At 48.8% G+C, this 114609-nt stretch overlaps 5 protein-coding genes across 5 annotated transcripts; 4 read left to right on the top strand and 1 right to left on the bottom strand.

Annotated features, from left to right (window-relative positions):
- Positions 1–3792: 3792 nt before the first annotated feature.
- Positions 3793–29728, top strand: FAM83C (family with sequence similarity 83 member C). Its single transcript, XM_051803369.1, has 4 exons — positions 3793–4660; positions 11619–11786; positions 16313–16437; positions 28272–29728. Exons 1-4 carry the CDS (start codon positions 4106–4108, stop codon positions 29197–29199), a joined length of 1776 nt encoding a protein of 591 aa, XP_051659329.1. The 5' UTR covers positions 3793–4105; the 3' UTR covers positions 29200–29728.
- Positions 29729–30571: 843 nt separating this feature from the next.
- Positions 30572–36285, top strand: EIF6 (eukaryotic translation initiation factor 6). Its single transcript, XM_051803380.1, has 6 exons — positions 30572–30917; positions 30997–31082; positions 31571–31746; positions 32949–33125; positions 33680–33861; positions 34984–36285. The coding sequence occupies exons 1-6, from the start codon at positions 30811–30813 to the stop codon at positions 34991–34993; spliced, it is 738 nt and encodes a 245-aa protein (XP_051659340.1). The 5' UTR covers positions 30572–30810; the 3' UTR covers positions 34994–36285.
- Positions 36286–38082: 1797 nt separating this feature from the next.
- Positions 38083–84041, bottom strand: MMP24 (matrix metallopeptidase 24). The gene is made up of 9 exons (XM_051803368.1): positions 83828–84041; positions 81317–81465; positions 75149–75265; positions 72846–73150; positions 57610–57771; positions 45456–45670; positions 43760–43898; positions 42569–42835; positions 38083–40635 (listed from the first exon to the last, which is right to left on the bottom strand). Exons 1-9 carry the CDS (start codon positions 83915–83917, stop codon positions 40298–40300), a joined length of 1782 nt encoding a protein of 593 aa, XP_051659328.1. The 5' UTR covers positions 83918–84041; the 3' UTR covers positions 38083–40297.
- A 2121-nt stretch (positions 84042–86162) lies between these two features.
- Positions 86163–101281, top strand: LOC127478124 (uncharacterized). The gene is made up of 5 exons (XM_051803370.1): positions 86163–86644; positions 86911–87072; positions 87433–87522; positions 87848–89189; positions 101222–101281. The coding sequence occupies exons 1-4, from the start codon at positions 86549–86551 to the stop codon at positions 89177–89179; spliced, it is 1680 nt and encodes a 559-aa protein (XP_051659330.1). The 5' UTR covers positions 86163–86548; the 3' UTR covers positions 89180–89189; positions 101222–101281.
- Positions 98461–101303, top strand: LOC127478126 (uncharacterized). Its single transcript, XM_051803373.1, has 3 exons — positions 98461–98804; positions 99595–99756; positions 100132–101303. Exons 1-3 carry the CDS (start codon positions 98706–98708, stop codon positions 101209–101211), a joined length of 1341 nt encoding a protein of 446 aa, XP_051659333.1. The 5' UTR covers positions 98461–98705; the 3' UTR covers positions 101212–101303.
- Positions 101304–114609: the final 13306 nt, after the last annotated feature.

A 114609-nucleotide genomic window follows, 5' to 3' on the forward strand; every position in this document is an offset into this window, starting at 1 on the left:
CCAAGGGACTGTCCCTGGGGGTGCTGTTGGCTGCCCGGCCTCCTGCACTGTGATGGGGCAGTTGCACATTAACAGTCTGGTGATCCTTCCCAGACTCCTCTGGTGAGGTTTATTTTTTACCACTGCCCCTTCTTCAGGCGTCCAGGGCTGTCCTGTGCATCCTACGTGTGTTCTTCCTGAAGTTGCTGAACATGTTGAGGGAGTACTTGTTTTGCTTACAGTCATTCAACCTGCTGAGCAGCTTGTTCTGCTCATTTGTGGGACAGAAGAGATGGTTGGGCCTCATCCTTCCACTGGGAATGCAGAGCAGGAGCTCACAGGAGTGTGATTCCACCTTCTGCTGTTACATTTCAGTGGCTACTCCAGATGTGATGTGCTGAGAGGAGCCAGGGAGTTTAGGTCTAGTGGCAAAGGATCTGCTGGAGGGACCTGTGGCAGGTTACTGGGAACACTTCCCTGCACACAAATGCAGGAACTATCAACATCTACTGTCCTGCTCTTGCTGTCTCGTGCTGGTGTGTTCATGTAGGAGGGCCCTGCACATGCTGCCAAGCCTGGATCCTGTTGGGAAGCTGCTGCAGCTCTCCCAGGGGGTGAGAGCTCCTTCATGCTTATTTTGGGAGCGAGGAGCCCTGCACATCCATTAATGACTCTCTCACTGACTGAAAGAGTGAGCCAGGCTCCTGCATTCCTCATCCCACCTGCCAGCTCCTGGGCTGTTCCACATCCTGTCAAAAACCAGGCATCTCATGCAGATTTACTCACTGTCCCACATCCTTCCCTGTGTACCCTCCTCCTGCTGGTAGCCAGGCCCACTGATGTCACAAAGCCCACTTCCATTCCTGTGTATTCCCTTTGGAAGGAGGGAAGGAAGGGGTGTCTGAAAGTGCTTTTTCCCGTGTTCAGCGCAGGGCAGCAGCTGAGGGAGTGGCACAGGGGGGTCCCTCTCCTGACAGCTGTGCCCTGAGCAGCTCAGGGCAGCAGATCCATGGCCACACACTGGTTTCCCTGCATGGCACAGGGGGTAGTTGGGACCTCAGAGCTGCAACAGGAGAGAACCTGGGCACATGGTGGGAACACTGCTGGGCACGGGGGTTCTCTGCCTCCCCTGCCATCACTTGTGGATGGATAATTTGACCTGGGGCTGGCAACTGGTGCCCAGTGCCCTGTGTGAGGCTGCCTGTCCCCTAATTTGAGAGAGCCCTAAACAAATGGAAAAGATGAAACAAGGAATTTGTTTGCCGCCTCTGTGTTTGGAAGATTCTGTAATGCCATGGTTGGGAACCTCGAACAAAATATGGGGAGATTTGACTCTGCACTGCTCTGTGGGTTCAGTGCTGGCAGAGCTCAGTTCAGGAACTACAACTGGGACTTTTCATCCAGCTGTGCTGGCTGTGTGCATCTGGCCAGTGAATTCCACACAGTGGAACGCTGCTATGCAGTGCCTTCCAGAAATGTCTGTAGAGAAGTGTCTTGGAGCACTGTGATGTTTTGTGGTGGAAGATGTGGGGGTTCAGTCTGAAATAAAGGTGGGGGGGGGAAGCAAATCTGGCTTCCCATGTTCCCTGGTGAGTGCTCTCCCAGAACTATCAGGAAACAGGTTGGCAGGCTGCCTTCCGTGTGTGCGTGAAGAGGAAGCAGCAGGTACATTCTGTGGAAACCCCAGGCAAGGCACTTGTGTTTGCTGAGCTCCAAGAACATCTGCAGTGGGATGCAAGGATGAAGCATTGCCTAATGCTTGGATCCTGGCTGGGCTCAGGTATCAGCCAGAGCAGAGCTGCCCAGGGACATTGGCTTGGAAGTGGCACTTGGGGGGGTGTGTTCAGCCAGAGGGAATTTTCCTCTTGTCTTTCTGTGTTGATTGCAGAAGGTGTGCAGACAACACTCCCAGATAAGATCCCTGCTTTTAGCTGGCAAAAATGGGCTGATGCGATTCCCACATCCTGAGTTGGCCAACGAGCCTGTGGAGTGCCAATTATAGACATTTATCTCTTTGCCAGACAGCAGGGACAGGACACCTCTCATCTAATTTTAGATGTCTGCATGGTAAACCTCTGTCCCTGACTGGCAGCCTGAGCTCCTGCTGCTTGGTGGGGAGAGATAAAGCACTTCCCAGGCACATTTCATGGGACCTGTCTCAGGTGTCTGCTGCAGGGTAACTGACTCCTAGAAGTCTCTGCCTCTCCCCACCAACCCTGAAGGAGCCCAGCCTGACAAGCTGGGCTGGAGATGTTTACATTGTGTGTGCTTTCATGTGCTGAGGTCCATGAGAAATTACTGGAGGAAGAGTAGATCATTACCAAACACCAGCTGGAGGCAGTGTAAATCCCTTTAGAGAGTCAGCAGCAGTTGTTTATGTGGCAAAAGATATGCATTTGATGACTTTTTTAACATTCATGCTCTCTTCAGCTCTTTAGGAAGGCAAAAAGCAGGGTGGTGTTACCCTTCTTTTATGTTATCACTGGCAAAGCAGCTCCAGAAAAACACCCATTATGTTACTGCCCCTTCCCTGTGTTATTTCCCTGAACTTCCTTACCTTGGGTTGGCTGGTCACCTCACATTTTAAATTAGTTATTCTTTAAGCTGCTCTAACACTTATTTTCACCTATAACACTTGTGTGCCAGCAGCTTTGTTACAATTTTGTCCCATCTCTGCTGCTATTTTTGCCCTTGTTTGCTGCACCACAGCAAAGCCATGACATCCAACTTCTGTTTTCTGATTCCATCCACTTTTGCTTCTGTTCTTGCCATTTGCATAGTCCTGCTGAGGCTACATCCTGACTTCAGGCATCTAAAGACTAGACAGCTAATCTGAACTAATCATCCCACTCAGCTCTAGTCCCTGGAGAGTGATAGTCCCTGGGGGACATGATTCATCCCAGCTGACTTAGAGCCTGCTGTGTGAATGTGCTGGTTCACACTCAGGCGTGGTCATCCCTCTCCATTGACAATCGCCCCGTGATCATTCCAGAGCACACATTTAGCTTTTACATGACCTGGTTTAGCCTGAATGAATTTAATCTCCGGGGATTTTATAGATAAAAGGCCAACTGATTAGATCAACTCTCCAGCCAGTTCTTCATTCCCTGGTTGACCGTGAGGAGCTCAGTAGCTCCAGAGTGAGCTGAGTGGGGAGGGAGGTCCCGTGTGCTCCCCTGTTCGTCACACACTGTGTTGTGTTCTCATGGTGTGTTCCTGCACCTGCTTTAATTCACACAGCCATGTCTGCCTGTATTGTTCCTCCAAAAATAGCTCCATGGTGCTTTTGGGAAGCTGGAGTTAAGTAATCCCAGAATAGGCAGCACGTGGGCAGTATCGTCCTCTGCACAGGTCCAGGTTCCTAGGGTTGAATGTCCTTTCCTTGAAGGATTTCCAGGGAGATGCTAAAAGAGCATGTGAGCTATTGCTCTTCTCACCTGTGGTATCTGATGACCAAGATTCCTGCTGTGCTTTGTACAAACACTGTGACACTGTGGTACCAAAAAATACGATGTTCTGGCTTCTCTGCCCCACGCTGGTGTAGCAGAGCCAGGCTCCCAAGAAATGCTAAGGAGGAGCGTTAGCTGTGGCTCAGGGATGAGTAAGTTCCTTTGCCAAGTCTGATTACCCACTTGGGATATTTGTATTTCATTATAACTGACACTGAGCAGCATGTTTGATTTGGAACAAATTTCAAGCAGGAACAAGTTCCAGCATCTGCATTTCCACTGTGAGCACAGTGAGGGACAAAACAGGTTAGAGCCTGCTTGGCCAAGGGTGGGGACCTCTCTGGGGAAGGGAAGGGGAGGGCAGTACATTAATCAGTTACAAGGAAAAGGAAGGAGCAGCTGGAAGAGCTGATCTTCCTCCTCGAGCAAAAGGGACACTCTGGGCACCAAGTGTCAGGTGTGTGTCTGAGGGAACTGGGTGAGGGAGCCGGGGAAAGGCGGCTCCTCCCCCGCAGTGGGAGGCTGTACCTGGTGATTAACTCCCGAGCAGAGGAGTGGAGCTCATGCTGAGTCCTGAAGGAACCTGTTGGGAGGAGCTCAGGAGTGCAGGAGGGGCAGAAAAGACCTGAAGACGGGCACAGCTGGAGAGACACTTCTTAGCATCAGCAGCACCAGTCATGTTCAACTACCTGGCCGTAGAGGTGAGGCCCCAGCTCCACCGCAGCTATGGGGGCCAGCAAGGGGTGTCTGGGCCACTGAAGAGCCGCCTGGAGCAGCTGAAGAAGCCGTGGTGGAGGGAGCCCAGCCCGCTGGTGCTCCAGCACAGCGAGACAGCCAGGCTGGCCATCGACGCCTTCCTGGAGCAGGGGGAGCGCGGGTACCTGAGCGCCATCGCCGAGGAGCGGGAGCTGCCCTTCCTCTCCGCCCTGGACATGGAGTACATCAGCCAGCAGAGGAACCAAAGCCTTCCAGATCCCAGTGCAATGAAAGACAAGGATGCTGACCCCGGCGATGCGGACACTGGAGACGGGTTCTCCCTCAACTCCGAACTGACGTCGGGCACCTACTTCCCGCTCATGTCTGACGTGCACCCCCCAGAGCTGGAGCTGGGGTGGCCGGGGACACCACTGCTCACGGTGTCTGGCCAGACTCAAGCCACTGTGGTTTTCCAAAGAAACAAAACTAACAGCATTAAGGATTTGGTCCGGTCTCTGATCAGCCGAGCACGGACGGTACGTACAGAGCTGTGTCCCTTGAGTGGGGTCCTGTCCACAGCACCCGAGTGTGGGGGCTGCTCCCACACCTCTGCACAACATGCTCCGTGCTGTCGCTGCTCCCTGCGTGTCTGGCGTGGTGTGATTGCTTTGTCTGCAGCAGATCTGTAACTGTTCCTGCTCCTTTCCTTTCCTGTAATTTCTTTCTGCCTGGGATTTCATGTCATCCAGGCAGTGCCCTTGGAGGCATTCTGTGTCCATGGCTGTGGGGATGCAGAGCCTGGAGCGAGTGCAGGGCCTGCAGAGTTCACATTTGGCTGTCCCAGCCAGTCCAGGGAGTTTGCATGGCCAGGGCTCTTCTCCAGCCCTGGACATCATGTTAAGCGGGACAAGAGGACTCATCACTGGTGAGTTTCTGTGGGAGAATCACAGAATGGTTTGGGTTGGAAGGAACCTTTCAGACCATCCCATTCTACCCCCTGCCATGGGCAGGGACACCTTCCACTAGCCCAGGTTGCTCCAAGCCCCATCCAACCTGGCCTTGGACACTTCCAGGGATGGGGCAGCCACAGCTTCTCTGGGCAACCTGTGCCAGGGCCTCACCACATGTGACCTGAGTAAATTTGTGGGACTGAAAATCCCTGCCTGTGGTTTGAAGTAGGTTAGAATCCTGTCTTCTAGGCTTGATGTCTGTGCCTTTCTGAGGATGAGTAAGATCAGCCCATTTTGCCCCATTTCACAGTTTCTGTTGTGTTATTACAACCCTCAGATGTCATAAAAACTAGATGAGTACAGTACCTGCCTACCAAGAACAATCCTGGCATGAATTTACTCACTATGCTACCTCTTGCTTCTTTTTGCTGTGCCACTCTACTATGAAAGCAGCAACTCAGAAAACTGTACCACAGAGACATTTGCAGCTTTTATTGTCTGTGTCCTCTTTATGGCTCTTTCCAGCTGTTCCACAGTAGTTTTCTTCTGTAGTATTTGTGTTGAGATATTGAGGAAATATTTAGAGCAAAGTTCACTTTAACCAGTCATCTTCTAGGCTATTTCTCTTATCACTCCAGTAGTTTCCTATTTAACTTCTCAGTCACTCCTTATATTCATAGTGCAAAATCAGGAGATAAGGAATTGTCCTGCCTGGACCTTGGCTGTGCTGAGAACGTGAGCTGTTTGCAGCTCAGGTGTGATCTGTCACCATCAGCAGAGCTGAGCGAAGGAATTCATGTGTTCCCAGCAGCTCAGATTGCTGCAGCATCAGAACATCCTCAAAGAACCACATATTGAGGACGTCTGGGCATGAGATGAGGTGAATGAGGATCTTTTTCTCTTTTGCCCAAAAGACTGTTGTGCCATGTGAGCTGCTGCTCAGTTGTGAGCAGCCCTTGCTTAATGCCTGAACTTCTGTTGCACCTTACAGGAAAATACAGGAAGTTTTGGTCCAGGAAGTAAGTGACAAAAAGCTTTGTTTGTCCTTGCAGGCAGCTGATTTATGGTAGCTTAAATGATCTGAAAAGTTCTGTGACACTGACCCCAGCCTTGTCAGCAGTGGGGATTAAGGCACAGTCATGGCAGAGTGCACAGAGTAAATGACTACCAAGAAACGTCCTCCTGTCACTCAGCACGTGTCCCACATCTCCTATGGTATTATGATCCTTTGAGCCACAGGAAAAACATCTTGCTGCTTTCTCAGTTCACAGGAACTCGCCTGTTGCTGCGGGCAGGTTGCCCAGGCAGCGGGTGCTTTATTGTACTCTCAGTACATTTTGAGCTTTTTGCTTTCTTTGCTTCGCTTGACAAAGCCCCAACAATCTTCAGCCCTTCGTGTCCAAGCTGGGGATTTCACACGATGTTTTTGACTGTTGTGTGAAACAGGAGAATGAGTTTTTAACCATCTTATTGGTTTATTACTGGTGTTCTACTGGCTTCTGGGTTAGCAGCTCTGGCCAGTGCTTCCTATGATTAACTCTGTGATTGATGGCGGTTCCAGCTCATTCACAACCCCAGTTACACATATTTACTTACTTACTGAGTCATTTGCTCATCAAACCATGCAAAAGGATGTTACTTATGTGTGTTTTCATGACAAAAGAGCAACCAAAGGTAAAAACATCCTTTGTTTGAAATGCCAGCAGGAACCATGTGGAGAATCACCTGCTGTTCACTTTTCAGCTGCTGTTTCTCCATTTCCAGTATTTTTTCCACTAGACTTCTAGCTCTTGTCATAGATCCCTTTTTCAGAGTGTTTCTCCTCCCCTGAGGATACAGTGCTGCTGGGAAGTGGGGAAGCTGTGGAGATCCCCAATGGCTTTTCCGGGTCCTGCACACAGAAGGGTGTGTGTCTGGAAATGCTGTTTGGTGCTTCCCCAGTACAGTCACACAGAACAACATCAGCTGACATCTTTTGCAACAGCACATTTGTACAGACAAATCAGCAAAAAGAGCTGGTTTCCTTGGTACCTTTTGCTGGTGCAGTTGGTCTTTCGACTTGGCTGTATTTAACCAGCTCTCTTTGAAGACAGCTGTTCAGATTTGAGCTTTTCTCTTTGCAGACTTAAGAAGATGCAGTGCAGCCACACCTTTGCTTCATTTGATAATCCTATTTCAATTTTACTCTTGTTGGATGAGCTCCAGTCTGGTGTGAACTGTCCATGCTACTTCTTTCATCCCTCTTGGACAACTCTGACTCTGGCTGTGCACCCAGGTCTCTGTGGGATGGCAGAAGGGTCCCTGATGGTGCCCAGGGAAGCATCGTGTCGCTTCGAGTGGCACCACTGCAGTAATGACCCAAACCACAGGGCTATTGGCAAATACCTGTAAAACCAGCTGTGCTGGTTAGAAACCAGACAGATGGCAAACCCCAGTGGGGTGCTGGTAAGTGCTGTAATTCCCAAAGTGATGACTCCAGTAATTGCTGAATTGTGAGTTTCCAGAAGTGGGCTTGGAAATGTCATGGTTTAGCCCTACAATGGCAAGGTGTGAATTTTCTAGAGCCTGTGGGGCAGCTGTGTCTCTGCAATGTCCTGCCATGGGCTTGGAGGCCGTGATCAGCATGGTGAGGAGTAGGGATGCTCTGAGCCAGCCCAGCCTTGCAGCTCCCACCACTGAAACTGAGGGGCTGGAGGCACTGACATGCCCCAGCAAATTGTTTAAATTTTGAAGGCCCGATCGACTTGAATGCTCAAAACATGAGTTGTGTTGTCAGGAGCCTGAATTGCAGATGATACTTGGATATCCAACTCCCACTGCTTTAGAGAGCTGTTGGGAATTATCTTTGAGGATTTAGACCTCACTTTTGTGACCACATGTTCTTAGGAGGCTTCAAGGGAAAAACTTCCAGGGTCTTCTTCCCCCAAAAACCTCTTGGCTTTGGGGTTGAGCTGATGTTACTGTAAGAGCTGCCTGCTGCCAAGAGGACAATGCTGATCTGAGTGCCCTTATGGATACCCACAGTTAGAATGAGCAGCCCCACACGGGCACCTGCATCTCCCCCCTGAGGGAGGGCACAACCCCCCTCTGTCCCCCCTGCCCAGGGCAGTGACACAGGCTCTGCCCCTCCTGCCTGGCACTGGCCGTGGGGCACACCAGGAGCACCTCTGCCCGAGTCCCTGCTGGGGGGGGTGTGAGCAGAGCTACAGCCTGTGCCACCTCCTGATGCCAAGGGCAGAGCCGCTTTGGGAGGCATGAGTGTGACTGCCAGGGCTCCACCCAGCTTGCACAAGCAGGCCCGGGGCTCTCGCTGACGCCGCAGCCCAGCCGAGGCTGCAGGAGGTGCAGGGCTGCACCCTGCCCATGCACTGGGGCCACGGCTGACCCTGTGCCATGTGCTGCTGCCTGCTCAGCCCCATCCCTCTCACTGCAGCCTGGCAGTGCCAGTTTGGGGCAAGCACCAGCCCTGCACTGTGCCAGCCAGCCCTGCCAAAGCCTGCGAGCACTGGTAGGGAAAAGCAAGATGGTTGTGGACCTTCTGTGCACCCCCAGTGCAGGCAGTGCCTCTGGGCACGGGGGATCTGGGGGCAAAGGAGCACTGGTCTCCCTTGACTCAATCATATTGACTTCCCAGGCAGAGTTTAGATTGTCTCCAGGGCCAAGCCTGCCTCAAACCTAAGCCTGAGATGAGCTGGAGTATCGTGAGGCAAAGCACGGCCGAGAGGGACTTGCCTGAGGCCTTACACAAGGTTTGGGCTATAGTTTTTTCTTGGTGCTTCATCATCAAAGGATGTGTGACCCATCAAAGTCATTTGGCTAAATTGGTCTTGGCCTTTGGGTGCAGGACAGTGTGGAGACGTGGTGAGGTCCTGTTTGGTGTGGGTCTCAGCAGTACCTAGTGCTGGGAGCCCAGCAGCAACATTAATTTAGGAAGTTGAAGATGCTGCTCATTGCTTGCAGAGCTCTTGCAGGGCTGACTCTCCTGTCCATGCCAGGTGGGCATGTTTGAGGAGAGGAGAAGAGTTTGCCAGAGCCTTGTAAGGTTTCTGAGAACACAACACTGACAAGGGCAACAAAAGAGGTGCCCTTCAGAGTCAGGCTGTGTCTCGCAGGGCCAGGGTGAGAGGGTGAAGATGAGTTTTGGGCTTGGACACCAGGAATGATTTTTAGCTCTTGAAAGCTGCTTTGTGTCCCCCGTGGGTGCCTGGGATTGCACCACCTCCAGGAAGGTTCTTCCCCAATCCCTGCTGTGGTGGGCTGGGCCTGGGGTCTTCTGCGAGATGCCGAGGAGCAATCATAGTCATCACAGAGTGGGTTTTGGGGACAAAACAGACAGAGCCATGAAATCTTGTCCATGTGCAAAAGGGCTAAATCCCCAAGGGAGCAGGAAGCAACCTTCTGGCATTGCTGCCCTCTCTGCCGTGGCTCTGGTGCAGAGGCTGTGTGCAGGCTGAGAGGAGCCAGCTTTCCATGCAGAAGTCTGGGATAGAGAACACAGGGAATTCCATGGATCCCCACCCTGCCCCTGGCAGCTGCCTGCACTCGTCACCGAGGCCATGAGTGTGAGCCTGGAAAGAGTTTATTAATGAAAACAGAGCAGAAGAGCTACTGGGCAGTGGGCACTCCAGGGCCAGCGTGGGAGTCTGGAGCACAAATCCAAGGACAGCGATACTTGGAGCTCATCTGCTCTTCCCTGAAGCAATTCCAGATCAGATCCCTGCCATGAAAGCAATATCCCCTGTTCCTAGTTAAATCTTGAACCACTGCACATGTGAAAACTGACCTCACTGCCACCCTCTGCATTTAGCTCTTGGTTTGAGGAGGAGCAGCAGAGCAGCAGTGGCAGAGGATGAGCTGCACAGGGTGATTTGGGCTATGGGGAGGTGCATTTGTGGCCATGCTCTAACCCAGGCAGGGGAGGGTTGGCAAACAGGCTCCCTCCTCCTCATGGGGAGCATGGTGAGCAGCAGGACAGACTCACATGCATCTCGTGTGCCAGTTGTGGTGCAGGGTATGAACATTGAGTAGCAGGGCAGGCTGGTGGAGCTTCACTCCCAGATCACTGCTTGTTTGGCCATCTTTATTTGGGCATCCTCTGCTGGGTGCAGACACTCCCATCAGGGTTATGCACCCACCTTACAAGTACCAGTGACCTTATTCACTATTATGATATGATAGAGGCTGGAACTAAAATATTTGGGCAGTAGTTCTATTGCTTTTTCAGCTTTGAAACAAAGCTGCCCTGCTGGTAAATCCTTCACTGTCTTCCTCCATCCCATCTTCCATGAGTTCTCAGTGTTAACTGCTGATGGGTCAAGGTCTGAGTCACTGGGTTGCTCTGCACCCTGAGGTGCAGTGACAAATCATCCTGCTCAGCAAGAGCTCCCCTGCCTGTTCCTTCCTTCTCCGAAGTGCCCTCCTGATTCCCATCACTGGCAGTGACAGCCAACAGCTGGATCCCAACAGTCACTTCCTCATCCAAATAATGGCCCCCCATGTTGTCTGCTGGCAGCTTCACTCTGTGAGGAACAGAGGAACAGCCTCTTCAGGCTATTCCTGTATGGTTGATTTCCCAACCATTGGGAACCAACCATTGTTCTTGTTGCAGGTCATACTGTACTTTGAATTTTCTAGTTCTGGGTCAACTCACTTGTAGTAGCTTCTTGTCATGACCTACCTTCTATTTTCTGTATTTTCCTTCCAGTTTTTGAAGAATTCATGTGGCCATGGTGGTCCCTTTCCATCTCCACAATGGGATGGATCCCTCTTCTACCTCATTCTCTAAAGAACTGGCAGTTCTCTTTAAAATTATTTTCCTTTTTAAAACACCTCCTTGGAGACTTCACCTTGCAAGTCTTTGGTTTATTTTTATTTTTATTTTTTGATAATCTTAGTGTTATTCCTTCTTCCTTCTGGCAGGTTTCATTCCCATCACTTGCATCCCTGGGCTGTGTGTGCAGGAGTTCTACCAGCCAGGAACGGGAAGGAATCCTTTCCACACACGTTTCTCTCTGATTTTGTCTTGGCACCCCTGGGATGTAACATGTACATACTCAGGATACCTTCTCCCTTACCTGGCAGTGTGTCCTGCCTGAAAAAAACGGTCCTTTTTCATATTAATCTGCCGTTAACGTGGAGTCACTCTTGCTGATTGAATGATGATTTGGCTCAGTCTCTGCTCTTGTTTATGTGCTTCTTTCCTGGCAATTTGCTTAAGACAACAGATACTTGTTGCACCACTGACATTGAGAGTTTATGTGTTACCCTTTCAGCCATTCCTTGCTGTGAATGACAGATGAGGTGGGAGGTACCTGGGTGGGCACTGTCTTCATAGTTATTAAAATTTGATTTTAGCTGCCATGGTGGGTGAGGGCTGTTAAAGACAAGTGTCCAGAAGCATCTCTGCCCAGGTGGCCACAGATGCTCAGTAACTCAGGAGGTTTGAGTGCTTAGCTCGTAGTTTAAGCACAGTTCACTTGGGCATGAGATTTCAACAGTCTCTTGTGTTTTTTTCCCCCCTCCATGCCTCTTTTCTCCTGGCCAGGTGATAGCAATTGTGATGGATCTGTTTACAGACATGGAAATTCTGTGTGACCTTCTGGAGGCCTCGAGCAGACGGCACGTCCCCGTTTACCTGATCCTGGATGAAGAGTACTTGAAGCATTTTGTGGAGATGTGCAATAAAATGGCTCTTACTCAGGACAGCTTCCCAGTAAGTTTTCAGTCACACTCTGGATATGATAAACAGGTCTTGGAACTGATGAAAAACCATGTACCCTCTGTTCTGGTCCCTCTGCTTGGTCCCTGGGACTTCTCCCTTCTCTCACTGTCCCAGGCTAAGGGACCACAGCTGTTTGGTCCTGGAGATCAAGATCTGTCTGGATGCACAGAGGAAGATGTGCAGGAGCCTCCGAGTCCCATATCTTGATGTTCTGTGTTCCTCATTTCAGTCTGACACGCAGGGAGTGTGAACCTGAGGCCAGTGAGATGCAGTGAGTTACTGAACACTTTGCTGGGCTGGTGCAGAGGCAGAGGGAGACCAGGAAACTTAGTTCATGTACACCTGTATCACCTGGACAAGGGGGAAGGTGATACAAGCCCTGCTGTAGGACATAGAATTGCAAGACTTAAATTTCTCATAGTTCAGATCCCTGAGCTCAGCTTAGATTCCAGGCAGAGCTGCTGCAGGGCAGTGGCTGGGAGGGGAAGGGGACCAATGAGTCCCCTCAGATGTCCTGCTGCAAACCCCATCACTTCCTTCTGCTGCACCCACAGGTTAAAAATCTCATGTTAACAACTGCTTTTAGGCTTTGGGATTCAGTTGTGGGTCTATGAGGGATTTGTGAAAAGCCCAATTCCTGCTCAGTGGAGGCCCATCACCAAAGGCTTGGGTGATAAAACAGTACAAATTAATGTGTCAATGCCACAAGCTCTCTTGGGAACTTGCAGCCTCAGAGATGCACCCCAGTATCCTGCTGCTCCCCATTTCTGGCTACCACCTAGTAATGGAAATTCAGTTGGAATTCCATATTCAATTTCCAAATGAAATGGAAAATCAACGGAAAACAATTTTTTGTTGTCATTTGTTAGTCCTGCAAGGCCAGCAGTGCTGGCTGTTCTCCCTCCCTGGGTGCACAGGATTCCCTGGAGCACTGATTCTCCTCCAGCCATCACTTTCATAGGTTTTCCCTGAGAACAGGCCAGGGAAAATGCAAAAATAGTGTTTTACAGCATTCAAAATAGATGCAGTAACAAATGTCTTAATTTTCCCTCGTTTTTAACCTGCCTACACAAGGGTTAATTTTAAAGGTCAATTTAGAGAGGCTTCTTTAGGGAAACACTTTGTGCTCTGGTCTAGTCGACAAGGCTGGATTGGTCAAAGGTTGGACTCGATGACATTGAATGTCTCTTCCAGCCCTAATGACTCTGTGAATCTGTGATCCTGTGATCCTTCCCCTGTGCTGGAGAAGCTCTGTCCTTTCTTACTTCTCACAAGCCAGACTCATTTCATGCCTCTTGAGATGGCAGCTGTTAGGGAAAACTGCTTCACGCTGGAGCAGGTTTGCTGTCAAAAATAGCCTTCTCACTGAAGTCACCTGGTGGATCCAGATGAATTCCATCTCTCCAAGATTTATTTTATTGCTTCTTATCCAAGATGTGGCCGTTGTTTTTAATTAAAATTAGAATGAGTTTATATCCACGGAGATGCCTACGTTTCTTTGTTAGGCCTGATGTCATGTCTTATGCTTCAGTGGGTAATTAACTCACCTCCTCATTCTGTGACTCATCAGCAGCTCTCCATCTGAAGTGCTTTTTACACTGATGCACCTCAAGCAGCCCATTACCAACCATGCAGGCTGGATACTCACATTTGAGTGGAATGAGGGTACATATTTTATTCCTGCCTCTGAGTTGTGACAGGATGTGGTGGTAAATCTCCATTTGGAATAATTGGTGACAATTTGGGGTTTGATGGGGAATTTGGGGTAATTGCCCCTCCAGCATCTTACTTCTGAGGACAATATGTGAGCCTGCTGGTGGCAGATCCTGGTGCTGAGGAGTGTTGGCAGCGGTGACAGCAGAAGACTCAGTCTGGAGTTTTCAAATGTCCATTTGCTGATCCCAGAACTGCTGTCTGAATGGAGCAAGAGTGGTACCTGGCAGTCTGGCTTTCCTGCAAGACTGCAGGATTCTCATCTTGTTGGGATGATTCAGGGCCTGGACTGCCAAGAGGAAGGAGAGGATGGAAAAAATTAACAAGATATCAGCAACTCACCCAGCCTTGGAAAGGACAAAGGGAGTGAAGAAATACTGTGGTGACAAATTTATGGGATATCCCTTATCTGAATTTCCCCAGAGACAGGAAGAGGAAGCTCCTCCCAGTGAGAACTAGTGTTACTAAAACCTTGGCATTGGGAAAAAAAAAATCCCTTTGTTGACTGGCCACCTCCCCAGGCATCCAGAGTATCTTGGTCTGTATCAACAACTTGTGGTGTCATTTCAGAGGATTACAGGCTAATGCAAGCTGGCAGGAACCCTGGGGTGTCATCATGTCCAACCTGCCGCTCAGAGCAGCATCACCTGTGAGGTCAGGGCCTTGCCTGGTCCAGTCTTGCAAATCTCCAAGCGTGGGGACTGCATGGCCTCTGTGGGTAACTAGTTCCAATGCCCAGCTGTCCTTACAGGGAGAAGGTTTCTCTCTTCTCATAGGGGACAGAGGAGGACACCCTCTGGGACACAAGAAGGCAACAAGTGAGAGCCCCTGTGCAAAGATTGTGAAGCTTCAGCTCTGTCCCTGCTAAAAGTTTCCATGAACTCAAGAGAAGGCTGGACCACTACTTGGTGGGGTTTCCACTGAGACAAACCACAAGAGGATCAGGAAATCCCCTGAGCAGAAAAGAGGGTCAGCAGCAATATTAGGGGCAGCATCATAAATGATTACCCTCTTCCTGCTCTTCCCAGCTGCCATTGCCCACCACCAGAGAGAGCCTGTAGGGTTGGATGGACCCTGGTGGGAGCAGATTTGCTGCTGTTGTGTGGCCCTGGAGAAAATGGTGCTCCTGGGTGGGCTGGGAGACTCTCCCTGCAACGTTAGAACCCAGCCTTTCCCACTCTGCTGCCATGGGCTCCCCGCAGGTGTTTCCAGGAAGGAATCCCCCTTCCTGCCTGCAGGGGCTCTGATGGAACAGGGAAGCCATCAGGAGTGGAGTCACCTGCCGCAGGTGGCTGGGATCCATCAGGAGTGGAGTCACCTGCCTCCTGCTCCTCACCCCCGAGGCACGACTTCCGCGCCGTGAGGGCCTGGACCGGGTGAGCCGGTCCTGGCTCTGTACAGGAGCCTTGGGAAGCCCACACAGGCTCAGCCTGCCAGGAGGAGGGGGGGGTGAAGGGGGCACAGGGATGCTCAGGGGCAGCTCCGGAGGGGTGGCCGGGCCGTGGGGCTGTGCCCTGTGGAGAACGTCTGCAGGCAAATCCCAGCTGGTGGTGCTCGTGTTTTCCTGCGGCGCTGTCAGAGGGAGGGCTGTGCCTGCTCAGGGATCTGCTGGGTGGCAGAGGGGAGGCTGCCACCTCCCCCCCGAGCACCCACCTGGGCAGTGCCCACCTCTGCCAGGGGCAGGTTGGCCCTGGCATCCCGTGTGGCCCAAACCAGCTGCTGTGGGGCTTCATCCTGAGTGGGGCTGGGATGAGCTGCCCACGGAGGGATCTGCCAGGCACAGCTGGTGACAACTCGTGACAGCTCCTGCTGTGCCAGAGGTGCTGCAGCTGGCAGGGGAGCTGGGCTGGGGGCAGGAAGAGATGGCCCAAAGGGCAGGAAGGGATGACTGGAGGGCAGGAAGAGATGGCCCCAAGGGCAGGAAGGGATGACCTGGAGGGCAGGAAGAGATGGCCCCAAGGGCAGGAAGGGATGACTGGAGGGCAGAAGAGATGGCCCCAAGGGCGGGAAGGGATGACCTGGCAGCCCCGCGTAGGTGCAGCCTTAGGGATGTTTATTTTCATGCAAGATGTTTTGTTTGGCACTATATCACACAGACCAGGCCAGTAACTGTTTCCAGCCACTGTTCTGCTCTTCTGCCTTCCCTAGTTGAAGTGCAAATGATTTCTGTTATTTCTATTTGGTTTTACAGGCCAAAGTTGTATCAGACAATTTGTTGCAGTTTTAAAGCAGAGGAGGATCAGGTCTGTTTCACTTGAGTACAGCAGCTGAAAATGTTAATATAATTTTTAAATATATTGATAAAAGGTAATTCTTACAATGCAGACATTTCTCTCTGTAAATCTTTTTTTACTGAGTGACGTTTTGGTTTTAAGAAGCCTGTCACTGCATAAAATCAGAACATTTGATTGATTAGAAACTGGCTTGTTGTTATGGGTACCAAAATTTAGTTCCAATGCAGAGCCATCAGCTCTGGCAAGTTGAATATTATTAATAATCTGGAAGAAATCGGATAGTTTTACATACTTCAGAATGGGTCTGTAGGCTCACAGGATTCTCCAAGTCTTTTTCAATCTAGAATTTGCACCTGAGTGCAACTTATTAATACCTGCTGGTATTTTTATCTTAGAAAAGCAGACAGTGTGACAAAATATTCAGTATGCAGAAGCCAAGAAATACTTGATGCCTTGCTGGGCTCTACCTCTGAGAGCAGAGCACAGGCTTGTGAGAGTCCAGCAGTGATGCCTGAGGAACACCTGCCTTTAGCTCAGTCCCTTTACCAGCTCTGCTTGCTTTGCTTTCAGAACATGCGCATAAGATGCCTGAGTGGAGACACCTACTACAGCAAAGCAGGCAAGAAATTTGCAGGCCAGGTTCTGGAGAAGTTTGTCCTGGTTGATTGTGACCAAGTTCTTGCTGGTACATACAGGTAAGAAAATATAGCAACAGCTGTGGCAAAGACTGGTGACACTGAGGAAATATTTGATACCGAAATACTGAATATTGCAGCGCTGTGGGTTGGTCCAACAGCTGCTCTGCATTCACCCCAGTCAGTGCTTCCACAGCTTTCCAAGCCTTCATCTCACCCACCCTCCCTGCTCTTTTCTTATCTGAAGTGAAGACCTGGGAGTTTTCAGTCTCTCTTTATACAGTGGCTGCTGCATCCCTCAGCCTTTTTAATTCTGTTTCTCTGCACCCCCTCTGACCTCACCACATCCCTCCTGAGATGCAGAGACCAGAACTGCCTGTGGCCCCCCCTGACATGCTGCACCAAGGTGTTGGAGAGGGGCAAAAGATGCCCAGACTCTGGTTTGTTATGGTGGCCTTTGCTGGCAGGGTCCAACACTCCTGCATGTTTTAGCTGCTCTTGCACACTGAGCTGATGATGTCAGAGAACTGATGAGGACTCTGAGCTCCTTCCTGAGCTGTTCCAGGTTCAGCATCATACAGGCCTGGTACAGATCATTTTTCTCTATGGATACACCACATTTTCCTACACTGAAGTTCATCAGCCACACTTTTGGCTTTTGTCCACTTGCTCAGTTCTGTGAGGTCCTTCTGGATTTCCTCACATTCAGTGAGGTGTCCAACCACCTGAAGGATCCTCTGCAAACCTGGGAATTTCACTGCACCCCTCGATGCCTGAGGGCACACACAGGATGCAAACCAGTCCCAGCACCAGTCCCAGGTCTTGCTGCTGACTCTTATCCAGGCTGGAAAGCAACAGCACACCCTGCCCTTTTCATCCTGTGCTTTCACCAGCTCTTGGTTCAGACAAGACCTTTCCTCCTTGCCCAGGGCAACTTCATTTCCTAATAGACTTTGGTGTAGAACCTTGCCAAAGGCTGCTTGAAAACCCAAAACATGTAGTTGACTATTCCCTTTATCCATGAGCTCACTGGCTCCATCCCCAAACTCCAGCAGGTGGGTGAGGCAGGGCTTGCCTTTGCAGTATCCCTGTTGTCCTTTTCCAAGAGGCTGTGCTTCTCCATGCCATCAGCACCATCAGCAATCTCATTCTTCACAGCACACTCTGTCATGCCCCGGGGTGGAGGGCAGCTCCAAGGGTCTCAAGATTATATCCAGACCCTTCTCTGCAGGTGGGATCTTTCTAGAAACCTCCCAGCCCTCAGCTAAGAGCCTTTCCAGTGGTGCTGGTACATGGCAGTGAAACACATCTCGGTGTCACCGGCACCAGCAGTGGATGCAGGAAGTCCATTGAGGTTCTCAGCTATGGCCTGGACATCAAGGAATGCCCCTTTTGACCCCCAGGTCTCACATGGGACCCCGAATTCCTTGTCTGCCAGTACAGCATTTGTGAACAACCTACCAGCCATCGTCATCCTGGGGAATTTTGGTCTGTTCCTTTTCAGCTCCCTTTGACTGATTGCTGCATTTTTACATTTTTGAAATGGAATCCCCACGTGCTGCAGTTATTTAGGTTGCTCTCTGCCACTAGAGAGTTAAAACTGTGTTGTGATCATTTTTACAAACGGGCTCTTCCACTTCTACCCCTGGAACTGCGTCCTGTGCATCATTCCAGACCACATCCTGAATTGCATCTTTTCTTGTGGGTCAAACAATTTAGAGTAGTTAATTTTGGCATGTAACCGTTTATTGCTTCCAAGAAGTTTTTCTCCATGGTTCATCCCAGTGAAGCATTAACCTGTATGTGTATGAGTGGATGAATCTCCACTATTACTGTCTGTCCTAATTTTGCAGCCTCTGTGATCTCAGTTAACACTCTTCACCATCACAGTTCTGATCAGAGGGTCAGGACTACTGTTCTTGTACTATATTTTTATTACTAGACTCTGAGTTTTCCACCTACAGATCTTTCCCACGGTATTTTCACACTGTTTCACATCATATTATCCATCACTAACAGTGCAGCTCCCCAGGACAGATTGCTCTGATATTTCTGTGAATTGGATGCCCTGGCAGTACTTTATTCCCTTTCTACCAGGTCTGCTTGAACACTGTTGTCCCTCTCCCTTTCTCTCTCTTTCCATCTCCCTGTGAGCACATGCTGGACCCTCGGGCCACCAGTGTCCTCCTCACTGCTGTAGCTCCAAGCTGCACCTTCTCCTCTGGTGCTGATGCATCACCTCCAAGAGTGGAGCTCTCACCTCATCAAACTCTGGCAAAATGATTGAAAAATGGAAGTAAGTGCCTGGTTGAAGCTGGTTTCGTTGATTCTGTACATAAACAACATGGAGAACAGTGTCTGGTGGCATTTTGACTATCCTAAGATGTCCAAGAGCAATGGAGTTGAATCAATGTCTGGAAAGACAGGATCCTAGAATCATGGAATTATTTTGGTTGGAAAAGCCCTCTAAGATCCTCGAGCCCAACTGTTCCCCCAGCACTGCCAAGCCCAGCACTAAACCATGTCCCCAGGTGCCACATCCACACAGCTTTTAAATCCCTCTATCCATCTGCACTGGCTGCAGGGGCAGGGATGAGGTAACTGAGCCCACTCCTTTGGAGTAGCTGTATCAGCTGGGTTGAACTGCTCAGCTGGAGGAGCATCTCATTTCCCTGGGGCCCAGAGTCAGGGTAGTGCTTAAAACACCAGTTCGGTTCCCTGGGTCTGTCCCTTCCTGTGCTGTTCTGGGGCAGGGATGGGGGCTGCCATGAGCTCTCTTTCTGCAGATCTCTGCAGAAAGTTCTGGAATTCTGGAAGACAGTATTTCAGTTGAATACGGTCTTATATCTGATTCTTTGCTGTCCCAGTAAGCACAAGATGTTTTGGACTAAAATAAACAGTCTCTTCTTGAGGAATTTGTTCAACAGCGGTCAGAAACTTCCACAGGAGAAAATCAGGAACTCTGTTCCTGGGAATACTGCAGCCTGTATAGGAGATATTTAGATTACTGCTCCTGCAGATGGGAAAACTAATTTCAAAGGATGAGAATAGTTATTGAGTAAAGCCAAAGATCCAGGATGGACCCAGGGGTGTGTCTCAGGATGGCACAGGAGGGAGGGTAAGAGTGTTCTTACCCAAGAGCAGGTTTTACAGTTCCACAGTGCTGTGTGCAAGGATCAGAGGTTTCAGAAGCTCCAGGGTTTTATGCTGTATGTGCTTCTGTGTGTTCAGTTTGCCATTGGAGACTCTCCTGCCATGTCTGGCCTCCACAATCCCCTCTGGCCACAGGTTATGCAGTTTAATTTATGTTTTGTGAAGAAGGGATCTGTGGTGTTTAAATTAGACCTGCTGCTAGATAATTCTCTTCGATTCCTACAACCTGTGCACAGGAAATCACTGTTTTCTGTTTACTTTCTTGACTGCATCCATGATTTTTTCCTCCTCCATTATAATGCCTCAAGTGAACCATCCCTCCTCCAGCTGCTGTCCTTGATATCCTTGGTTGTTCAGTCATTTTATGTGTCCAGAATTTGAATTTTTTGGCATTTAATTGTCCATCATTTTGTCACATGTTCCCCCATTACTATAAGATCCTCTTGCAGCTTCTGATTATCCAGTTTTCTTTTGACCATCTACAATAATTTTGTCATGAGCTCTGACAGGGACAGTTTTTTTCAGGACTTTTCTGATTATGTTGGACAGCAGCAGTCCCAGCTCAAAACTTGAGGGTTTCCAGTGGGTAAATTAAAACTATTGATAGCATTTACATCTTTAATCAACTTCTCGAGAAGACTGTCCTGTGTACTCCCTGGTCACTTAATTTTTCCAAAACCAAAAACGACCTTTGCTGAATGACCTCGTCAAAATCTCTTTGAAAGTTCAAGTTTGACACATCAAGCAGAGCACACACATCCCCGTGCTTGCTGCCTCCTTTAAAGATCTGCAAGAGGCTTTTGAGGCATGGCTCCCTTCCACAAAAACATGTTGAGTCTTCAGTGGTATGATTATAGTTATTTATGCATCTAATCATTTTACTCTCTATTTGCTTCTACCAGTTTGTTCAGTATGGAAATAGGACTGGCTGGTTTGTAGTTTTCCAGGAGCTCTTTAAAAGGTTCACATTTATTGCTTTCCATTCCTCTGCTGCTAAGTTCAATTTTAAATGATAGGTTATTCCCTGGTTAATCATTGGAAAATAGCTGACTTTCAGTTTTTGAAGGCTGTTTGCTGTAGTATTTTTGGTTAATGCACCTTTTAAGTATGGTGAGTTTTTGGATGGTTTAAAATGTCTTTATTTTGATAGGTACATTTTCCCTGAGACTCTAATATAGCATCTTTAAACAATCTTCATGCTGCCTCGAGCATTTAACCTTTTTGATTACTCTTTAAAATTTCTTTTAAATAGCATTCCTCACTTTCTCTTTGAAGTTAAGTATTACTGTTGTGGATTATTTTGGTCCTGCAAGAGTATTTGATATGGGTAGGTCATGGTTATTTTTTGCTGAGTGGCCTTACCAAAGAAACCCTCTGAACTGGTTATGCTATTTCTTCTTTTGTTGCTTTTCTGGTTAGTTTCTCAAAAAAGTGGTCATTTACAGTGTCTAAAATGCAGTTTTGGTAACTCTCCTTGTAGTGGCCCCCATTCAACCTGGCAGAATCTCCCTTTATTCCTCTGCTTTCTGCCTTCTCAGTCTCCCAGCACCTCCTCAACGTGGCATATTTACCATCAGCACTCTGCTTGGAAAGTTCCCAGTATAGCCCTGATATTATGTTTTTCCTATTTGGGAGTGGAATTTTAATCCAACAGGAATATATTTCATTTGTTGATATATCATTTACCTTATGTGACTTTTTTTTTTTAATGTATTGGGCCACTGCCCAGCAACATAACCTCGACTTGTCCCTTCTGTATAATTTCTACCTTTGCAGTTCTACTGTTCCTTGATTTTCTTTGGCCCAGTAAGTTCCTGAGATGCCTCCTGTGTCAGAGTCATCATTTCAGCTCAGGTATTTCACATCATCTCTCTGTTCCTTTATCTCATAACATTCATGTGTGTGTCAATGTTTGGATCTGCTCTGGTTTTTCACCACCAGGCACTTTTCTAAACACAGATTTAATTGTTCAGATGTTCTTATAGGTACTAATGTCTTACCCAAGTGTCACTGATTTCCACCCTGTCCTTGTGTCAAATACAGTTTTTTTGCTTTTATTCCTGAGGTGAAGTGGGTGATCCCAAACTGTGTGGCCTTCTACACATCCCAGCTTTGCTTCAGGTTCTAATTTCAAACCCTGATTTCTGCCCTATATTGTGCAGCAGCCAGGTTGCAGTTAGGTTAAGATAGAATCCAGCTTTCTTCATAGAGTCACTATAATTCCTACAGTTTTCCATTTCCTTATGATTCTATCACCCTTTCCCTAACATGATTTCCATACCCATATCCTGAAATGCTCTTTTACTTCTCTGTCCCATTCTAAGCGTGGAAGAGGGAGCATTTTATAAGGCTGCCAATAAAATACTGATTTTTTTTGATCTTCCTACTTAGCTGTTTTTAGTTTACCCCTGAGACTCATCATATCTTTTTATTTTGATGGGACCTGTACAGACATTGAGCAGTGGCCTCTCTGCAGAGCTCCATAACTTAGATCCAAATGTCTCTAATATCCTTCATCCCAGAGAGCCGCTCACTCCTCGTTCCTTGCTGAGCACTCACTCCCAGGGGACACGTCCATTCACAAGGACACCCACATGTGGTGCCTTCCATGTAGCTTGGATTGTACAGCCTGGGCACAGACACCACCTGACCCTCAGCTGTCTCTTCCACAGACTCAACATCTCCTGTTTCTCAGAGGATTCCAGTCCAGTGAGTGTCCTGTAGGCCACGGTGTGGCTCAAGCACTCCCAGGATATTTGGGTTTGCTCTCACTCTGTGACACTACAGATGTGTGTTTTCCTTAAGACACACTCCAACCCCCAGAGCTGCTGCCTACTCGTTCTCCAACCTGATTGTGACTGCCTAGAATGTATTTTCCTTTAATATTTTCCCACTGGACTGCATCCATTTCTTCAGAACCCTTTTCAGACTCCTCTCTGTGCAGTCCCTCTCCACTGGACATGATTTGTGAATTTACTGAGTGTACACTCTCCCATTATTTAGGCTGCTCATGAAGCATCAGAGCCAAATTGGAAGATCCCTCTAGACCTCCCATGTGTCCTTCTACACTGACAGTGAATCCACATGTCCAGGCTCTCTGCATCCTCTCTTGCAAAGGGATATTTTCCTACTCTATCCTTGACTATTTATGTATTCAGTAGTTGTCTGTTAATTCATCAACTGTAAGAAGAGACCCTTTTCTCCTCAAATACATGCTCAAATCACACCTGAAATCCAGTTTTAGTCTCTAATTACATCTGTAGCCATCAGAGTCTCTCTTCTACAAGCCCTGTATGCAGTATTTACACATGCAGCAAGAGTGGGAGATGTATTGTCATTCCCATTTGGAACCCCAGATGTCGATCCTGTTGTTCTCTATGCTGACATTTTCCTTGATAGTTCTGTAAAAGGTCTTCTTATTTTCCAAAATACCCTTGGCAAGCTGAATGAAGGGCAGATGCTGATCTCTTCACTCCAGTGACCAGCATTAGGACCTGAGGGCACGGCTGGAGCTGTGCCAGGGCAGGGTCAGGCTGGATCTCAGGGAAAGGTTCTTCCCCCAGAGGGTGGTTGGCACTGACCAGGCTCCCCAGGGCAGTGGGCACAGCCCCAAGGCTGCCAGAGCTGCAGGAGTGTTTGGACAACGCTCTGAGGGACAGGGTGGGATTGTTGGGGTGTCTGTACAGGGTCAGGAGTTGGACTGGATGATCCTTGTGGGTCCCTTCCAGATGAGGATAGTCTGTGGTTCTCATTCTTTAATACATTCTGATATATTGCTGCCTGTTGGTAGGGATGAAGCATATTTTTGCAGGGTTTTCTAAATATGGGAATCAAGCTCATGGCTCTTATTAAACAGCTGTAGGCAAATTAGTTTAGCCCTCTCAACTCTTACATGTTTATTGATTAAATGTTTCCCTGTGTTTTCCATCTTTAACATTATATTTCCTCTAAATGAAGGAAAAAACTTAGACTGAGGTATTTGGGCAAAGCAATAATCTAAAATCCTAATTGTTATTCTATATCTAGCTATTTAGGGTTATTCTGGGCACCAGAAGCAATAGTGTGTTCCTTTGAGCACTGATTGAGTGACAGAGTGAAGGATATGGAGACATTTACTGTGCGGCAGGTGAGAGGAGTCCAAGGGCAAACAGGGGCTAGAGCTAAACAGGATCTTGAACAGGAAAAGTAGAGCAAACATTTGCCAGAGTAAGACTAGAAAAAAGAGCTGGTATTGTCAGCCTGAAAGGGCTGTTTGAGTTGCCTTGGAGGAGATTTAATTTCTCAGCTCACGATGACAGATGGTCACGGTTTCGGCGTGTCCTGCCATGGGCACAGAGAGGAAGGAGCTCAGTGTTTGCCACAGTGAAAGACTCAAAGTTTGAGGTCGAAGCTGACACAGCAGCTGAGATTGAAAAATGAGAGGCAAAAGTTTACAGGATTACAAAAGCTCTGCAGGTGACTTCAGACGAAACAAAATTACAGTACAGAAGTGTTTGGCAATAGACAGGCACAGCTACATGGCTTTGAAGCTGGAGGAGGCTTGGAATTTCTTTCAAAGCAAGGTGCTCATACTCCCTGGTATTCAAGGCCCAGGGAGGAGGAAAGACCTTTGAAGAGCGAGTTCCAGATTTAACTTGAGCAGTCCCCTCAAGAAAGAAATGATAATTAAGGAGGAAGTGAGAGTGTGTAAGGAATGGGAAGTACAGCAGGGGAACCCAATGCAGTGAACACTGCCAGGAGATAAGGTACACACAGGCTTGCTGGGCACACCAAAGCAGGGAGGAGCAAGTCCTCAGGTGTATAAATAAAAAGTGAATCCAGCAGAAAGGGACAAGGCTTGCTGCTGGAAGGGGGAATAACAACTAAGAGATAGCTGAAATGGGTGTCCATGTTAGCTGAATACATTGCAGTGGTTTGGATCAAAACAAAGATGAAAAGCAAGGAGTGGAAATGATTTCAAGTGTGTTGGAAGCAGCTGAAAGGCCTTGCTGCAATAAAGGCAGGTTGTTGTGACCTTATCAAAGAAAATGTCACTTGAAATGAAAGGCCTAGTAATGAGTGTTATGCGGTACCTACTTTTAGCCGTGAGCAAAACCAAAACACAGAAGTTTGCATTGGCATCTGGAAAGAAAAGAGTGGCTTTGACAGCCCAAGTGACAGAAGAGCAATAAAAATGGGTTTGAGAAGCTGCTGAAAGAAGCGAAAAACCTTCTGCTGAAAACTGGTATCTTGTATGTTGGGAAGAGCTGAGGCAGAGAGGCTGAGTGTGGAGATGTGGAGTCACCTGCACAGAGCTGGGGAAAGGCCCCCGTGACCCCAGAGCAGAGCAGGGAGGGCACACAGGGAGCTGCTCCGGGGGTTGAAAATGCTGCTGAGATGGAGGATCCCGCGGCTGCTCCTGCCACTCCTGCCCAGCCCCTGCCAGAGCCCCGGGCAGGGGGTGCTGCGAGGACAGGCAGGTGCCCCCCGTCCCGGAGGTGATGCTGCACCTCCATCTCCCGGCCAAGGGCTGAGCTACACCTGGACTGTCTGGAAGCAGGGTAGGGAAGGGATCCTGTCCTACAGCCACGCTCTCCCAGACTCCTTCATGATCCAGGGTGATCCAGAACTGGATATGGGCTCTGTGTGCAGCAGTTTGTTATGGGAAAAAATAACGTCAGGAAAATCCCAACACTGTTAGAAGGTCACATGAACTTTCAGCATCCACGGTGACACGCAGGGAGGAGCTCCACAGCCCACCTGTGTGTTGTGTTGTGCAAGGAATTACAGAGTCGTAGAATCCCAGAATGGTTTGGGTTGGAAGGGACCTTACAACTCCCCTGCCATGGGCAGGGGCATCCTCCACTAGACCAGGTTGCTCAGGGCCCCATCCAGTCTGGCCTTGGAAGAACCTCTTCTTGTCTGCATTGAATTTGTAACCCATTCACTTCATCCAATGCCTCATTCTTATACCAGAAGAAACCAAGGATGCTCATTCCTTGGCTATTTCCTCCATGCCATCCACGGAAAAAAAGACCTTTATCAGTTTGTAGCGATAGGAATAGCTATGATGGGCGAGGCACACATCTGACCATGGAAACCTGGAAACCATGGCAACAGGCAGGGCTGTGCCACCAGGGGACTTGGATGATTCCTTCCAGGTCCTATCCTGACACAGAGTGGGATCAGCATGAGAAACTGGGACAAGGAATGCTCGGACTGGGCAAGGAGCCATAAGAGGCATCAGTGGCAGGGACAGTAATAAGGCCAGGGGAATGCTCTCCCCTCACAACAGGAAGGACAGCTCCCATGGATAAGGGGAGATGGATGGGTGTGCTGGGACTGGGGGGCAGTGCTTGGGTCAGAGGGGCTGGGAGAGGACAGGAGGTAGGAACCACTTTGTCCAGGGAGGCAAGGAGAACCTAAGCAAGAGCTGTTGTTTGCCTCTGCTAAGGTGAGGCCAGAGGCCATGGTGGGCAGGGAGCTCATGGGATGTACCTGCTAGAACATGAGTCTGAGACCTCCTGGCCAGAACGAGGGGGGCAAACAGGACCACTTGCCCAGCTGTTTCCAGTGGTGCCGGACTGGGCACACAGGGGTGGCAGGCAGGATCCTCCCTCTGGATAACCAGGGGCCTCTCCCAGTTCAGGAGCCAGTGCTCACAGGGTGAGGGGTGCAAGGCAGACTCTGTTGTGCAGCAGGGGAAGAGCTGTGAGCAACATGGCCACCAGCACCCCTGGGAGCCGGGCAGTGCCCTGGGACAGACGCCTTTGACAGTGTCAGTCCATGAAATCTCCCCTGTCTGGACTCATAGATTTCTTCAAAGAACTCTCAAGGCTTCATGAGAGATAACATTCCTCTGCCAAAGCTGCCTTTCCTACCATCTCGTATTTCCTATCTGGCCATTAATTGTATTCTTTAGAAGAGTCTCTACTAATCTGTGTACCTACACAACTTCTATCTATCTAATTTGTGCTGTGCAGTTTGAGACCTAATGGTCTGGAACATTAGAAACATTTTATCACAGTAACAGCCTCCCACTCTCCTGATAACCAGGGCCCTTTCAAGTGGGAGATGGCACATCCTGGTTGGTACCTGAGCTGTCTCATCCTGTGGCACTCCTGGGGTTGACATTCCCTGGTCCTGCCCAGTTGCTGCTCTCTGCTCTGTTGATGTTTTCTCATCTCTTCTACAGAGATCTCCACAGGAGACTGACCTTCCCTTATGCCCTGTACAAAGGGGGGCTCAGGGCAGGGATCATCCCAAGCTCCTGCACAATAAACAGGCATGCAGAGGAATTCTCTGAGCACTCCTGATGCCCCACAGAGAGCTGAATATTATTTCTTTCACCCTTTGCAATGTGTGATCCAACATTTTTAAAGCTGGGTTTTCCGGACTCAAGAGCTTCTCCTCTGTCATTTAGTCATCCCAGTTTCTGGTTTGGTTTTTTGACTCTCATATCTTCGTGAAGGTTTGAAGCATTTGCTTTGAGCCTCCAGTGTGGTATTTCTGAGTAGTCTCTTTTTTTTTGATTCTTCATTCTTAACTAATTTACCTGGTTTGCTATTATGCAGCAGAGTATTGATTTTTTTTCATTCTGTGTTGCTCTTTGGGGTGTGTCTGCTGACTCTAAACACACCAAACACCAGTATGACCCATAACAAACTGCCCAGTGCTCAGGGACAGGCCACAGCTGCATTGTACTAGAAGTTCCCAAGTAGCTGTCTTGTGAGGTAAACATTGATGAGGTCCCAAAGCACAGTGCTAGTATCTTGTCCTGAAATTACATTTACCTGAGAATAATTATAATCTCCCATTACAACTGCTCTCCCAGAGTTTCTCTCATTTCATCCTCCTCTTTAGAGTCAGTGTCTCACTTCAGCAGCTGGTAACACAGCCCTAAGCTTGTATTGCCATCTCTGAAGGTTCTGGTTTATTTGACACATTAAACATGCTGATCTGGTTTGACTATAGCAAGAATAAAAATAAAAAAGAAGAAGCTGGTGACTGGGATGACCAGGAACCTGAGGAGCCTGCTCTGTAAGAGGAGCTTTCCTGTTTAATCCAGGAAAATGAAGATAAGGGGGAGAACTGTGATTATGATCTGTAGCTATATGGAGGAAGAACTATTTAGGTTACAGTTTTGGCACAAACAACAGGTAGGATTTAACAGATAAGGAAAATATGAAGAGTGGCAATTAATGGAGTTTTTCCCCATCTGGGGCAAAAACTGATTGGTTTTAAGGTGGAATAGGACAAGCTCCCAGAAGAGGTTCCAAAACACTGTACTGTGAGGGCAGGGACTGCCCTTGCTGAGCAAACTTCTAAGACCATACATCTGGGAATCTCACAAATTTATGGAAAACATCATCAGCCTTCCTGCCCTGAGCTATTCCTGTGGGCTCTGGAGACCTCTGCTCCTCCAGGCAGTGCCCAGGGTCTCCATTCCTTACCTCCTGTCTGCCTAAGCAGCTCCTTCAAGCCCATCATGTGTTGCAGGTGTCAGGCCATGAGAATGTAGCTCCTTCCGAGGCGAGGAGGGGACCCCCAAGCTGAAATGAAATGACAGTTTTGGGGTTGCTCTTCTGTAATCATGAGATGGGCACATTCATCTCCACGAGCGATCTCAGACCTGCAGACTTAGAGGAAGTCCTGAAGACGCAAACTGGGGAGCAATCCATCCCTGGGATGTTAAAATCCACGCTGGGTATCTTGGCACTCTGTGAACTGAAGTTCCATGTGTTTTGTTTCTTTTCCTGCAGTTTCACCTGGCTTTGCAGCCAGGTCCACACCGGCCTGGTGACCCACTTCCGTGGCCAAATTGTTGCCGAGTTTGACAAGGAATTCCGGTACTTGTATGCAGAGTCCAGAGCAGTGACCAGCTTCTGCGTGCCGGATCCTGGGACGTGCCTCTCTTCTTGCAATACCTCAAAAGTTGACAACTGCCTTTTAAAACCCCCTCAGGGGAATGATGCTGAGACCCTGAGCCCCTCCAGCAGCCTTTCCAACGTGAGCATCAGGAGCATAAAAATGTCTCCCTTTATGAAAAACTCCAGCTGCAGTGCACAGCAGGAAAAGCAAGACTCCAGCTCTGATTCTGGCAATAAAAAGGGGAAGGAAGACACATCCCTGAAGCCCACTAGGCAGCAAGAAGAACCACCAGACTCAGCGACCAGTCCTCCAAATAAACCCACCTTGTTTCCCAAACCAAACCCCGTGACAGCAAGGACATTCCTGCAGCCAGAGCCCTCCCCTGCCCTGAGCTCCAATAAACCTGGTTATCAAGGGGACTCCAAGGCCAACAGCAGCCACTGCTCCCCTCCGAGGCCGGAGCAGCCGCTGCAGTCCCTGTCGGAGGGTGCTGGGAGCAACGGGACCAGCCTGAAGCAGAGGGGGCCTGCGGGCACCCCCAGGGAGCTGCCAGCTGAGAACGACGTGTTTTATGGGGTGGAAAAGAGACAGAGCCCTGGACACGGGAAATTTGACCTGTTCTCCCCATACAACCAGCTCCGACGGGATAAAAAGCCTGCAGTGCCTTGCTATGACAAGTTCCCGGAGGACGTGCTGATGGAAAAGAACAGCGCGTATGGGGCGGAGAAGAGAATGACTCTGGGGCACAGCAAGCTGGACCTGATCACCAAGTACAACAAGCTAAAATCCAAACACATACACAGCCGCTTCGAACTCTGACCTGGGCCTCCAGGGGGCCTCGGCTCTGGTTTTCCAGTGCTTGCTTTTCCTTGGGGCTTGGAATCCAAATATGGGTGGCAAATTAGTGTTGTTGCTGTGAAAAGGCGCCTGTTTAATCTGTGCAGATGACTGACTCAGGTGAGATTAGCAACTACAGTTCAAATTTCCAATGGCATAATCGTGGCAGGAGAGGGAAAAGCACATAAACATAATCCACTCCTCTTAACCCATTTGGGGAAGAACCGTTTCCCTACAAACTTGGAGCAAAACCGTTGTACAGCTGGAAACTCTTTGGCCGCTGAGGTCTGCGGGGTGAGCCTGGGTTCTCTCTGTGCTGAGCAACTCTTCTCCCTGCCTGGTGCAAATCAGATGCCCAAAGTGAGGGGGATGATAAAATAAAGGAGCTGTTCTGTTGGAAAGAGCCATGTTGGGTCCTGGTTGGGGGGTGAGCACTGAGCTGTGCAGGGAGGGGACGGGGACACGTCTTGGCACATGGTTGGCATCTGCCCGTGGCTGACACTGGCATGGAAAAGGTGTCAGCACATAGGTGGGCTCTGCTCCTGGGTCAACCTGAACACCAGTGGCAGCTGACACAGGGTGCTCCTGTACACGAGAGAGGCACCGGGTCACAGGTGGCCTTGTGTGCACTCAGGTGACATGTCTGCTGTCACACACCCACCGTGTCAGCACGGGGGTGCTGCCTGGGCACGGCTCCTGCTGGGACAGGGACACCGTGCCAGCACCTGGGGAGCACCTGGGCGTGGGCTGGGGCTGCACATGGGGGGTGGCCATGGAAGTGGGGACAGGGACAGCCATGGCACAGCTGGCACAGGGACAGCCATGGCACAGCTGGCACAGGGACAGCGATGGCACAGCTGGCACAGGGACAGGGACAACCATGGCACAGCTGGCACAGGGACAGGGACAGCGATGGCACAGCTGGCACAGGGACAGGGACAGCCATGGCACAGCTGGCACAGGGACAGCGATGCCGTACCGGGGCCCGCGTCCATGGGGACACACGGGCGGGCTCGGCCTGAGGTGGGATCGGGGCACACGGGGACGGGTCGTGTCCCACAGGGCTGGCGGGGGGTGCCTGGGGCGGTGCTGCCGCCACGGGACGGTCCCTCCAGGGTGGGTGTTTGTCCCTCCCGGGTGGGTGTTTGGGTGTTTGTCCCTCCCAGGGTCGCTGTTTGTCCCTCCCGGAGTCGCTGTTTGTCCCTCCCGGGTGGGTGTTTGTCCCTCCGGGGATGTCCCGGGTCGGTCCCTCCCCTGCCTGGGGCGGTCGCACCTCCCGGCCGGTGGGGGGCGCTGTGACCACCGGGCGTGGCGGGCGCCGCTCTGCCCCTCGCCCGCCGGAAGCGGAAGCAGCCGCACCCCGTGGTTCCGACTGAGGCGGCGGCGGCGGCGCCAGGAGTGACTGCGGACTCTGCTCCTTCCCGGCCCCAGCCCCAGAGCAGGGCCTGGCCCCATTTCCGTTCCCGGCCCGGCACCCGCCCCGTGCTCACTGCCGGCCCCGTTCCCGGCCCCATTCCCGGAGCCAATCCCGGCCCCATTCCCGGAGCCATTCCCTGCCCCGTTCCCAGCCCCATTCCCACACCCGTTCCCGCCATGGCGGTCCGCGCCAGTTTCGAGAACAACAACGAGCTGGGCTGTTTCGCCAAGCTCACCAACGCCTACTGCCTCGTGGCCATCGGCGGCTCAGAGAACTTCTACAGGTGAGATGGCCCTGCCCTGCCCGGCCCGGCGCTGCTCTGCCCGGCTCCGCGGGGCCCTGACGGCGCTTTGTCCTTGCAGCGTGTTCGAGGGGGAGCTGTTCGGGACCATCCCGGTGGTGCACGCGTCCATCGCCGGCTGCCGCATCATCGGCAGGATGTGTGTGGGTACGTGAGGGGAAAGCCTTGGGGGGACGGGGAGGGTCCCGGGGGAGTTCGGGGAAGCGTCCCGTGCCTGGCCGGGGCCGCGTCCCTCGACCCCGGGGGCTGTTCTAATGCCCGAGTGTTTTTTTGTTCCTTTAACCATCCCATGGTGCTGCCACAGTCACACGAACAGCAGCACCCGGACCTTTCGTGGAGCACTTGGCATCTTCACGGGGAGTTCTTTGTCAAAGGGTCTCACTGAGAACCTCAAGCTTCCTCGACTCCTGTTGTGAAAGGGATTTGTGATAGTGCCACTCCCCCACAGCCGGTGCCTCACGCTGTTTTTTTCTTTCCCGTGGTGCTGGTTATTTTTAAATGGTAACAAATCTCCTGGGCTGGGTCCTGGGAGGAGCACACTGAGTCAGGGCAGGGTGCGAACAGCAGGGAGGTGCTGGAAAACCCCTAGGACCATTCTCTTTATTCCGTTCTGCTTTCTTTTTTTGCCATTTTAGGGAACAGACACGGGCTGCTGGTCCCGAGCAGCACGACAGACCAGGAGCTGCAGCACATCCGGAACAGCCTCCCGGACTCGGTGCGGATCCAACGGGTGGAGGAGCGGCTCTCGGCCCTGGGCAACGTCACCACCTGCAACGACTACGTGGCCCTGGTGCACCCCGACCTGGACAGGGTACGGGGCCCTGGGGCACTGCCGTGGGCACGGGGGGGCTGGGAGGCAGTGCCCAGGCTGCGCTTGTGGCCTCTGGGTCAGCCCTGGAGAAGGGAAGGGGGATGAGAGGGGTGAGTGTGTATCATGGGACAGGACTGGGGGGAATGGCTTCCCATTGACAGAGGGCAGGGTTAGATGGGATATTGGGAAGGAATTCTTCCCTGGGAGGGTGGGGAGGCCCTGGCACAGGCTGCCCAGAGAAGCTGGGACTGCCCCACCCCTGGAAGTGTCCAAGCCCAGGTTGGAGCAACCTGGGCTAGTGGAAGGTGTTCCTGCCCATGCCAGGGGGTGGGATGAGATGAACTTTAAGGCCCCTGCAACCCAAAGCATCCTGTGATTCCATGGTCGTTGGGTGCAGTTTGCTTTGGGTGGTAAAACTGAGCGAATTAGAGGGTAATAAAGAGCACCCAGAGGAGGGCACTGAGGATCACAGCAGGAGTTGGAAGCTGCAGCTGAGCTACCCAAAATCTGTAACAGTTGAAAGAGGCCATGGTTGTGAGTGATTACAGAGGGCTGGAAGAAAAACAAGAAGTTTCATAATGAAAGTTTAAAATAAGAGCAAAGGAGACAAAGTTGCTGCTACTTTATGTCTGAGAACTGATACCTTAATAGCATAAAGAGGTGTGTGGAGCTACAGGTCATGACAGTGTTTGCTTTCAGCTGGTGCTAAATCTGAAGAAGAGATGGGACTTGGTGTTAGGAGTGCAAGTGGAAAAGAAAAATAAGGGTAATGGGCTTTGCAGCATAATATGTTTTAAATAAGCACAAAAAGTAAGGTAAGATGGGCAGAGAGAAACCAAAATAGTTCACAGTGAAACCTGGAGGGGAAGGAAGTTCTTAAGAGTTCTGCAGAAGGATAAGATGACTTTGTCATGGTGGTTTGGGAGGACTGGGAATGCTCAGAGAACAGGCATTGACACAGCTGATGTACTGCCAGCAGAAAGAGGGGGGATTTGGGCATTTCCCAGTAATAGCACAGGGTTGTGTTTGTGGTGACACTGGGAACATGTAGAATATGGAGGCTGGGTTTGTGTTTTACCTTGGCTGGGTTGCAATGGGTTGTGCAGAGTGGGAGGCTCTCAGAGGGCTGTGTGCAGGAACAGCTTGACTTCCAGTTCCACGGTGCCATTTTACTGAAGGCTTTGTTCTCTTCCTGTTGGCAGGAGACAGAGGAGATCTTGGCAGATGTGCTGAAGGTGGAGGTTTTCAGGCAAACGGTTGCAGATCAGGTGCTGGTGGGAAGTTACTGTGTTTTTAGTAACCAGGGAGGACTCGTGCACCCCAAAACTTCAATAGATGACCAGGATGAACTGTCCTCACTGCTCCAGGTCCCACTTGTGGTAAGGCTTTTGTGGGTTTGTGTTTGCCTTTCCCACTCCCTCCCAGCCCAGTTCTAGTGTGGCTCTATCTCATGGGCTCCTGGATGCTGTTTCTCTGCAGAGCAATTCCAAGTGGGAGATGAGGGAAAACTTGAACAGGCCAAGTCTCCTGAGACAGTTCCCTGTCTTCCCTGAGTCTGGATAAACTGCTCAGTGCTTTTGCTTTGCTCCTGAAATGTTGCTTCTGCTGGGATTGTGTGTGGTGCAGACACAGAATATGAGGTTGTCTGGTTTGACTGAAGCCAGTGTTTACAAAAATTAAGTAACAAACCCCTGTGCCTGCTCAGTTGGATGTGCTCAGCCACTGTTGCTGTGCCATCCTCCTTCCTCCTGGCTGGACTCTGTTTCCCTGGATGCCACACACATTGCAGGCTGTTCATTAACCATCTCACCTGGGCTTTGCTGAGGGGCAGGAGCTTTCAGCTCTTCAGGGGCATGAGCTGAGCCCCCCCCAAAGGTTTTGCCAGAGGTGTGTGAGGCGCTGTGCTGTGGCTGACGCTGTGCCCTGCCCGCAGGCGGGGACGGTGAACCGCGGCAGCGAGGTGATCGCGGCGGGCATGGTGGTGAATGACTGGTGTGCCTTCTGTGGGCTGGACACCACCAGCACGGAGCTCTCCGTCATCGAGAACATCTTCAAGCTCAACGAGGCCCAGCCCAGCACCATCGCCACCAACATGAGGGACTCCCTGATTGACAGGTGAGGGGGAGCCAGCTCTGGGCACAGATTTTGTTAGAAACTATTATTTTATCATAAAGTTGATGGGTTTGCAGTTGGTTTATCTTTTTTTAATTACCCTTTTCTTACTGCCTCCTTCCTTTTGTTGGTTACTGGCAGCAGTTGGGTGATGGAATGTGCAAGCAGTGAGAATCCTTTTTGTGGGAAGCCACATCCATTTCAGCTGTCAGGTTTGCTTCCCTACCTCTTCAGTGCTTAGCTATGACATGAATGGGTTTTTTTTAAACAAACCTTGTTTTAAAAGTTAAAATGCCAGTGACTTTGTGTGACATCTTGGCTTTTGATTGTTGTAACCCACGTAAAGTTATTTCAAATGCTTGCTACAACCATTTCTGGAGCCAGAAAGACTTTATGGCTTGTCAGCTGCTGCTGCTGCCTTAAATCTTTTTAATTTAAAACTACCAACCTGAATTTTTTTTTAAGCCTTTTTGTCAAAGGCTTTGTCCATCTTATCTTTTAATGCGAGGCGAGCTTCGTTTTCTGCCTGGAGTAGTAATGATACAGGACCTTCCCCTTTCATTATGTATGAAAATGTTCTCACAAGGTTTAGGATGCACGTAGATCAGTGTCCTCTGCAAACTGCATTTGGGCTTTCATTAGTTACAGCTCTGAGGACCATTGCTGTGGGGCTAAAAGTGTGTTCCTGAGCTACCAGAGCATTGTAACTTAGTGGCCGAGTTCTCAGGTATCATAAGAATTTATGGGAATAGTTTATGGCATAACAACTTCCTAGACTTTGGAGCACTTCGAAAGAGTTCTCTGCCCCTTTACAGTTCTGGTACAAAGCCTGGATGTCTCTGAGCATATCAGAGCCATAATTAAACTTGCTCTGAGCTGTTAATCACTCCCTGGGCCAGACTGAGTGTGTGTTTTACCTTTGCCAGCTTGACAGGTTTGTTCCTGTGGCTGCCTGTTAGCAGCCACAACATCTGCTTCCCTCTTTCCATAGGCCCTTCTCTTCTAGGAAGGGGAATTTCTGCTGGGCCTTTGTAACTGGAGGGTGAGAACTGACTGTACTGGTGTTTTGAAATGCCTTCTGCACTCCCTGGCACTGCCAAACCTCTCTTCTGTTTTGTGTTTCAGCCTGACATGAGCAGCGTTGGTTCCGACTTCCCAGAAAGCTCCTAAGGAGTGAAGTGTTGAGCTGCACTGTGGATCACAGGCATTCAGACCTCCTGATGATATTTCTGACCCAAGGAAGAGGCTGCAAAATCAACTTTTTGTAGTGTTTTGTAAACTTAAGTATTGACAAATAACATGCATAAGATACAAATAAGGAATGCTCTCTGTCCCTTTGCTGATGTTCTCGAGTTCTTCAGCTCTGCTTTCTGGTGTTGTGGTGCTGACTGAGCCCCTCAGGTTACCCACAATATTTATTCTTATGGCTCTATGTTGATCACTAGAGAATGCTTTGCCTTAAGTCTTGCACCAGTGTCCTGCAGCACAGCAGTTTGTTTTGGCACTACATGCACTGCCATCTTTTTCCACACAGCTGCTTGATGGTGTTCCTGCTGTAGGTAGACAAAAGAACCCCTTGGATGTCCAGTACCAACAACAGAGGATTTTACTTGCCACAAAATAATCTAAAAGCCATCACCTTCTCTTTTGCCCTGAGCTGTTCCCATGGGAATGGTGATTCTGAAGTGACCATGTGGATAAAACCTGGAGTTTGTTAGAGTTAATCCAAGGGCTTTTAACAGCAACAGTGTGGGAGTGCCTGGAGCAGAGTTTGATCTGGTGTCACCTGTGCTGCTCCTGAGGCAGCTGCAGGAGAGAGCCCTAAAGGCACACTATGGCCAGTGGGCCTAATTTGTCCTGCAGGAATTCAGCTCCTGCACTGGGAAACCCTTGGAAGTCAGCAAACCCCTATTTTGAATTTGAACCACCTCATCTGGAGTTACCCTGGGGACAAAGGTTCTGTAATACGGTTCTGAGCAGTCACTTGAGTCAGAGGGTACAGATTTGGGAGCTTCCTCCTGAAGAGCTCTGCCCATGCCCGGGAGTGATGATGGGAAGGAGCTGTGGATGCTGCTTTTGGGTAGAAGTAGTGATTGCCTTCCAAACAGCTCTTTCTCACCCATCTCTCATTTCACTTGCTTTTCTGCTTGCCCCCTGAGGGTGCACTGAAGGCATAGAAGTGCCTCTGTTTCCCATCCTGAGGGTAAGAGGAAGCCATTCCCTCATGGCTGGATTGCTCTCAGCAAGAGGGTTCCCTTGAGGAGGGCTGGCCTGAGGGCTGTGTGGGCAGAGCTCTTTTCAGCCCCGGTGCTTCAGGCTTTGTGAAAAATTAAGGAAACTTCTATTTTTGTTCTACTGTCTGGATGTTTAGGGAAGGCTTTGTAAGTTTTAGTTGATTAAAGGCTGCTCCTTAAACTGTTGAATAAAGATTGCCATAGTCTCTGATCAGAGCAGCCCTGCCCTTTGATACTGAGCACCACTTTTCTTGGCATGACTCTGGTCTCCTCCTCTCAGCCTGTCTCAGTATTCAGAGCAAGAAGGTGCTTCCTTTTGGTCACCTCACAGTGCTCAGCTCCTGGGTGGACATGGCAGGATTCTGACTCTTCCCATCCCTGTTGGCCTGTGTTCATCACATGGGAAGCGAGGGAGGCTGAAATTTTCCCCTGCAACTCCTGACACTGTTTTTTTCTCATTCCTGTCTCCAGGCAGGAATCCTGGCTTGCACTGGTGACCTTGATCTGTGTTAGGTCTTAAAGACAGTTTAGAGGTAAATGAGAAGAATAATCCACTCTGGGTAATCCAAATCCTTAAGTGGAAAGATGGTGCAGTGTTGGGCGTTGTTATATGCCCAGGAGTCAGGGCAGGACAGGGTACTGCCAACTGGGATGAGACCTCTGGGAGCTTGGGAACTGGAAGGTGGCAAACATGGTACCTGTTCTAAACATGGGTTTGTGGGAATTCTGAATTGGGGAGATGGACCTGTATACAAGAAAAATGAACTATAATAAAAAATGGATTTAGAAACACGGATCATGAGAGAGCATAAATGTGGTGTTTTAATGGCAAGTCATGTCTCAAAAGATCTGTGCAATTCTTTAAAGGAGTCCACAGGGATATGAAGAAGGTCTGTTGTACTGCACTGGCAGGTTTTTGTGCCAAAGGCTTTTAGGACCGTGGGTGAGTGAGCCATGAAATGAGATGACTAATTACAAGTTAGGAATAATTAATCTGTCTTAGTGGAGGACCAACTTTTCTGACAGTAGTTATCCTATATACCAGCAAATTTCTAACTTACCTGGGAAAATCAGCCTTAATGGTGATGAAATTATTTGAAGTAGTCAAAAACTGGAGGAAAACCAAATAGGATATTGAGTGCAGTGCAGGGAGTGTGTGTAGTTGGCTGCTCTAAGGTCCCCTGTGCCAGAGTCCCTGGGCTGGACAAATGGCCCTGGGGCTGTACAATACAGGATGGGATCACAGGAATACACCTATAACAGGCTCTTGCTCCTGAGGCTTGAATTAGCTCTGCTGTTCCCTGCTCCCCTGTGGGGACAATGTGTCCTGGTGCTGCATTTCAGGACAGGAGCTGGATCAGGAGCTGGATCATGGAGAGCTCTGGCCAAGCTGATGGGCAGCAGTGAGTCCACCCTCCACTGGTCAGCTGCTGCAGCAGAACACAGGATTCCCAGAGTGGGAATACTAAGGAACTGCCCCTTACACAAATACCGATGTTTGTGCCCAGGTCCAGGTCACCCCAGGACTGCCCAGGGGCTGATCTTGGCAAAAGAGAGATAATGGTGTGAATGGGGTTGTACTGTGGGAAGAGGGTCAGCTGCTCACCCTCTGCCCCCACCCCCCAGTGCCACCTCCTGTACCTGCAGGGGGCTGTTCTCACTCCCCACACACCTCCACGAGTACCTCACGCCCTGGAAAATCAGAGCTGTGCCCCAGGAGGCAGGTACAGAGCAGGCAGGAAAGGCCCCGTGGTGTTTCTGTGGCTGTGCAGCAGCAGCTCCAGGCAGGCTGGGTTTTGGCAGCACAGCTCAGCCCTGCTGAGCGGGGCCTGGCACCCTGGGGCACACGCAGCTGTCCGAGGACACGGCTCAGCCTGTGCCCACCCAGGCACTTTGCTGCCTGAACAGCCTGTTCCTTGGACAGGCCAAAAATCTGCCTTGGGCAGGAGAAGAATATAAACGACACAAAGGAACCCAGACAACGCTCTCGGTTGTAAATTCTTTTTTTTTTTTTTTTTTTTTTTTTTTAATGATGGCTGTTGGAAGTTGCTCAAAGGTTTGGGCTGTGCCAGCCCCAGAGAGATGGCAGCGTACAGATGAGACCGAGGTGGCTGTGGAGTCCGTGGTGTGCGTCCTACCACACCTCTAGTACACAGAGCAACACGGAGTAGCGTGGGGGTGTCTGATTAGTAGCTCCGATTTCGTTTGGTCCTTTGCACTCCTTCACCCATCATGAGACGTTAGCACAGGTTTCACTACAACTCGAAGTTTCTCATCTACTTGCTTCTCACTTATTTTGTAATATGTTGGTAATATTTTATGTTTAAACACAATAAACAGCTTGGCTATGGAAATCAGTTATGAAGGACAAAATACAGTTTGAGACCACGCGTTATGCAGTCCTAGTGGGCTTCACCAGACGTATCTATGTGTCTATCCTGCTTCACCAGAGCAATATTTGAGCACTAATTAGCAATCCACAATGCTAACAATCTCTCTGCTGCTTCGTTCCTCACTGTAGTTAGGAATAGTTTTAGCATGTTTGTTGTCCGTGGGGTTTGTTTCAGAGCTGACATTATAAAGCTGTACTTTTTCTATACTAACTGGACATTCTGTGCATTGCACTTCATTTGCACTGAATAAAATTCAGTTATAGGCAGAGGGCTTAGGCTAATCACCCGTGATTATCACGGTGAGCGTGCAAAGCAGTTCCTGTGCTGACATGGATGGCACTTGTGTACAGGGCTGGGCTTTGCCATGACACTGTACTGCAAGAGGCTCTTCCACTCTTATTCAACATGGTAGAAATATCAGCATCAACAGGAAAAATCAAAAGTTTGTGGTTAGGACAGAACATCCTGAACCACTCATGACTGGAAGAGGGACAAGCAGAAGCTACTGTTGTAGGAAGAGACTCGTGGGAACTCACTAGCTGGAAGTTAAGGTATTTTTCTAGCCTTTACCTGATTTTTATGGCTGTCAAACGTGGCTAGTGATGAACTCATTCTACTGTGTGGCATGCTCCCTTTGGTCCTTGCCAAATATTTGCCAGTGAAGAAGTGAGCAAAACAAAAAAAACCCCAAATTTCGAAGGCATACAATGTTCGTAACATCTACAGGGCTTGGATTTGGTTTTATAAACAGGCCTAATTCTTACTGTACCTTGACTATTTCAGCAAAATATAATGACGACCTCACTCCAAACAAACATTTCCATTCTCCTGAAACCCAACGTACAAATTCCACAATCTAGTTACACATGCCACAGAACAACAACTCATCTTTTCCCAGTGTCTTAACAGGGGCAGAGTGCAGTCTAAGTCTACACGTATTCCTGGTATTTCAGTACCCATTGGTTCATTGGTTCTTGCTGCTGGGAGCTTAAACCAACTTATATGACATTTAAATATTTCTTTCATAAGTGGCTCCCAAAACAAAAACATGTATTCCTATGATTGGTTGTTGTTTGTTTTTTTTTTAGACCCAATTACTTTGTCTTCAGATTGTCCCAGTCTAGGGCTTGATGTTGCCAAGTGTCTGGTTTGGTGCTTCTTGAGCTTCTGCTCCGCACTCCGGTACCTCTTTGAGTGCTCGGTGGTTCCTTGTGCACTGTGCTGAGTGGCAGCGTTGATTAGTTATGAATGTACAAAACATCTGACCAGCAGGTATTGGAAATTGTTATCCAGGTAGATCCCTGGATTTTGTAATAAACTAAGAAGATCTTTTAGAATGGTTCAGCATCAGAATGTCTTCTGCTTATGACACTGAATTGTTCCCGTTCATAGATTTCATGATCTTAATTCGTTTATGAGACAGCTATTAAAAAAATGGTTCTGTTCAGAGGTGGTTTAGCTACACTGGAGAATGCTGGGTTTAACAGGGGGCACTGGTGCAGGGAACTGAATGAAGTTTCCCAGATCAGTTGAAACCTGTCTCGAAGACTCTGGTGCTGGCAGAGCGAGCCTGTGGATGCACCGCGACCGACAGGCGACCGAGGCAGCACGAAGGAAAGGGGCTCCACACTGCAAGGCTGCCTGCCTGTATTTTTTCCAGTTTTCCTGCTTATTTCAGTCCCAGGCTGTCCAAAACTTGTAGGTCACTGAAGTAGTTTTGTTTGGTAGGCTTTTCAATGCATTTTTCTCTTTTTTTTTTGCACGTCCATAGTCCTCATCAGCTCAACGAGGTGCAATGTGCAGCAGGCTGTGTCATACCCACTCCTGGACAGGTCTTTTGTAGTACACAACGTTTTGCTGCACCTCTTTGTTTTTGAACTGGAAGATTGTGTACACCAGGACGAGGATGCAGAGGGACAGGATGCAGGGGATCACCACTGCGATGGCGTTGACGGTGCTGGGCACGTCGTTGATGGTCACCATGATGTCCACGTCGTCGTGCGGGAGCCGCCGGTCTTTGCTCCGCTCAACATCCTTCTGGTTACAGCCCATCCAGTCCTTCAGGATCGACCTGGGGTAGCCTGGCTCCACGCTCAGCCTCTGGTTATCGAACTTCCAGTACTCCTTCCCTTTGTAAAAGTAGGTGTAAACTAGGAGACAAAACAGAGGGTATTTTTCACCATTTCCAAGTTGAGTTGCGCTTGTGTGAGGTTGTTCAGGGAGCCTGAACAGTGGGAGGTGGGCACTGCCTGGGTCAATAAAATACATTTATCCAGGGCATTCCCGAACCATTGGAAAGTGAAGGTGGTTTTGGAGCTGAGATTTAAAGGGGAAGCCTAACCCTGGCTTGTGTGTTCAACATTGCCCATGGAACACCATTCCCCCTGACCAAGACAAGCAGGGAATTAAAAAAATACCCTACTAACTTTAAAGAAGTGTGCTGCAATGAGTTATTTTTTACTAAAGCATCTGTAAATGTGTGCTTGTCATTACCAAGTAAATAACAACATCTGCAGAGTGCCAGTGTGTGCCTGGGTCAGTTTGGAAGAACATTTCAGTTTCTATTCACCCAGCCTCAGAGAGCAGATGCTGGGTAAGATGAGTCCTTTTGGCCACAAAATCCAGAATATCTGGCCTGTGTTGAGGACCAGTCTTGTCCTGCTGCTAGAAAAAGGGTGATGCTTTATGCTATGTGTTGTCTGAATTACCCCCCTCTCCCCAGACTCCTTTTCTAGTGACTCTCAAATGATTAGAAAAACATTAAAGAAAATAGGAGAAGGGAGCTGTGGTGAAAGTGCTAGGCCCAGTTCTATTTAATATCTTTACTGATGATTTAGATGAGGGCATTGAGTCCACCATCAGCAAATTTGGAGATGACACCAAGTTGGGGGGGAGTGTTGATCTGCTGGAGGGCAGGAGGGCTCTGCAGAGGGACCTGGACAGGCTGGACCCGTGGGCTGATTCCAAGGGGATGAGGTTCAAGCAGGTCAAGTGCCAGGTCCTGCCCTTTGGCCACAACAACCCCTGGCAGTTCTACAGGCTGGGACAGAGTGGCTGGAGAGCAGCCAGGCAGGAAGGGAGCTGGGAGTGGGGATGGACAGGGAGCTGAACAGGAGCCAGAGTGTGCCCAGGTGGCCAAGAGGGCCAATGGATCCTGGCCTGGCTCAGGAACAGGGTGGCAGCAGGAGCAGGGCAGTGATTCTGCCCCTGGACTCAGCACTGGTGAGGCCACCCCTGGAGTGCTGTGTCCAGCTCTGGGCCCTCAGCTCAGGAAGGACATGGAGGGGCTGGAGCAGGGCCAGGGAAGAGCAGAGAGGCTGGGGAAGGGACTGGAGCACAAGTGCTGTGAGGAGAGGCTGAGGGAGCTGGGGGGGCTCAGCCTGGAGAGGAGGAGGCTCAGGGGAGACCTCCTGACTCTCTAAAACACCCTGACAGGAGGGGGGAGCTGGGTGGGGTTGGTCTCTTCTCTGGAGGTTTAGGTTGGATATTAGGAAGAAATTTTTTACAGAGAGGGTAATCAGCCATTGGAATGGGCTGCCCAGGGAAGGGGTGGATTCTCTGTCCCTGGAGGTGTTTAAGGACAGACTGGATGTGGCATCAGTGCCATGGGCTGGGAACCACAGCGGGGTTGGATCAAGGGTTGGACTTGATGATCTCAGAGGTCCTTTCCAACCTGGCTGATTCCATGATTCTAACTGCCAACATCAGACAGGCTGGAGCCTGTCACAGAGAGCCCGAGCCAGCTACAGGTAAGAAATCATGAGGAAATGTAGGTTACAGCACCCTCACAACCAGGGCCCAAGAAAACCAGGCTGTTGTAGCAGAAAAAGTCCCGTCCCCCCAGAGTTGGCAATGTGATAATGTGGTTTAACAGCTGAGGATGTGCATGGGTTGGGATGAGGGTCAGGAAAGATCTCAGAGTGCTGCTGCTCACAGGGCCCAGGTGACCCCAGGGCTTCTGTGACTCGATTGCTGTATCAGGAAATACCTGAAACACCTCACACCCAGCCCCAACTCCCAGCACAAGCTGTTACTTGTAATGTAATACTTGTCATCATTACAAGCAATGATGCAGATACATACAGCCTTCCTTGCTGATGAAAGCTCCCTGAGGAGCCTGAGGGACTCCTCTCCACACGGTGATGGGCTTTGGGTATCCTGGGTCTGTGGCTCTCTTGTCCTCGTTGTACCTCCAGTACCTGTCCCCTTTGAAGAAGTAGGTTTTGCCCACGGGCTCCCAGCGCAGGGCCGTGTCGATGCCCTCCCGGGGCAGGCAGTTCCCCAGCTCCACCAGGCTGTGGGGGTAGCCTGGCTCTGCTGTCACTTCCTTAAAAACCCAGTACTTATCTCCTAGAGACCAGGGGGGACACAAACAACAAACAGGTTTGCCCAGTTAGGAGTCGAATCGCTACAAACATTGAATAGCCCCAGAACCACAGCACGTTGAGGACTTCCAGCCTGAACTATGAAAAAGCTGCTCTTCCACTTCATTGTGAATCTGAAACCTGATTTAATTTGCTGCTCCTCAACTCTTGTTTCAGAAGAAATGTTGAACAACCCTTTTCCATTTACCTTCTCACGCCAGTCATGATTTCAAAAACACCTCTCATCCCCTGTCTGCAATCCCTCACCCAGGCTGAGGAGTTCCTTCCAGGTCAGCCCAAATTTTTCAGTCATTTATGTTGCCTTTCCCTGAGCCTTCTCAGGTTTTAGTACAGTTTAGTGAGCTGAGGTGCTGAAGCTGCAGACACAAATTCAGAAGCCCAGGTACTGTGATTTCCTACCAGCAGTGCCGATGTTTTCCAGCACTTCTTCCTTGCTCACAACTTGCTCTCGAGTTACAGGATCCTGTTCAGACACTGTCACGGTGCCAGAGCTAAAGTGGGGCCCCAGCACAAGGTGGTAATTTTGTCTCTTTAGGAGACAACTGTCCAATAACGTGATTTGGGAGCACCCTGTACTTGGAGAGGCCCCAGTGCTCTGCTGAAATGTGTTCAAGGGGATAGGCAGGAGACTGACACTTCCTGGGAAACAGGATTTGTTTCTTGCCATCACATGAAAGCCAACTTCCCTTAATTGATATTAGCTCTATACAGAGATTGTCCTGGCAAGGCCAGCCCACACTGAACTATATTTTAAGGATTAGTGGCTGCTTGAAGTGCCCCCTGGGAAAAGGCCAAGGGTGCAGTGTACCTGCTTTCACCATCTTCAAGCCATACAAGCAGCGTGTGAGGTGAGGCAGGAGGGGTTGGCTTGTACTGAACTGTACTGTACCTTTGAAGAAAACAAATTTGCCATCAGAGCGCTCGTAGGCCGCGTCGATCTTGGCGGGGAGGCCCTTCCAGAACTGCTCAATCTGCATGGGATATCCCTCCTGCACGCGGTTGTTGCGCAGCCGCCAGAACCAGCGATCCTGGGAAAACCAGAAGCCTCTTCAGAAGGAGTATTTTTATCTTGCTGGGCATCCAGCATCCCTAATCCCTGCCTAGGCCCCACTGCAGACAGATGTCCTGCTTCAGGTGACAGCTCCAACCCAGCACTGTCTCCAGAGAGCGAAGTGCCACGTGGGGGAGATGGCAGCCCAAAAAGTGGGAAGTTGATTGCTGGTGCTGTGAAAAAGGGTGGAAAAAAGAGGGAAAAGGAACAGAGGGAAGTGACTCCAAAGTTATAGGCACTGTGATCCCTCTGTGTCCTGTCACTGAGGTGTCACACTTGTCCTGGTGCAGGTGGTGCTCAGCTCTCTGAGCCCAGGACAGCCTGACCAGTACCTGGTGACTGTGTGAAACACAAGGTCTAAAGGCACAAAGGAGTTATTAAATATCCTTTCAGATATGAGATCATTAGTTAAAGCTGCAGTGGATGCTTTAACAAGCAGGACAGAACCTGTGAGACTTCTCCCAGATACTGTTCCAGCCTTCAACCAGTTTCAGTTCAAGAATTTTCTGCAACTGATGTGGTTTGTCCATTTAATGACCTTCAATATATCCCTCTCACATTCATACCCACTGGACACAGTGAAAGCTACTGGTATTTTGAGAATGGGACCATGGATGTCCATATTCAAGGCACTCTAATGGGTTAATGAGCAATGCCTCTCCTTCCTCCCCAGCTGTAGTTTACAAGGAAGGTTGACAAGGAAGGCAGGCTGAGCACTCCTGAAGCCCTGGTTCCACGCAGGTCACCTTCAAGACAACGAGGCTTGCTGCCCAGAGAAGCTGTGGCTGCCCCATCCCTGGAAGTGTTCCAGGACAGCTGGGATGGGGCTTGGAGCGACCTGATCCAGTTGAAGGTGTCCCTGCCCATGGCAGAGGGTGGAATGAGATGGTCTGTAAGGCCCCTCCCAGACCAAACCACTCCAGGATTCTGTGATTAATTGTGGGTAGCTACTGGCATTGCTTTATGGCTTTAGAGGTGGCTCCTCTCAGGCTGGATGGTGCCTGAATTCTCTGCCAGTGCACCCAGTTCACATTTTGAACTGGTGGTGGTTTAAGGGTGGACTGAGCTGGAAAAATCTTGAAGTGGATTTTTAAAGTGGTCTGTGAGTGGACTGAGATGGTTTTGAGGTGGATTGAGCTGGTTTTTTAGATGGATTGAGCTGGTTTGAGGCAGATTTTTGAGGTGGTCTGTGGATGGATTGAGCTGTTTTGGAGGTGGTCTGCAGGTGGATTGAGGGTGGGCACAGGAGGTGCTGGAGGCTTTCCCTGGGCAATCTCCACAATTCCACAGTGCCACCTCTGTGTCACTTGACTTCTGAACAAGGCTGCCCAGGCATTTTGTGAATCCCATCAGGCACAGATTCCCAATATTACAGAGCCAAACTGCTTACACTTCCTTCTAATATTGCTCACTCATCAGCCTCAGAGGAACAGAGCTATTTTCACAGACATTTCAAATCTCACTACCAAATACTTCCATTGACCTTTTCCAGCGATAAAATTAAAGGGAGACTCATGGGTAAGTTTTCAAGTACCTTGAAAACAAACATTTCTCCTCTAAAGAGAGCCACAGTGTTGAAGTTGCCATCACAGATGTTCGGTTTGGAGCCAGGGAGAGCTGGCCTGTCACCCAGAGGAGGGCTGGGGGGTCGTGGCTGTCTCTCGTGTTTCCTTTCCGAAGTCGAGTGAATTCTGCGAACAGGAAGAGTTGGTAAAGGCCTGGTTGGCTCCAGGGGCTCAATGGGAGGACCTAGAAGTGAAAAGGAAAATATTCAGCAAAGTGGACAAGTTTGGCTTTTCTGTGCTTCCCTCGTACGCTTTAAAAGGCACCAGGGTGGCTGGACAGCAGTGCCAGGGATTTACACACTCCTGAGGCAGAGCTCATTCCCTAGAAATGGGGAGCAGAACGAGATGCATCCACACGTGAAAGATGTCCCAAAACAGACGAGTGATAAGAACTGAAGAAGAGACACAATGTTTTTGTAGGTCTTCCCGAGGAGGCTGGAGCTAAAAGGAAGGAGGAACCACACCAGTCATGTTCCCAACTGAAATGAAAGGTGATAAGCCTTGAAAAGAAACGTTTAGTAAACCAGAAAAAAGGCAACAAAACCCCCCCCAAACCCAATGCAAAACCAGAAAACCTATGCTACACTGAAGGGGAACTGCAGGGAGTTTGGAAATTAGAAAGCAATTACTTTATCACAGTTCAGTCACCAGTCAGTGCTTTCAGAGCTCCCTGACACACAGCTGTGACAAGGGACCTTGCTCTCATTAAAGTGATGCCCTCCCAGCACAGATCTCCTTTCCAATCCTTCCCCAGCTCAGCTCTGGATTTTAAAGGCTGCAGGAATGGACAGGGCTATAAAATTACAAGTGAGTAAGACTGGAGCAGAGGTCTGCTCTTAAACTGCCTCTGCCAGAGGACAATTTCATTAACAGTGATAAAGTCTGGACCAAATTTCATTCAGAGAGTCACCAATTTATTGTTGCTTCTCAGAGAAGGCCACAAGTTAATCTGGCAATAAGCAGAAGCCAGGGATTTTGGTGAGTTTTATATCTGAGGATTGTTTATTTGCAGGGATCGGGGTTTCAACCTCACTCTGACCCTGCAGGACAAACCCCCAGCTGTGGGCAGAACTGGGGCTGGCTGTCACAGGGCCTGTTTCAGAGTCACTTTGGGGGTTCAACACAGCCCAGCTGGGGTTGCTGCACACCTGCCCTGGACAAAGCTCATCCTCAGAGGAAGGGTTACCCCAAGGTGTGTGATTGCTCATAGGCAGGGAAGGGATGTATGAGGAAGGACTGAGATACCCATGGAGGCCACATACCTGTGGGGTTAGAAGAGGACTTTTGTACATAAACATTTTTAACTATGTGCCTCAAATGATGGTTAGGTGCCCAAGTCCTCATGGTAACTTATCTCTTAAACATTCCATTTTCAAAGGGTTCCTAGAATGAATGAGTGCTTGACACATCCTGGAAGGGTGACTGGGTTAGTGAAAATTCTCACAGCCAGTGACAAAGAAGTCATCAGAGAAATCCATTCTATTAATTGCTAATAAGGATGTAACAGTAAGAATCTTGTGTGTGGGTTTCATGGATTTTATGCTCAGAAAGTACCACTTGGATGATACAGTCCCAGCTCCTGCAGTGCCAGGCCAGAAACCTTCACCTGTGATTCCTGCAACGAGCCCAGTGTTTCTGGGGCAGATACAGCACATTTTCCAAATTTCAAGTGTAGAAAATCCTCTCTAATGCACAGCAAACTGTGTCAATGATTAAACCCTGTCACTGCTAAAGTCTGTGTCCTACCCCTTGCCTCAGTTTGTGCAGCTTTAGCTTCATTGTTCTTTTTCTTATCTCTAGTGTCTCAACATTTAATCATTTATAGATCTTCATGGAGATGCTTTTAACATTCTCCTTAATGAGAATTGCTATTTATAGAGCACTTCCTTTGGTCTGGTGCTGCAATAGCTTTTGTTTTTAAGCTCTTCAGACAGGCCACTTTTCTAAAGCTTTTCTAATGGATCTTTATATTTCTTCAAGGTAACTTGTCCTCACAGTGTGATATTTTGTGCCATGTGCAATTTTTATTAGCAACCATTTTCATTTACTTTATTCCAGAGCTTTAATAAAAGACATCAAATATTGCTTTAGATAAGGATTCTCAGTTGATAATTACCCTTGGAAAGCTGTCTACATGAAATGAATAAAAGTGTTATACTGATACTGTGTATTGCTCATCCTTTCCATTCTTAGCTGGTCAGTGCCCATTCAGTAACTTAGCAGACCATAAAATTCCCAAACTCTGATATTGCTGCTGCTAATGATCTGGGGTGCACCAAAGAAGGTGCTTTTGGAGAAATGTCCTCTCCTTTGCAATTGCTGTGCTTTGAGTCACACATGAGTTCATGAAATGCATCCTTTTTGGACCAAACTAAATCCAAAGATGCATTCCTGGAGCACATACAGGATGCTGCAGCTGCAAACAGGCACCACAGGGCAGAGCAAGAGCTGATCCACAAAACCACCCCCTTCCCCAAAATCTATACCAAGTGGGTGTCAAGTCCTCAGCATCCTGTTTACTTAACAGCATCCCTAGATATTCCATTGTATGGTAATGTAAAACCTCAACCTTGAGGTAAAACCTCAAGTTTTATCCCTAAATTTTCCCTAACTGTTCACTACTGGTTACCTCAGTTTACCTCAATACATTCTTTCTCTCCTCTACACATTACCTCAGATTTTACCCCCAGTATTTTCCCAAACTGTCCACTACTGATTACCTAAGTTCACCTCAATATTTTCATTCTCTCTGCTACAGATTTAACTCCAAAACTTTCCCCACCTGTCCACTACTGGTTGCCTCAGCTTACCTTAAAATGTTCATTCTCTCCCCTAGAGGTCATCTCAGATTTTAGCTCCAATGTTTTCCCACCATGTCCACTGATGTTTGACTCATTTTTACCTCAAAATTTATCTCCAGAGGCATTTGTATACATTTATCTCCAGATGTGCTAGTATTATTCTTGTTATGGTTGTTTGCTCTGGCCTGGCTCCTGTTTCAGCTCACACAGCCACAGGACCTTACAACAGCTGGACATCTGGTGCATCTGGAAAGCTCATGGATGCAGGACTGAGTTGGCACAAGTGGGACAAGCTGCAGAGGAAAGGCTGGGAATTGGGAAAGAGTCCCAGACAGACCTTGCACAAAGCCAGCCAGGGTTCTGGGTTGTTCAGATGGGAGGTAGGAGCAGCATTCAACTAAAGGAGCAGGAAGTTAGCAACCTGTTTTGGCTGCCAAATATGGCACTTGGTGCCAGTGACAGTAACTGAGTAAATGAAGTCTGAAAGCCAACAATTTACAGGCTTGGTGAAGATAGGAAATTCTTGCATTAAGGAAAGATAAGCAAGTTGGGACCTAAGCAAGGGGACAAGAAGCAGTGATTTGCTGAACACTGCAGTCTCTCCTTAAAGAACAGCGTGACCCTTTCACTCTTGTGCTGCCTTCCCCATGGCTTTGAGGGGATGTGTTTGGTAAATAACATTGGAAAATCTCGAATGCCTGTCCTACAGGATAGGATTCCCCTGCCAACAGGCTGACACAAGGATCAGCTATAGCACATTGCTACAGAAACAGAAATAGTTCTTCGTTCCCTCCCCTTTACAAAAGGCCAACACTGCTGTGCACTGACCAAACCAGAGATGCATTTCTGCTCCGTGGTGGTCACTTTAACAGATACAGAGGAATAATTTCATCAGGCAGCTATTTGTTAGTTTGCAGAACAGTGCCACCAGCTCCAGCACTGATCCCTGTGTGGTGGGAGGCAGCAGGTTCACAGCAGGGTTTGTAAGGAGGACTCCCAGGGCCCTGTTGCCCTTGAGCAGGGAAAGCTGTGCACTCTGCAGTGCTGAGAGGCACCCCTCTGTCCAAGGAACTGTCTGGGAGGGATCCAAGAAGTCACTGTACTCAAACTGCTCGCTGGAGAGGCACAGAGTTCTAAGGGGAGTGAAGCTGGGGTGGTTCTGCTTCTCAGGCACAGCAAACAGATGGAGATACTCAAATCAGTGGCAGTTCTGGACTTCCAAAAATAACAAGCCAAAAACTCCTCAGTTTGAGAGGAGAAGAGAGCAAGAACAGAGTTTTACAGAGATGACCATGAGCAGTAAGATGGAGACATGACATTAACCCTTTCTCCCTCTATTTTAAAGAAAAAAGGGTGAGACAGGAGTAGTATCTAAAGAAAATTGATGAATGCATCTGCTAGGCCACAAAGAGAGAATCTGACAGTAAGGTGCAGAATAGAGACTACAGTATTATGTTCATATGCTGGAAATGTAACATCTACTGCATGAGTGGAGTTACTAAAGATTCACTGTCTCTGCACAAGTGAGGCCCACTCCTGTACCCAGTTACAGCCTGCCCTGTCCTGTACAGCTCTCACATTCATCTTCAGTCCCCAAGGCTTGTCAGAGTCTCCTGTAGAAAAGAGGAAGGCTCAAAGGGCACCTGCTATCCAGGGGACCAATGTAAAGGTTTTAATGAGCTCTAAGATGCCACTGAAACAGCACACAGAGAGCTGCCAAGCAGAAGCACTTGTACACCGTGGTCAGGACGGTGCCCAGCAGCAAGGATTCACATGAACCAGGGATGTGCATTGGTGGAAACATCTGATAGAGCAGTGGGGAGATCCCCAGTCAGGCCCAACAGGGAAGGCTGGGCCCTGTACATGCTCACTGCTGGCCATGGCCAAACCAGCACAGGCTAACTGCTCTGGAGGGGGGGCCTGGCCCTGGCACGGCTTCCACACACACTGCAGCTGGTCTGCAACTTGCCTGGATGCAGACTTTGTCATTTCACTGCAAATATTTCACTTCCTGCTCTGCTCTGCCCTGGGGCAGCCTCACCTGCAATATTGGGGCAGTTTGGGGCACCACAGTATAAGGGAGATCCAAAGCCATCAGAGTGTCCAAAGGAAAAAAACAAAGATGGGAAGGGCCTTGATTTGAAGCCGTGTGAGGACACTGAGGGCACTTGGAGAAGAGGAGGCTGAGGGGAGACCTCACTGCAGTCAAAACTTCCTGGGCAGGGGCAGAGGAGGGGCAGGGACTGAGCTCTGCTCTGGGGGAGCAGGGACAGCAGCCAGGGAATGGCTGGAGCTGTGTCAGGGCAGGGTCAGGTTGGATCTCAGGGAAAGGTTCTTCCCCCAGAGGGTGGTTGGCACTGACCAGGCTCCCCAGGGCAGTGGGCACAGCCCCAAGGCTGCCAGAGCTCCAGGAGGGTTTGGATGATCCTCTGGGGCACAGGGGGTGACTCTGGGGATGGGCCTGTGCAGGGCCAGGAGCTGGACTCGATGGTTCTTGTGGGTCTCTTCCAACTCAGCATATTCTGTGATTCTCTGAAATATTCCTCTTACTATATGTCCCTGCCAGCCATGGATGTTTCCTTGCTATGTTTTGCTTCTTTTCTTCTTTTTATGTGTTCTGGGCCTCCAATTTATTCTGATTAAAGGCTTGTCTCCTCTCATGCTTACATGTGAGAGCATTTAATGCTTATTCATTTTTAATTGCTCCTTTCACTTTGTCACTGAGTGTGGCTAAAGGCAGGAGATGATCCTACAGCTGTGCACCTGCAAAGAGCAGAGGAGCACACAGACAACATGGCAATCCTCAGGGCCAAGCCCTGTGCAGGCAGAATTTGGGGTACAGTTAGTACAAGCACAGCCTGTCCCTGGGTGGAGAAAGATGCTCCCTCCTAGGACCTAAGGCAGTGCAGAGCACAGCCTGGCATGAAAGCAGAATAAACAGACCCTATCCATTAGAGTCCATTAGTTCACCAGTCATTCCTGTTTCCAGAATCTCATCACAGTAACCTGCCTCCAAAGCAGCTCAAGGTAGGATGTAACAGGTTTATTATTAACAGCAGAGATGAACATGTGAACAAAGATGCTGGCACCATGGCAATCATTACAGGGCCTGCTGGTCACACCCCCCTCTGACATAACTGACTGGGCAGCATCGCACACAAATCACAGCCTCTGCCACTACACTTCCAAGTAACTCCAGAGAAACAGTCAGAGGAAAAAAAATCTCATTGAGAAAAAAACTAAGTGAGAGAGGTTATTGGATGGGTCTGCGATTGGGCCTGAACCCAGTCACCTAATTACCATGTGCGACCCCAGCACCGGAGCCAAACCCACCCCTGGGACTGGACCTGCAGCCACTTCCACACAGGAAGCAGGTAAGAAACCTCCTGGAGCTGGAAACTTTATCATTCCAGAGGGAAGCAACTTTCTGGGACTTTACAGACACTGCGTGGAGAAGAAGACTTTCTTCCTCTCTATCAGAACCAAGGCAAAGAATGTCAGAAAGCTTTTGGGTCACAGCAGATCACCTTCAGAGTGTGACTCCCGCCACTGGCACTTTGCCTCCTCCCTTCATGCTTCCTCTGTCGCAGACCATCTGAATACCAAGGTGACCTGTGAAGATAACACAGAGAGAGGAGGCATTTAGGAGCCACTGTGTCGATAGTTGAGGACAAAAGATAATTGTACTGTCCTCCTGGCTATTGACAGAGTGTTCCCTCAACTGCACAGCACCTGCCTGGAGGCTCAGCACCTTGTGAGGCTCAGTGTGTCACAGCCAGCGGCTCCCCGAGCCTGCCAGCACACAGGAGCCTTGGGTCAGCTCGGGGGAGAGAACCAGCCACTTGTGAACACAAGGCCAGCCTTTATCTTCTTAATATTCACTCCAAGAACAAAACTATCATCCAGGCTACAGTTATGCCTTGAAAAACACACAGGAGGTTTCTGGCTGTAAAAAGCTGAGCTGCTTGCATGTTTCTGGGGGACTGAACCTGCTGTCCAGGTGCACAGGCAAAGCTGCTCAGTCTCAGATCATAACAGATGATCCAAATGAGCCAGGGAGAGTGAGAGGAACCCACCTAGCTGCTCTACGGACACCAGGGCAGTGCAGAGAGGTCCCTGTTCATATTACATGAGAGAGCTGCCAACAAGCTACCTCAGGGATAACAGACTGTCCACAGTACTCCAAGCTCAGGAAGGACTCATTTCCCTTGCTCACTGAACAAACTCATCAGCACTTTGCACTCCTGGGCTTAGCCTTCAGCAGTGGAGTGAGTGAGCTGTCTCAGTTACTGTGGGTCCCTGCACACACAGTGCAGCTGCAGAACAAGCCCCAGCACCCACAGCACATCCACCAGGTGGGCAGTCGAGGCTCCCATGACCATCACTGGGTGCCAGGAAGGGTTTCTCGAGCCCTTCTCACACAGACATTCTCCTCTGTTAGAGCATTCACCTGGGAGACAAGCATCCATAGCTGAAATCCTTGCTCTAAGCCAAAGGGAATGCTCTGGAATGAGGTGATTCACCTTGCAGTTGGGTCCTCTGCTCTGGGTGCCAGAAAACTGGGCCCAAAATTCCCAGACTTGGGCAGGCAAATGATGAGAGGTTGGGGCTCTGCAAGATGAGTCAGCTGTCGTGCTTGCAGCCCAGTTCCCCTCTGGAAAAACTTCCAGAAGCCTGACATCTGCTCCACTGCAAACCAGAACATTTTTCTATACTCAGAAAGATCTGCAGGATAGGACAAGTATTTCCTGCCCAGCCATAACACACAGCAGTCTTCTCCACCAGCTGAGAAACCTCCCAGGAGAGATGGGCTCCCTCTCAGCCTCTCCTTTGGCAGAGTCCTCCAGGTGTCACAGAGAGGGGGCCTTGTATCTCTGCAACATGCCAGAGATGTGGCACCAGGGCACATCCCTCCAGCTCCAATGCCAAGCATTTTCCTCCCCCCTCTCCTCCTGGAGCACAGCGACACAGGGTACGGATCCAGAAGTCCCAGATCTTGCAACTTCTGTAGATGAGGTCTTGGATGTTACTCTATTCCCTCTCCATGTCCAAGAGGACATTGTCAGAGACCAGTCCTACACTTCATGTTTCCAGGTCCTGCACAACAGCAAAGCTTGCTCTGGTGGTCCCACTCACAATGCTGTGTCACCACCCAGAGATGCTCCCCCAGTCTTTCTGCTGTTCCCTCACAAGCCATCTCACACACACGGAGGTTACAAGGTTCTGGAGGTTACAAGGATCCCTGTGGGCTGCCATTGGGAAAAGGGGAGGGAGGTTATGAAGGTGCCCTGCTAGTCCCAGGCTGTCAGAGCTAGTGTTGTCCAGTTCCTTGGCCAGGAGCTGGTGTGGTTTCATGACTGCCCTGGACCTCAGCCCACATGGGATGCACCATGTCCACTGACTGGGAGCTCTCCTCTTGAGCTGCACAAAAGATGTGTGAGGCTGACACATCCTCAGTGAGATTTGGGATGACCCAAATCCTTGAGGTTGTCTCCAGGCTAAATCATCTGGTGATTAGGAGTGATTAGGAGACCTTCCCTTAGGCTTTGAAAGGGCCTTGAAGGTAATGGCCTGGTTAACCAGACATGTGGACATGAGTTTCCCCTGCACATCTGCCCCCCAGGAACAGTGTCAGGAGAGTCACTCCCAGATGAGAGGCTGCTTCACCACCCACTGCAAACCAGTACTTAGAGCAGGACGTGAAGAATCATGGAATCACACAATCATTATTGTTGGAAAAGACCTTTAAGACCATTGAGTCCAACCATTATCCCAGCACCATGTTCACCACTAAAGCATGTCCTCAAGTGCCACATCCACATGTTTTTTTAACATTTCCAGGGCTGGTGACTCCACCAGTTCCAGTGGTTGACCACCTCTGCTGTGAAGAAATTTCCCCTGATATCCAATTTAAACCTCCCCTGGCCCAACATGAGGCCGTTTCCTCTCATCCTGTCACTTGTTACCTGGGAGAGGAGACTGACCCCCAGCTGGCTGCACCCTCCTGTCAGGGCAGGAGAGCCTGCTGCAGGATGAGCAGGTCAGGCTGTGTGACAGCCATGGCTGAGCATCCTCTCAGCCCCTGCAGCTCTGACTTCAGCACGACCAAGGTAAGGGGCAACTCAACAGACATCCAGGGGACCTACACACTGGCATTGTTTCCAGTTTAATTCCTTCCTGGACATGTCACTTAGGACGTGGGCACGTAAGTACAGAGGGAGATATCCTTCTGAAAAACACATATAAAGAACAGTCCTGATATTTCCTTATTTTGTCAAGGAACATGCTACAGGAAGCACCTCTCAGGAGATGGGAATATTGCTGACTTGTCTTACAATCTGTTCTCTCACACACAGGGAGCTTATGGCCTTGTCCTCAGTGGCTCAAAAGTGGAAATGACATTTTAAACACTGACCTTATACTAATCAGCTTGAAGCACAAACAAGAGTTCACATCCCCTACTGTCTCTTTAGGTGATTTTTCAAATAAATCCAGCAGAAAATAACTTACAAATTCAACAAATCATTATAAGACAGATCTAGACATATTTCTTTTCTAATGGATAATTACAGATACAACATAAAATACATTTGAAATGCATCGTTTTCAAAAGGAGACAAAATGGACTTTAGCTTTAGCAGACCCTCTGTTCTTTGTTCTAGCAACTTCAGTGAAATGAAAAATGTGAAGTTTTAATTGAATTTACTTTTTAAAAAGGATGCTACAGGTAAGGCAGCGGCTCTATGACTGATTTTGCATAGTAGGTTCCTAAATAATATGTACTGAGCACATGCTGCTGTATGGTAGAGAATGTCAAAGCAGCAAGGCACTGTGGAAGTAAAATATATTAGTTGAACGTTCCTGCTAAAGCTGCAAGAAGGATATTTCAGCAGACCCTTCTCAGCTGTAAGAAGATCAGATGAAGGGTTATGTTCTCCCATCTCCAGTTCCAAGGTGAAACATCACCTGCATTTTCCACAATTTCTTTGTGATCCATAAGAGCAAAACCTAATTTTAAACAGCTTTATTTTTTGAAGTGTAACTCTGTACTAAGGGCCAAAATCTCGACCAGGGGAAGCAAAGTTCTGGCTGCAGAAGTTGCTCCTTCTGCCCACAGGACAAGCTGTGTCTACAACCCCCAACACCATCCCCAGCCCACTCCAGCTCAAGGGCCTCAGAGAAGAGCTTTATGTGATTCCACAGTAGCCAACGAACAAATTCTTAATAACTCTCAGCTTCTCTTCCAGCTGAGTTAAAATTTTAAGTGTATTATATTGCACACAGAGAATCCTAACACAGCCTGTGGCTAAAGTTTAATGTCCCTACGTGGTGACAAGCAAGTGGAAGTGTTGTGGTGCCACTGCCAAGCCACAGGTGAGTGCTGAGCTCTGCTCTGTCCCAGCTGGGGAGAGGCTCTCATGGACTGTCAGGGCCCCGAGGACACTGATAGGTTTTAATGGCCCTGCCCAGCCTTATCTGGCACCTCCACCCCCACCCCTGGTCCCAGGAGCCCCATTTTGGGGAGTGTTGGTCCCAGCTTAGCTGATCTCGGCTTGAACCCCAAAAGTGAAGCAGCCTGGCTGTCAGTTCTTTATCTGCTCCCTTTCCAAAAATGTATCTGAAACCAGAGAAACCAGTAATTTTTCTTGATTGCACTTTCACTGTCAGCAAAAAAATTAGGGGGTTTTCTTTCTGATTAGTCCAAGTTCACAGGAACTAAATGAACATTTCAAAACAGAAACAGCACAATGACATTTTAGCAGCTTTCAAAATTTAACACTTTTGTGTATTATTTAATGAAAGTTTAACATTTACCCCAGCACTTTATTTCATAACCCTCCAGACTCTCTGTTATCCTAGGTATCTGAACATATACCATGTTAAAGTATTCATAATTAAATGACACCATAGGACAACTGCCAAGCAACTTCATCCTGGGAATGAGCAATGAGGAGAAATCTTCAGCTGCACCCATGGGAAGAGCTTTTTCCCCTGGGTGTCTTTCAAACCATGTTATTTTACATGTTGGACTTTGGGTATCTGCCTCACACCGAGGTTCCACTGCCCTCAACAAGTGCCTGGTTTTCCCCATTGCCCAGACAAGAGCCACAGAAACCAGCCCAGGAAGAGACTTCTCTTCTCTAGACACCTACACTTGAACAAATGAAGTTTGAGTTTCTCAATCCAGTCACAAAAAATAAACACCAAATCCAACTCAAACAGCTGAGATACAGTTTAGATCTCTAAAGTCTTGCTGCATTGCTTTAGTCTTACAAGTCTTGGCATAAATTCTATTAGAAGTAATTTCAAATTCACTCACAGATCACTGATGCCAATGTTGACTGGTGTCAGGCCTGCCACTGACCCCAACATCAATCCCTTAGAAACACCAGCCTTCCCACTGACAACAACCTTAGAAGTATTTTTTTCATGTCTAATTCATATAATATCTGCTCCACTGCTTCTGGGAGCTACTATTTGACTCCAGCTGTCCAGCAACTGCAAATGCTGCACAGCTGCTCTATCCTACATTTATTAAATAACCTCTCTGTCAAACTGGTACTTTCCCAAAGAATGAAATCAGGGATGTTTGACAAAACCTGTTTTTCACAGGCTGTCACAGACTGCAGCCATTAGTCTCAGTCTGCCCTTGACTGTGGCTCCTAAAAGCTGTATTTCCCTCTGCTCCCAGAGTCTCCTTCCGCCAATAATTCTCTGTAAGTCCCTGTCCTCACACCCTGGTACCCCACCACATGGCACTACATCATCTCCAGCCCCTTGGTTGTCTCCCATAATCTCTTTGTCTCCTTTGCTTTCTTTTCCTTGATCTTTGTGGCACATGCTGTACATGTTCAGCTGGAGATTAAAAGAAGCAAAGTGTTCCCTAAGCAGATCCAAACCTTTTATCCCTACTTTCTATATAATGAGAAAAAAAAAGAGTGCGTAAATACTTTTTACCTTTCCTTGATGTTCCATGCTCTTTGCATTCTTTCCCTTTTTTTGCACTGGCTGTTCCTAATGGACAAACCTTGGGTTCAGTAATAGTCTGGTTTTCCCTTTTTGGTGCTCCTTGATGTGGGGACTCTGTGAGGCACGGAGCAGCAGTGGGATCACAGAGATTTGGTTATCCTGACTTGTGCAAAGATTCCACCACTGGGACAGTCATCTGGTACTTAGTCCTGGATCAAGAGCTTTAAACAGTTCCCCCCTCAGCTATGGCAGGAAATCCAGCCCACCAGCTGCAGGAATCCTGGGGACTAATTGTAAAATACTCCCTAGACTCCAGGTTGGTGCAAATAGAGGAGCCGATAGGGTTGCTCACCATAGATTTTCTGAATTCCTTGGAGGTCATCCTGGGGCAGTTTGAAGTTGTGTGTCTCCATGTACTGGTAGAAAGGAGCCATGATAGCGCTGGGATCGTTGGAGTGCTCCAGCCCCAGCGCGTGCCCCAGCTCGTGGACCGCCACCAGGAAGAGATCGTTCCCTGCGGAAGGAAGGACAGCCAGGTTAGTGCACAGCCACAGCCTGAGCCAAGCCCAGGACCTTCCTACTCCTAAAGCAAGAAGCAAATGCTTTGCTCTCTGACTGCACAAGCAGGTCACAGTGCCAGGGTCAGCTCCTGGAGATGGTTTCAATCCCAAAAGTCTGCACGGATCAGTCATTGTCACAGAATGTGCCCTTGAGCACCCATGACCAGATAAAACAGGCCGGCCTGGAGTGAAAGGACACTGACTGTAGACTCTTCGGTACAGAGTTTACAGAAAATGGCCAACAAAATCATCACTGATACCACTGGCTCCTCACCTGGGTGCTGCCAGGAGAGGTGAGAGCACGGCCAGTCCAATAATCAACAGGGGTTGGTAATCAACAGGTGCTTTGTGCCCCTTCTGGGTCCTCTGGTGCTGTGCTCTGATCTGACCTGGACCAATAAATCCTAGGGGAGATCTGTAAGGCACCTGGCAAGGCAGGAGGGAGGGCAGAGAAGACTGGGATAACACCCACTGTCCCACCTGTAGTGGGGCTGGGGCAGCCCCATCTCCTCCAGCACAGGCCCCTCAACACACTTGTACTCTGCTGGACCCCTGGCACTGCCGTGTCTGCAGGAAGAGCTGAGCACTGGTACCCCATCCTGCAGGAGGCAGAGCCACACAGGGAAAGGTTGGGTTGGATCCCAGTGGTGGGGACAGGAGGAAGGAGGAAAGAAGGGGCACAGTTCTGACAGGAAGAGGAGCCCTCTCTGGTGCAGAAGCTGGAAGGAGTGCAGCGAAGAAGGGGTACCTTCAACTCTACAGGCATACATTCCTCTTCAGTCCACGGATCTGGGACCCCCATCTCCTTGATCTAGTGTGGTCCCTGGATGTCCTACTCCGTGAGGGCACCTTGACATGGGAGGTGACACAGGCAATGCCGTGTGAGGGATGAAGACACAGCCACCAAGGCCTGACCTAAGAGCCTCCTGATGCCAATAAAAAGTCTGAGCCCACAATTCAGCCCAAATTCAGGCTCCTCTGGTTTTGTTTCCTTTGGCAAGGCACAAACCAAGAGCACTTGCAATCAGACACAGGGGAAGACAGTTGTCAGTGGCTCCTCTGCAGAATCTCTAAAACATTTCTCCATTCCCCACATCCCCAAACTGAACCTGAGGTACCAAAGCTCAGTTCTGTGCACAGAATTGAGCTCTCCCTGGGACAGGAGTTGCAACAGTGACTCATGGAGAACCATCTCCACTTTTAGTCATAAAAATGTGACAACACAGGTTGAGGGGTCTGCGAGTCTTCACAGCAGGGAGCTTTGGCAGTATCTCAAGATACCTGAAGTCAGCACCAAGCAGTGCTCCCCTGGCCACACACATCACATCAAACATTTGAGTTGGAGGGTGAAAGAATCTGAACGTGCAAGACATGTTAAAATATACAAATGCACTTCAAATAAATTTGTTCAAATGAAAGTATCCAAAACCATGTGCAGGCTAAAATTTAGCCATATACGGATGTAAAATGCCAGAATTTATGTATTCAGGAAATCCAAATGGGGACTTAGTAATTTTTCTCACCTGTTGCTGAAAAATCTGATGTGTGCAGAACAAGTCAATAAAATGTCCAACAGTGCAGTATAAAATGCATTAAGTAGTTTTATGGTAAAGTTTGGAGGAGGACTGATCACTCTTCACGGGTTTTCAAAAACACTCAAGCTTAGAAGATGCTCCCAGTTTCCAAATGGGACTCAGAGACTCGAAGTCCTGTTACAAATTGAACGGACTTACTCTCCTGTATCACTTAAATACTCATGAAATCACCATTTTCACTGCACCCACAACTATTCACACGGGGAAGTCCATGGTAAAGGTCACAGTACAGAGCTGACTTTCATGAGACTCTTCTCATCGTTTACCATGGACTCATGGCACTGTGCCACTGCCAGGGACATTTTCCCTCACCAGTTTGGTGGTATTTTCCTCCTTGCTGAAGTATCTGCAGTATTTGCAGTGCAAATGTCTGGAACTCATGTCTATGTAAACCTACATATAAATCTATGTAAGTCACTTGCCTCCATGTGCTAAACCCTTATCAGGAGCATGAGATCAGACACTATCTTAAGTTAAATTAGTTTCAAATAGCTTTCAATCACTTGTTTCAGCCCAAAACAAACATCAGTCCACTTTACAGCTGGAAAATGAATCCCACAGGCTCACAGGATGGTTGAGGCTGGAAGGCACCTCTGGAGATTGTCCAGTCCAACCCCCCAGCTCAAGCAATGTCAGGTAAAGCAGGCTGTCCTGTCAGGTTTTAAATATCAAGTTTCTTGTATTGGGAAGCCTCATACTCCAGATGTGCTGAGTAAAAAGGAAGGATCATCTTGCTTGACCTGCTGGCAGTGCTCTTCCCAAGGCAGCCCTGGGTGCTGTTGGCCTTCTGTGCTGCACGGACACATTGCTGACTCACGTTCAACTTGGTGTCAACCAGGTCCCCCCAGGTCCTTCTCTGCAGAGCTCTTCCCAGTCTGTGGGCCACCAACAAAGCCCAGGTGCAGGGTTGTGCATTTCTCTTTGCTTGCCTTCAACCTGGGGAAGGCCCATTCCTCCAGCCTCTCAATGACAGCATCACTGGGCAGTCTATCAACCACTCCTCCATGTTTCCTATCATCTTCAAACCTGCTAAATGTGCACTCTGCTGCACCACTGATACAATTTCATGAAGATATTAAACAGTATTGACCTCATATCAACCCCTCTGACACACAGCCTGAACTCCTCCATCTCATGGTTACTGCAGCCAAGGATGCTACTGATCTTCACAATACCCATTAGTTCTTCAAGCATAAGGTCTAGCAGATCATCTGTCTTTGTTGGCTCCCTGATCACCAGTGAGACAACCAGGAAGAGTTCTGAGATGATCAGCAAGCCCAGAAAGATGAAGGCTCATTCCTGAGGAAGTACCTCAACATCCATGCTGGTCATTCCAACCAGCTCTTCCACAGAAACACCCCTTTTCCCAGCTATCCTTATGAAATACCTGTACCTGGAAATACAAACAGATGTGGAAAACAGCTGCTTCTGTCCAGTTTTAAATCACCATTTTGACTGGCAGTGGTGTGTGAAGATGCCACAGAGCATGGAAAATGTTGGCTGGGGAACTTCCTTGCACCTAGAGGTAAGAACTTACTAGGAAATGAACCTTCCCAGTTCCAGCACAGCCACAGAGGGCAGGTCACCACTGGAGCTATCCTCCTCCATGGCCAGGAGGCCACCCAAACTGGAGCAGTCATGTGCTGGGGGCAGTGGCTGCAGCAGATGAAGTAGAGCTCAAGAGAATTTCTAGGAAATGAACTGACCTCCACAAGAAGCAGGACAAGAAGCTCCTCTTGGCTCTCTACAAATGCCTTGGTTCTCAATGCAGTGGTTGCTTCTCATCTGCCTTTGCTGAAAGGCAGTAGAATGGCAGTGGCAGACACAGCTCCTGCTCCTTCTGCTCCCTGCCCTGGCCAAAAATTTCTCACCACTGTTTCATCCCCTCACCCTTCTGTTCTCAGAAGGAAGAAGCCTCCTCCCAAGCACATCCCACATCAAACTCATTTCTTTGGTAAAGAACTCTCAAATTGTTTGTAATATTCTACCTTTCCCTGCAGAGTTAAGAAACACATGGCTTTATTGCAACAACACAGAGAATGCCAGAGTCACAGATAAACTGAGTTATGTATGATCTTCCTTCTACTCACATACTCCATCCCTCATGACTGCTGGATCTTCATCCAGAACAAATGGCTGTTCAGTCGGGTAACAGACATTTTGACACAGGTTATTCTTTGGGAAGCCTTTTTGTACAGCTTCATTCATTGTATTGTGAAAATCCATATCAAAATGTTTTATATATTTGGCTAAGCCACTCCCAGAAATGCCTGCCAGTTCACAGGAACAGGTCACAGCTATTATGGCAGTGCTGTGATATCACTTACTACCACCAGCATTTATCCCTGAGCTGTACATGGAGCTGTAAGGAGTGTGTGCTCTGGAGAGCACCTGGCACAGGGGAGTGTGAATCCAGGACACAGCTTCTAAGAGAAAAGTAGAACAAATAATACTGGATATCTGATTAATAAGAGAAAAGCACCTGTGAATCTCTGCTCTTTGTCATGTAAATTTTATACTTTATGAACTGTATCACTGTGCCAACACATCTACTTATTGCAGTTTACTCAAACATAATTAAGAAGACATATAAAGGTTATATTTTGAAATTTTATTGAAGTAAGAATGATACTGAAGAAATCAGATGGTTGTGTGTGACAATAGCATGCCTTGGTAATTACAGAAAAGATGGTGTGAACTAAACATGCTTTAAACACACTAAAATGACTCCTTCCACTCCAACAGCCATGTAGACACAACTGTTTTCCAAGCACAACTTAAAGAAGCTTTAGGGCTACTCTAAGCTATGCCTTGGTTTTGGCATCTTCAGACCTGGTGGGTCTGACCTGTCCAACAGAAGAACATGTGATCTGTGTGTGCTCCTCCATTCACCTCCACAACATGCTCTGCTCAAAGAAAGCTTCTGGATGCTCTGAAGGCCTTGAAGAAGGGATGATGCTGTTCTGTGGAATTCTGGAGTTCAGTGGAAAACAGCTTCTTGACCTAGAAAGGAAGAAAATATGTGTTAAAAAGAAATACAGGTGTCATTTTGTTCAGAAGCAATTATTGTTTTAAGCGTAGCAATGAACATGATTCATCCTAAGGAATTAATGAAAACTGAAGAGTGACTGAACAGCTTCACTGGAGAAAGAAGGAGTGATAACCTGCAGTCTTAACAGCAATTGTACCACAGCCACATTAAACCATCTCCACGAGACCAAGTGACTGCAGAAGGTCAAAGAACTGCATTATGTTACCAACCACCATGAAAGACAATTTGCCTTATTGTCCTCAAAAGGCCACGTGCAAACCAGGGTGGTAGCTGTGCTATACACCTCACTAATGGTGCAGGCTGTGCTTTCTCTGACATCCACAGATGGCACCATGAGGACAATCTCCTGCAGAAACTCAGAGCAAAAATATAAACTAATTGTCTGGAATGGCAAGGTCAAAACTGGCAGAGTGGGCAGCCAGAGAGAGGGGCAGTCGTGACACTTCAGCTGGCTCAGCAGCCTGACAGTCAGTGGAACATGAGTGTTCTGCTGAAAAATTTACCCTTCTCTTTCACAAGTGTAGGTTGCAATTCCCTAAATGATTCCATATCAAAGAACTACTAATCCCAAAAGGAAAATTTCTATTTGCCTATACTAGTATAGAATTTGGTAAAACGGATGTTAAAGCAGCAAAGAAATGAAAAAAACTCATAAAAACATGAAAAATGTAAATATGACTTTCATTCCATCAGTCTTGAAAAGAAGCTATTGTTTATATTTTAAAAGTATTTAAACACAGCAGGGTCTACAGACAGAATTCAGTTTTAACCCAGCTGTGGAACAACTGGAAGGTAACTAAAAAACCTCAGGTCCTGGTACAGGCAGTGTGAATACAAACCAGTCTGTGCTATTTGGGATTCTTTCCTACCAATCAGTTTGAAATGATATTTAACTCCTGGTGCTGGCAACAAAGTACTGCTCTGGAAGCTGTGAGAGCAGCTCTGTGCCACAAAGAGGGTGTTCTCTACCTAGGACAGGAGGTTTTCTGTCTTTGTCCTCCCCTGACATGGAAGGTTCCTGATGGGGCTGTAAAGACTGAGCAGGACTGAGACATGAGAGAGCTGGGCTGTAAGAGACCTCCCCCTCAAAGTGGTATTCTGGGTGGATCTGGGCAGAGAAGTCAAACTGTCTTCAAATCCTGAGCTCTTCTTCAGAATCAGGAGAGAAAAGATAATTTAAACAACTTTTGCTGCTCGTGTGTGTCAAAATCCAGAGTTCTGGGTGTCACTTCCCTGCTGATGCTACAATCCACCTCTGCCTGCAATGACCAGCAAACTTTTTTCAATGATTCATCTCTTTTTCTTTTTTTTCTCCTTCCTGAAGGCCTGTTATTTTACTCCTCCTCCCTTCAGCAAGTGGAAGGCAGCAAGTTTACTAAAGACACTGCTGCATTTTGGCTTGTTTCACATCATGTGTTTCTGATTTATAAAGAAAAGTGGCAAAAAGACTTTTTGGCTCACCTTGATTCTCGTGACCTGTTTTTTTCACAGTTAGGGGTTTTTTTCTTCCTTTTTAAGGGAATGACACATCATTTTGATCCTTTCTGACTCCTTCCTATGAATCCCAGAGTATCTCGTTCTGTGTGGAAAGAAGGAAAATACTTTACTTTGATTATACAAAAATCAATAGGATTCCAAATACTTATATAAATATACTCATACTTTGTGTATTGAACAACTACTGACATGAAATGGGTAATATTTTTTTAATAGAGCATTGTGAATATCAGGTGTATTTACAAGTACACTGCTTTGAAAGTGGAATTTGCAGATGACTCTTTCAGCTATAATCAATAACTAGCACTGTCAAACTGCCAAGCTTTAAAATCCAGCCTGCACTAGCACAGCACTACTGTAAAGCCATTTCTATGTAAAATGACAGCAAAGACACCAAAAGAAAGCACTACTTACAGAGATGCTGTCCAGGGGTGAAGAGGAGGAAGGTGAAGTCAGGAATCTTCGCTGTGTGCTGATGGGCTTCCTCTCCTCACCTTTGGGTTGACATGACAGGGCTATAATCTCAAACTTGCTGATTTAAGCTGCCTGATTTGATTTCTTTTTGCTGTGGCTGCCTCTCTTGAAACCATGTGTCTGTGTGTTTGCTCAAACTGGGTTCAGCATTAGCAAATGATTTAAGAGAACTCTGGCTCATGGGGTCAAGTCTCTCTAAGCAGTCACAGGATGGAACCAGTGATAAGCAGGTATGACCTGGAGACTAAACACTGAACTGGTCTTCACTGAACAAAGTACTGAGCAACAGCATGACCTGGTGATGTATCATAAAAAAGGCTTGAGAGAATAAATTGAAATTTTAATACAATTTACGCCCCACTTGACTTTCAACATCCCTATGAAAGTCTTTCAGATAACGTCTTCTGCATTAAAGGACACATGAGTAACTTCAAGGCAGTTCTGTTTTTCACTCTGAAAAATGCTGATGCTCGTTTTCAACAACACTGTCAGAAGCCTGAAAAACAATGATGGATTCAAAATGTCATTTGTTAGAACAAAACTCTTTAGATGTGGAGATGTTCTGTACCTGAGAAATCAGAGAAAGAAAATTAAAAATGTATTTAACAGCCAAACAGCACAAAGATTATATGGGTTCTGTGTCGTGATTTATTCATTATATTGATATTATTGATATTGGTATTGTTTTAAAGGTTGTCTTTGCTGGCCTCAGTATTTCCATAGAAAATGAATACGAGAAAAAGTGGTTAAATAAGAAAGAAATGAGGCAGAAAGCAAAGCAAAACGCAGAAGACACGAGAATTAATCAAAGAGAAAAGGTTACCAAATTCTGGCAACATGCTGGGTGAAGGTACAGGGGTTAAGGGAAGCTGCATTTCCTCCCAGCAAGCAGGCACTGCACCTGGACAAGTCAGGTAAGGGGAGTGCAAGCAGATAACAGAGAATCAAGCAGGAAAAGTGGATACCAACACTAATCTCAAAGAAAAAAAGAAAGCAACAGCTGGATACTTTGCATTCCTCTTAGCTCCCTCCCTCCATGTAAAACAACACAATTGTAATTAAACAAATCAAACAGGATAAAGAATGTTTGGCCAGCAATGTTTCCAAAGTGACTGGAAACACCTGGAATTCTTTGATAACAAAGAACTATTTGACCAGGGGAAAAAAAAAACCCCAACAACTTACTTACACATCCCCCTTAATATTAGGGAATCTGTTAGATATCCTAACATATGTTCCATGTTTATAGGATTAATCTAGTGAGTGCTCACAGAAACCTTGTACATTTGGGACTTAAAAAAAAGTGTAACAAGCAGAGTGGGTTCAAAAGGATCAAACATCTGGCAAAAAAATACTTTTTATGCACCCATAAGCATCACCAGTCCTCCCTCATGAAAGATCTCAATATTAAAAGATTTCTGTTTTTAGTAGGGTGACAGAAGAAGAGAATTTTATGAGTTGAATACCTTGTTATGGCTCAGAGTTGCCACGAGAAGTAACTGCACTTTGGTCCTAAGTTCTAGGAATTAAAATTCTGTCTGTTTGGCAATGCTAAAGAATTATGGAAAAACATAGATTGAAAGGCATGGCTGGAAGCCACCAAGTTTACCTCTCTGCTTCAAGCAGGGCTAATCTCAAAACTACATCAGGTTGCTCAGGACACTCCAAAAGGATGGAGTGCCCACATCCTCTGCAAGTGCAGCCTCTGGGTTGTACCACTGTGCTGGTAAGAAGGTTTTGCCTTATGCCCAGCTGGGGTTTTCCCTGTTGCAGCTTGTGCCCGTTGCCTTTTGTTCCCTTCTCTGTTCACCTCCAAGAAGAGTGTGGGCTCTGTCCTCTCCATAAGATCTCCTCACGTGGAAGACTGCTATAGACGCTTCCTCCCCATCCTCCTCCTCCTCACTAGGCTGAACAAGCCCACTGTCCCTGTTTTCCTCTTGCTCCCATCCTTTATCACCTCAGTGTTCCTGCACTGGACTCTTCCCAGTTTGCCGACACCCTTCATGCACTGGGGACCCCAAACACCACACTCCATTCTCAAAACATTACTTGTTTCAACTTGCACTGATGGCAAATGTGAAGAAGGCTTTGCAAAAAGATTCAGCTATGGAACAATAAAAGCTTTCTGGATTAAAACAGTGACAAAGAGCAAGGGGGGGAAGGCAAGGAGAATGGAAGGCAGAGGTTTGAAGAAATAAAACTCTGCCCAGAATGCAGACATACAATAGTTCTGTTGTGGTTTTATGATCAAGATGTGCATCCTCAAGCTAAAAGGACAGCAGCCCTTTTTCCTGCCCCAGCCACCCATCTCTACCTACTCTTTCATTTGGGCTCAAGAGGTGAGGCAGCTCTAAGGCAAACCAGACCAGGAGAAAGGCAGAAAAAGACAAACCCCATTTGGCTACATACATTCCCTTATCTGGTTCACACTGAGGCCACTTCAACTCTCCCTTGGTTCAAAAGGGAAGAAACAGTAAGAGGTGGTGGGAAAACCATGACAGTGATGGGAGGAGGCACGTGCAAAATGCCCTGTGTGGAATTCCAACCGAGGGGAGACCTAAAGCATCTCCGTGGAGACCCAGAGCACGAGTCTGCAGTTCCAGCAGCTGAGAATGAAAAGCATGGTACTTGAATTCTGTTTCTCATTCGAGGTCAAATTATTTAGGGCTCTGAAAGACACTCATCCCTCCATGATCCAGGAATCTGAACAGGGAAAGCCATACACCTATTCCTTGGGACAGTCTGGAGAACAGCCTGTTCTAGCCAGATACGGTCCATAAAATATAAGGATATTGCTCAGTAACTGCATTTGTACAGAAGAAACCTTCCATATTGTATCTCTAATGTCTTCTGAGGTATTCAAGATGGGTGAGGAGAGGCACATACTCAGAAGTGACAGTAAAGGCAACAAGTATCAGAAGCACAGGACATCCTCCCTAAGGCACCCAAGATGGACCAAAGGGACAAAGCCACAGGTCAGAGGTCTAATGGTACAGACCACAAGCACAGGAGCTGCTGTGGCAGAATTGCCTGGGTAATTTTAAGAACTTTGTATTCATGGCAAGAACAAAAAGAGTACCAGGACATCCAGGTTCAAGCTCAAATTAATTTGGTGCATCAGATTTGTAAAAAGAACAGCCCAAGCTGTTACAGGAGAGTGGTTCTCTCAAAGCTTGGCTAAATGCCTGTGCTTGTGCAACTGAACTCCACTGCAAATGTAGAGGTGAGAGACAGGATCCCATCTTTAGGAACAGGGATACAAATGTCCCAAGAATCAGGAAAATTTGTGATATTAATAGTGCCAGGACAGAAAACAGTAGATATATCTCGAGTGAAGACACTACTTTGAACACTGACCAGCAGATTAAATGTCAGCTCTAAGCTATACATGCCCCTCCTCCCAACAGGTACTACAGGCTGTCAGTAAACTCCAAAATTAGCCACCCTAATCAAAGTTTTCTCACTGCAATCCTTGCTGAACATTCCCATTAGTAAGCTCAGGCAGTATTTGGCTGTTCTGAAAGCCTGCTCAGGTTCCTGAACATATGCCATGTCCAGATGGTGGATTCAGGAGCGCTTGCTCTGTTGTTCAGGTAGATGTCCACTGGAACAATGCTAGTGAAGGAATCACAGAGAAAAAGCTTCCAGTTTCTCTCCTTGGTGACTGACAGAACCTTCCCAGAAGGTGGTTCAGGCCCTTTTCCTCCAGAACTTCTGCATGATTTAGCACTGAATGTGACCCATGAGGTCCCATCTCCCGCACCGGTGCTGGCAGCGTCTTGTACACAGGGCACATTTTTTGGCTGCTTTCCTTCAGAAATCCTGAATAGGAAGCTTTCCAGAGAAGCTTCTGCAGGAACACACTGGGATCTATGGGGGACACATTTGTTTTTTGACTGTAAGATTTGTTCACTTGCTGCAAGCAAAGCTCAGCATTTCTTGCCAACATCCAGAAAACCATCAGAGTGGACATCCTACATTCACAGAGAGAACCTGGTACAGGTGTGAAGCTGTGCAGTGGAAGAGAGGTACTGAAAGGTGAGCCCTGTGATCTGCAAAATGATCACACGATGTGAAGCTGAGTTAGACTACAATTGCTACAGAAATAACTTGTCAGCTGGGGGGTTATTCCAAGAAGAAGCTGCCCTTGGGCACACTCCCACCTACAATGCTACACAAGCAGATGATAAAGAGGGTATTAGGGACTCTGGGCATGCTGAAAGAAATAAAATCTGGTCATCTTCATATCTCAGTTCTTACCTTGCTTTGATACTAAAAAATTTCTTTAATATACCCATAGGGGGTTGCAAACACCACAGATTTAGTGGTATAGTGTTGACTACACATGTAACAGCAATGGTTTTTTACTTTTAAAATACCCTGAAGAAGATTTGCCTGGGATTATTACTGATACTATTTATAATATTAAACTGGAGATTAAAATTTACTTCCTGTAATTAACCTGGATTAAACTAATGTTCAAGTTGTCAGAGGTGTGTAAGAGCTGTCATGTGCAATGTGGATAGTTAAACTTTCTGTCATTCTGGGTTCCTTTTCAGCTTGTTTTTGGAGACACATACATATCTAATTATTATTTTCATATAAAGGCTAGGAAATACTTGATTTGGCCAGTTAATGAATTTCATGCATCACCTCTGTGCTTTAGCCAGGTTAGATGAGACACCGAGGTGCCAAGGGAGAGAGATCCCCTGTGTGGTTGTGTAGATGATTTATCTCTAAATGTAAAACCACCCTTCTCCTCTTTTTCAGTTGCATCTTGTTTGCCATATCACTTCTCTGATTTGCCTTTATCCCTTCAAATTCCGATTTCCTGCTTCCTGCTTCTAGCTGCTCCCATCGACACTATCGTCTGAAAACAAATGAATTCTGTATCCCGTGAGCCCAGTTAGTAAGGGTTGCTCCAGGAGTTCAACTTCCCACCTGGTTTTGCCCATCCTCATCATAAGATTATCTAAATTAATCTTCCACAGCTTGCTTATGAGAATGCCAGAGGAGGCAGCTCCAAGTGTTGGTGCATGTGTCCTTGTTCCCATGGGTTCCAAAAGACAACCCACAGCATCAGAGCCAGTATAATTATAATAATAATTCTAAGGGACATGGTAATGGCCATGCTGTCCACAAGGGCAAAATCAGTATAATAATGACCATGCAAAATGATAATAAGTATATAAATCCCAACTAATGATCCACTAAGTGGGTTGATAAAATTGCCAGTGAACCCCAGTGGATTACCAGGAGGCATCTTTACAAGACAGAAGCTTTCAGGATACACCACATTCTCTACATATAAATCCTCTGGTTTGCTTGCACAGAAAGATCTGTTCAAATCATTCTTACTTTTCCTGACTGGATGAGATTTCATGTGAAATGTTTCACTTTTATCTATATAATTTGCACTGTCAGTGAAGACTCCAAAGCAGCTCTTCTGTGGAGTGACAGCTTCATCCAAACACGGATGGACAAACTCTGCAGGGGCCACAGCACAGTGTAACAAATGCAGACCAACAAAAGCAAAGCTTCTGTTTCAAGTGGTTCGTAACAAAACTATATGGATAAAGAGATCAGCTAAATACTGTGAAGGACCTACAGCACCAGTTTCAGCATCCTGCTCTGTAAACAGGAGATTTACCCTCACAAATGTGAGGCCAAGAGACCTACAAGGCAGGTTGCTCAAATTATCCCTTCAACTAATTCTTGTTAGGAATGGAACCTTTTAAACAGTGATATTTTGTGGGTTGGTGTAAAGATACTATTGTTACTTCAATCTTAAGATTTCTATAACCATTGAACAGATACTGAATGGCCAAAACAGTTCCTCTTTAGCATGTGAATAAATGAGATCTACTAGTGACCTATTGGTAGGGGTTTCTCATTCTTTCACCAAGAGACTTCTTCAGTTCCAGACAGATCAACCCCACTGCCCCAGAACACATATCACAAGGACAAGTAAGACCGTGTTTAAGGAAATACTTTCTATTAAACAGACAATATTGTCCCCACTAATACCTTATTTTCAATGAAAAAAAGCAGTGAACTGAGCAGGAAATCTCTGACCAAGAAGAAACTTTTTAAGCCCTGCTAACAGCATTTCAAATAAAAACATCAGAGGTGGGAAACCGAAGCTACCTACACTTCCAGTGACAAGGAATAGTGCAACAGAAGGACACTCCTCCCTAGAGAGGCCTGGGTCACCCAGTGAGGAGGCAGGACAGCTTCACATTTCCACACAAAGGCTAAGAATGCAGGCAATTTCCTCACCAATTCCTCACACAACACACCTATAATGCTCCAACTACAGCCTTGCCCCTGTCATCCTCAACACACCAAATTCCCCTCCTACAATCAGCACGTCCCCCAGGTGGAGGGGACAAATATGACCCCATTCTCAAAATCCTTGCTGGTGACTGTCTAAGAGTCCCTGCAGTCTATACAGCACAGTTATCTGAAAACAAATACACAAATGACATCCTCTGGAACGGAAATCTCACACTCAAGAGTGCACACCAGCCCCCTCAAATACCAATTCATGCATTTTGAGGACACCTCTCATGACAGTCACTCAGCACATCAGAGAAATAAATCATGTTTTTGAAAGAGTCACACGGATAAGAATAGCAAAAGAAATAGCTTTCATAAAAAGACAGACTCTCTACTCATTGTATGCATTGCTCTCAAACACCATCCTAAAAACTATACTCAAAAAAATCCTCAAAAAAGTGATCATGTAATCTAGTGATGTTAGCACATCCTACCCAGCCATTAAAAACTTCCCCAGGACCATCCCTCCCAGTCTTTAAGCCGCCTCTCAACCTTGCTAAGTTTATCCCAGATGGAAGCCTTTTGTGCACAAATGAGAATAGAAAAAACAACTACAACTTGTCAAAACCTTCCCTTCCACCTTCCTGTAAGGACCTTCTCTCCCAGACACCAGCACTGCCAGGTCTCACACTTGGGCTTACCTGGGAAGTCATATCCAGCACAAGGGCCTCACCCCACACCCCAGAGCTGACCTCAAATAACTACTAAACACAGACTGAACTGGCACAGATCACTGACACAGCACAAACACACCTTGCTGCTGCAAAAGCAGCTCTCACAAGGTCTCTGTCACTCCTGATCCCGGAGGGAAACCTATGAACTTCCCTTCAGCCCCCAACCCAGGAATAAAAATTCCTAACATTTCAGGACAGCAAGACTGCTTCTTTGTCACACTATAACCTCCCACGCTCTCCACACTCTCCCCCCTCCCCATCCCACAGGCTATAACTCTCTCTTTCTCAGCCTACATCTCATCTAGTCATTTAAACATGCCAGGAGACATTACTTCTCTCTAATTTCTGCTTTCCTACCAATTAGCATTCCCACACTGAACCTGACAGCTCCACTTCCTGTCAAAGATGATCTGAGGGATTTTCTCAATTTGCAATCCATTCTTAAAGCAAGCTGCCACTTTTAGGGCAGGCCTGAAGGTGTCTGTGTGCCTGAAAGCTTTTCTTCTTTTCAAACTACACTGTTTGGCCTAATGCAAGACATCACCTCTGCACATGTCCTTAGACATCATGGGCACAATAACACTACTATGTTTTTATACAGTTTAAAAATCAACGCAATATTTACAGTCCAAGTAAACTTCCAGTCCTTATCATATCCTTAAACATGACTTTGAATCCCTACAGGCTGAAAGACACGTTGTTCTCTCCAAATTGCTGTGACTGTGGAAATTGGAGAGAAATTTTATGAAGCCACTGTGAAATTCTGGTTTTGAACTTAAAACTTCCTACAAGTCATCACTATCCTCAATCAAAGGTTTGAAAATAGAACAGAAAGCGCTCATTGCCATTAGAGAGTAAGATAATGTTAGAAAGAAGCAGGAACTCTTCATGCTTAATGAGATAAAAACTGCTGTCCCAATCATCAGTCTTCCTTAACTAATCAGCCAGCCCCAACCTCTGACAGGAGAAGGAATCCCAGACGGAGAAAACAAGTATGGATCAAAACAACTTGACATTCGAATGTCTTCACTCCCAATTTTCTGCTCACCATTACGAATAACTCTGATTGCCCTTGGTAGGTATTCCGTGACATACCATTTCAACACTCTTCTGTTCACCTTCTCCCTCCCAGAGCTGTTTTTGCAGCAACTAAGGCCCAAAAACCTTGAGAGATGTAAAAGCAGACACACTCCTCAAATTCAGACCCATGCACAGCCAAACTAATACAAACCAATGACATTATTTTCCCATTTAAGATAGAAAACATGTTTTAGAAAACATCTGAACCACTGCACAGGAGGCAAAAGCTCCACTAAGCAAATACTTCCTAGCTGAAAGCTTGTCAGTGAGTCTGCATCCAACTTATCCTTGCTGTGAAAGATGACCTGCACTCTTACCATCGTGATTAGAATTTCCCAGGGTCCATGGCTCATCTGAGTCGAAGTGAGTGTCTCCTCCAATCCCTGGTCCAGGAAAGTAAGCGTGAGCCAGGAATCCACCTTCTCCATCAAACGGAGAACTGTCTCCATGGAAACCAGAAGCAAAAAATATCATAATATCTGCCTCCTTTCTGTCATTTTTAATTTCATGGTAAGGAACCTCTTCAAAGGTAAGCGGTGTCACTCTCTGCCAAACATCAAAGGCCTGACGGATGGCTCTCCTTGTATCAATCTCACCAACCTTGGGGGTGTAGTTGTGTACGCTGTACAACGAGAGAGAAGGGACATTTAAATTTGCAGAATACATCAGAGACTTGTTACCAATATAAAGCCACAGAGTTTCCCTTTCCAAAGGGTCTTTATTTTTTCCAGACAGTACTTTGTGCATGCAAAGTTTTGCTGTTACAAAGAAAGTTACCAACAAAACGACGGCCCTGATCTGAGGTCTACATTTATTAATAAAAATCTTCCTAATGCCTTGGTTGATTTTCTGTTACTTCCTAAAAACCTGACAACCTTTCCAATCTGGGTGTAGGCAGCTGAGTAACTTAGTTTAAAAACGTAAATTACTTCAGATTTTGTCTGAAGTTATCATGTTAAAAAAAAGGAATCCAGTACATGAAAAAAACTGACCACTAAAATTCTTTTTGAGAAACAAACCTTTCAGTACATTATGCTTACATGAGCTGCTTCATTCTCAGGACTACTCAAAATATTTTAGAGCTCACAGGAGTGATGGACCTGCCAGTTTTGTGCAGCTCAGTCCATGACAGGTGATGATACAGAGTTTGGGGAGGGTAAGGAGCATTTAAGTGCACATAAATTTCCCATAATTATAAACTTAAGTTTAAAAAACACTGTTCATGGGGGATTTTGTGTCTGCGCATGTAATAGACTAATGATCTATTAAATTTGGCTTGGGGAATATGAAATATCTGTGTCATGGAAACAATTTTCAGTCTTTGATGGAGCTGGCTCAATTTAATACAATGATTGACAGATGAAAGACACTGTAACACATTCGGTGGTGAATCAAGACTCCCCTCACTTAACTGCACACTACAAATACTGAAATTGGAAAGCTAAACAACCACTGGTTTGACGGAGGCAGCAGTGGAGGCATCTGCCAATCTGCTTCCCGTGGTTATGCATATGTTTAAGGCATGTTTTATTTATATGATTCTATACAAGTTTTCCTGAAGGTCCAGAAAAGGTTAGAAGCAGGATCTGATTCTCACGCCTTCACAAACAGAGGGTGTCCCTTTACAATTTGAGTTAAAGGAATAATTACTGGTGGAACAAGTCCCTCCTCCCGGTCTCTGCAGTTCTTCACTCTTACTTGGAGAATCCTCCTCCTCCTCCTTTCTCAGAATTCTTGGCAGAAGCAACAGAGAGCACCAGTCCCTGATTCCTTCCATTTACACCATCATATCTCTTCCTACACATTCTGGCACCTTCCCCATGCTGGTCACTCACATTTCTATCTCTCCATCACAGACTTTCTTTCTGTCTTAGTCTTGCTCACCCATATCACAGAATATTCTGAGTTGGAAGGGACCCACAAGGATCATCACATCTTCTCCTTTATGACTACGTTCCTAATTTTCACTCCTTTGCAAACCCCTTTCCCTGTCCAAAAAATTTAAAAGGCTGGAATTTCAACTAGAAGGGGGGGGGGTGGGGTGTAATTTTAATTTTAAGTTACATTCTTATTGTCAGAAACTTCCATTTGCATCATTCAGCAACTGTCTTTCAAAAGCTCACCCCAGCATATCTCCTAGGCAGGCCTAAGCCTGGACAAAAGCAAGAGCTCTATTTCAGCAGCAGAAGTAAAACCTCTGCAAAAATACATATTCAGTAAAAAGTTGCAAATCAGTAGAAGAAGGAAGCACCTCGACTTCAGACGATGTTCTTTCTGCTTTAATGGTTTGTTAGAGATCACACATTATCTAAAGGCTAGAGCTTTAGATTTCAAATGGAACAGAAAGGGGCTGACTAAGATTTTCCTGCCAAAATTACACAATTGGTGGCTGGGATTTAAGTGCCTTCACTGATTAGTTATTTTCTAATTGATAAGAGACTCTTCAGTTACTCCAGTGCCCTGACAGTATTCCCCCACATCATGTTCTGAGAATGAATGCCTTAACCAGGCATCACAGGCAGGATCCTGTTGTAATTTAAAAGTACTTACAAAATTTGCATCCCAGACAAGTACAGACCATTTTTTCCCCACCAGAAAAGGGGCAGGGAGGGGGCTGTACCTGTAGGTTATATGCTTCTGTCTCCACTTCTGGCCGGTGAGTGCATAGCGCTTTTTCCTCCGGCTGTGGCGTAGGTGGGGATGGTCTGGAACTCCACATCGAGGCTTCTTCATCCACCTGGAAGGGAAGGGGAAAATGGCAAGCTAGCAAAGAATCCAGAAAACAGATTCTGAAGAACTCAGGGGGTGACTGGAAGACCTTTGAGGGCTGGCCAATGCAGACCCCAAGAAGGGCTCAGTCCTCCCTCTCTCAGGTTTACCCTCTTTGCACAGAGCTGTGCACCCCATCTCTGCTGGCAATCCACACCTCAGCAAACCAAAAAGATTTCATTTTTCCTTTTGGAATCACAGATACCAGATCATGTAAACTCTATGCTTGACAAGAGGTTAATGATGATAATGCCACAAGAGCCAAAATCACAGGTGTGTGTGCACTGGAATCAAACTCACCCACCACCTACTCGATCCACTCTCCATTTGTTGAAGTGCTCCCATGCCAGGAAAAATAAATCCAGTTCCTAACTCACTAAATAAAACTGAGCAAGTGCAAACACGACCCTCACAGACAGTGACTGAGGCTCTAGTGACCAGAACAGATCACTCCAGTGTCTGGGTCACACACACCAAATTCCATGAGGTCCTTCCCATAACCCCTGACCCCTGATGTCACTCATGATGTAGGAAACTCTTGCCTCTATGGCCAGGTGAGCTGGAAGAGCAAAAGATGTTGTCCCTTGCACAGGGATCCAGGCACTATGATCAGAGAAGTCCAGTCTCCTTCTCTAACTCCTTTATCTCCAGCCTTGACAGATCTTTTGCTTATTTCTTGCACCAGCTTGGGGGTGGTCAAACATGGGCACAGGTTGCCCAGAGAAGTGGCAGAGTCTCCATCCTTGGAGATATTCAAAACCCAACTGGACATGGTCCTGGGCAACCTGTTCTAACTGTCCCTGTTTGAGCAAGGGCTTGGAGTAGACGGTCTCAAGAAGTTCCCTCCAACATAAATGATTCTCAGACAAGGAGAAACAGACTGTTCCTCAAAATAGTGACCTACTTGCTGGTGTGGGCACACTCCAGAGAAGTCAGAAGTGGCTCACAGAGGAACAGAACTGCCCATCACTGCATGTGGCTGCTGAGGAAAAAAGGAGACAAGGACAGAAAGAGAGGACCTACAGGTACTGGTCTCCAAAGGTCCCCAGCCACACGGTTCAGGATTTCACAGTACAGCCCAGGACAGCAGAGCAGAGCCCAGGAATAACATGGCCACAGCCTCCCAGGCAGACTGGCACTGCCCTCAGCCACTGGAACTCTTCAGGCATTTGATCCACTTACTCTGATGGCAAAGACAAGTGTCCACTGTGACACAAAGCCCTTAAGAACACGCTGCAGGACGTGCCACTGCCTCGTCACCCATGAGAAGAACATCATAGCCAACTCTGGCCCATTTCTCAAACAAGACACCACATTCTCTCCCTCCTCCTCAGTAAGGCTTCCCCTGGGGGGACAACTTTTGGCCTCCAAATGCAGACATTCCTCCATCAACTACAGCCAGCACATGGCAAGTAGTCCATGTGTGCCCACATGCTTGTGCCCAAACAAAGTACAGCTTATCCATCAAAAAATACTAGCCCCACACCTTCAGGAAGGGAGCATCTCCCATCACCAGTAGAAGGTTTACAAGACTTCTTTCCAGGACACCCTTTAAATTAAAACCAAGCACACAGACACTCGTACAGCCCCACCAGAACATTCTTCCACAGCACACACACACACAGAGCCCAGCCCAGGCAGTCACACAGCTGCCCTTTCCTGATTCCACTTCCTATATGTAACAACTCTGGGGGCTTACAAATTTCAGTGCAGTCATCTGTCATCTTCTCCCCACCAAAAACAGAGCAAATGAGAGTTGTTATACATATTGCACCGTACCTGACAAGAACCCAAGCTGTGCATATAAAGCTGGCACAGATCTTCCCCACTTACATCACCTTACATTTATCAGCACTGTATGTCTTTCAGAAATCCCAGCAACCTGTAGAAATCAGATCTGTCTTGCCCACACAACTGCTGCCACCTTCAAAGAAAAGCAGTACATCTAAGATTTGCTTTTAGAAAAGCCATATCAATTCAACCTCAACACGCTGTATTTTTCCAAGTGCCCTTTATTTGTGTTGTTTTGCATTGCTTCAAGCACTTTGCTGGAGAGATCTCAGGCTTACCTGTCACCTGTATTCTCCTAGATATTTCCTGAATTTCGTTGGGTTTTTTTAAAACTCCAGTCATATGATATGGTACCATGTTTTTAGCATAACCTTACACAAGCCACAGTGTGAACTCAGTTTTCACCTCTTGAGCTTCGTGAGAACGCCAGTACTCTGAACATCAGGCATCAGCAGGCCCTGACTACAGTCAGAAAATTACCTTCTGTTTTATCTTCACTGGTATCATCTAGAAGACAAAAAATTAACAGAGGAGAGCTACCAAACCAACACGGATGTGTAGAGAAATCACAAGGGCAGTGCTGGCTATGCTGACACACCAGCAGCACCTCACACCTCAGCATCTGGAGGATCATCGGCTGCCCCTTCCCAACACCTGAAAGAAAGTTAATTCTTTCCATAACAGCAAATTCCCTGCCCCTGTGCCAGCTCCAGGTACAGGCACAGGGCACGGGGCTGTTCCAGAGGAAGCTGCAACAACACTACCCAGGGCTTTAAAGGCCTCTTGAGCCAAAGTTTCCAAAGCAGAGCTGCTGAAAGACTCTTGATGCCCATGGCTGCCTAACTCCTCTTTCAACCCTGTTTTACTTAGGCCTCTCTGAACCCCCATATTCTACCACAGTTTGTTCCAGAGCTCAGATACAGCCTTGATGAAACCAAGTAACAAAGCCCAGGTAACCTGGTCAGAGCTCAGCAGTACCCAAGCTGTCAACTGCCTGAGCTAACGTCAAGCTGAGAATGTTTATCTGGATCGGTTCCCTGACTCAGCTTACTTCCCAAACATATGGGCCCTGCTCTAATCACATGGGCCAGGGTACAAATGCAGCCATCTCTGCTCTTCTCAGCAGGGCAGGCCTATGGCAAAATAATCACAAAGCTGAAACTTGCTGCTGTTGATCATCTGTAGCTGAGCTTTATGACAGTCATTCTCTACTGAGCAGTTTGGAGAACCCTTTCTGTGTTCCAGGGGAAATCATCACATCACAAACAACAACAAAAGGCAATTACTTGAAGCAAGATTCAGATACTTATGGCTGCTTCCCCCTCCTTGTTTTTTGAAATGGGAACACCAGTAACACTGGATCATCAAAATTTATACTTGGCACTGTTTAGGCATAGACTACTGCATTCCTCCAGCTGCTTGGCATCAGAAAACAGGCAATTTCCAAAAGCACTGACATCCAGTTCTTGTCCTGATACAGCTGCTTGCCCCAGTTCAGGCTCCAAGCCCTCCACAAGACTCTCCTAAACAGAGGAAGCTGTCACTCTCAATCACCTGCTCTTCAGCTGGTGGAAGTGCCATCCTTAAACAGCTGTGGTGCACCTCGAGGTGAGGGACCTACACAACAGGCTCAGGACAAAGCACAAGACACTCCCAACACAAGTAACACTATTCCTTGGTTCTCTTCAGAGCCATGGGATTGATCATGACAGACACAGTAGACACCACTTTTGTTTGGCACTATGTGCCTTCTCTCCACATGTTCCCAGGACTTTATCCTCGCCCAGCTGCTCTGTAAAACTACAGTTCACCTCACCAGCTGCAGGCAGACACAATGTTTGCTGAGGGTCTGAGGAGGCTGGTTTATGAATTCTCTCCTGCTTTCCTTACAGGAAGCCACATATCATCGACATGCTACCTCAAGATAGATCCTCTGCTGAATGGACCCTGACTCAACCTTCCTTTTGGGTACCAAAAAGCATCACCAATGGTGGTGTTCCTTCCCATCTCCCACAGGCAGCACCTGCAAGGTGGCTTTCACACACTTGGGCATCAATCTTGGAGGAAAAAACAAGCTCAGGATTTGGGGACATGTGGAGATGAAAACCTTTAGATTTCTATAGTAAGTGTAAACAGAATATGCAGAATTTGTTGCCTAACAAAGAAACCACAGAAAATAATAACCCTGCACTCTGATTCTTAAAGTCACTTTAAAGGGACAGAACTTATGACACTGATGGAAGTGACAGAAAAAATTCACAGCTGCAATCTTAAAACTCCTAACACAGACTGAAATAACAGCTTAGCAAATGCCTGAGTAATTCTGAGCCCCGGGGGTAGCCTGCCTTGTCAGCTCTTTTCTTTCTGCCCAGCTTCCACAACCAGGTCTGAGGAAGTGACAGCCCAACACAGCCCAGCCAGATGCCCCCCCAGCTCAAAATACAGGCTAACAGCAATCAGGACCTCTTTTTCTGTTCATGCAGTTTCTAGGCAGGTACTGCTGCTCCACCTGCCATGCAACAGATGGACCAACTGACTCAGGGCAGATGGAGGCAGAGCAACCCAACATGCCTGCAAAGCACACCAGGGTTTGGCTGCAGCTGAGGTCTCAAGCCTTTGGAGTCTCAAGTTTCAGAAGAGAGAACCATCTGGGTTTTTCACCCATCAGCCTTTGGGTGTCCATGCATCACTCAACCCCTGCCCATACACAGAACCTCTAAAATGTGGGCAACACCTTCCTTTCCTCCAGAAAAACTTTCACTAACTAAAGCAGGGACTCTCATGTGGAATTTGCTCCCTTCCCTCATTACCCACAAGGAAGCAGAAGCAGCTCCCAACCTTTCCAAACTAGAACCCCCAATGTTATAGCCCCTTCTTCCCCCATCCCCTTCCAACTCATGAGCATCCCAGCTCAAACTTCTACACACACAAGGCACACACACAGCCTTGCTCAATGGCTTCAGCATTCACCAACAAACTTATTAATGGTAAAGAGATCTCAGATGGAAAATCCCCACCTTTAAAAAGCATTTCATTTCCATCTCATTTGAAAAGCAAACAGGATTGTCTCTATCCCTCAATGGAGAACAAGGGGCTTTTCCTGTGAGCTAAAAGAAGAAACGTTATGTTCACTGGAGAGGCACTCCCAGCCCAGGATGATCCCCTCCTGCTCAATCCACTAATTTCTTCTGTTTCTCCCTCTTCTTGCAGCTTGGAAGGCTTACAACCAAACCCCTTTGTACTTCACACCAGTTGGTTACTTTGTGCCCCCTTCTTTTGCACCACCACATCCCTTTTGCCAGCACAGTGCCCTAACAGGAGAGATGAAGAACCAGGTAGAGCCTGCTCTAAAAGGGTCTGCTAATGTAATAAGGTCAAGGGGACAGTAGCAGGGCCTAAGCAAGTTCCATTATTTGGGCTTTCTCCTTTCGCTCAGCATTGGATGCTTTTTTCCCCAGAAAGCAGCAGTAAGACCTTCTCTGCAATCTGCTTTAGTCAACAGATGCTGCCCTAATCCAGACCAACAGCAGACAGATCCAGGCACTACAGACAAGGCAATCAGACAGTGAGCCACTTCCACACCACCCTTTGCAGCACAGACTGAAGAGCAGAGTACAGAACACAGTCCCTGCAGCCTAGGTGATTTACACTCACACTTCTGAGCTATCAAAGCACCACCAACATACAGCTGTATGGTCAACATACAGCAGAGAACACCAAAAGTCCAACAAATGGCAACTGTGGACAGCTAAGCTAGCTCTGACCATCATCATCAGACTACAACAGCTCACTTCAACTCAGACTGTGGATCTCCATAAACAGCATCTGTGGACATACACAAATCCAATTAATTAAGAAACACATTAGAAGCCATTTCTGGAGCCAGAATTTTAACCTAAATCCAGACAGAGATGGAAATAAATGAAACCCTTGATGTTCTCCACTTTGAGAAGCTCACAGGATCCACGCTTTGCTTGTGCACCAGTGGATCTGTGTTCAAAGAACAACATTAATTAGAGCTTCTCCTCACACTCACAAACAGTACTGTTGGCAAAAAGTGGAATTGCCCACATTTTTTTGTTAGAGACACCTTTTCACAATCAAGACTTCTCTGGCTCAATCGGTCAAATCTGTCCCTTTGGAGGACTTCTTGCTCCTGGAATAATCATGCAGGTAATATGACTGCATTAAGAAAGGGAAAGACAAAAGTAGCCACTGTTAATCTTACTCAATAGTTGTCTCGTCCAAAACTCCTGTCACTGGGATTCCATAAAACTGTTGCATAGTGGCAACTGCAGACTGCACAGCTTTTCCCGACTGCAAGGCAGACATTTGGCTGTCAGATGGAAGTAAGTAGCCATACGTTTTTAACCAACCCTGAAAAAGAAAGAAACAGATGGTAAGATGCCACAGTAAGTTTTCAACTTAACGGTTCAGAACATTTCCTCAAAAGAAAAAAAAAGTGACAAACTAGCCAAAAAAATTCAGCCATCTCTCTTTTTTTGGTTAGGTCTGGTAATATAATCTGATCCCTACAAAGGGCTGAAGATCCAGTTTAATATCACCTGTCCTGGTAGGGTAAGGCAGACCTGCCAGTTAAAAATGGTCATCATCCCTATTGAGTAACTGGGGCAGACTTAAGACTTTGGAGCACCAGAAATGCCCAAGAAGTTCTGTTCTGGTTCCAGGGACCTCCTGTGCACCCTGACCCCTTGCCAGCTTGAGATTTCTCAGTCCCCACAGAAGCAAGATCCCAAGAACCCACTGCCCACGACCCCTCCTATCTGTGGACCATCATTCCAAGAAAAGAGTTTAACAGCCTGGGCAATCCCTGGAAACAAAAGTTCAACTTGCAATGAGCACAGGAATTATTCTTAAAAAAAACCCAACAAACAACAACAAAAAACTCCAAAACCAAAATAAAACAACAGCAAAAAAAAAACCCACACAGAGAAAACTCAACAACAAAAAATCGACACAAAGTTTGCAGAGATTCTGGTTCGATGGGTGTTTCCTCTACCAACAGGTGATACCAGCAAACTGTCAGAACAGGAAAACAGCCACCTCTCCTCAAGGAGTTTTGTCCCTTTTCCCTGCCTCCCCCCTAAAATGCAGCCTTAGATAAACCCCTGTGTCAAACTTGTCACAATGCTAAGCACAGCATTTTCAAAAACATGCTTCAGGATTTTTCTTCCCTCCCCTTTCTTCCTCTCCCCCACTTGGATGGTAGCAGAAAACAGAATATTAGTTCACCATTAGGTGCAAATGCCAATCAAACTCAAACAAAAACTTGTTCTCAGAAACTTTTCACCATAACTTTTCAAGCACCCCCCACAGTGCTTTTGTCTTCTAGCCAATACCCCAGCCCTTCAATTCAATACTTGGACTGGGATTATGAGACCAACATACATCCCCTAAGCTTTTTCCAGCCACGAGGACAATCCATCTGACCCACAGGACAGTCCTCACCACACGAGTGCTGATGAATCACCTGCATGCACTGCTCTCCCACTGGCAGCCTGATCACTCAGAGCAGGGGTGAGAGGAGAGCCTTGTCTTCCCTCAATGTAACACAGCAGCGGGAAGGGGGCTCGGGTCAGGAAGAGCACAAGTGGGAGAACAAAACGGCCTTGCTTCCAAAGTAGGAGAAAATCACAGAATGGGTTGGCAGGGACCTTAAAGCCCATCCAGTGCCACCCCCTGCCATGGGCAGGGACACCTTCCACTAGCCCAGGCTAGTGGAAGCCCCGTCCAACCTGGCCTTGGACACTTCCAGGGATGGGGCAGCCACAGCTTCTCTGGGTAACCTGTGCCAGGGCCTCCCCACCCTCACAGGGAAGAATTTCGTCCTAATATCCAATCTAAACCTATTCTCTTTTCAGCTTAAAGCCATTCCCCCTTGTCCTGTATCTCCACCCCTTATCCCAAGTCCCTCTCCAGCTCTCCTGGAGCCCCTTTAGGCACTGGAAGGGGCTCTCGGCTCTCCCTGAAGCCTTCTCTTCTCCAGGTGAGCACCCCCAGCTCTCCCAGCCTGGCTCCAGAGCAGAGGGGCTCCAGCCCTTGGAGCATCTCCGTGGCCTCCCCTGGACTCGCTCCAGCAGGTGCCCACCTTTGTCGTGCTGGGGCCCCAGAGTTGGGTGCTGTGCCCCAGGTGGGGAAGGGAAGCGGAGCCACAGCCCCTGGGCTGGGCATGGCAAAGTGCACCGAGCAAATGGACACACAGCGCTATTCAACACGGACACTGCCAAGGGCTCAAGACAAAGCCAAGGGGCAAAACTGCTCCTAGACCGGACATCTCTGCCTCGGCCTCTGACAAACATAACACGCCGCAACACTTCGGTCTGACCAAAATTAGCTGCCCTTGGGCAGCGAGGGCAGAGCCCAGCGACCAAAACAGCTCCGCGGGGGCTCCCCTCTGACAGCCCCTTCCCTGCCCGCCGCACTCGGAGGCGGCAGCGGGAACGGGGCACCCACCCCACGGCTCAGACACCTCGGGAAGCTGCCGGCGGACACCGAGGCTCAGGCTCGCCCAGGAGGGGCACGGCTGCTTGTCCGGCCGCTCCCCGCCCCGCCGAGCGCGGCCGGGGGAGCCGCGCCCGCCCCCCGAGCGCAGCCCGGCCCGGCGGGAGATGCTGGAAGGCTCCCGGCGGGCACCAGCGCCCGGGCACGGAGCCGCTGCCCGCCCGGCTCCCCCGCGCACCCCCGGGGCACCCCCGCCCGGCCCCGCTCCCGCACGTACCCGGCCGGCGCTGGTGTCGGCGGCGGCGCGGAGCAGCGCGCACAGCAGCGGGAGCAGCGAGCCCAGCGCCCGCCGCGCCCAGCGCGCCATGGCCCCGCGGCGGCCCCACAGCCACCCCGGCGGGGCCCGGGGCGACCCCGGCGGGGCTGGAACCCGGGGCGGCACCGGCGGCGCTCGGCCGGGCTCGGCAGCGCTCCGGCCCCCGGCGCCGCGGCTGCGGCTGCGCGGCTGCCCGGAAGGGGAAGGGGAAGGGGAAGGGGAAGGGGAAGGGGAAGGGGAAGGGGAAGGCGGGCGGTGGGATCTGCCGCTTCCTCCCCCGGACCGGGGCTGCCCCGCGGGTCGCCGTGCCCGGCCGGCGTGTGGGAAAACGGGGAGGACATAAAAATTTTCTTAAGGAAAGCTGTTCTTTGGTGTTTGATCTTCGTGAGCGGAGAGGAAGGAATGCCGGCTGCTGGGCGCCTGCAGCAGGGCGGCTGGAGGGGCACTGAGCCCTGCGACACGGGGAATGAGGGACATGTGCAGGAATTTATTGGCTCCAGCCTCTGGAAGGCCTTTCCATCTGAACTGCTGTGGATCAGAGGCAGTGGGCGGCAGATCATGCTAAGCCTCGATCTTCCCCACTCTCTCTCTCCAGACCTGTTTCCTAGGACATTTCCAGCCCTTCAGGATCGGCAGGACTCGCCCCCAGCCCTGCACAGCCAGCCCCCCTCTTTCCGAGGCTCCAGGAGTCCTTCCCTCCTGCCTGGCCAAACCAGAGCTCCCTCCCGTTCCCTGCCCACACGGTCAGCACGCAGGGAGGGGATGCAGGGCCTGGGGGCTTCTCCAGCTCCCAGCCATCCCTCTTGGTAAGGAAACTTCCCTGCATGCAGGAGGCCCTCTGGCAGTCACACTTCCACCACCCGAGACTGTCACTGCTGGAACCAAAGCCTCGTCACAGGGGCTCCAGCGAGCCCAAGGGTCCCTGCTTGACTCCCCACGCCCCCCAACTCACACAGACCACGTTTCCATACCAGTTCAACCCCAGGTTTCCCATAGCAGACACTCAGATGTCTCGTTCCACGAAGCCATTTATTCACAGCGCAGGAACAGAAACAGCTTGAGCTGGTGTCTCTGAGCACGGACCTTGAACCCCTGGGGCTTTTGTACTTTCACAGTCCAAGCACACAAAGTCTTAGCTCTCCCTCCCGAGTCTCCAGTTCCTGCCCCGTCTCTGAGTGTCCGATTCCCTCGCCGTGCCACAGGTCCCCATGCCTCGATGTCCTGCCACCCAAAGCTCAACCTGCAGCTCCCACTGCAGCTGCACCCCGAGCTCCCTCACCAAATGTATTCCTCAACATCTGTGCTTTCCAGTTGCAACTGCACACGCCCTCCTGGGAGCACATACTTGAGCTGATGGAGCTCCCTTAGCACTGCCCGAGGGTGCAGATGTGTGTGAACATGTGGCCCTTGTGGCTGAGCGCTCAGCACAGCAGAGGGAATTTGGGGCGCAGCTGGTGCTGCTCCTCCACTTGCTGAACAGGAGAAGAGCTGCAGCTGGAGCATGTGCCAGAAACTGCTTTGGAAGGAGAGGAACACCATCCCTGGGCTGTGCCTCTCGCTGTTTCTCAAGACACCTGTGGTGATTGTTGTACAGCCAACAGATTGCTGTGCCTGTCTCTTGCCTTTGTTTGACGAGCAGGAGCTCTGCAGGGGGAAAGCTGCCCTGATGAACCAGAGGGGCTGGAGCAATGGGCACCAGAGACCTCACCAAATCCAGCCAAAAAGGGGTAGGAAGTGAGAGCAGCAGAAATGAGGGCAGGGGAGACTGGGAAGGCAGCAGAGAGGTGTCTGGGCTGAGGGGGAGCCTGAGTAAAGGGGAAGGCAGGGATTTCCCTCGGCCTGTGTTTCTCTTCTGTTTCTCAAGATGTGAATCAGGAATTAGATGTTGACAGGGATGGGCCAAATATCCAGTTTGGTGCAATTGCCTGAGTTGCAGCTGCTTGGCTGTGACAGGGAAGAAGGTCTAAAAAGGGAGAAAAGCCAAAGTGAAGCCCAAACCAGGCATCTTTGGCGTGGCAGTTCCTCGCATTTCTTCCTTTGGCGAGGACACCTGCTTTGCCTCCCAGACTGACAGAACAGAGCAGGGGAAGGGGCCTGGGGACATGAGCTCTCTCAGCTGGGTCACACATAATGGGAGGCCCACAGGGGCCTCCAGGGGGTCCCCACCCACGGGTTTGGTGGACACTTTCTGTGTGACAGGATGTCATCACAGTGGTGTGACAATGCAGTGATGTGACATCACTATGGTCTCACAATGCCCCATGGGCCAATTAAGCCACTCACTGGGACACCAGCTATTGTGCCTCTGGAGCTCAAGGAGTTAGTGCAGGATCACAGCACCACAGGAGCTCTTGGAAGGACCCGTGGAGCAATATCTCATTGCTGGTGTCCTGCTGAAAGGCAGAGGCACTGCTGAGTGTATTGGGATATAGTGGGGAAAAGGGTGTAATAAGGGGACATAGCAGGGAGGGCAGCACCATCCTCGAACAGGATTTCAAAAGGCCTGTCACAAACCCACCCACATCCTGAGGTGGAAAGAAAAGCTGTGCTGCTGTGGGGGCCCTCCCCTCTGTGGACCCACAGTTTTCCCAACAGCCTGTCCCTCTGGCAGGTCTGCCTGGGTGTCTGTGTGTTCCCAGCTCAGCCTCAGAATATCCCCTGTGAAAAGGGGATACCACTGAAATGGATTCTGACCTGCTGAACCTCCCAATTGGGGTCAAGATCCCTGTGAAGCCTGGAACCAAGCCTGTCTTCTGCAGGGGAAAGGTGGGGGAAAAGGTAAAGCAAGTAGAAAGAGGTAGATCAGCTCTCCTCTTTGGTGGAGTCCCCATCAAGTTCCTGTGGCCATCTGCTCTGCAGCAGGAGCTGCAGCCCTTCAGCCGGACAGGGCTGGGCAGTGGAGGGAAGCTCAAACTCCCTGGAACGCAGAGAAAAAGGACTTGTCAGTTCTCTGCACTGGTTTCTGGCACCTTTTCACAAGTACCAAGTGGCATCTCTTTGCTACTCTCTTCTGCCTCCTTTGTACTCTGGAAAATCTCTTACAGCTTCACCAACCATTTACTTATTTCACCCTGGATGATCCCTACAACCACCACCTCACTATAGACTACAACTGCCTGCATGACCCCCACCTGCGGGACTACCATAAACGTAAGGATGTCCTGAAGTTGCTGAGGAGACAGGGCTTTGTCACCAGCGATAACAAGGTAGATTTGGACACCAGGCTGATCAAGCGGGTTCCCAGAGCACTCGCTGCAGCCGCCTGCTGTGGGCAGAGGGCAGGGCTGTGGGCTGGTTTCCCTGGGAGCAGAAATGGTGCCAACATCCCCCTGGGAAGTCCCAGCCCTGCTCCTCTCAGGCTGCCCTGCACTGCCCATGTGCTGAGGAGGCAGCCGGGGCGAGGCCTGGAGCCGGGGCGAGGAGCCCTGGCCGGGGGGAATCGGGGGCTCTGACACCAGGGGCAGTGGGGGCAATGGTGAGCAGAGGAGCAGCTCCCCTCCCACTGGGGAGGGCAGTTCTGCATGGCTTGACAGTGCCTGGGGGGTTCTGCCCTCATCCCTCCATAGGTGGTTTGCACTCTGAAGGAGTTCAATCAGTACAGGGACTACCTGACCAGGCGTAAGCTGTTTTCAGAGCAGATGTTGATGCGGAAAGAGGTGGGCAAAGCAGTGTGTTCATGGGCACAGGGTGGTGCTGAGGGCTGGGGCTTTCCTTGCAGGGGAGGTGCTCAGTGCACAAGAGGTGAGGGCTGTTCTGAGGGCCGGGCCTTGTGGCGAGGAAAGGACTGCGCGGCTCGGGGCTGAGGCAGCGCGGGGTGCTGGGGTGGGCACGGGCACGAGGACTCCAAGCACATGGAGTCCTGAGGGAAGCCCTTCTCTCCTGCCCTCGTTGCCTGGCTGAAGCAGAGTGCTGTCCTGGACCTGTGGGAAACCTCAGCACTTGCCCAGGCAACAGCGGCCACAACCTGGTGTCACCTTTCAGGAATGTATTCAGCCACCCCCGGCCAAATCAAAGCATGGCACCCAGCTGCCGGGAGCCACCAACGCTCCCCGCCCGGGAAGGCGGTGGATGCAGACTCACAAACCTTATTGCCCACCTCCACCCAAGAGAAGAGAAACCAGACGGAAATTGCAACAATCCAAAACAGTGAAAGCAGCTTTGGATGAGGACCAAACCTACGCTACAGCTGATCTGGACCAGGAAGATGCCACCCGGCCTGGGAGTGTCAGCACTGGTGCTGACTCCCAGGGGAAGCCAGACATTGCTGCTGACGGACAGGTCAAAGCTGTGTCTGAACAACTAACTGCAGCAGAAGCTCAGAAGCTCAAAGAGCTGGTTGAGACTGTTGTGCTCAGAGTTTTTGGGAAGCTGAAGGTTCCTCAGGATAAGCGTGTTGACTTTTTAAAGAACGCTGCCCAGGGGATCAGAGGAACCTCTTCTGGCATGAGAGCACAGCCTTCAGAGGCACCTCAAGATCACTGTCAGGAAATGGAAACGGTGGCCCAAGAGCTTGTAGCGACTGTGTTGGAGATGTTAGGGGACCATCTGGAGTCCCAAGCTTCTGATCAAGGAGCAGCAGCCAGTCTGGAGGAGCAACGTGTTGATGGAGGAGCCACCCAACCAGACAAATCTGAAGAAGCTGAAACAGACACTTCACACAGAGCATGTTTAGAGGCTTGCCTTGACAAACTCACCGGACTTGTTGTTAAAAACGTTCGCAACCTCTTGAAATCCATGGTAGCTTCTCAGTTTGGACGAGACTCTAGCGGTGAACACACTGAAATCCTGGAGCTTCCCAAAGGACAGGCCTCCAACATTCAGCCAGAGCCATCCCAGACACTTTCCTCAAAGCAGGGCATGGAAGCAAGACGAGGATTCCCCAGAGCATCTGAACGGCGGAGGCAGGAAGCAAGCAAGGGAACAAAGTTGCCCCCGTTACAACCAAAGCGCCGTGCAGAAGGGACTGGCTATGCCAAAACCTTGGAGCCTGAGGTTCTTGCAACAGTGAAGGAGAGCTTGGAGAATGAAGAGGATGCAACAACATCAGGCAACACTTTGGATATAAGGACCATGGCAAAACAGATAATTCAGTCTGCAATACAGCGGATTTGTCAATGTAGGCCTGCACCGACCCCCGAAGAGGATTTCAAAGGGACCACGGCATCCCAAGGAGGAAAGGAGAGCAGTGCTGCTGAGGACACCCTCCCCTCTGTGGGCCGACGGATTTCCCGCCAGCCCGTCCCTCCGGCGGGGCCGAAGCCCCCTGCCCAGGCCGGAACACGACGCAGAGCTGCGCGCCCAAAGCCCGTCTGAGGAGAGCGAGGTGTGTGGCAGGAGAGGTGAAGAGCCCCCGGACAGCAAACACAGACCCACACCCTTGTTTAGCCAATAAAGAGTTTATTCCTGTATTGGGTCTGGCTGAGCTGGACCATTTTCCCATAGCATCCCTCACAGTGCTGTGCTTTGCATTGGTAGCTAGAAAGGTGTTGATAACACACTGGTATTTTGGCCACTGCTGAGCAGGGCTGGCTCAGCACCAGCACTGCAACATTCCTTCTGGGAGGGGACACAGCCAGACCAGCTGACCCAAACTAACCAAGGGGATATTCCAGACCATATGGCGTCAGCTCAGATATAAAAGCTGAGGAAAGGAGGAGGAAGGGGAGGACATTGTTTACAACGTTTGTCTGCTGAGCAGCTGCTCCATGTGCTGAAGCCCTGCTTTCTGGGAAGTGGCCGGACATCACTCACTGATGGGAAGTAGAGAATAAACTTTGTCATTTTCTGCTTCGCTTGTGCACGCAAACTTTTGCTTTTGCTTTAGCTTTAGTAAAGTGACTTATCTCAACCTATGGGTCGTTTTCCATCTTATTCTCTCTCCACTGTCCTTCTGGGAAGGGCAGTGATAGACTGTCTAGATGGGCACCTGGTGTCCAACCAAGGTCAACCCACCACAGTCCTTTTTGGTGCCCAGCGTGAGGCAAGACAAAGGCAAGACAGTAGCTATGGAATAGCAAAGCTCTTGGATGGGACATGGAGTTTGCTGGCTGTGCTGCTCATCACTTTATTTTGCTGAGTTTTGGGAACATACCATAATAAACAAGGTCTCCATGCTTTACCCTCACACTGTGACCTAGTTAGGACAGCTGAGACCAGTTCATCACTGGATGGGTGTAACCCAAAACTGTGTATTCTATAGCCTTCCATGCCATTTCCCAGAAACTTTTATCAATGAACCATTTACACCGTCTGCACATAGAGCCTGACTCCTCAGACTATGAACTAGGTGTTAAGAGGCCTGTGAGATAGGAGGGTGCTCCTGTCCTCACACCCATTGTGGAACTCCCTGCCCTGAGGGAGGTACTGAGCATTCCTGCCTGAACTGGAGGATATACAATCTTGGGACTTTTTTAACTACTCATGGGATCCAGAGGAAGACTGCAGCTCAGTGCTCTCAACCAGACTGCAACCACCACTCTCGACTGGACTGCAACCACCACTTTTCAACCAGACTGCAACAGGTTTTCCCCTCTCCTTTTACTTTGGACTCGGGGCCCAAAGAACAACACTCTGTTCATGCCCCAGGGTGCTGGGTTATACATTTGGGTTTTGTGGGTTAAAACCAATTGTTTGTCTGTATAATCGTACTTATTGTATTATTTTATTAAATTGTTATTCTGATTTATAATCTCTCTTTTGAGTTGAGTTCATTTCCCCTGCTGGTTTACCTTTAAACCAGTACACACTGACTACCTTGTCATGCTGGGGGAGCATCTTCTGGGGACAACGGAGGAATACTCCTTCCCCCCCTCCCTGGCATTGATATGAATGGCTTTATAATGAAGTCTCCCATGGTCCTCGCTAATCCTTATGGGAGCTGTCTGATACTGTTATTGTTACTAACTAATACTGTCAGCACACTGTGGAGTTTGTGGAATCTGTGTCCTGGTGTAGGAGAGAACAAACTTTAGCTGATGATGTGCTGGGATGTGTCCTGAGGTGGCAGGGCGTGTGGAAGGACTTGGGCAGGTTCCCAGGGCGTTTGACTCCTCCCATTACCTGGGACTTCACACCTGAACAGGTATTTGACCCTGGCAGACTGGCGTGTCACCTGATGGAAGGTGCCTTGCCTATCCCAGTGAAAACCAGCAGCTTCTTGCCCTGTACTGGGGCCTGGCCTGTGCCCATCGAGCCACAGTTCAGTACTCTCAGAGGGCTGTAGTGAAGGCAGGGACCCAAACTGCCCTGGAGGATGCTATGGCTGAGACAGCGACTCAAACCAAAACAACTACAGTCAGTGAACAGGAAGAAATGGCTAAGGCAAGCTGCAGGTCCATGAAATTAGTATGGGAAGAAAAGGGAGAATCAGGAGGGGAGGGGGCCAGTCCTTCAACAAAGAAATCGAAAGGAGTGAGACCAATCCCACAGGAAACCGAAGTTACCCAGTCCCTGACCTCATCAGAACGTTGGGACTTGCGGAAAGATTCCAGCCACCAGCCCAGTGAGTGGATTCCTACCTGGCTGCTTTGATGCTGGGATAATGGGGCTGATAGTCAGGAAGGTCATGAAGCCAAACAGCTGGGATCCCTTGCTAGAGACTGGGAAATTGAAAGAGGAATTGGAAAAGACAGAGCAATTTGCAGGCTCTGGAGGTGGCTCCTCTCAAGCGTGAAGGCAAGGTATCCATTCAAGGAAGATCTTATGAACTCCTCAGGAAAGTGGAGCACTGCAGATGAAGGTATCCAGTACTTGAGAGAATTAGCAGTGCTGGAAATCATTTATAGTAATCTACGAAGGGATAACAGCCCCAAAGATCCAGCCCTGGACAGCACAGTGTCCATGTAGAGGAAGGTGGTTCAAAGCACCCCTGCATCATATTCCAACAGCCTGGAAGCATTGTATTACCTGAGAATGGATCCACCACCTGTAGAGATGATGTCCTCCTGACTCAGAAACGTAGAAGAAACTCTGGGCACTTCCTTGTCCCCACCCACACTTCCACATCCCCACCTCAGCCTTAAGGGGCAGCCCAAGAGATCTGTCCCCTCCTGGCCCAGCCAGAGGGAAAGGAATCCCAAGCTCAGGCCACGTGGTGAACTCTGGTTCTTTCTGCCTGACTGGAGAAAGACATGAAGAAGTGGGATGGTCCCGAAATCAAATCTTTGACCATGACCGGTGGTTTGGGAGAGGCGGACGCCTGAGGTCTATGTTGCCTTTCATACTTGCTTCTTTCAGCACTGTCACAATTTAAAAAATTGATAACATATGTGGCTTTCCACAGACTCTCTTGCGGGCTATACAGGTTCCCCCCTTTTTTTGTCTAGCTAACATTTCTTCCAGTGTGTGGTGTGCTCTTTCCACAATTGCCTGTCTGGTTGGTGAGTGTGGGATCCCTGTGACGTGTGAAATTCCCCAATCTGACAGGAAATCTCTTACCTTTTCTGAGATGAATGCTGGTCCATTATCAGTCTTTATTTGTTTTGGGGTACCAAGGGTAGCAAAACAACTGAGCCAGTGTCTCATTACATCCTTGGCTTTCTCACCTGTGTGTGCTGCAGCAGTTATGTATTGTGAATGTGTGTCTACAGTTACATGTACATATTTTAATGTGCCAAATTCGGAGATGTGTGTGATATCTGTTTGCCAGATCTCATTTGCCATTAACCCTCTGGGGTTAACGCCTTCCTGAGATGGCATGGGTGTGATTTTCTGACAGTCTGGGCATGCCATGATAATGTTTTGAGCTTGATTAATCGTTATTTTGAATTGTCTCTTTGGAGAACGTGCATTCTGGTGAAAAAATGAATGAGACAACTTTGCTTGCTCTAGGACCCTGGGTATGGTGTTAAACATTGCTGCTTTGTCAGCCTCCCAGTTCCCATCAGCTATTGGCCCTGGCATGTCAGTGTGAGATCTGGTGTGCATTATGTAGAAATCAAACCTTCTGTGATTGATAAGAACCCAAATAGAACACATTTCAAATAACAGATGAGGATTAGGGACATCTCGAAGAAATGAACATTCCGGACGTGAGACTAACCCTGCAGCATAACAAGAGTCAGTTACAATATTAACAGGTTGTTCAGAAAACTTTCCCAAGGCAATACGAATGGCAGCCAGTTCCAGAGCCTGCACAGAGCCTTGGTTCATGGTCTGTACCTCTCGTTCCCATTGTCCTGTATCAGGGTTTACCCAGGTCACTGCAGCTTTTCGTGGTTTTCCAGATGCATCTGTAAAGACCGTGAGGCCTTTCACTGGTTCATTTTTGCATCTGGTAGTGGCTTTTAAAGGTAAATTACTGATTTCTACCCACAATCTGTGTTTAGGGAGATGAATTGAAACGTCACCATCAAAGCTTGCCAAGGCAGCTTGGAATCCTGCGTCCTCAGCCAGCATCCAATCCAAGTTGTCCTTCGTAGCTGGGATGTAGATGATAGCAGGATCCCTTCCGTCCAGCTCCTGCAGTCATCCTCTGCCTTTAATGACAAGCTTAGCAAACATTTTGTTAATGGTCCACATGGTTTTAGGTGGTGTGTGGGGCAGAAAGAGCCACTCCAGAATTAGCAGCGGGTCTTTCTCAGTCTGATCCCACTGAAACAAGACTGCAAATGGCTGGTACCTGCTGGGAACTAAGGCCAGGCAGATTTGCAATTCAGGAATTCTCCTCCTGCCTTGCCTGTTCTCTATTGCCTTGGCACAAATGTCTAATGCCTGCTTTGCCTCTGCTGTCAGAGACCTGTTAGACGTTAGGCTGGAGTCCCCCCTTAGCAGCACAAATAGAGGGTGTAGCTCCTCTGTGGTTATGCCTAAAATAGGCCTTAACCAATTGATGGCCCCCAGGAGTTTTTGCAACTCATGTAAAGTTAAAGTGTCCTTTACCTCGAGCTGCAGTGGCTGTGGGGAAATTTCCTGCTGCGTGATCCTCCATCCAAGATAAGTCCAGGGCTGAGATCGCTGGATTTTCTCTGGTGCAACCTGCAACCCTGCTTCTTGGACAGCATCAGTTAGAGCAGCAACAACAATTTGCAGTTCATGTTCTATGGCCGTGCTAATTAAAATATCATCCATGTAGTGATAGATGATGGCAGAGGGAAAACGCTTTCTGATGGGATGAATAGCGTTTGCCACTACTGTTTGACATATTGTAGGACTATTTTTCATCCCCTGAGGAAGGACAACCCAGTGATACCTTTGCATGGGCTGTGCATTATTCAAGGCCGGGATGGAAAAGGCAAACCTTGGCGCATCCTCGGGGTGTAGGAAGATGGTAAAAAACAGTCCTTTAAATCAATTATTATTAGCGGCCAATTTGCTGGGAGCATAGTGGGTGAAGGCAACCCTGGTTGCAACGCTCCCATTGGTTCTCTGTCTGGGTTTACTGCCCTTAAGTCCTGCAGCATCCTCCATTTTCCACTTTTTTTGGGAATGCAAAACACGGGAGTATTCCAGGGACTGTTTGTTGGCACAATATGTCCTGCTTCTAACTGTTCTCTTACAAGCTCTCTTAAATGTTCAAGCCATTCCCTTTTCACAGTCCATTGGTCTACCCAGACCAGCTGGTCACTTTTCCAGACCAGCTTAATTGGTGCTTGGGACGGCTGACCAATGGCCCCTACTGAAAAACCTGGCTGCTTGCAGGAGGAATTTGCCTGACTGTGCCAAACTGCCCGAGAATGTCCCTCCCCCATAGTGTACATGGAATTGGAGTAACAAAAGGAGCTACTTTGGCTGTTTGTCCCTCTGGTCCCAAGACAGTGAGTACTTGGGTGCTCTGTCTGGGTCTTTGTGTGCCTCCCACCCCTTGAATGGTTGCAGCTGGGCAAACAGTGGGCCAGTCAAGTGGCCATTTGGAGTCCTTTATGATGGAAACATTGGCTCTCGAGTCTACAAGGCCTGTAAATCTGTGCCCATTAACCTGGCACGTCATGAGTGGCTGTGTGGCTGTGATGGCTGCTGCCCAGTAAACTTGTGGCTGTCCTCTGCTGCCAAAGGCCCCTGAACCCCGCTCCCTCCCCCCCTCCCCTGCAGGCGACGCACTGTAGAAAGGGATTAGTTGGGCAATTTTCTGTCCCTTTGGAATGAAACAGGGGGGTGAAGAGGTCCAGGCCATTATTAGAATCTCACTATGAGAATCTATCACTCCAGGCAGCACAAATAAACCCATTCTGGTAGTGGAGGACCTTCCAATCAGCAGTGCATGTACCCCTGGGCTAAGGGGACCCCAACGCGCAGTCGGGATTAGCACTACCTGTGTGGAAGTTATGAAGACTGAGTCCCTGTTGGATAAGTCCAGCCCAGTCCTGGCTGGGGTGGAGGGGCACAAAGCGCTGGCTGAGGTGGGGGGGCACAAATTTCCAGCCTGTTCCCTTGTGTCACATTTGTTTTCTGCATTGGGGCATGCGACAGCGCCCCTCGCCTCCAGTTTTTTGGCACCCCCCTTGATTTTGGGTGCTTGCGGGGTGCCACTGCTAAGGGTCTCCTAGGACAATCTCTTTGAAAGTGGTCGGGGGCACCACAGATGTAACAACCACTTCTGGGTCTGGCTCCCTCCTGTGCTCTTAATTGGGCACTCAGTGCTACTGCCAATAAATCAGTCTGATGTGCCATTGAGCCAACCCCTTGACAGGCATGAACCAGTTCTGAAATGCTACAGGTCTCCCTTTTGGGAAGGACCTGTAGAACCCTTTTACAGTCAGGGTTTGCATTCTCGAAAGCCAATTGCCTGCTAAGTATTTCTCTGGCTTCCTCGTTTTCAATCTGCCTATCTAAGGCAGATTGCAATCGATCCAAGAATTGGGTGTATGGTTCTGTTGGGCCTTGCATTATTTTTGTAAATGATAAATTGGTGTCTCGGTCTGATGTAGGTAATTTCCTCATAGCTCGCATTGCATGTTTAGCTATTACCTCATATACTTCCCTGTTGTACCCAGTTTGAGAGTCTATTGAATGGTAATTACCCTCCCCGGTGAGCTGATGTGCTGTTACACCTACCTGTGGGTCATTGGCATAAGCAGAGCAATTCTCCCTAAAATCGGTCAGCCACACGTTGTACTGGGTGTTAGTAAGACTTATTTTTAGTAGGGTCCTCCAATCGTGTGGCATAAAAATGTAGGCGGAACTCAGTGTCTCTAAAAATGCAAGGGTGTTAGGTGAGGACACGCCAGTTTCCCTTATTAGTTGTCTCAATTCTTTTGTTAGTTCATGTGGTAAGGGTTGGAATCGACGGTTCTGACGTGGGCCAATAACGACAGGGCATGTGTTGATTACTTGCAAGTCCCCCACTCATAATGCCTCCTCTCGACACAAACCCCACCTATCAATCAATCCTTCCCCTTTTGCTACCTTGCTCCCTCACAACAGAACCATCCCGGATTCCTCCTCCTCATCCCCCCATTCCTCCCCCCCTGTGGCCCCAGTGAACCCGGTTCCCTGTGGGGGGGTGGTGGTGGGTGGTGGAGGCGGCGAGGGGACGGGGTTACCTCCCCCTTTGTGCCTATGGGTGGGACGGGGCAGTGCTGGGGCCGGGAGAGAGGGTTCAGTTTCCGGTCCATGTGGCAGGCAGGATGGTGGCACCCACCCCTGGGCACGTGGCCGGCGATCATCTGCGGTGCAGGGTGGCAAATATGCTGGGTTACCCCCCCCATTGCTGTTACGGGGCCCTCTGCGCTGGTCCCATGGGCTGGGATCTCACATCACAGGCCCCGTCCCCTCCCGCCGACCTGCGTCCCCTTGGCTCCCGGTTCCTGACCCGAAACTTAAGTCAGGAACAGCTCCTCTCCCTCCCTCCCCCCGCTGGACTTTGTGTGTTTGAGTTCCTACGCCTAAAAGTCGGGCTGTTGCCAGCAGTGTGAGCGGGGAGGGTGTGTTGGCGTTGGATGCGTGTGTTGTCCGCTCGTGTGCTCTGCTTAGTGCAGACATTATGACTTGCCAGGCTGGAAAAGCATTGTTAGCTTGGGGATCTCCCCCCTGGGCTTTCAGTTTTATAAGGTTTCCTATTTTGTCCCATATTTCTCTGTGAAGGGCTTCAACTAATGGCAGTTCAGGGACAGCTGCCTTAATAAAGCGTACAAGCTCTGTTAGTTCAGCCCTCGTGGCTTGTATGTGATATGGTTTTAGCAGGATAACCAGTGCATCTGTGTCCTGTGATACTTCAGTGGAGAAAAAATTTCCCATTTTACCTTTCAGTCTCGGCGCTGCAGACGTGCGCCGCTGGAAACTCTTTGTCTATTTGCTGGCTACTCCCGGCTCTCGGTCAGCTGGGTCCGCGTGGTTCGGCTGCGGCGTCTCGGCGTTGGTGGCGGCGGCGCAGTTTCTCGGCGTCGGCAGGGCTCCTCGGCGCGGGGTGTCTGCGGCACGGGGCGTCTGCGGCTTTCGGCAGCGGCAGCAGCTGGGGCTGGCAGCGGCAGGCGAGCGCGGGCGAGGGCTGCGGCAGCACGGAGCTGCAGCACTTTCGCTCCGGTGGATGCTGGACCCTGGTGCGCTGCCTTTGGCTGCCTGCTGTTCCGATCTCTCGGCTTCTTTTCTTCTTTCTTCTTTTCTTCTTGTTCCTGTGCACTTTTCCTGATATTTTTTCGAGCTCACTAAACTGAGATTGCGTTTCTCAGACTCTGCTGAGACAACGGCTTAAAGACGTCTCTGTTTTTTTGGGTGAAAGATCCCCGCATCGGATTAATCGATGCGATAACCGGAATCTACCGACGAATTTCCTGATTCAGGGTAATCTAAACTGACCTAATATAGGTTCAAGCCCCAAGTATGGGCGCCACACGTAGGGTGGCACGTGTCTTTATGTAATAAAGAAAATACATGCTCTCTGTGAGGTGGTGAAACAAAGACGTTTATTTCAAATTTGGTGCTGCTTTTATCCCTTAACCCATGTGACTTCCTTGGCCGATAGGGTTGTCTATATCGGCGCATGCTCCCTCGGGCACTCTCACCCTGGTACATTCCCTCATACCTTAGACACACCCCCTACAGGCAATCGGGGATCTCCCAGACCTAAAAGGACTGAAATCAGCTCCTTTGATCCTGGGGAGGGGATTTCTGGTCTGGCATCACAAAGGTCAGACAGTGAATACTTTGACCAGGAACAGGAATGGAGGGTCCCTGCCTCCAGCCAGGAGGAGGAAAGGGATGACTGGGCCTACTGGATTGTGAGGGTTCAATAGCCTGGCACAGCAGATCCACGGAGGTGTAAAGCTTTAGCAGACACTGGTGCACAGGGTACACTGGTGGCATCGAGGCACAGGAGTGCAGAACCCATCGGGATCTCTGGAGTGACAGGGGGATGCCAGGACCTGTCTGTATTAGAGGCTGAAGTAAGTTTCACAGGGCACAAGTGGGAAAAGCACCCCGTTGTGATTGGCCCAGAGGCCCCCTGGATCCTTGGCATCGATTACCTCAGAAGGGGGTACATCAAGGACCTCTCAGCGGGGTTAGACAGAATGAGGCCCACAGGCCTGTCCAAAGGGGCCTCCAGAGGGTCCCCATCCATGGGTTTGGTGGACAGTTTCTGTGTGACGGGATGTCAACGCAACGGTGTGACAATGCAGTGATGTGGCATCACCATGATGTCACAATGCCCCATGGGTGTATTCAACTGCTCACTGGGACACCAGCTATTGTGCCTCGAGCTCGAGGAGACAGTGCGGGATTGCAGCGCCAGGAGAGCTCTTGGAAGGGGCTGTGGAGCACTGCTCAGGATCACAGCACCACAAGAGCTCTTGGAAGGGGCTGTAGAGCACTGCTGTGCAGGAGCTGACGCCTGGGTGACGCCTGGGTGTCCGTGTGTTCCCACCTTGGCCCCAGAGCACTGCACCTGTGAGGCTGAGCTACTGAGATGATGGATTTTGACCTGCTGGACTTTCCAATCGGGTTCAGGATCCATGTGAAACCCAGATCCAAGCCTGTCTTCTCCAGGGGAAAGCTGGGGGAAAAGGTAAAGCAAGTAGAAAGGGGTAGATCAGCTCTCCTCTCTGGTGAGGTCCCCATCAGGTAGAGGAGTTCCTGTGGCCATCTGCTCTACAGCAGGAACTGCAGCCCTTCAGTCGGACAGGGCTGGGCAGTGGAGGGAAGCTCAAACTCCCTGGAACGCAGAGAAAAAGGACTTGTCAGTTCTCTGCACTGGTTTCTGGCTCGGTGCACGTGTGTGGCAGGGCCCACACCTGCAGCAGGTGACTTTGTGTCGGGGTGCCGGGGCTCACCCAGCAATGTCGAACCGGGCTCTGGGGCACCTCTGAGGGGGACTCCAGCCTTCTCCTGCTTGCCCTGTTGGTGTATTTGGAGCAGCTTTGCCTTCCCTTCTTGGGGAATGCACACACTGTCCTCCTCCTCCTGCAGCCTGTGCTGCTCATTCCCAGGGCAGAGACTTCCCGGTGGCAGCGTCAGTCGGCACAGCCCTTGGGCCTGCCTAAGCCAAGGAGACTCTTTCCTGCATTCTCCATTGGCTGCATTTGAATGCTGCGCTTGACCTTTGAAGGCTCATTTGTGGATGGGTCTGCATTTCTTCCTGGTGGCACAAGATGCCAATTTGCTGGTGGGGTTTGTCTTCTCTCCCCCAGCCTATCACAGCCCAGCCTGGCCCTGCAGTTTGGCTCTGTGGGTCTCTGTGCCTTCAGAAGAATGAAGTGTTGGTCTTCAAAGTACCTTTACCTTTTCACAAGTACCATGTGGCACCTCTTTGCTCCTCTCTCCTGACTCCTTCATACTCTGGAAAATCTCTCTTACAGCTTCAAGGTCCATGTCCTTATTACTCCCTGGATGATCCCTACATCCACCACTTCAGCATAGAGTACAACTGCCTGCATGACCCCCACCTGCGGGACTACCACCATCGCAAGGATGTCCTGAAGTTGCTGAGGAGACAGGGCTTTGTCACCCGTGACAATAATGTAGGTTTGGGTGTCAGGCTGATCAAGAACAGCCCTCTCCAAGCGGGTTCCCAGAGCACTCGCTGCAGCCGCCTGCTGTGGGCAGAGGGCAGGGCTGTGGGCTGGTTTCCCTGGGAGCAGAAATGGTGCCAACATCCCCCTGGGAAGTCCCAGCCCTGCTCCTCTCAGGCTGCCCCGCGCTGCCCGTGTGCTGAGGAGGCAGCCGGGGCGAGGCCTGGAGCCGGGGCGAGGAGCCCTGGCCGGGGGGAATCGGGGGCTCTGACACCAGGGGCAGTGGGGGCAATGGTGAGCAGAGGAGCAGCTCCCCTCCCACTGGGGAGGGCAGTTCTGCATGGCTTGACAGTGCCTGGGGGGTTCTGCCTCATCCCTCCATAGGTGGTTTGCACTGTGAAGGAGTTCAATCAGTACAGAGACTATCTGACCAGGCTCAAGCTACGGGCAGAGGAGATATTGGGACGGTCAGATATATTTTCATGGGCAGAGGAACAACTAACCTCAGCAGAAGCCCAGAAGCTCCAATGTCTGGTCCATATGGTTGCGCACAAAGTGTTTGGGAATCTGATGGTTCCTCGGGATCAGCATGTCACCTTTTTAAGGAGGGCTGCCCGAGGGATCAGAGGGCAGTCTTCTCACATCTGCAGGAAACCAGGGCCTTTTGAGAAACCTCTAAGACGCCAGCAGAAAATAGAAGTGTTGGCCCAAGAGCTTGTAGCGATGGTGTTGGAGGACTTGGGGGACCATCTGGAATCCAGAATTGCTAAGCCAGGGGCAGCAACCAGACCTGTTGATAGAGGAACCACCCGAGCAGACAAATCCAAGGAAGCTTCAGGCAGAGCACGTTTTCACACTTGGCTTGACAAACTCACCCAAGAAGCTGTTAATAGTGCTCGCTTCTTCTTGAAATCCTACCTAGCTCTTTGGTTAGAACAACGCCCTGTCTCTGAGTACACTGAAATCCTGGGGCTTCACAGCAAAAAGGTCTCCAAGAAAAAGCTGCAGTCAGGAGTCCCCAGAGCATCTGAACAGCAGAAGCTGGAAGCAACCACAGGAGCAAAGTTGCCTGCCTTAGAACCACAGCAGCGTGCAGAAGGAACTGGCTATGACAAAACCTTGGAGGCTGACATTCTTGCAACAGTGGAGGAGAACTTGGAGAGAGAAATTAATCCAACAGCCTTAGCCAGCACTTTGGATATAAAGACCATGGCAAATCGGATTGTTCAGTCTTTATTGGAGCGACTTGGTCAACTTGGGACTGCACCAAACCCCAAAGGGAATTTCCAAGGGCCTGCTGCAAACCCACCCACACCCCAAGGTGGAAATGAGAGCGATGCTGCTGAGGACACCCTCCCCTCCGGGGACCCAGAGTGTCCCCTCCAGCCCGTCCCTCCGGCGGGGCCGAAGCCCCCTGCCCAGGCCGGAGCACGGCACAGAGCTGTGCACCCACAGCCCGTCTGAGGAGAGCGAGGTGTGTGGCAGGAGAGGTGAAGAGCCCCTGGACAGCAAACACAGACCCACACCCTTGTTTTGTCAATAAAGAGTTTGCTGCCAAGGGCTTGCTTGTGCTTCCTTCGAGCCAGGCCAAACTGTGTATGGGGGTTTTCCGTGTTGAAACCTGTCCCATCCCCTTCTGCAGCCTCAGTCTCACTGAGACACAACTTCACAGGGCATCTGAGGGAGGGACGTGAGGAATGGCCAGCATTTTTGTCTCATATAACAAGCTTTGCTGTCAGGCAAGTGGAGGGATGGGTCTGTTTGAGGCACCCTGCCTTTCACCTTGTGTGAAGGACAGTGCTGGTCTTTGCCCTGTGATCCTTTTCCCAGGGTCCTTTCTCAGAGTGAGCTCCCCCAGAAGCTCTGCTCAAATACCTGCTGTCACTGGGCAGGGCATGGACAGTGGTGTCTCCATGTGGGGACTGCTCTGCCACGTGTCCTTGACTCTTGCCTGTCCGGAGGAGGGAGGCAGGGAAAGGGGGGAGGCCCAGAGGCAGGCATTTCCAGCCCTTCAGGATCAGCAGGACTCACCCTCACCCCTGCACAGCAGCCCCCCTCTCTTCCCTCCTGCCTGGTCAAACCAGAGCTCCCTCCTGTTCCCTGCCCAGACAGCCAGCACTAGGGAGGGAAATGCTCCCTGCAAGCAGCCAGCTCTGCTCCTGGGCAGCTTGGCCCCTCAGACCCTCTTCTCAATCAGGTCAGCACTGGAAAATACCAGCAGGCAGAACATCCTCCCTCTGCTACTCCGACCCTGCAAGATCACTCTGGATTCTGTTCTGGGTTTTTCTCTTTTTTTCATGCCCTGCCCTGGATTGGAATGGCAAACCTACAGTCCATTTGGGGCAGAATATCGCAACTGCTCATCAGTGTGGTCTGTGAGCAAGGGGGGTTAAACTGGCTGGATGCCGGCATGGCAGAGCAGGACCCCCGTCAAGGGCGTGTCCTTTCCCCGTGTGATGAGAAAAGGAGCAGCCGGAGGGCTCGGGAAGGCAGCGGAGGGGCCGAGGCGGCTCTGCGGGCACTGCTCTCCCCGCAGGGGCTCGCACGGACCCGCTCCCGGCCGGGGCTGCCTCGCCCTGTCTCTGGCTGCAGCCTCGAGACACTCCGGTCTCACATTTACTGAGTCAATGTGGATAAATATCTAAAGGGGGGTGCCAAGAAGATGGAGCCAGGCTTTTCTCGGTGATGCCAACCACTAGGACTTGAGGCAACGGGCAGAAACTGATGCCCAGGAAGTTCCACCTGAACACGAGGAGGAACTTGTGCAGTGACCGAGCACTGGGACAGAGACCAGAGAGGGTGTGGAGCCTCCTCACTGGAGATATTCCAGAACTGTCTGGACTGGCCATGTGCTCTGGGACAACCCTGCTGGATCAGGGAGGTGGGACCAGATGCCCCACTGTGGTCCCTTCCAACGTGACCCGTTCTGTGATTCTGTGGGAGCAGGAGCTTGCCCATGTCCAGCCCCTCATCCCAGCCCTGGTGTGTGACCCCAGCCCTGCCCTGAAGGCATTACAGGGAAGATGTCACCAAGCAAGGCACAGTAAATACTCATTCACTGAGTTTGTACGGTTTTGTTGCAACCTTGCTGCTTTCAGGCAGTTTGATGTGTTTTGTTCTAAGGACAGACTCATTTGTATGGGCAGGTTGCTGTTGGTCACATTCTCTTGCTCATGTCTTCAAAGCCACCTTTATATTGGAGCTATTTAGTATAAAACATTCCCTGCACACTTTAAATTGGAGCAGAATCATATTTGCATCCATGAATTTGAGCAAGACCTGTTGGCCATACTTAAGTAAAACAGCAGACCCTGATCTCTCCAACAAGTAAAACTCTGAATATCTTTAATACCAAACTGATAAATTGTTTCAATATTGAGGTAACAGAAGGAAATATATTTGACCAGCCATTCCACCTGTCTATCCCATTTGGGTCCTGTCTTATGTTTTGTACTAAAGCTTTAAAGTTTTTAAATGTGGTTTCTATTGGTTTATTGTTGTCTGTGAGACTGAAACAATAAAGTCCTTCCAAATCTACACAACTGGAGTAACAAGCAATCTCCAGCTGCTCTATTTTCCAAGGCTGCTTCCCTGTTCAAATGTTGTCCCTCTTGGATCAATGCAATCCAAGTGGAGTGGCAGTCAGAGGTTTTGTCGTGTACAGACCACCTGTGTCAGCTGGAGGTTGGCACCTTTTGCTCATGCAAGGACTGCTGCTGCTTCCCCTTTGCTCGATGCATTTACAGGGAAAAGGACAAAAGGTCGAAAGGACAAAAAGCTTTAACTGGAATTAGTTACTACACAATTACTAGTATTGCACACTTCTTGCACACTTCTTATTAAATAAATTATATCAGAGCTATCTTATCAAACAGAAGTGCCCACAGTGTATGTGTATAGTATTTTGGCAAATATGTTGAGAAACATTGGTCTCCAATGTTTTGTCAGTCACCTTAACTCACATGACTTAAAAGGTGTTAGTTCTTACATTGAAATGTTAAAACTTAGCAATATCTACTAAATAAAACATAGCATCTGGTTCTGGCAAAACGAACACATATCTTTCACTTCAACCTTTGTATTTCTGGACAAGTCAGTTTTCTCAATTGCTGGGTTAGGTACTGCACTCTTACACACACTGCAGTTGCTAACACAAACCAAATCCCAGTTGGGATCAATATCCCAACAGCAGGATGTAGCATTAGGTTGAAAAAGCCTGTGGCAGTTTGGGACCACCCTAGAAAGTTTACTCACCGGTGATGTTCTCCATCTCTTCTCACTCGTTCTAGGACATGTGTAAGGGGGGTACTTTTGAATTAGATGATCAATGGAGCATAGAGGCATGAGAAAGTAATTATATTAGGATGTGAAACCAGTCAGAGTATTGTACAATGTACCTTTATTGTACAAGTTAACTGAAAGGTCCATTGTGTCTTTAGCAAGTCAACTTGATGTCCCCCATTATCAGAGCTGAGTTCCTCCTTGGCTTGGCTCCATACTGCAAGATAGATACATCTACCCTTGAAACACAATGGTAGAGGTCATACCTAGGGGTGAGAAAGATGATGGTGAGAGGAAGATGATGTGGGCAGGGGTCACTCGCCCCTTGCCCTACAGCAGGGCATGCACAGACTGCTGCTCTCAGGTGATGAACAGGCAGGGTTTGGCTGCCACTCAGGCATCACCTTATACTGTGTCCTGGCCCTACGTGGTGCAATGTAGAGCTGATAAAATGGGGTGTCAGGACTGCTGGGGTGAGCGATCCTCATCCTGCCATGAGACTGTGTTGCTCCACGGGGATGCCCACTAAGCACGGGCACCGACCAGCTGCTGCAGATCCTGGCAGCCCTGGCTGTCTGTGTGGGTAAGCACAGTTTATTGACAGGAAGCAACCGAGAAAGCAAATGTTTTAATATCCTTTTAGTGTCCCTTTAATTCCCCTTTGTTAGTTAATACTGTAATAAAAGTTGTCCATAGTATTTCCCTTTAATTCCCCTTTTTACTAACTAATATTGTGTTAGAAGTTGTCCGTAATATTGCATTAAGATCCTTTTTTGGTATCCCTTTAGTTCCTTTTTACTACTTAATATTGTATTAAAAACTGTTCTATAGTATTGTTTTATTATCCTTTTTTTGGTATCCCTTTAACTTCCTTTTTTTTCCCTAGTTACTACTGTATTAAATGCTGTTCATAGTATTGTTTTAATGCCAACCGATAAAGTAGTTATTTTGTGTTCTTTTTAGATTTTGATTCTCTTTGCTAGTTTTTTTTTATTCTCACTGCAATAAAAGATTGTGGTGTTTGAGTGCCTGTTGTACCTGTTTTTATTCCGGGCATGTATCCTAACGGACTGGCACATAAATTGGCGCCGTCGGCAGGATGCATGGTGGAATAAAACAGTGTTGTGGGGGGAAATTCATTGGTGGAGTGCTCAGCCAACGAAGCTGTGTCCCTGCATGAGTGGTGGGGGGATCTTCAGGTGGAGTGCACAGCCTGTAGAGCCACATCCCCGTGTGAGCTGTGTGAGAAGGGAGATTCTCAGGTGGAGAGCACAGCCTGTGCAGCCACGTCCCGGTGTGGGTGGTGAAACATAGAGTTCAATTAACCCTCTGTGTGTGGGCACTGGGGGTGCCCGTGTCTGTGTTTTATATGTTTTGTTGGGTTTTTGCCTGTTTTGAACCAGTTTTGTTGATTAAGTTACTATATGGGTGTCAGTGCCTTTGTTTTATATGCTTTGTTTGTTTTTCGTATATGGGAGGTAGTTCTGAGCAATTAATTATGAATATACCACACTGCTTAATACCTAGAATTAAGATTTGTCCCTTTTGCAACTGTTCATTATATGTACGACTTCTTTGTAAGAACTGCAATAAATATATCTTGGGACCTAGAGGCATCCAGGAGGTAAGGCTAGATTGGACTCTAAATTTCTATTGTATTCGATGTGGAGCTAATCAAAGCCTAGAAGATACTCAGTGGGTTAGGTTTTATTGTTGTTTTATTCATAGATATGTCTTTTTGAGGATCCATTCAGAGCTATTATAGAGTGTGTATTCTGTGGTTGGTACAAACACAGACTTTAGATTTGATGTGTATATGTGGTTAGATTTCTTTGTGGTGTAAGGCCCACAGTTTGTGGATTGGAGTGTCTTCTTGTATTTAGCTTGAAATTGTATTTGTGGATTTGTGTATAGGTGTTGTGTTTAGTTTGAAACTGAGAACCTTCTGTTGTTATTGTATTTGTTAGTGAGAACGTTTAGTAGATTAAGATGGAGAAGTGGTTAGGAGGGTCGGCCACAGGTGGCAATGAACCCAAGGAAACCACTGCTCCTCCCTGTGAATTAGTAGAATGTGGGCAGGAGCCATGGAATACCTTATGGAATAAATGGGAAACATGTACAAAGATTTCCCCTGAATGCTGGGGACAGCAGACCCCGATGGAGGTATTGCAATACTGGGAGCAGTTTACACAAACCCCTACTACTAAATCAAGCATTTGTCTGGAACATGCCAGACATATGGGGGGTGTGCTGCTCGCTGCACGTGAGTTAACTGTGGACAAATTGCAAAAGGAATTGGAAAAGAACGACAAACTGCAGGAGCAGCTGAATGCTGTAAGAGCCACTCAGTTGGTACAACGCCAGGCTTTGCTTGACCTTCAAACTGAAAAGAGCAGGGCAGAAGATAAATGTGTTACTTTAGCTGAGAAATATGCTGAGAGAACTATTCAGCGCAGGCAAAGGAAAATAGAATGAAGTGATTGGGGGCCACGGGTGCAGGCTGTAGTCACTGCCCTTCATTGGGACCCAGAGAAGTGGGATGGTGACGTGTGGAGTAGTAGTGATGATTCTGATGAAGACAATTCTATAGAGAGTTCAGGGAAGCCATCAACAACAGATGAGTTGACACATGAAGCAAGGGCAGCCCCTGTTGTACAATGGAAGGCTGTGGTGGATAATCAGGGTAACCAAGTGAGACAGGATGAGATTGTTGATTTCTTCCCAGAAGATATTAAAAATCTTTAATCTAAATATTCTCAGCAACCTGGGGAGTGAGCACAAATGTGGATGGTTCAATTAATGGAGCAAGGGGCTGACTCTGTGACAGTAGATGATGTTGATGCCACAAAGCTTTTTAGGGTTAACTAATGATGTATACATACAAAATGCTCTTTGGAGTTTAAAACAAAGCTGCCCCAGTGCCCCTGTCCCCAGGGATGGCCCTGCCCTGCCCTGGGCCCAGTGCTGGCCCTCAGCAGGATGGCACCTTCCTGCCCCACTGTCCCTCCCTCCCCACCCACCTCAGAGGCCCCTCTGTGCTGGGACCCCCGTGGGCACAGATCAAGGACAGGCACTGAGCGGGGGCTCCCAGCACCTGCCACAGCCTCAATTCTCCACTCACCTTTGGCCACATTTCTGCAACACCTTCCATCCTTACGGGCCCCTGACACCATTGTGGGGCAACTGGGAAAACATCTCAGCTGAATGACTTGATTGTTTGCCTTGGATTTTCCCCAGGAGCCGGCAGTGACCTGGAAGATTTTCCTTTTGCCCCTTTCTGCTTCCTGCCTCCTTTGTTGGATAATTGAGGAACGTTGACTGAGGAGGGGCCCAGGGGAGGTGAAGCCTCTCAGGGGGGGCATTTACAGCCCCTGCACCCCAAGGGGATGTGATTGCTTCCACCACAGGGAATTCCCTCACATCCTGGGCACCTCCTCCACTGGTAATCTACAAGATCTTTCTCAAAGCCATTCCTGTCCTTCCCTCTCTGCAGGAGCCACCTCCAGAGGCTGAAGACTGCTGCCCCCTTCCCAATCCCACTGTCCTTATCCCCAGCAAGGAATCCCCAGCTGGACTCCACACCCTCCAGTTCCTCACTCCTGGCCCCAGTATCCGGCCTCTTCCTTAATGATGGAGGCCAAGGGATGGAGGGCACCCTGAGCCCGTGACACTGAGCTGAGCGGGGCAGGTGACACACCTGAGGGACGGGATGGCATCCAGGGGGACCTGGACAGGCCAGAGAAATGGTCCCAGAGTGTGGAGAGAGAGATAAGGCTAAAAGTTAATGTAGAACAGGAATTAGAGAGGAAAACCAACTGCTGCTTCCTGGACAGCAGAGAGACTCCAGCTGCTGCTTCCCAGCTGGGATAAGGTCACGATGCCCCACAAAGCTCCCCAGGCACCCAGAAACAATTGCAGCACTTCTCATTAGAAACCCTCAAACTCCGAAATAGCATAAAAGAGAGTTGGAAATGGGGAAAGAATTGGAGGGAGATTTCCATTGAAACTGCTGGGATCAACGGAGGGGTTGAACCTGCCTTCCTCCCCCTCAGGGACGCCTGTGCTGGGTGGGAAGTGTCAGCTCTGCGTGTTAGTCACTGCTTAGAAGGAGTAGAGCTGGCTTTTGCTTCCTAATGTATTTGTGGATTGGTTTGGGTTTGAGTTTGTGCTTTGCTTTGCTTTAACAACAATTTTGACATTGTTTGAAGTGTGTTTTTGCAGCCAGGCCCTGTCCCTGACCACCACAAACCTTTAACTCTGCCAATTTGTATTAATAGTGTTATTCCAGAGACTGTTGGAGGGAGTCCTTTTGTTGATGCCAGAGTAACTCATGGAAATATCCACTGAGGGGTTTTCCCTTTTGCTGTGATGGGTCAGTCCCCGAAAACGGGTTTCCCCCCACCTGGTGGATCTGTTTGGTGGAGGGTTCCTGGGCGGAATATGGGGCAGACTAGATCGGACTGACTGGGTTTTCTTTTTCACAGGAGAGATGTGATGTCACAGGGAGGATGTGATGTCACAGGGAGGATGTGATGTCACAGGGGACAATGTAACATCACAAGGATGATATGATATCAAAGGAGAGATGTGATGTCATATGATGGATGTGACATCATAGGGGAGATGTGATGTCACAGGATGGATGTGATATCACAGGGCTGTTGTGATGTCATATGATGGATGTGACATCATATGGAGATGTGACATCATAGCGGAGATGTGATGTCACAGAGGAGGATGTGATGTCACATGAAAGATGTGATGTCACAGGGCAGGTGTGATGTCACAGGGAGATGCGATGTCATAGGAGGCCTGTGATGTCATACAATGGTTGTGACATCATAGGGGATGATGTCACGGGAAGGGCATGATGTCACAGAGGAGGGTGTGATGTCATGGGGAGATGTGATGTCACATGGAGGATGTGATGTCACAGGGAAGGTGTGATGTCATAGGGGAGCTGTGATGTCACAAGGATTATGTGATATCACAGGAGATATGTGATGTCATAGGAGAGGACATGACATCACAGGGATGATATGATATTGCAGGGGAGCTGTGATGTCATATGATGGATAGGCACTGACACCCATATAGTAACTTAATCAACAAAAACTGGTTCAAAACAGGCAAAAAACCAACAAAACATATAAAACACAGACACGGGCACCCCCAGTGCCCACACACAGAGGGTTAATTGAACTCTATGTTTCACCACCCACACCGGGACGTGGTTGCACAGGCTGTGCTCTCCACCTGAGAATCTCCCTTCTCACACAGCTCACACGGGGATGTGGCTCTACAGGCTGTGCTCTCCACCTGAAGATCCCCCCACCACTCATGCAGGGACACAGCTTTGTTGGCTGAGCACTCCACCAATGAATTTCCCCACACAACACTGTTTTATTCCACCATGCATCCTGCCGACGGCGCCAATTTATGTGCCAGTCCGTTAGGATACATGCCTGGAATAAAAACAAGTACAACAGGCACTCAAACACCACAAAAAAAATCTTTTATTGCAGTGCCATCACATCCTTGTTGTGACATCAAGGCTCCTCCATGACGTCACACCTACCCTGTGACATCACATCCTTCCTGTGTCATCCATCCTTCCCTTGACATCACATCCCTTGTGATATCATATCATGCCTGTGACATCATACCGGTGACATCACATGTCCCCTATGGCATCACACCTGCCCTGTGACATCACATCTCCCCTATGATGTCACAACCACCATATGACATCACATCTCTCCTGTGATATCATAGCATCCCTTTGACATCACATCCTTCCTGTGATGTCACATCCATCATATGACATCACATCTCCCTTCTGATATCATATAATCCCTGTGACATCACATCTCCCCTGTGACATCCCAGCTCCCTATGAAATCACACCTGCCCTGTGACATCACATCCTCCCCTGTGACATCACATCCTTCCTGGAACATCACATCTTCACTATGACATCACACCCTCCTCTGTGACATCACATCCTTCCTGTGACATCACATCTCCCCTATGACATCAGATCCATCATATGACATCACATCTCTCCTATGATTTCATATCATCCCTGTGACATCATGTGCTCCCCTGTGACATCACATCTCCCCTATGACATCACATCCATCATATGACATCACAGCTCCTCTGTGACATCATGATCATCATATAACATCACATCTCCTGTGACATCACATCCTTCCTGTGACATCACATCCTTCCTGTGACATCACATCCTTCCTGTGACATCACACCTCCCGTATGATGTCACAACCACCATATGACATCACATCTCTCCTGTGATATTATATCATCCCTGTGACACCACGTGCTTCCCTGTGACATCACAGCTAACAGGCAGTTGGTAAAACTTTAGTTTCAGTTACTGCTGAATGTTTTAGTGACTGTTTTACTAATGATGGCTCATGGCAGGATGGAAGTTCATCCTGGGTAACTCTTCATCGAGCAATCAGGATATTGAAAGGGGAAGCAATGAAAATAGCTATTGAATTGCAGAGCCCCGAACTTTACATACAACAGCCTTTAATTCCAGTAAAGCAAAACAAACTGTTAGAAGGCTGTTCTTTACCCTGGAAACCGTACATTATCCCACTGTTAGTGCCTAACCCGGGGGTACCCATAGAAGGGATTGTAGAGAGGTTGCAGCAACTCGGTGACCTTCCAGGTCTCCCACACACAGACAGAACAGCCGACCATGGAAATAAATGAGATAACAGTGAAAACCAGAGAGGAGGGGAAGGAGGAAAAGGGGAACGAACTAAGTTATTTCAAGATGTACTTAAAAAAGGAGTTCCCAAAAGAGACATTGATGGGCAGCCAACAGAAGCCTTATGGAGGTTAGCCAGACAGCACCGAATTAGAAGAGCTACAAAACAAGAACAGACGCATCCCTGGGTTGAGATGCAGGAGACAGTCGATCGGTTCTGTAACACAGATCCAGTATTTTCAGGGTTTGAGCCAGCAAAGTCCAACATTCCTCCCTACGAGGAGCATCATGAACTGGAATAGGGGTGTGGCCAAGCCCCAGTGCAGTCCCTGCTGTTTGCCGTGTTCGTAAGGATCAATGACCTTTCACCACTTGTACAACACATTGGCCCACAAAGAACAAGCAAACTGTGCTGGCACTGGTTGATACTGGGACAGAGGTCTCTGTTATTCACGGCAATCCTGACAAACATAAGGGGGACCCAGCACCTGTACGGAGCCTTGGGGAACAGGGAGTTCAGGAGTGTATGCTGGAAATAACACTGCAAATAGCAGACCATCCACCAAAACCTTACAGACTAATGGTAGCAAAAATATTAGAATATATAGTAGGGATTGATGCTATTAGAGGAATGGACTTATGGATTGACAACACCCTGTGGTCATTTGGGTCCACACAGTGGCACATTTGAGCCATACAAGTGGGGAAGATACAGGAGGAGACAAACATTCCTATTTGTACACCGGTAATATTGCATTAAGATCCTTTTTTGGTATCCCTTTAGTTCCTTTTTACTAATTAATATTGTATTAAAAGCTGTTCTATAGTATTAATATCCTTTTTTTGGTATCCCTTTAACTGCCTTTTTTTTTTCCTAGTTACTACTGTATTAAATCCTGTTCATAGTATTGTTTTAATGCCAACCGATAAAGTAGTTATTTTGTGTTCTTTTTAGCTTTTGATTCTCTTTGCTAGTTTTTTTTTTTATTCTCACTGCAATAAAAGATTTTTTGTGGTGTTTGAGTGCCTGTTGTACTTGTTTTTATTCCGGGCATGTATCCTAATGGACTGGTACAACATGATGAGTCTTTTCCATATTGTGATGGACACTGATCAATGTCTTCTGACTTTTCTTCTTCAGCTGTTGTAGCTTGTGCAGGTCAGGATGTTCCAGCAGGTTTTTGACCAGGATAATGTCCCTTTCAATCGGTGCTGGAGCCGAATCGTTGTGTAACATAAAGTTGCTGTGTATATTCTGTAACACGTTTTCTCCTAGGCAATAGTTAAAATCACATCCTGCTAGGTTAGTAAAGTCACAAATACATAGGTTTGTGAGTTTTGAGGGGTTGGAAAGCTGGATGTGTTCTCTGCTGTTGTCAGAGGGGGTTTGAAACACACACATCCTTGTCCTATGTATAACTGACCGTGACTGGCTGGCCCATCTTCAGATTGTCCTGAAAGTCATCAATTTTATTATTTGAACCTGATTTGAGAGACATGGAGCTCAAGAAAGCCCTCAATACAGGCCTGCCCATCGGCCTCTATTGTTGTTTAGCTGATTCAGAGGGATTTCATCCCTTCCAGATTTGTGTGCTTTCAGAGAATGTTTTAACAGACCATTAACATGCTCCACCATCCCATTTCCCTGGGGATAGTAGAGTGTGTGGAAAACCCACTCAGTACCCTCCTTCCTGGCCCAATCCTGTACCAGGACACTGGTGATGTGTGATCTGTTACTGCTTTGTGTATAATCTGGAACAGCAAAACGAGAGAGCAGATTACAGAGCCCCGAAACAGCAGCTTTAGAACCGGCGTGTTTTGGCAGCCAGGTAGACCCCAGGTGGACCTCTTGGGTCAGTACGTGCTGACATCTCCTCAGGGTCCTCAGAGGCCTGTGGGAGGCCACTTGTGTGGGACCAGGGCCCCAGTGGGCTTTAAATGTAAAGGTGTAAAGGTTGCCCCTAGAAACGGGTCTCACTGCTGGTTGCCATGGCAGCGTTGCTGGAAACAGGTCCTGACAGGCTGCCATCATATAGTGATAGTTTTTGTGGTGGCTGCCATCATAGAGTGATAGTTTTTGTGGTGGTTGCCATCACACAGGGGGGTTGGAGGGAGATGATCATTAAGGTCCTTTCAAACTCAAAGCATTCTGTGATTCTCTGGGCTCCTATAACCCCACCCCATCTCCCACAGCCCTTATGGGTTCCTATAGCTCCTCCCCAGCCCCACATGTCCTATAGCCTCTCCCCCAGCCCTTATGGATTCCTATAGGCCCTTCTTCCCCTTCCCCAGCCCCAATGGTTCCCTGTAGTCCCTTCCCCAGCCCCCTGTGTTCCTGTAGCCCCCTCCCCCTGCTCTCCCAGTCTCTGTGGATTTCCATAACCCTTCTCCCAGCCCGTGTGGTTTCTATAGCCCTTCCCCTGGACTTTATGGGTTCCTCTAGCCTCTCTCCCCTCCACCCCTGATTTGTTCCTGTAGCCCCTTCTCCAGCTTCCACAGGCTCTACAGCTCCAACAGCCCCTTCCTCAGATTTTATGGGTTCCTATAGCTCCTCCCCAGCCTCTATCTGTTCCTACAGCCCCTTCCCCAACTCCCCTGCTTTGGAGACGACGCTGGGTGGGTCTGTGTCCTTGCACCAGTCCAGGCAGGTGACATGGGTCGGTCTCCCCTTGTCGACTGTTGCAGTTGCTCTGTCACCAATGGTCAAGCACAATTTTGTGGTGGGGCTGTGCTGGCTGTCTCAGGTCACCTCCTTGTCTGGCTTCTGCCTTAACATTGCTTCCATGAGGATCTGCTCCATGATCTTCCCAGGCACAGAGGGCGAGGCTCACAGGTCTGTAGTCCCTCCGTCTTCCTTTCTCCCCTCTTTAAAAAGAGGAGCAGTATTTCCCTAAGTTCCAGTCCCCAGGGACTTTGCTTGAGTTTTCAAGTGGATAGAGAGGGGCTTGGCAACCCCCTCAGCCCATTCCCTCAGGATCCTGGCAGGCATCTCATCAGGCCCCACAGACTTGTGCCCAGTCAGTTCCATCAGATGATCTCTCCGCCACCTGGAGGTTCAAGGACTTGAGACATGTCTTCATATTTTATTGTGTTTTACTTATTAAACTGTTTACTTATATTTTCCAAATCTCCTGCCCACCAGGGGAGAGGGGAGAAAGGGGTGGGGGGTGAGAAAGCAGCTGTGTGGTATTTAGTTGCCAGCTGGGGTTAGACCACACTGGTGGAGGCCCAGACTCGTGCACATGAGTCAGTCTGAGCAGCTCATGCCAGGGCTCACCCAAAGGGGAGCAGTGGGAGCACCCCGCTCTGCAACAGGAATTTCCTTCCCTGCTGTGCCACAGTCTCAGTCTTTGGTGGTTCCTCATCCTGGAACTTCCTACTAACAGTCACAGCCATCCCAGACACCTCCCTGGGGGTCACAGGAGCCACGTGCCCTGGCAGTGAGGGTGGTGGCAGTGACCACACAGAGTGGCCAGTGGCTGGAGGGCAGCATTGGTTCCTGCTCGACTCTTTCCCACCACACTTCCAACACCCCCTGTGACTGTGGCTCCCTCGTGACAAGAAACACTGTGCTAACCTGAAGCCAGTCCTGGGGACCCCCAGGGTGGTGCACACAGCTTGTAAGATGGGGCTGGAGGAGCTTGGCTTGCTTAGCCTGGAGTCCAAGGGGCTCAGCTGGCCCTGGCAGCAGCAGGGGTGGGACCTGCAGGGAGGTTGTCAAGAGGGGACAACAGCAGGGCAGCATCAGTCACAGTCACCAGGTGACACCCTCGTGGCTCTGGTCACTGATGGGTGAGTGTGACATGCAGAGACTTTCAGCCTCTCAGAGTTGCTCCCGA

The sequence above is a fragment of the Manacus candei genome, unplaced genomic scaffold (assembly GCF_025592945.1).
Source record: "Manacus candei isolate 608988 ecotype Guabito, Panama unplaced genomic scaffold, ASM2559294v1 h1tg000057l, whole genome shotgun sequence".
Classification (NCBI taxonomy): domain Eukaryota; kingdom Metazoa; phylum Chordata; class Aves; order Passeriformes; family Pipridae; genus Manacus; species Manacus candei.

What these genes read in the sequence shown, in the direction of transcription:
- LOC127478126 (XM_051803373.1), top strand. Translation starts at nt 98,706, where the DNA reads ATGATGGATTTTGACCTGCTGGACTTTCCAATCGGGTTCAGGATCCAT. An exon ending in GGGGAAAGCTGGGGGAAAAG is followed by an intron (nt 98,805 to 99,594) that starts GTAAAGCAAGTA and finishes TCTCTCTTACAG; the next exon opens with CTTCAAGGTCCATGTCCTTA. An exon ending in TTGTCACCCGTGACAATAAT is followed by an intron (nt 99,757 to 100,131) that starts GTAGGTTTGGGT and finishes ATCCCTCCATAG; the next exon opens with GTGGTTTGCACTGTGAAGGA.
- MMP24 (XM_051803368.1), bottom strand. Translation starts at nt 83,917, where the DNA reads ATGGCGCGCTGGGCGCGGCGGGCGCTGGGCTCGCTGCTCCCGCTGCTG. An exon ending in AGGAATTCAGAAAATCTATG is followed by an intron (nt 45,671 to 57,609) that starts GTGAGCAACCCT and finishes TTTCACTTCTAG; the next exon opens with GTCCTCCCATTGAGCCCCTG. An exon ending in GAGAAATGTTTGTTTTCAAG is followed by an intron (nt 43,899 to 45,455) that starts GTACTTGAAAAC and finishes TGGTTTTCCCAG; the next exon opens with GATCGCTGGTTCTGGCGGCT.
- EIF6 (XM_051803380.1), top strand. Translation starts at nt 30,811, where the DNA reads ATGGCGGTCCGCGCCAGTTTCGAGAACAACAACGAGCTGGGCTGTTTC. An exon ending in CATCGGCAGGATGTGTGTGG is followed by an intron (nt 31,083 to 31,570) that starts GTACGTGAGGGG and finishes TTGCCATTTTAG; the next exon opens with GGAACAGACACGGGCTGCTG. An exon ending in TGCTCCAGGTCCCACTTGTG is followed by an intron (nt 33,126 to 33,679) that starts GTAAGGCTTTTG and finishes CCCTGCCCGCAG; the next exon opens with GCGGGGACGGTGAACCGCGG.
- FAM83C (XM_051803369.1), top strand. Translation starts at nt 4,106, where the DNA reads ATGTTCAACTACCTGGCCGTAGAGGTGAGGCCCCAGCTCCACCGCAGC. An exon ending in TTACTCAGGACAGCTTCCCA is followed by an intron (nt 11,787 to 16,312) that starts GTAAGTTTTCAG and finishes CTTTGCTTTCAG; the next exon opens with AACATGCGCATAAGATGCCT. An exon ending in GTTCTTGCTGGTACATACAG is followed by an intron (nt 16,438 to 28,271) that starts GTAAGAAAATAT and finishes CTTTTCCTGCAG; the next exon opens with TTTCACCTGGCTTTGCAGCC.
- LOC127478124 (XM_051803370.1), top strand. Translation starts at nt 86,549, where the DNA reads ATGGATTCTGACCTGCTGAACCTCCCAATTGGGGTCAAGATCCCTGTG. An exon ending in GGGGAAAGGTGGGGGAAAAG is followed by an intron (nt 86,645 to 86,910) that starts GTAAAGCAAGTA and finishes AATCTCTTACAG; the next exon opens with CTTCACCAACCATTTACTTA. An exon ending in TTGTCACCAGCGATAACAAG is followed by an intron (nt 87,073 to 87,432) that starts GTAGATTTGGAC and finishes ATCCCTCCATAG; the next exon opens with GTGGTTTGCACTCTGAAGGA.